Source organism: Mytilus edulis, chromosome 12 (genome assembly GCF_963676685.1).
Source record: "Mytilus edulis chromosome 12, xbMytEdul2.2, whole genome shotgun sequence".
Lineage (NCBI taxonomy): Eukaryota > Metazoa > Mollusca > Bivalvia > Mytilida > Mytilidae > Mytilus > Mytilus edulis.
This window is the reverse complement of record NC_092355.1, coordinates 28,137,777-28,281,955: the sequence shown is the minus strand read 5'-3', so window position 1 is coordinate 28,281,955 and position 144,179 is coordinate 28,137,777. Positions and strand designations below refer to the sequence as shown.

General features: G+C 32.6%; 5 protein-coding genes and 1 long non-coding RNA gene across 10 annotated transcripts in view; 2 read left to right on the top strand and 4 right to left on the bottom strand.

Moving 5' to 3' along the window:
* Positions 1-1,183: 1,183 nt before the first annotated feature.
* On the bottom strand, positions 1,184-5,811 carry LOC139497553 (serine-rich adhesin for platelets-like). The gene is made up of 2 exons (XM_071285782.1): positions 4,059-5,811; positions 1,184-4,026 (listed from the first exon to the last, which is right to left on the bottom strand). The coding sequence occupies exons 1-2, from the start codon at positions 5,809-5,811 to the stop codon at positions 1,184-1,186; spliced, it is 4,596 nt and encodes a 1,531-aa protein (XP_071141883.1).
* Positions 5,812-14,961: 9,150 nt separating this feature from the next.
* LOC139497552 (uncharacterized) lies at positions 14,962-15,573 on the bottom strand. Its single transcript, XM_071285780.1, has one exon. It carries the CDS (start codon positions 15,571-15,573, stop codon positions 14,962-14,964), a length of 612 nt encoding a protein of 203 aa, XP_071141881.1.
* Positions 15,574-41,955: 26,382 nt separating this feature from the next.
* On the bottom strand, positions 41,956-103,258 carry LOC139498196 (DNA mismatch repair protein Msh6-like). Of its 2 annotated transcripts, XR_011657844.1 has the most exons (36): positions 102,986-103,248; positions 93,991-94,159; positions 93,092-93,285; positions 92,184-92,260; positions 91,618-91,735; positions 90,837-90,952; positions 83,119-83,271; positions 81,905-81,987; positions 80,830-80,917; positions 79,792-79,851; positions 78,807-78,881; positions 78,166-78,301; positions 76,444-76,586; positions 71,582-71,650; positions 70,917-70,988; positions 69,922-70,126; positions 68,993-69,062; positions 68,246-68,369; positions 66,510-66,618; positions 64,756-64,918; positions 63,916-63,993; positions 62,943-63,038; positions 61,681-61,774; positions 60,454-60,508; positions 59,566-59,666; positions 57,573-57,802; positions 56,208-56,340; positions 55,097-55,195; positions 54,350-54,478; positions 53,255-53,342; positions 52,574-52,663; positions 51,481-51,635; positions 48,123-48,254; positions 44,783-44,850; positions 42,143-42,975; positions 41,956-42,025 (listed from the first exon to the last, which is right to left on the bottom strand). XR_011657844.1 is itself a non-coding variant. In XM_071286547.1 (35 exons), the coding sequence occupies exons 1-35, from the start codon at positions 103,197-103,199 to the stop codon at positions 42,909-42,911; spliced, it is 4,053 nt and encodes a 1,350-aa protein (XP_071142648.1). In that variant the 5' UTR covers positions 103,200-103,258; the 3' UTR covers positions 42,040-42,908. The 2 variants fall into 2 exon arrangements, 1 of the variants encoding a protein (XP_071142648.1); XM_071286547.1 differs by lacking the exon at positions 41,956-42,025 and having other exon boundaries at positions 42,040-42,975; positions 102,986-103,258.
* On the bottom strand, positions 72,215-74,966 carry LOC139498197 (uncharacterized). The gene is made up of 2 exons (XR_011657845.1): positions 74,711-74,966; positions 72,215-74,271 (listed from the first exon to the last, which is right to left on the bottom strand). It is a non-coding gene; the product is annotated as an uncharacterized lncRNA (long non-coding RNA).
* An 11,167-nt stretch (positions 103,259-114,425) lies between the features above and the next one.
* LOC139499453 (protein FAM167B-like) lies at positions 114,426-121,384 on the top strand. 2 transcript variants are annotated; one of them, XM_071288132.1, is made up of 3 exons: positions 114,426-114,501; positions 118,749-119,216; positions 121,116-121,384. In XM_071288132.1, exons 2-3 carry the CDS (start codon positions 118,860-118,862, stop codon positions 121,368-121,370), a joined length of 612 nt encoding a protein of 203 aa, XP_071144233.1. In that variant the 5' UTR covers positions 114,426-114,501; positions 118,749-118,859; the 3' UTR covers positions 121,371-121,384. The 2 variants fall into 2 exon arrangements, with proteins under 2 accessions (XP_071144233.1, XP_071144234.1); XM_071288133.1 differs by lacking the exon at positions 114,426-114,501 and adding an exon at positions 115,445-115,521.
* A 2,563-nt stretch (positions 121,385-123,947) lies between these two features.
* LOC139498174 (IgGFc-binding protein-like) overlaps positions 123,948-144,179 on the top strand; it is a 23,904-nt gene continuing 3,672 nt past the window's right edge. For 2 of the 3 annotated variants that reach the window (XR_011657835.1, XM_071286508.1), the window contains exon 1: positions 123,948-124,550. Coding sequence is in view for 2 of the 3 variants with exons in the window: in XM_071286508.1 (XP_071142609.1) it covers positions 124,187-124,550 (364 nt within the window). In the remaining variant the exon portion in view is untranslated. Of the gene's footprint in view, positions 124,551-128,448; positions 128,945-144,179 lie in introns of those variants that run through there. The other variant, XM_071286507.1, reaches the window with a different exon arrangement.

Below are 144,179 nucleotides of genomic sequence, written 5' to 3'. Positions count from 1 at the left end.
TTTGAGTACGATATCACGTGGACTAATTCTACTGTCGATTGACAAGTTTCTATACGCCCGTTTATGGGAAGTATTATGGTATTCTGTTGTCCGTCCGTCCGTCGACAACGTATCGGACATCAGCTGAAAATCATTCAACCAATGTGCATGAAACTTTTGTGAATTGTTACATCTATTGACGTGAGCTCCTTTATTTTTTTTAATGTTACATTTTACGTTTCCGAGTGCTGGGGTTTTATTCATTAGAAAAAGGAATATTTTTTCCAGTTGACCGACAAAACTCAAAAACGGTTGAACTAAATATGCAGGAAACTTTGGTTTCTTGTTTATATATATATTGATATGAGCTCCTTTTTGTTTTTTTTATAAATTTTAGATTCATTGTAAGTTTCTGAGTTATGGGGTTCATTTATAAAAGAAAAGGCGATTTTCAAGTTTTCGGAGAACTATAATTAAAAAATTATAAAAAAAAACATATAATAGAAAAATTATTAAGTGTCAAATTGGTGAAAGGATTGATTGTAGGACAAACTAATTAGTGTTTTATGACAATGTTCAAGTGTCTGTTATTTAATCATAACAAAGTATTCATTGATCTTTTAACAACAATCAAATTCAGTAATGCTTTTTAAAAACCAATCACTTTATACAGGGAAATGAATGAAAATGTATAAAAATAAAATTAATAAAACGACACATACAAGTCATGTACATGATATTATTTAACGAATATAAAAATATAAATGCACTAGAGTTGTATATCTATTTCTGTGCGCGAAAGGACCATGACACTTCGGTTTTTCGGAAATTTGTATTTCGTAACTGTGAATACAATACGAGGAAGAAAAATTAAATTTTTAGAATTAAAATTTAGTTTTGTAAATTAAATACTCACCTTCATAAATTTAGATATCAGTCCACTCGCTGCATTATTCAACCGGAAACCAGCCAGAAAAAGAAACCATGACCCCGTGACAACCTCTCCCACCTGACACCTGTGTGTCCTAAACCTTCATCATTTATTCCTTAAAATGCTAGGCACTAAAAGGGGGATGAAGGGGAGGAGGGAGGGACCTCTGATTTATGAAGGTGAGTATTTAATTTACAAAACTAAATTTTAATTCTAAAAATTTAATTTTTATTACATTAAATACCTCACCTTCATAAATTTAGATAACAGAATTTAACGAAGGGCTGAATCCCCATCACTAGGAGGAGGAAAAACAACCTGTTGAGCAGCAACCAAAGGCCCTAAAGAATAGAGGTTGTCACAATGAAGAGGCATGGACCGTAAATAATGGTTATAAAAGGCACTATCAGACCTCCAAAAACCAGCTGACATGATTTCCGACATAGAGGAGGAATTAAAAATGTTCCAAGAAGAGGCTAAGGCTCTTACTTCATGTGCTTTAACTTGATGTTTAACTAAAACTTCAGAAGAAGCAGATTTATAGGCCAAAATGACAGTATTGCAAATCCAAGTAGAAATGGTTTTGGCAGAAATGTCAGAAATTCCTTTTTTAATAGGAATAAACAACCTAGAAGAACCAGCAGATCTTAATTTCGCTGAAGAAGCTAGGTAAACAAGCAAGGCTCTCACTGGACACAAAACCTGATTATCCGATGTGGGAGGTAAAGCAGGAATAGTAATAATACCAGAACCTTTATCAGGTAACTGGTTCTTTGCTAAAAAAGATGGATCAGTGAGAAGAGTAACTGAAGACTTATCAGATGCAAAGCGGAGACAAGACTCAGAAATTGACAGAGCATGAATCTCACTCCTTCTGCGACCAGTAGCCAAAGCTATCAGAAAACAACATTTATAAGATAAAAATTTGAAGGAGGCTGAATGTAAAGGTTCAAAAGGTGAAAACTGAAGAACCTTCAAAACTAAACCTAAGTCCCAAGAAGGAACCAAACGCCTTTGACGAGGTCTATTAAGGCAAAAGTTTTTTATCAATAATGACAAAAACTCATTATCCCCAAAATCAGAGCCTCCTGAAAGTGATATTGTTCTGGCTATGGCAGATCTATATCCCTTTATAGTAGAAGAAGAATAACCTTTCTCCTCAAAAAGGTAAAGGAAGAAATCCGCTAACTGTTGTACAGTGACAGAGAGTGGATTAATCTGCTTCGACAGACACCAAGTACAGAAGATAGACCATTTGGAGTCATAAACTGCTCCTGTAGATTGTCTGACTGATCCTGAGATACGCTTGGTTGCTCCCTCAGAAAAGCCTCCCTTTCTGAGGGAATCCCTGACAACAACCAAGCGTGCAGATGGAGATTCTCCAGACCTTGATGCAGTTTTCTTCCTTTGAATTGAGACAGTAGATCCTCTCTTAGAGGCAAACAAAGGGGCTTCGCACAACACAGAAGTAGTAGTTCTGGGAACCAAGACTGTCTTGACCAAGCCGGAGCAATAAGAATGGTCTTGCAAAGATCCCTCTGAATCTTGTGCAAGATCTTTGGAAGAAGACGAAAAGGAGGGAACATGTAACTGAACATTCCCTTCCAAGATAGGGTCATAGCATCTACTGCCCAAGCTTTCTCGTCTGGAATGGGAGAAACGTAAGTCTCCAATTTGTGATTCAGACTGGTGGCAAAAAGATCTATATGAGGACGATCCCAACGAAGAATGATCTCCTGAAACACTGATGGATGAATTTCCCATTCTGTGTTCACTGGAACACGGGAACGGGAGAGAGCATCCGCCAGAAGATTTTGACTGCCTGGAACATGTCTCACTGACAGAAAAATATTGAGACTGTGACACAGAAGAAGAATTTCCTTGCTCAGATGATACAGAGAAAAGGAATGGGTCCCTCCTTGATTCTGAAGATAAGCCACTACTGTGGAGTTGTCCGTGGCAACCAGTAGTGACTGACCCTGAATCACAGCCTGAAACTGACGGAGAGAAAGAAACACAGCTCTCATCTCTAGAAGATTGATGTGTTCCTCCAACTGAGCACCTGACCAAAGGCCTGATGCTGTCCTGCCCTCCAGATAAGCTCCCCAACCCATCAGACTCGCATCTGTGAACAAAGTTAGGCTGGGGTCTGGAGGATCCAACAAAACTCCCTTCCGAAGATGTTTTTCCTGAAGCCACCATTGAAGATGAGGTAACAACCGAGGAAGGATGGGAACAGGTGCCTCCCACAACTGAGAAATTGGATGCCAAAACTCCATCAGATACCACTGGATTGGACGAATGTGTAGACGTCCTAGTGGAATGACGTCCATGATCGAAATCAAGAAACCCACCAGCTGAAGCAATTGACGAGCTGGGACAGATGAAAACTGAGTCAGAGCATTGACTAACTGACATACCTTGACTACCTTCTCTTCTGGAGGAAGCACTAGACCCAAATCTGTCCGAAAATGTTCTCCAAGGAAATTGAAACTCTGACTGGGAATTATCTCTGATTTTTCCCATGAAATCAAAAAACCCAGTCTCAGGAGTAAAAGGATAGACAAATTGGTGTGTTCCTCCAAAAGAGAACGGCAATGATTCTTGATGAGAGAATCGTCTAGGTAGGAATGAATGAGAACTGCCCGAGTATGAAGATACGACACCACCGTCTGAAAAATCCTGGTAAAAACTAGGGGTGCAATAGCCAGGCCAAAAGGCATAGCCTTGAAACTGTAAACCTTGTCTGCCCACACCAGTCTCAGGAAATGACGAAACTTGTGAGAAATAGGGATGTGAAAATAGGCGTCCATCAAATCTAGAGAGGTTGTCCAAGTTCCTAAATGAATTGTCGACCTGATAGAACTGTTGGTCTCCATTTTGAAATGTGGGACCACCAGATACTGATTGAGAACAGAAAGATCTAGAACCGGTCTCATTTTCCCGTTCTTCTTGGGTACCAAGAACAGCCGGGAATAAAACCCTAGATGAAAAGGAGGATTTACCTCCTCCAATACACCCTTCTGAATCAGAATGTTCACTTCGTTTTGTAACAACTGATTCTTTTGAGAATCCTTTGTCACTGACAGATTGATTGGAACAGGAGAAAGAGGAGGCTGTTCCAGAAACTGAAGTTTCAATCCCTTACCCTGCTTCTTTCCCTTAACCACTTTAGCTTTCTTCCCACTTGAATAGTTGGGACGAGAAAAAGCTGGCCTCTTCGTAGACTGTGAAGAAGAAGAAGAGGTAGAAGCCTTGGGTTGATGAGAAGACGAAGAAGAAGAAGGATTATTCATCTGAGTAGTTTTGACAAATCTTTTCCCATCAGTGACCTTCACATCCACCTTGACTACAGGAGGGGCCTTATTCACCTCCTCCTGTAACTGCTCTAAGGAAACAGAGAACAACTTGTCCTTAGACAAAGGAGAACTGACAAGTCTCTGCTGAAGAGCTTCAGAGACAGTTGATTTTTCAAGAATCTCCTGTCTCTTAGCAAGAGTAAAGTTGGCCACAGTACCAAGAAGAAGGAATTGAGACATTCCAAGACTCTTGTCTACCTGAAGCAGCATAGAACTCAAATCTGAAAATTCCTCCCCTTTGTCCTTTAACAGAGACCCAGCTGCTGACAAAAAGTGCTCAGCTGTCTGAAGAACAAAAGTCAAACACCTCAGATTATTCTCTGACTTGACATAAGAAGCTTGAGAAAGTCTGAGGCCATCCAAAGGTTTCGAACCAAGCAAACTAGAAAAAGCCCGGTCACAAGCAGGAGCCGACATACCCAAGGAAGATCCATGGATCTCAAAGTCCTTAGATCTACATCTCCCTGGGTAAGAGGCAGGTCCGAAACCAGAGAACTTACTACCACCAGTTTTGCTAGTGTTAGCAAGATTCTCAGCCAGAGAAGAGTTTACAAAAGACAAAACAGTTGTAAAGTGCCCAGACTCTGGAAAAGAATAATACCCCTTAGACTCTGGCTTGACTATACCTGAGCAAGCCATGAAATCTGAAGGAGTAGAAGAAACCCTAGGTGGAGACGACATGGGCATATCCGACATATTCCTACGAATAGAATAGACCAGACTCCTAAGGCATTCTGGGTTGCCTGAAGCAGGATCCTTAGGAGCGAAAGCATCTCCCTCTGTGCTTACTACACTATCAACATCAGAAATACCATCTTGGTCCTCCAAAAAGTTACCTTCCTGACTTCTAGGGGCCAAAGAAACTGAGTCGTCTTCCAACAACTGTCTAGGAGGTCTGGGAGGATCCTGTGCAGGATCCTGAGACAGACCCCTAGACTCCATAAGATCAAGCCTGTTACCAAATTCCAAAAACTTAGCATTAACAGTAGCTTGTATCTTGTGAATGGAGGTGGTAAGACTCCTCATCTCATCCTTAAAGGAGGATGACTCTGAAGAGGATCTACCACCAAACCCCTGACCAGACCAAACTGATTGAGCTGAATAAGGATCAAAAGGCTGGGGATAAGGCGGCAAGTTGGGCATTCCCATAGGCATGGGAGGGTATGCAAAATTCATGGGCCACCTAGTCCGAGAAAAGGGGTCACTCCTGATGCCAGCTGGTAGTGTCTCCTGCCTGCTTGTCGTGCAAGCCACAGGAGACGTTGGTATCTCTGCAGGCCTAGTTACGGTATGTGATACCCTGCTAGGCCTAGATAACCTCAACTGACTAGCACCAGGAGTGAAAGGCAAAGTCCTGACAGGAACAGGTTCCGAGTCCTGTTCCAGACCGACACCAGAAACACCTGGAATAAACTCCAAACTTCTATCCCAAAATTCATCTGAATGGGTGGCCGAACGCCAAGGGGACAACAAATTACCATTGGATGTGTGAATTTGACTGTCACTTACCTCTTGGGTACCTGAAGCTGGAAATTTATCCATAATATTCAGATAAAATTAATATAAAATTATCCAAATATACTATAATTATAAACAAAAATATCAATATAAATTACTAAATATATAAATTATCAACTTGTTAAACTGTTTGTGAAAAAAATAAACTTTTTCCTCCTCTACAAAAAAACGTGCAGCATGCGTTGTAGAACCGGAAAAAATGATGAAGGTTTAGGACACACAGGTGTCAGGTGGGAGAGGTTGTCACGGGGTCATGGTTTCTTTTTCTGGCTGGTTTCCGGTTGAATAATGCAGCGAGTGGACTGATATCTAAATTTATGAAGGTGAGGTATTTAATGTAATAAAACTCGTTAGTAAAAAAACAACTTACAGAAGGGAAACACCGAATTATTATCGGTGAAGTGTTTGACATACAATCTTACACTTATTCTCTTATTTCTTATTAGGTTAACACTTGAGATGCCCTTGCAATTTATTGTGATTTACATCAACATGTCGCTACAATTGCGTTAAATATATAACAAAGGAGCTACACTATTTTTGTAATCATCCTCGCTATTTGCCATGTACAAAGGGTTGAATATACTTAATTTAGTTCGAATGTTGCTATAGAATGAGTTTTGATTCTCCCTTTATGCTACCTTTTTGATGAAATTTATTTTGTTGACTACATGAAACTTATATCAAACACATAAAATATGCGTTTCAGATGTAAATATATAAAAACATAAATTAACAAAAATATCGAACTCCGAGGAAATTTTCAAACGTAAAGTCCGTAGTCAATTAGCAAAACTAAAACTCAAACACATAAACGAATTAATACCTTATACCTTAAAAATTGAAGAATACGTTTAACTGATATGGAAGCTTTTAGTTACAACTTCATTTAATCATTGCACTATGTCCACCATCCGTTCAAAATTCCAATAATGTGGGTTAAGGGGACTCGCGGGTCTAATTTTTTTTTTAAATATAGGATTTCGCTATTTTTTTCTATAAATAAACTTTATCCTAGAAGCATGATTTTTGTAGAAGGTACTTTTTTCTGTTGAACTAATAGGAAAAAAGGGTAAAATATCGAAATAAAAAAAGAACTAAATTACAGAAATCGCTTAAGTTTTACAATAGTTTAGTTTAAGTACAGTTCATTTGAAAAAAAATAATGAAAAATATAGGTCACCGTTGAGTTACAAAATTCTCAATTTGATTTTACTTGTCTTTATTTATTTATGGAATTTGTTGTTTTAACATTTAAATCTCTCCTAAAGAGGCGTGGTTTGAGAAACAGGTGAATTTACAAAGTGCATCCATAAGCATGCCTGATGAAGGAAAATCTAGGAAAGCACAGTGTCGAATTAGACTTATAATGTGTTTTCATATCTGAAATTATTTATAAATTTCACCCTCCCCTTTCAAAATAGTCTAATAAAATACTGTTGAATTTCTAAATTACTTATTATTTGATCAAAGTACTATAATGAGATATGATAAGGTTGCCTTGTGAAATCAACAATATATAATCTGTTTCATAGGGTACTGAGCACAAAAGAAATAATAAAACAATTAAAGACACCAAATATCGTTCTAAGAGTAGCTGCAGAAATGAAAGCTAAATAACCAAAATCAATATCACATAAGTTTAAACATTTTTAAAACCGGCGTCACACATTGGCGTATAGACTGGCGTGCACCAGACGTACAGAGAAAATCTACAAAGTCGGTATACATTAGTTGCACGCCAGAGGAACGCTCAGCAATCTTTAAACGCGCGTTGCATAAGTTTGAACTACGTCGAAATGCAAAGATATACGCTTGGTGAACGCTATAACTTCAGGAAATTTTTATGCAGCTTAAAATTTCATCCAGCTCAAGCCTTTGTCTAGCATATACCTGTATGCCACAAGCACGCAATACATACGATTTAAGCGAGTTGAAAACGTTACAGATAAGTTTGAGACACGTTTAAGGCACGTTTTAATACGCTTCAAGATCGTTTGACTTTAACTTAAACGTATTCGGGTATGTTCGTGACAAACACCCCATGAAAAACGTCCCAGACATGCCGAAAGCACGGATTATCGTCTCAGATACGACTTGGGTGGCGTCTCAAATACGTTCAAGAGAAATTATTTTCTTCATAGCGTGCATTCCATCTACGTTAGACGAACGCCAGGCATCTTAATCTGTATTGCAATCATTATATGGAAAAGGAAATGACATGAAATGGCAAAGTAGATTTAATGATTAAACTTTAATCCGGGGCAAATGTCAATTTTTAATTGTGATGTTGGCTAAAACTTGATGTTGACCAAAACTTAGGAACTTGAATGTCGTGATATCTAGAGAAATAATTTCCATATTCGGGCACTGGTTGAATACTATATAGGTTTCTATGGGGTTCGTGTTGCTCAGTCTCAAGTTTTGTGTTTTGTGTTTTGTGTTTTGTATACCTTTTTTTTTTTATCTTTTGTTAGTTTTTCTTTCTTTTTTTTTGCCATCAAGGCATTGTCAGGTTTTTTTCGACTTATGAATTTGAAAGACCCTTTGATATCTTCCGTTTTTGTTTTGCTACCGAGAACTGGAAAATCTAATATCTATTTTACTTAATTTGTCACGAATATATATGTTCATGTTTTCATGAAAACTTGGTTGATTTTATTTGAAACCATGTAAGCAGAAATACATACGCTTAAAAATTCATAACAATTACTAACAAGACGTAAATTTTTAACAGATCCATGAGTTACATGTTTATATTTTGATAATCAAGAACAGTATTTTATGCATTTAGATAGTGCAAAACCACAAACTTTTTTTAAAAAGTCGCTGATTTAAAATGAAACCACATCATTGTCTTTCACATGTTTCACAAGTCTCCAAAAAATAATATATCCATTTAAAAAAGTTACGATTGATTAAGCTGTATTGCTTTTCGGGTTTTTGTTGCGAATACGAAAGGCTGACACTATTTTTCGAATTTTCCCTTTTTAATTCAAGTTTTCCCAATTTTGCCATATCAAATTATTCATATTCTGTTTTACTTTTTTCTTTTTACAAACCAAAATGACCTTACTTAGATAGAGTAATTTCAAATAATTTCATTTTAGAAAGGTCACAATATGTAAAACATGTTAAAGAAATCTGAATTAGTTGAATATCGTCGTTTGTAAATCCTTTGGTCCGAATATTACACCAATCTGAAAGAGACATACTTATATAAGTGCTACATCTCATATTATACCGACACATTAATGTATATAATAGTATTTTTTTATTCGAAAGTCAAAGTTCAGAATACCTGATTTGCGAAAATCCTATTATACGAAATTTGCTAAGAGATGTAAAAAGAAAAAAAATGATTGTATTGCTTCTGAAAACAGAAAAAGGATCATAAGTAATGAAACAAATACAAGTAATTACCATTTTTGTACAAATATCTGATAACATCTAGCGATTTATAACAAAACAGACAATTGATCTCAGTTCCAAAAGGTACAATGTGTTCCTATATAGTCTCAGAACAACGATTTATTTCCCTAAATCTAACTGAAAGCTTTATGTATACTTACGGTTTTTTACATATAAAACTTAAAAATCTAGAACAATCTTCATCATTCCATTGGTCATGTTGGTTGTCTAAGGTGCTACGAATTTCCAAACAATGCTCGTTATCATTCTTATTATTTGGTTCAGTTGTATACCAATCAGTTACGTTGAACTTCTGTCCACTAGTTGTCCAGACCCAAACACCTTCTTCGAACTTATCTGAGCCATCAAGCCAGAAATCTGACAAACATATATAAAATTGAGGATAGTCCAAAGAAGTAATAAATTGGGCCTTATTTAATTAGTAAGGCCATAAAACCCTGTTAAACAAGCCTAACGAACGACTGAAAATCTGATTCTCAATTACTGACTTTTTTTTACTTATTTGCCAAAATGTAGTTTATAGTATGCTCTCATTTTGTATATATTATTTTTTAGTTTTATATTTAACATTGTCATAAAAGCGCGAGTTTTGCTGGCCCAAAAAACAATTTCAGCCCACAATTTCTTTCAAAAAATGTTTTGTACCAAGTCAGGACAATTGCAGTTGTTATCCTATAGTTCGTTTCTATGTGTGTGTTACTTTGTCGTTTGGTTTTTTGTTGCACTTTAGTGTTTCTGTTGTTTCGTTGTTTTCCTCTTATAGTTGATGTGTTTCCCTCGTTTTTAGTTTGTATTTATGACTTTCGAACAGCGGTATACTACTGTTGCCTTTATTGATATCTGAAAAATCCAATATTTTGTGATAAAAAGAAAACAAAACTACGCAATTCTGAAATAAAACATGAGAAGAAATCTTTCAAAATATGTTTTTAGAAAATAAACAGAAATAATTCTTTTGTATTTGTAAGAAAGAGTTGTAAAATATGATGAAACACATGTTTTGTTTTATATACCTGAGAAAGTGTTACAATTAAACTACAATTTTTTCTCGAAATAACCCATTTCATGAAATATATAGACCGATTATGTTCGGCTATTTTACAATCCAAGATGAAAGAAGACACCTGATTAACCTTAATAAAGAGGTTACATTTTGAAAACAGACACGTACTTTTTTTTATACTTTGCCGTATTAGTCTTCAGAAAATCGATCTCACAAGTTGATAATGCGTCTGCAAGCCTACTATTCATTTGCATACACTCTCTCTGAAAGAAAAACAACATGATATATATGTACAATGAAAAATCTCTTTAAATAAAGAAAATAAACGACCCACTCATAAATTGACAGATTATAGTTAAAGGATTTTTCGTTTTGTGTACAATTAATATATCAGTCAATAGTACTCTATAAGATCTTATTTTATGACTTTGTATTTGACAGCTGAAGCTTTTCATAAAGATTAATTCATAACAGACAAAACAAGTCGATGAATTACTTATTCATAATAATTGCTGCAAGCTTTACTTTATTGTACTTTTAATATGGGTAGGCATTATATTCGTGATTATTTTTTCCCGAATGGTGAAAATATGCGACAAAGTCCTAGAACTGCATGTCAATTTTCCATTCTAGGTTATAATTTTTCACGAAACTTAACAGTAAAAGTGTCACAGTTTAAGCCGCAAAACGAGTTTCTATAGGAAAATTGCCAAAAACACAACATAAGATTGGCCAACACTTTGGGTGTATAATATCACGTTCTCTTTTGATCAGATTAGGATTAGGCCGAACATATATAAAGATCATTGTGAGACGTTTCCTCTATTTCAAAGAGCGTCCTTGGCAAACTTGCACTGATAACACTTAAAAGTAGCATTACAGTTATTTTGTTGTTAAATACAAAAATAGCATACATGGTTTTGTTTCAGCAAGTAGCTTTTTTAAAGTGAAATAAGTACTTATGTTAACCATGACAACACTTCATTTAGGTAGCAGTTTGTACGATGCTGTAATTACAAACAATCTAACATTTAATTTCTTATTTGCAAATTTAAATGATTTTAATTAGCGAACCATAAAAAGTATCCTTTCGAACTATCTGCAACCACCAATTAGCTTCCTTATGGTTGGTGTTGCTCCGTCTTTGATTTTCTGTTTTGTGATGTGTATACTGTTATACAAAAACAAAGGATTAGGGGTGTTCATCTATGAGACAAAAGCAGTATATGATTAGTTAAAAAACACACAACATGCAAAGAACCAACACTTTGTTTTGGTTATTTACGTATCAAATGAAAAACGAAAGACTGGTGTTCCTGGTAAAACACATTTTAACTGATCATTTTGAATACATATTGTGCAATAATATACGAAATAATCGTAATAATGGACCGTATGCGTAGTGTTTCAAAATACGGATACGGTCGGAGCGTACGCGTACGGTCTGACTAATATTAAGACGTTGATCAATTTTATAAGATACAAATATATATAACAGATCAATATAACTTATATCTCAAATTTATATAAAAAGTTCAAAAGTAATTGAAATAAAAACTTAATATTTTAACTTTTTTTTTTAAATCACGCTTCTTTAATCTGTTCATTTCCGGTATTTAGCATGTTAGTAATTAATTTAATTATTAAATTAATTTTTAAACCTATTAAATTTTTAAATGTATTAAATGTTAAACCTGTTGCCTTTTGTCAGCTATTATTCGTATGTTTTTTTGTCAATTGTGTTCTCCTATTTATTTGTATTGTAGTCTTGTAATGTTGTGTTGTCATTTTAATGTTATATCCAAATGGCCACAAAACCAGGTTTAACCCACCATTTTTTTCGTTAAAAAATGTCCTGTACCAAGTCAGGAATATGGTCATTGTTATATTATAGTTCGTTTCTGTGTGTGTTACATTTTAACGTTGTGTTTCTTTTGTGTCGTTTGTTTTCTCTTATATTTGAGTGTGAATTCACATTATTATAAAACGTGTCACGGTACTTTTCTATCCCAAATTCATGTAATTAGTTTTGATGTTATATTTTTTATTCTCATCAGATTTTGTCTAATGCTTAGTTCGTTTCTGTGTGTGTTACATTTTAATGTTGTGTCGTCATTCTATTGTATTTAATGCGTTTCCCTGCGTTTGGTTTATGACCCGGATTTGTTTCTTTTTCTATCGATTTATGAGTTTTGAACATCGGTATCCTACTGTTGCCTTTATACTTCATTGCATCCCAGTTTGCTCATTGAAATTGCAGTTATCGGAAGTAAACATAATGAGGGAGGACAATTGTTTTAGAATATTTAGGAACTTTACAAAAAAATGCATTTGCAATTAATGATCATGCATGCATGAACAAAAAATGTTAATGTACAAAAAAAAGACGTTCCTTGTGGAAGCAAGTGTCACATAGGGCCAGGGTAACAAAATAGGATTCACGGATATACAATTAAACAAATATTTAATTTCAATTGTTCGCTTATTCACTTTATTCATCTGATTGTAATAATAACAATTTGTATAACTAAAAATAAAGATTTTGATAAATGTTTGTTCAAATTTAACCAATATGATCCAAAAAACATGTATGGTCAGCTGGACCGTACGAGTATACGTATACGGTCCGAACCGTACGCGTACGGTCCAAATACTCATATGGTTTAGAACATATCAATAGGACAAAATCAGTACACACACAGCAAAAAACAACCACACAAAAAGCAAAAAAACAGCGCTTGTAATGATCAGATCAATGGGAAAGGATCTGATTCTTTGATCTTCTTTTTTTTGAAAAGTGTCTGGAAGATGTCCGACTCATGAAAAAAAGAAAATGTTAGCAAGGATAGTTCGTCCCCATTGAATGCTGACAATTTGAAAAAAGTCTACCTCCAAATTCAACAAATTTGATGTCAATAAGAAACTCAAGCATACTGATCACTTGTTTCCCTATGTGGCATGTTTCAATTTTGTTCACTATTTACCAAATATGACGTATGGTAACCAAAGCAATAAAATTATAGCATACGCTCCCTTTCGTTTATTAAAACACTTTGTAGATTATTTTCTTTTAGACGATTTTAAACTTCACATAGAAAATAGGGATCCACAGGGTTAAGAAATCAAATGTTTTGAATGAATTAATTTCAGAGAATGATCGAGATTGAAAATTATGCAGAATTTATTTATTGTTTTTAGAATATGTATGTGAGTTAACAATTTAACAGTATTTATGATCCTCTTTCACTGCATCTAATGCACAATTTCTTATTAAAACATACTGATGAGCCGGGGATGTACCGTTGTTTGCACGGATTTTTTTGTGACGCTTAGGTATCCAATACAAACAAGGTAAGTTCTCAGATTTGCTGATAAATGTTACATTTATTAAAGCCATGAAGGACTTATGATTCGCAAAAATCTCATCCTTGTCAAACGATATCGTTTTGTATATGGGTTAACCTGAGTGCGCATTCATTCCTAATAATTTTACAATACTCTCGTATTACTTTGATTTGCATACTAAAACAATATCATCCACGGGAATAACAACATATTTATCGTTAAGAGATGAAATACTTTTCACAGCTTCTTTGTCTATGGAAACGGACTTTTTGTGATTTTATTTTTTTTCAAAGTCGACCATAGACTCATTTTCACTAATTTGTTTTATTACTGGATAATAGTTCACTTGATTATAACCATCCATGGAGTACAACAAAACAATTATCTTTTACTAGTAAGTATAAGTCATTTCCTTTTTTAAATATGTTAACATGTTTATTAAAATAGAGAAAAGAAACAGGGAATGTGTTAAAAAAGTTTTAAAAAACAACGAACTCCGAGGAAAATTCAAAACGTTAAGTCCTTTAAATAAATGGAAAAATCAAAAGCTCAAAACTATAAAAACCAATGGAAAACAGTCAAGGTACTTTTCAAAGTAACACCAATCAGACTAGATAGCAGAAAACATCAACAGGCCACAAATAGGTCTTCATCACAACGTGGCTTCAGCTGTATAGAAATAAGGAATACTTGTTCAGCCAAATGGACTCCACAAAAATATAAAATTCTTACAAGGGCTAGAGGTTTCTGACTTTGGACAGATTAACAACTGCAGCGGGGTAGGCATGTTTTGTGATATATAAATTATTCCCTATACCTATGGTGAACAAAATATCACATAACAAAACACATAGTATAAATCCCAGTTTTTTAGAATAGATAGCAAAAACTAGACCTTAAGTTGCCTTTGTGTATAAAGTACTACGTTTAATACTTTAAAAATTTGAAAGTACCTCGTCTTAAATGTTAACTTATCATTAATCCATCATTATAGTATTTATTTTGAAACATAATTGTTTAAAATATCTAATTGTTCACCTTTTCTTGTTTGCCTTTGTTTGTATATATAATAATTATCTAGATAAAACAACACGTTGTGAACAATTTTATTTGTTTCACTATTTCTATTTATAGAAGTATATAAATTGGCCGTTTCAGAATCTAAAGCATCATTGGTAATTTCATTGTTCGTACCCCAAAATGAAATTAAAGTCACGTCATTGGTTAAATTTCCATTGTGTATGACATTTTTAACCAATCAGGACGTTTTGGTGTACACTTTTGAAAATATTACCTAGGATGCATTAGATTCTGAAACGGCGAATTGTTGCAAATAAACAATCGAGTAAAGTTTAGTGAAATTTCATAACACATTATCCATAATTTATGTATCTTCACGGATTAATATTAGTCGCAAATCCAGCAGGAAAACCATAACCGGAATTGCTATCACGCCCATATACGATAAGTCCAAACGGTATATCATTGTGTTGCCTAATTTCGTGTAGACCGACACTTTGTTCAACAGTAATGACAGAGTACAGTGTAGATGCAAGTGTAATATTTGTTATCATTTCATATTTCACAATATCTTTGTCATCTAAACGTAATCCCATTCTAGCGTTCGATTGTACTATAACTGTAATGTAAAAGTGTTCCGGTGGATGACTGTATAGAAAGTCATTAACGACTGGAAACTTGTAACTGCTTTTAAAATGTTGAACACTAGGAAGTGTAACCATGAAAGCATCACCAGTAGAAGATACACCGTTACAGTAAAGTTGCACCTGAACTGGAGCAGATGATTGCACAGTATATATGTCATAATTTTCAAATTCCTGAAATATTCCACGTTGGATGTCGGTATATTGGATTATACTATTGTTGTTAATACGTACTCGGGAATGTTCTGGGGCAAATATTCGAAAATTACACTGTGAATTATACAACTTAGGAACGATGAAATCACGTCCTAAATGTTCATTTGGTAAGATCATCTCCTCCATGTGATTCCCCCATCCGTTCCGTAGGTAGCTGGTGCGGACACCAGACATCACAGCAACCGGTTTAGACGCAGCTACTAAAGTCCCACTAAAATCATAATGACTCGACAAATAGAATGTGTCAAATTGAGTCAAATGTATATTTAGAGTATCGTTATTTCTATAAAGTATGTTGTTATAGGTTACGCTTCCTCCAGCAATCCGAAAGTAAATGGTAACGTTTGTAGACTTATCAATTCCAATTATCCCAAAGTTACTGTTTGAATGTGGTATATACTTAGTCCACGGTGTAAATGATGATACTATGTATTTGTTTCCTAACGATTTGGAAGGCAGAGCAAGAAATCCATCAACCGCGTTACCAGCAAAAGAAAGGCCATAAATAGACACGGGAATATTACATCTTACGTGGAAAACTTTTCTCTGTATACCAAGTTGATTCATAACCAAAGAAGGGCTAATGTCGTATGAGTTTATGCTCGTGTTAGATATTGCGAATGACGAATTTATGTTCAGAAATGGGATAAAGATTTGACATGATCCGTCAGTTGTGGACACTATATACAAATATAGTTTTCCATTTTGGTTGTTACTTCTTAAAAAACCTAGGTAAAATTCGTTCCCTTTTGTATCTGAAAAAAAGTAAAAAAAGAAATCATCATAATAAAAACTATGATTAAATTCAAACAATAAATGGTAGCTATCCACTTATTGTAGAAATTAAAATACAAATACTAATTATACTTCCATTCAGCAACACTATACATGTCAGTACATATAAGTAATATAATAGAAAAAACAAAGGATATGGGATATCTATCAACGACACAAAATCAGTAAATCCACAGCACAAAACAACCATACAAAAAAACCCAAAGAAAAGCGCTGTTATTGCTCAGTATCTTCATCTCAAGTCACAGTGAGACCTCAATAATAAGCAAAAAAAAATCTCATCTCACTGCAAATGTAAGACGGTACTTTGCACCGACCTAAATGAAATTCTTTGCAAAAATAACTTGGATAGACTTCTTGAGATGTTACACCACCCAATCGGGCCCGATCGAAAAAGAACCTATTGAAAAGAAGTACGTATTTAAATAGTAACTCCGCACAGGTGTACATCTAGCATAGATTTTAGTAATTAAGATATCAGATGAAAAGTGAAGGAATGGTGATCCTTGTAAGAACACATATTTTACAGACATTTTTGAATAATACAAAGATGTATAATTGAATTCAAAAATTGAATATATATACCTGTTTCTCAGATATAAAGTGTCTGGTTTGGTGTATCCAAAATTCCGGTAACCAGTGCAGTAGGGTTAGAGTGTTTATAGTCAACATTTTTAAAGAGGCAATGAAAAGGAAACACATTTTATAGGAGTAGAATAGAAATCTTCAAAGTTCAGAATGCTGCCATTAGTATTTTTTTTGCACTTTATACGATACTAACTCAAATGGTTGATATAAATAACTGTAACAAGATATGTTGAGAGATAGCTGTTTCTGTTTCTATACTATTAAACAAGAAGACCTCTTTTTGTGTGTCGCTTCTCTTCGTTCCGCAATAAATTAATCATCATGCCTGTGCGTCATATAGGTACCATGCATAGTCGCATTTGTCATCTATCCTTATGATTAATTAGTTTGGGTTTTTGGGAGAAAAACGAAAAAATGCATCCGGATATTGTTTCCGTCATCAGACCGACTTTTAAATCATTGACTGAACTTCCGGTTAGCAGAGATCGCCGTGGAGGAGAAACTTGGAATTGATAGTTAATAGCAAATACACTTTATTTATAATACTAGTATACGTATGTTCATAGTATACAGAAACGCGAGAATCGTGGAATTTAACAGAAAAAAACCCAACAAAAAACGGACATTGGAAAAAAGTGAGAGGGCTTAAAATGATTCTCCTGTCTACAAGTACCTATGACTTTGACACTTTTTTTTAAGTTCTCCAGAAGTTCTCGAGACAATACAATATTTTACAAACATTCATCCTAAAACAGTTAACATACTTTTAACCAAGTTCAGGCTGTGCTGTTATGAATTATAAGCTAGAAACCATCAGGGGCGTAGCTAGGTATTCAGTCAACTGTAGGCACCAATCGACAGGGGGTATGGTGGCCGCCTAAGGTCACCAGCAGGTACAGGGCAGAGCCCTGGTAGGGGGTTCGACGGAAAACGGTTTTCAGCTTTTTAGCTGCAAAATTTTATTTACAAAAATATTAAATTTACTGGTTAGTCAATCATGATAATTATAATATACATGATGAAAAGTTCGAAGAATTATGAATAATGTACCATAACATCTGATTGGTGAATTAAATAACGCAGTACAATCCGTAATTATATTAAAAAAAATTATTTACAATATGCATTGCCCAGCGTCGATCAGCGTATCCCTTCAATTAAGCAGTACACCCTGTTTGGGATTGTCATATCTATTCCGTTCTGATTGATCTATACCTTTAACTTAATCAATAGTACATATTGACGATCCTTCATAAAACAAAATAGGTACGTAAACACTACTATATAATAGAAATATCCTTTTGGCTAGACATCAACCATCACTCTTTTGAATCTTAAACCTTCACCCTCGCCACACAAACATGTATAAAGACATAGTCGATGCCTAACAAAATTAAAAAAAAATTGTATTTCTTTATATCCTCTACTGTAAAATCCCTACCTGCTTAGGAATTTTGAATAATTGTGGCCATTACACGCAGATTTGAGAGTACTCAAAATCACTGGAAGCCAGTTGATTAATTGATTTTTTTACATCCAGTGTCAAATATTTATGCAAGTTCTAAACCGTTGAATTTTTTTTTTACAATAAATACAACTTGGAGCTAGATCCTGTAATAGGTGTCGTCCAGGACGATGGTCTAGAAATTTAAAAATGCCATGCATTGGAAAATGAGGGATAATTGAATAGGAGCAAACATTTTGCCTTTCAGTAGACAAACTACGAACTCCTCAAAGAGTTGCATTATCTCTACAACTAGGCATCAGATTTAATGTCCCCATTCTGACCAGACTTGACTGCGTATTTATACATCCTGCACAGCCAAACGAAAGACCAACATTGGCAAGTCGGGTGAAAACAAAGTGGAAAGCTAGTTGAAAACTAACAACAACTAATTAAAAAAATCAAGTGTCTAAGTTGAGGTCCATTCAAGTTTTTGTTGATAGAAGTAAAATGATCTGAACCAAAGTTCTAGTTTATAGTTTCTATATAAGTTAAAATCATAAAAACATTCGAATTCTATCCAGTATTCCATTCACTTCGCCGGCTTTCATCTACAGATAACGTTGAAAAAATTATGTGTATGCACGTGCCTAAAGTGCCTAACGGCAGCTACACCCCTGACCATTGAGTTTTTATGCTGGACAAGCTTGTTATGCATTAACTAATCATGCATATTTCAAACATATATGACTTTAGAATAAAAGACAAAAACAATAAAATTGGCTAATTACATATCGCCTGTTCAGATGCAGTTCTCTTTTACGAGTTATATTAGACAAAACACTAAAACCCTTAGTTACAGTGCAGGCGATTTGGTGTCACGATATCTCAGTAGCATGGGTTCGAATCCCGGGAAGAACAAAAAATTTGCGAAAGCAAATTTACAGATCTAACATTGTTGGGTTGATGTTTAGACGATATATATACAACTCGTCTAAACATCAACCCAACAATGTTTAGACGAGTTGTAAATTGTTTGTTCTTCTCTCTTCGGGATTCGAACCCATGCTACTGAGATATCGTGACACCAAATTGCCTGTACTGTAGCCGTCCCGCTAGACCACATGACCACCTGGGCTTCACAATAATAAAGCTTTCGGTGGTCGTGTGTTACCTTTCCACGTCAGTTTTAATCTAGCGTCGTACTACAGTACATGATATATAAGGCATTGAGATGATATTGTTACAGATCAGCTCAATTATCTATAGTAAAGGATCTACAAATTAATGCAAGATACAGTCACATAAAATAATTATATTAATAAGTACGTCTGAGTCAGTGACAGCTCTAAAACAGATTTATCCATCGGATCACCAGCAATGATGGTGATACATGGCTGTGTACATTATGTATATACAACTCGTCTTAACATCAACCCAACAATGTTAGATCTGTAAATTTGCTTTCGCGAATTTTTTGTTCTTCCCTCGCCGGGATTCCAACCCATGCTACCGAGATATCGTGAAACCAAATCGCCCGCACTGTAGCCGTCCAGCTAGACCACACGACCTCCTGGGCTTCACAATAATAAAGCTTACGGTGGCCGTGTGTTACCTTTCCTCGTCAGTCTTTAATCTAGCGGCGTACTACAGTACATGATATATAAGGCATTGAGATATATATATATATATTTATCTGAGTTTGTTTTCATAACACAAATGTACTTTTACTAAAATCTTTGCACTTATATTTTGACATTGCACAAGGACATGGTTTTTCTCTGACTTTTAATAACGTCTTTACACTAAATCAACTGGATGTTTGATATGTACTGATTGTTCTACTTTAGATACATGATTTGTTCTAGTTGTCATTGGCTTTTAACTACCTGTCAGAAACTGTGAATACTCTCAGATCTGTACATGGTTTCTTTTCTTTTGTTTTAAGGGATGAGGCAAAGTTACCTTGTCCTATCTGTACCAGGATAGGAGAGTTTTATAGCGCTCACAAACATGTTTGACCCCGTCACATTCTTTATGTGCCTTTTCCAAGTCAGGAGCCTGTAGTTCAGTGTTTGTCGTTAGTTCCTTTCTGCCATATTTGTTTTGCGTTAATAGTTTTATTATATATTAGCCCCTTAATTTTCAGGCCTTTGATAGCCGACTTTACGGTATGCGACTTTCTCATTGTTGAAGCTGTACGATTGCCTGTAATTGCTTACATCCACTCTATTTGGACTTTGATGGATACTAGTAGTTGTCTAATTGACAATCATACCACATCTCCCTATTTTTATAAATATAAAGGATTTAGTGTAAAGATTTCATCAACGGTTAGAGAAAAACATGATCTTAATCAATACAAAAAAAAAATAGCCATTAAAAACATACAAAACCGTAAATGTGCATTGCTGCATAACATTACATTAATTACGATTTTAACAATGATAGAATCAAAGACAACGCTTTTAATGATATTATTGACAATCAATATTCAAAGGTCTTATTCATTAATATAACAGTGTTATATTGATAACTTTTTAACTAAGGATGTTCGCTTGTCATGTTTTGGAATTTCTGTCAGATTTTATCCATTTATATGCCTTTAAAAAAATTACAATTAACCCCCATTTTTTCATTAAACAAACCTTTAAAATTTATAATTATGAGCCATCTGTAAAAGTCTTATAAAATCTTTGTTATTTTTTAAAAGTTTTTGCGAACTTTAACTTGTCAATTATAAAGCTATGAAAAATCGAGAGAGAACATTTTCCAGCTTAAATTTTAATTGCTATTATATTGAAAACATGCACACTGATAGTCATACTGTCATGTCTTGTTAGCGTTTTCACGGGAACAATTCTTGCCAGATTATTTTTTAAACTAATACCATAGGTTAATAACAGCAATATCTCGATTTTTTTTCTTTAAATAGTTTTGCCCCTTGGTACTATTACATATGTGCCACGCGGGGGACATTGGAACTCAGATATTTTATTTGAGCGTTACTACTGTGTATTTTCTCGCCGACACACGCTTCTAACTTACCACATTTTACACTTGTATCTCTAGTGAGTTTGTTTATAACAAAGTTTGTACTAATGCAAGAATTTAGTTACGGTTTGAAGAAATTTGCAGTAACGAAATCCCCGACTTTAGGTTTTACCAGTCATATTTGTACATAGGTTTCGTTCATCGAATTTTTTAGAAACGTCGCAACAAACATTGGCATAGCGGACTACTTTGTATATATTATTGGCAGACAATGCAGAGGAAGTATTGCCGTCGCTAACGTAAAGTGTTATTTTTCGCGACGTCAAACTGTGGCATATCGAGAATAGATGTATTTTCGACTGATTTTTGTCATTCAGACTGATTTAACAACGGGTTCATTGACCCAAGTTTTAAAAAAACGACATTGGGCTTGATTGTGTAAGAAGATTATTTGTTTTAAGTTTTATGAACATATCAAAAACTCAGCTGCATTTTCGACCCAATTTATCTCTTAAAATACCAAAAAAATATTTAGATAAGACATTTGAATTGACTATGTGAAAACAGCTTGTTTGCAAACTTTCGTAAAATATTCACCGTGGAATCAAAACGGTACCTTATGCCTTAAACACAGTAAAAGAGGGGTGAAAGATACCAGAGGGACAATCAAACTTATAGATCAAAAATAAACTGACAACGCCATGACTAATAATGAAAAAGACAAACAGACAAATAATAGTACTCATGACACAACATAGAAAACTTAATACTTAACAACACGAAACCCAACAATAAACTGGGGGTGATTTCTGGTGCTCCGGAAGGGTAAGTAGATCTTGCTCCACATGTCACACTCGTCGTATTGCTCATGATATTATAAACCCGGAAAAAGTATAATTCGTTAGGTCTCATTCATGGAAAGGTAAGGGAATTGTAGTTTGGACGTAAGGAATATATCCGATATCATCATTAAAACGGTTATGCCATAACGGTCAACCAACTCGTGATGGCGTCCGTAAAGTTTACGAAGGGATGATTTCAACTTCTCCATTTTGGAACTCTTGGTTTTATAACTTCATTGTGCGCAGCAACCTTCTCTCAAGGAAATACAAGCACGGGAATATCGTATCAATTGCAAGGTATATACTCCGTTTGCAGGCGCTGCTGGAATTTTGCTACTTAGAAATGGAAAGTTCACAATTGACACAAATTACAAAAATATTATATCTCCCTCTGTTTTTATTTTTAACGCAATTGGAGCAAAATGTTGATGATGAATCCAAATCAATTTCAAGGGCTGCACTAGTGGTAACCTTATAGGAAATAAAATCTTAAGTGGAAGATTGTATGTCAAACACTGCACCGATAATAACATGAATAATGCGGTGTTTCCCTCTGTAAGTTGTGTTTTTACTAATGGGTTTACTACTTCCTTATTGTGATCACAGCTATAAAATACAAATTTCTTAATAATTCGAAAGTGATTCCTTTAGGCCCTCACGTCGACGAAAAAGATATACTTATCTTACCTCCTATACATTTTCGGGGAATATGATTCATTTGGTTAAAAGCGTCCGCGTGAAGAACTTGTTTATTCCATTTAAGGTTAGTAGAAAGGCGGGGCTTATTTCGATACAGTAGAAGTTGAGTTACGACTGGCACTATTTGATTATTTAAATGTATTAAAAAAGCTGTTCAATATTGTTATATAAGGTTGTTGATATTGAATTGTTATTGTTGACATTAGTTTTTTTGTGCAGACAATATGGAGTTTACCGAAACGTATATATCGTATTAGGTCACTAACACACTATGTAACTAACTCTGGTGCATTGACTTTTTTTTATAATCGTTAAAAATATCATGTACATAACTCGTAAGTGTTGTTTTGAGACATGGTAGCTCGTTTGGGCGTATATAATAAATTTAGTCCTGGTATCTTTGATGAGTTTATTGATAACATGGTTACGACCTCCCCGTCATTATTTTTGGATGAGGTCAATTGAATGAGCAGACAATAATAAATCGCGTTAAGTAATACAATTGAATAAATGTTGAATATCAATTTTCTTATCAAAATCAATAAAACTAGTTTTTCATTGTCGCAACTTATTTCTCAACATACGATTAAACACGTGTCAATTGACAGTAAAATAGTGATATATTACTAAAACTAAGGTATGTCAAACAATTACTGACAATCGAATTTCTGACCAATTTTTTTTTAAGGCGTCTCATTTATATTTTTAATGTTATTGAAACGAAATGTTGAAGATGTTGAAGGACTTCTCTAGTTTTAACCGTAATGAAAAAATAAGATACTTAGTGGAAGAATGTATGTCGGTGTTTTCCCCATATAAATTTCCCTTCGAATTATATCTTTAAATTATTCAATAAAGCGAAAATGAAACAATTAGTAAAACTAACGAACACAATTTATCTCACAAGGGGTAGCTCTGTCCATGGTACTAACGTTCACAAAAATAGTTCGATGTACATCTCTAGTGCATTTACAATTGTTTTTATTCCTCAAAGCGTCAGGCATTTAACTCGTATGTGTTGTTTGAGACGACGTGGCCTTCAAAATAGCCCACGTGATATCATACTGAAACTAATTAAAGTATGTCAAACAATTACTGACAATAGAATTTTGACCAATTTTTTAAGAAGGAGTAAAATACAGGCAGTAGTAAATTACTCATGTTCAAGTACCATATGTTGATGAAGTAGAAACATAATGATGAACCACACAATTTGTAGGGATCACATGATCTTTATAAGAAGCAAGACCTGGTACGTCGGCATGATGATTGTCTCCTGCTATGCTTGTATTAATAGATGTTAGAATCGGGGAATTTGTTTATTCAGAAAGAAATCAAAAATTAAATGACACAATATACAATTTAGTTTCAATAAATTTTAGTACAAAAAATGTATGTTGTTGAGAAGTAATTGAAAATACAAAGTTACTACGACTTTATAAACATAACTTAGTCCTTGATTTGTATGGAAACCCCAAAAATCAGGATAATAGATATAAAAATCTATTTAAATGCAATGTAAATTATAGTTTTGTGAAGTTGCTTTCGAAAATAGGTACATCATAAAGTTTAAAGACTGAAAACAGACTTAGAATCTGTTTTTTAAACATGTAAAATGCAATGTCGAATACAGCTACAAATCAATATGTGCAATAATACAAAGATAGCAGAGCATACAACGTGATGCAGTGTTTCCACTGGCGGTCGCAATTTGCGAAAAAATAATTTTGGCGATTAAAATTCGTCATTTGCGAAAGATTTCGGAGACAGAAATATATAACGATGTATTTTTATCCACCTTGTTTATTTACTCTTTTTCGGGTTTCACGGACTTTACCTGATCAAATAATACTTAGAATTCACCTTGAACTTGTTTTGATTTTGACAGAAAATCAATGATCAGTGGATTGCATTTTATAGCTATCGACAACAAAGGACTAATCAATAAAGGTGTTGATTGTATTGTTTGACAAAATGATATGGTCAGTCGATGTCACATAAAGGATTGATTAACCACTTTCCGACGCACGTGTTGGAAGCAAACTTTTGACATCTTCTCTCCTTCTTTTAGTTTTAATAATAGTCCAGACAAGAAAACTGTTGTTATGACGAAAAATGTTCAAAAGCAAGAAAAATATCTGAATTAAAACTGTATCCTTTGACTTTGATATAGATAATTGATTTAAGAAAAGTACTTTAAAGGCGTTAGAGTGACACGACGTATTTCAGGCATAGTTGTACGTCTCACCTTTTCATTTACGATGGTCTAGAAAAGAAAACTGTCTTAATGAAGAAATCTGTGTAAAAGGTTCGGAACAACCCCTCGAATAAGCGTAACCCTCCAATGTAATGACTACACCTTAAATGAGGGATCAATTTCAAGAGATAAAAGCTTTTGTTTTGTTAAAAAAACCACTTCTTAGTACAAAAGGACACATATTTTTCTTTTGAAGAAACTTTTCCAAGAACTGTACATCGGTCTGGAATTATATGGTCAAAACATATCTAAGAATTTTGTTATATTCCTGGACTTATATCTTCTTTAGCATTAAAAGTAAGTTGTTCAATCTTTTAGAAAAGTTGTTTAAAATATAATGAATTTCCTCCCTTTTAAGTTAAAAAAAGTTCTTCTTTTTAAAAGTAAATGTTCAGTGTTTATTTAATACAATGTAGACTCTGATAAAAGTTTGAGGGAATAATCATAGACAACAATGGGGCAAACTTATCTTATTTAGTGGGAGTGTGGATATGAAAATTTTAAATTAAAAATCTATTGATGTTACTTGGCGAAACTTTCTTTTACCCTTGTTAAATCTCCTTCGTGTACATCAGTTATAAGGCTCCAAGTTATTTTTCGAATTTTCAAAAAGTCCAATCACTTACAGTAAAGAGGTACTAAGTTAAGTTGTTATTGCGGTATGTATAGCAGATCAATTATTTAATGCGGAAAAACTTAATTTGTTTTATTAGAATGAAAAACTATGCAGGCCAATTTAATTTTATAACGCTCGTAGTTTGAATTGGCATTTTCTATAACAATCAAGATCTAATCTGGTAGTTTTATTATATGTAAATAGTTCAAAGTGTCATATCCTTCCTTGGAAGGTTGTCTGGTTCTTATTCTCATAGATTAAATAATTATTTAAAGCTCCGTATTGTATCATGCTAGCCTACAAATACCTGATTTTTCAATACATTCTGTAATGTTCTCCTCCGACCTTCGTCTTTCTAACTCCTCTAACCTATCGACACCATTCCTCAGTTCTTTTATAGTTCCATTAAGGTGATTAATCTCCTTGTTAGTATATTGTACTGCTTTTTGGTGTTCGTAAGTGTTTTCATGTAACTCGTTGATTTCGCATGAAAATTGCCGCCGTTTGTTTGTAAGTTCATTTGTCAGATACTGATTTTCACTTTTAAGGAATTCAATTTCATTCTCGTTTCTAGAAACCCTTTTCAGTAGCTCATGCATGTCGTCTTTCAAACCATTAATGTCTGACTGTATGCATATGATTCTCGTCTCCTTTTTGTCCGCCTCTATAGAACTTTGTGTACTTAAACCAAACACAAAACCGTTGCAGATCCATAACAGAAAAAATAAATTCACTACTAATATAAATTCCATTTCAAAAACGTCTGTTTGTAAAGAAATATTCTAAATTTCACATACACATAGTAAATAAAATTGTCTGTGTGAAAATGGAGCGTAGATAGTTTTATTACTTAAAAGGAGGAACAGTATTATATTGCACTTAAAACATTGAAAAAGTTCTTTCTGGTTTCGTCTTGTGAAAACACACGATAAGATTGGCCAACACTTCGGGTTTATAATATCACGTCCTCTTATGATCAGATTATGATTAAGTCTAACCGACAAGACGATAATTGTTAGATGCTTCCTCTTTATAAGAGCGTCCTTGAAAAACTTGCACTAAGAACACTTAAAAGTATAATAATTTACGTATCAAATTAAAACAAAAAAACTGGTGTTCCTGGTTAGAACATATTTTAACTAATCATTTTAAATATCAATGTTCCACTTAAATCATAATGACTCGAAAAATAGAAGGTGTTAAACTGAGTCAAATGTATACTTAGCGTATCATTATTTCCATACTTTATGTTGTTATATGTTACATTTCCACCAGCAATCCGAAAGTAAATGGTTACGTTTTTGATTGATAGATTCCATTTGTAACTCTCACTCCCTCCAAATTTGTCATTTTTTGGAAAACAAATCAAAATTTTGAGGTTTCTATCACACCTTTTTGAATTAAGTGTGACAATAAATAAAGGCAACAGTAGTATACCGATGTTCAAACTCATAAATCCATGGACAAAAAACAAAATCGGGGTAACAAACCAAAACTGAGGGAAACGCATTAAATATAAGAGGAGAACAACGACACAACACTACAATGTAACACACAGAGAAACGGACCAATCAACAGACAAAATCCCCCGAGAATAACAAATATAACATCTAAACCAAATACACGAATTTGGGATAGACAAGTACCGTGACACGTCTTATCGCAATGTGAATTTACACTAAAAAATAAGAGAAAACAAACGACGCACCGTTAAAATGTAACACATACAGAAACGAACTATAATATAACAATGGCCATATTCCTGACTTGGTACAGGACATTTTTAAAGAAAAAAACGGCGGGTTGAACCTGGTTTTGTGGCATGCCAAACCTCCCTTTTTATAGCCATGTGAAATATAACATTAAGATGACAACTCAACACCACAGGACTAGAATATAAATAAATTGAAGAATACAATTGACAAAGAAACACACGAACAACAGACAACAAAAGGCAACAAGTTGAAAAGTTTAATACGCCAGAAGTGCATTTTATCCACACAAGATCTACTAGTGATGCCCAGATACAAAAGTTTGAAAGCCGAAACAAGCACAAAGTCGAACAGCATCGAGGACCAAAAGATCAAAAAAGTTGTGCCAAAAACGGCCAGGGTTTTCTGTTAGTTACCAGAACATCCTTATCATTTAGAATAATTTATACTTTTGCAAACAATAAATTTATAAAATTAATAAACAAAAGCTGTACATGATAGAACTGAAATAATAACTAATTACAGGAAACAACTGAAATACATTACATAACCAGACATTTGCAACACAATATGTAGACACATCCGAATATGTTTAAACCTCAACACCAAGTGACGTCATATTTGAAATTGTAAAAAATTACAAAAAAATGATGACGTCATTTGAATTTGTAAAACAGTTCATCAAAAAACGAAAAATGACAATAAATGAGTAATTGAATCGTTCAAGCTAAAAACACTTTGTTTAGCGACTCAATGGAGGTTTCAATAAGGCCTTGATTAAAACTTAAGTTGAAGCAGCAATTATGAGAAGAACATAATAGATCCTTCTAAGTTAATAGTGTGTTGTTACTGTTTCAAAAAGTTTACTCTTTAATGCACATTTTTTACAGAGTTACTTTAATAGGATCAAGTTTTCTCAAGTGTCTAAGAATGTAACTTTAACACACTAATGAGTGTTATAAAATTAGTTGTTATAATCTATATATTATTCACGCAATATTTCGCTAAACAAATTAGCTTCATCGGGCGTGTGCATCTATTATATCTAGGTGATATCGGATGCATGACAAAAAATATCTTTGTAGCTTGAGCTACACAAAATTTGTGTAAAAGTTTAACATATTGATTGATGGTCTGTATAAAACATATTTTTGCCGTTTATTGTACATTACAATTTTAAAATTTAAACAAATAGTTGTTTTAGTTAAATAGAATGAAATTCATGATTTATTCCTTTGGTTTTGGGTAGAACTGTTTTTCATCCCTCTCATTAAGTCCATCAGGTTCCAGAGTACGTAGCTGATGCATCCAGAATCCTTTCTATCTGTTTTCACCTTTCGGAGTCCCAATTTTCGTTTACCTCAATTATTTGAAAGGTGATATTATCAAAAGTATGTCCTGTTCTTAAGAGGTGTCTCGTAATTGGACAGTTTCTTCCTTTTGTATAGTACGACCGGTGATTGTTAAGTCTGATGTTGAATTTAGTTTCTGTTTCACTAACATACTACAGCTTGCACAAGTAAAAATGTACAGCGATACAACATCTATGTTACATCTAATTGCAAAACGGAAAATAGTATTTATATTCTTACTTGTGGAACTTGTAAGACACTATATATATATAGTAGTGTCTATAAATAGCAACAATCAACATTCAATCTATCTAGGTGTTGATCAGTTTGTAAATAAACTGATGCAGTTATTAAATTAAATTATATAAGTGTCTAAGAATGTTACTTTAACACACTAATGAGTGTTATAAAATTTAGTTGTTATATTTTATATATTATTCACGCAATATTTCGCTAAACAAATTAGCTTCATCGGACGTGTGCATCTATCTAGGTGAAATTGGATGCATGACAAAAAATATCTTTGTAGCTTGAGCTACACAAAATTTGTGTAAAAGATTAACATATTAATTTATTGATGGTTTATATAAAAACATATTTTTGCTGTTTATTGTATATAACAATTTTGAAATTTTAACAAATAGCTGTTTTAGGTAAATAGAATAAAATTCATGATTTATTCCTTTGGTTTTGGGTAAAACTGTTTTTCATCCCTCTCATTAAGTCCATCAGGTTCAAGAGTACGTAGCTGATGCATCCATATATATATAGAAGATACGATATGATCGCCAATGAGACAACTGTCCACAAGAGACCAAAATGACACAAACATTAACAACTATAGGTCACCGTACGGCCTTCAACAATGAACAAAGCCCATACCTCATAGTAAGTTATAAAAGGCCCCAATATGAAAATGTAAATCAATTCAAACGAGAAAACTAACGGCCTGATGTATAAAAAAAGAACGATAAACAAATATGTAACACATAAACAAACGACAACCATATAGCCCAGTATAGGAAATTAGAAAAAAAGTCAGAAAAGTTACTCAAAGCACAGACTAGCTCTACCTACTAACATTGATCAAAGATGCCTCATTGAAGAGCCTTTTAAGGCAATTTACCATCAAATATGTTTTTTGACTCAATCCACTGAAAATATTTCATTTTTCTATATTTTAGTGAAATAACATAAGTGTTTGCATGTTAAAATTTTGGCATGTAGTGAAATAATGAAAATAGTATGGGGGGATTAAGAAATTTTGTATGATTGATTTCAAAATTAACAGCCCCCCCCCCCCCTCTCCCAGGTAAAAAAAAATGATAAGTCCTTTATTATACAATGTTAACATTTAAAAAAAAATGTTTTTTTAATACAAATCAATATACATATATCACTATAACGTATTTAAAAGAGAAGAGAAAGATACCAGAGGGACAGTCAAACTCAGAGATCGAAAATAAACTGACAATGCCATGGCCAAAAAATAAAAAGACAAACAGGCAAATAAAAATACACAGGACAGAACACTAAAAACTAAAGACTAAGAAACACGAATCCCACCACAAACTGGTGGTTATATCAGATGCTCGTCTCCTACATTGTTTTTACATATCTGACATTAACGCTATTTTGTGCATTTTTCCTTTGATCTTTTTTTATGATAATTTTTCATATTATGCTACGCGCTTGAGATGGAAAATAATCGCAAGAAACTAAGCAGGCACGTGGAGTTGTTCACAAATTGACATGAAATTGACAACTTCGTCATAGGTAAAATAGCGATCAACAGACTATCATTGGTCATCTCAACTCGATTGCCTTTCTCGCTTTCGCAATCCCGGCGCAAGCGACAAAATCAATCTCGTTGAGATGATCAACGATAATCAATAATTAGCGGTAATCCGCCGAAATATCATGATAACGCCCAGTTTCATTGAGAATCTAAAAATTATTCATATTCATATATAAATCCTCCTCAAAACCCTATCTAGAAAATCAACTGGTTGAAATTCATTTTGTGGTGAATAAAACATTTGCTGATGGAGATTTATTTCCCTGAGGGTATCACAAGTCCAGTAGTCAGCACTTTTTGTGCTAACATGAATTATCATTGATATTGTTATATTTATAAATTAACTGTTAACAAAATTTTGAATTTTTTGAAATACTAAGGCTTTTCTACCTCAGGCATAAATTACCTTAGCTGTATTTGGCAACATTTTTAGCAATTTTGGATTTCAATGCTCTTCAACTTCGTACTTTATTTGGCTTTTTTTATAACTTTTTTGGATTCGAGCGTCACTGATGAGTCTTTTGTAGACGAAACGCGTGTCTGGCGTATATATAAAATTTAGTCCTGGTATCTATGATGAGTTTATTTACAGTGCAATATTGAAAACGTTGCTACGTTTGTGTGTTTTTATCTTGTAATGCTGTTTTCGCGCGCATTCCAACTCATAACTTTCTGGCTCAATTTGTGTTCAAAAATAAAGTGAAATACGTAAACATTCGTTATATCTTCACTACTAGTATATAAAAGAAGATGTGGTTTAATTGCTAACAAGACAACTATTTACAAGAGACCAAATGACACAGATATTAACAACTATAGGTCACCGTACGGTAATGCTATTATATATACTAGTACTCTATTGTGATAAGTCCCTTAAATTATAATGAATGATAACGTCACTACACTTCGAAAACAAAGATACTATCAAATGTCAACGCTATGCAACAAGCAATGCAAGGGCATTCTAGTAGAAAACATGTATGTGTTGTGAACCAAAAAAATAGACTTGTATATCCGAAAAAAGGAGTGAGTAATGTGGGAATATTCAAGGATATGCACACCAAAAAAAAATTGGAAGGGTTTCGCGGAACACAGTGTCTCGCCTACATTATGAAGGTAATAAATGTTGTCGTAATTTTAACTGCAGATTGTATGTAATGTTAACTGGAAGAAAACAACGAAAATAATTAAGTAACATACGGAAAAACAGAAAATATATTTTTACAAAATTTCCTTCTAGATACAAGCTTTTGATCATAAACGAGCCACTGTCCAAGTTTGGTAGAAATCCAGGATAACTTAAAGAAAATAATTTTAAAATCTTTAACCACAGAGTCAATGTTATGTTAACTGGCACTCTGGCAGAAGAACTAAGTTCATTTATAAGTAAAAAAAAAAAGGGTGGATCTCCAAATTTAAATCTGTATTACATCTTCTGATCATAACCAAGCTTTTGTCCTAGTTTGGTAGAAATCCAGGAAATTTTAAAAAAGGTATTCAAATTTCAAAAACCTTCACCACAGAGTGACTGTAATGTTATCTGGCAGAATCAAAGAGCACGATTGCAATTGTTTTCATTGACACATGTATAGCAGTTCTGCCAACTTTTCATAAAGCAAACGCGTGAGATTTGGCCAAAATTGAAAAGATCAAGAGAAAAAACAATAGATCAAAGGATAATGCCGCAAAAATGCATGTACATGCATGAACATGCGTGAGTCTCACGCATTTTTGGCAGCCCTGGTATAGCTGCACATGTAAAATGTAAGTTTCGTAATCTGAAAAGTTACTCAACTTTAAAAATAGCCAATCCCGGATACAAGTGTATGAGCAATGTACGTATTGTGTTTCTTTTTTGTACTATCAATTCCAAATTTACTTTCCACAGCAGTCACTGAGAGTGAGGAAGGTATTTCACTTCGTATCTTATCACCGTTAATTCTAGGAGGAACCCCATGTCTAACTCTTTAAATACTTAATTTCCTTTGGGTCAATGGGCATGACTCCTTTCCGTACACACTTCTCTGTTTAAATTTAAATCGTTTTTAATATAATATGACGTTTATCGACATCTAACGAGTTAATTTTGCTCGACGAGTCGTATCGCATTTTGATTTTGACGGAAGGTACTTACGGAGGGGAGACAACTCGAAACGATAATATGGAAGACTCCAATTCGGCTGAAGGGGTGTTGTAGTTACACCTTTACGATGTGGACTACATTTGTTTTAATTTAAATGATGCATATGATTTAAAATTATGCAACAACAATAACCATCAATAGCAGACAGACATAGAAAGGATCCCATGAGTTTCAAATTATTCAATGGAGTGGGGAATCCAGAGAAACCATTTAATCTGATACCCCTTGAAGTCAGGAAAACTATACGCATGCGCATAATTACATAAACAAACCCTAGACTTGTGATTTGGAACAAGAACGTTTATTAAATGATAATTGAACGACCTAGATGGTTCTCCATTTCTTTATGAGAGTACAATATCAAATATCAGTTTCATAACGGTGACATATATAAGAAAAACTCTACTTCAGTTCTTATATGACAAAAATAGATTGATCGGAATTCAGAGAACTCTCGCATTTTATCAAAACTTGGGAATTCCCTCTGACGTGTTTTTTAATTTATAAAAACACTAAATATAAATTCTGCTTAATTCTGATTTTCCGTGTTGTTAAAAACACGCATATCAGTCAAGGGAAATATCAAACACGAAGATTATGAGAAGAACATTACAGGAAATTTGTTTAAGTTCAATCCTTTTGTTTGTTTTTCCCTTTTAAAGCATGACAATCATAAGAATCTGAGATGTTTCTTAAGGTTTAGAATAAAACGGTTGACGTGAGGGCATGGCCCTGTGTCAATGGTATACATCTACAGATTGCTTGTAAGCAATCGTATCCCAAAAACTAAGTTCATTTACCGGATTTGTTATCACATAAGCAACACGACGGGTGCCACATGTGGAGCAGGATCTGCTTACCCTTCCGGAGCACCTGAGATCGCCCCTAGTTTTTGGTGGGGTTCGTGTTGTTCATCCTTTAGTTTTCTATGTTGTGTCATGTGTACTATTGTTTGTCTGTTTGTCTTTTTCATTTTTAGCCATGGCGTTGTCAGTTTATTTATGATTTATGAGTTTGACTGTCCCTTTGGTATCTTTCTTATCAGTAAAAAAGGGGGGATCTGCAAAATTTAAATCTGCATTACATCTTCTGATCATAACCAAGATTTTCTCCTAGTTTGGTAGAAATCCAGGATAGTTTAAGAAAGTTATTAAGATTTCAAAAACTTTCACCACAGAGTGAATGTAATGTTAACTGGCAGAAAAACTAAGTCCTTTTATAAGTAAAATACGGATAAACAGGTTTTTTTTACAAAATTTAAATCTGAATACTATTTAATGATCATACACAATATTTTGTCCAAGATTGGAAGAAATCAAGGATAGTTCAAAAAAGTTATTAATTTCAGACTTTAACCACGGAGTGAATACTTGTGGACGACGCCGACGACGTAATGTAGGATAACTATGTCTCGCTCGACAAAAAGGGAGGAAGTATCCAAAACACAACAAAATGTTGGACATAAAAGTTTCAGATAGCTAGCGGATACAGATAATGAACTTACCAATGATATCAAAATGCTTTGATATGTTGTCAAGTTCTATATCTTGATAGGAATTGCTTAATACTTTATTCTTAGACTGATTTCTTTGTCTGAGTTGTTAATGTTCCTTAACAATGTTCTGTATTTCTTATCTAAACGTCACGTGGGTCATAACAATATGCACAAGTTCCTCATTTAAATCCAGTGGCGCTCCCCCGTCACTTATTAGTGGTATAGATAAAGGGTTTCCTGGTTTACTATCAACTGTCTCTATTTGAACTGCATCACCTTCAACTCTCTCATGGAAAAGTGAGAGGAATAGTAAAACAAAAAAGCTATTCATTTTCAAACGAAACCAGTGCTCTGGCTTAGTGATGTTAGGTTTTGTTAAGAATGAATTTAAACTAACTCGGTCTGGATGTTTAAAACCTGCAAACGTTGGAACATTCTCCAAATGGAGTTATTTTGATAAGCACTTAGACACCAGACGTTATTATTTTATAATTATAATGTTAGTTGATTGCAACTTTGATGTAATGAAAACAGACTCAAATATAATTAACTGGTAATTTTACTAACTTTATTTTATGATGATTTTAATACAAAACAGATTTTTGTTTATGAAGTGAACAGCTTTCAGTCTTTACGAATCATCTGATAATTATAAACACTAGATATTAAAAAAAGAATCTAGTTACGTCTTTTTGTTAAACATCAATTGTAGATGCATATAACATTATTTTATAACACAATACACTAATTCCCTTTCCAATATTCAATGATGCCAATAACAATAACGTATTTAAAGCAATGTGATGTTTTTTGGTAATTGTTGATGATATCTATTTTGCATTCTAATTTTTCGAGAGAAAATAATCGCAACTTTTGTTCTGAAAAATACTTTCTAAAATGAACAAAAAACAACATTTATATATATATATATATCTATCTGAACTGGCAAAATCCTACTGTATTGTTCAAATAATACGGATTCCAAAATATATACATATGACAAATTAATCGACAGATTATTTGTTTATTTAGAACCAACAATATTTCGAGACAGTCAGTATTCCTTTTCTTATAAGTTTTTAGAACAATAATAAATAAATTTAAATGCGCATCAACTATTTTAAAATAACTGGTACGGTTAATGTTGGTTCAATCATTTAATTTGTATACTTTTAATATTAGTTCACTCATTCAATATTGATACCATGAATGATGGGCTCCTCATTTAATTTAGGTACTGTTATAGTTAATTCAATTAGTCAATATTGGTAACGTGAATGCTAGTTAACTCATTTAATATTGATACAGTGAATGCTAGTTCACTCATTTAATTTAGGTACCGTTATAGTTAATTCAATTATTCAATGTTGGTACCGTGAATGTGAGTTTGCTCATTCAATATTGATACTGTTAATATTGGTTCACTCATTCAATATTGGTACCGTTAATGTTAATTCACTCATTCAATATTGGTTCCGTTAATGTTGGTTCACTAATTCAATATTGGTGCCGTAAATGTTAGTTCACACATTTAATATTGATACTTTTAATGTAAGTTCACTAATTTAATAATGATACCGTTATAGTTGTTTCAATTTTTTAATATTGGTACTGTTAATGTTAGTAAACTCATTCAATAATAATTCCGTTAATGTTAGTTAACTCATTCAATTTGGAACCGTGGATGTAAGTTTACTCATTCAATATTGGTACCGTTATAAATGTAAGTTAACTCATTCAATATTGGTAATTGTATAATGGTTCACACATTCAATATTCATCTCTTGTTTATGTTCATTTTGAAACTCTTCCCCTGCCCCAACTCACAACTTCAATAGCCAACAAAATATATAAGATATTTATCACAATTTATATGATTTTTGTTACATCAAATGTTTTTTGGGATATTATTTTCTGCAATCAAAATACCCTACCTCCCCTTTAAAAGTATCCTAGATCTCCAGGTATCAATTTGAAAGAGCTTAGGAAACATTTAAATTGAGGATGGAAATCGGGAATGTGTCAAAGAGACAACCCGCAAAAAGAGTAAAGAAGAGTGAAAACGCTGAAATGTCTCGCCTTCTTTACTTATCATTGATATTGTATTGATAGTCCTAAATATAAAGCTTTATCACAATTGTTACATAAACTTAACATAAACCAAGAAAACTAATCATTGACCAATGAACCATGAAAATGAGGTCAAGGTCAGATGAGCTATGCCAGGCAGGCATGAACAGCTTAGAATTCTTCCATACAACAAATATAGTTGACCTATTGCTTATAGTTTAAGAATAACAAACCATAACACAAAAAGTTAACTTTGACCACTAAACCATGAAAATCAGGTCAAGGTCATATGAAACCTGCCAGCTAGACATATACACCTTACAATCATGCCAAACACAAAATATATTAGATCTATTGCATACAGTACAGGAAAAACAGACCAAAAACACAAACATTTAACTATAACCACTGAACCATGAAAATGAGATCAAGGTCATATGACACCTGACAGTTAGACATATACACCTTACAATCATGCCAAACACAAAATATAGTAGATCTATTGCATACAGTACAGGAAAAACAGACCAAAAACACAAACATTTAACTATAACCACTGAACCATGAAAATGAGATCAAGGTCATATGACACCTGCCTGCTAGACAATCATGCCAAACACAAAATATAGAAGATCTATTGCATACAGTACAGGAAAAAACAGACCAAAAATACAAACATTTAACTATAGCCACTGAACCATGAAAATAAGGTCATGGTCAAATGACACCTGCCAGTTGGACATGTACACCTTACAGTCCTTTCATTCACCGAATATATACTAGACCTATTGCTAATAGTAACTGAGATATGAAATTGACCACCAAAACTTGACCTTGTTCACTGATCCATGAAATGAGGTAGAGGTCAAGTGAAAACTGTCCGACAGGCATGAGGACCTTGCAAGGTACGCACATACCAAATATAGGTATCCTTTTACTTATAATAAGAGAGAATTTAACACTACTAAAAATCATAACTTTTTTTTCAAGTAGTTACTGAACCATGAAAATGAGGTCAAGGACATTGGACATGTGACTGACAGAAACTTCGTAACATGCGGCATCTATATACAAAGTATGAAGCATCCAGGTCTTCCACCTTCTCAAATATAATGCTTTTAAGAAGTTAGCCAATGCCGCCGCAGGATCACTATCCCTATGTCGAGCTTTCTGTGATAAAAGTCGCAGGCTCGACAATAACAGCTGAAGGTCACCAATTGGGTCTTCAACACAGCAAGAAATACGCCTTTTTTTCTTATAGTTTTTGTTTTTTTATCTTTGTTTTGCAACTGTTTTTTATTTCTTCATTATTTTCTCTCTTTATTGATCAATATCGAAATAATGGATACACAAAATATATTGTATATATGTTATAATTTTGAATACTCACAATTACTAACAAATTTTCTAAATATACAATTTAATATTTAACAAGGCTGGGATAAGGTACCGGTACTTTCTGTATCAAACTAACAAATGTAAAAAAAATTAAAAACCAATTGTTCAGAGAACAATTGAAGGTCTTTCCATCAAAACAATGTATTTTGATATGAAAAGTTGTGAAACTAAGTTTAAAATGTCATTTCAATCGTCAAATGATAGCTCCTAGTAAGCTGATTCCAAAAATATATTGTTTCCATACATTTTTTTTAAATAAGGGAGATAATTTGTTACTTCCAGTTTGAAAAATGTTACTTCCGATTATATTTGAATATTTACTTGACACTGATTCCAAAAATATCTGGTTCTATATACTTTTATATTAAAAAGTACAAAAAAATAGCTATTTCCGGTTTACAAAAGGTCACTTCCGGTTGTTTTTTACAAGGTTAAATGGTTTGATATCTTTTTCTAAAAGTTGTATATCTTTATCATGTATACATATAGAATAAAAGCAAAGGTCAAAATCTAGAACGTCAAATTAAGCTATGACCTTGAGATCAGTTTCAAGGTCATAAACCAAGGACCTCAAATCAAAAGACCATAGGTCTTTATTATATTTAGTTAATGAGTTATATCACCAAACGCGTATTTTTAAATACAAGAGGGGAGAAAACTCCCTTTTACATTCAACGTACGCTTGCAATCAAAATTTACATCTTACGACATGTCGCAACTAACAATTTAGTAAAAATAATTTGTTGATATCTTATACAGTCTTTGAATATAAGTGAAAATAAGCCAAATTCAAATATTAGAATATGACCTTGACCTTTGACCTTGACCTAATTTTCATTTTTTGGGACCAAGGACCTCAAATCAAAAGATCCTAGGTCTCTATCACTTATGATTTATAAGATAGAAATTCATATCACTTATATCAGATGCATAAGGGGAAATAACTCTCATATGGAGCGGTCATATCGCTTCGGTCAAAATAGGACAAATCATGCGAAGGATATAACGAGCAATTTTGTAAAATAAATTTGTCATAATCTTTTACGGTTGCGAAGGAGATGCGCTAACAAGGAAAACAGTGTTTGGGGAGATAACTCCTACAAAGAAAAGTATTCGTTTACGCAGGGTAAATTTCAAAAGTGCATAAACTGTTCGATATCATATACCAAATATCTAAGCGACATATTGCGAAACAAATGTTTATCGCAAGAACAAAATTAGGCGGAAGAAAAAAAAAAAAAATATAAATCAATTGCTTTAAAAAAGCAATTGTAGGGGGTCTTTCCCCCTGTAAAATTAATTGAATTGGGGGAGGGGGGGGTGTTTGTTTGTTTGTTTGTTTCTGTATGGGGTCTATATTATTGTTACCGGAGAAGTTTCATGTTTAGTTTGGAAAGTTTTTCTTTTATTTTAGGTACAGCGCGCGCGCCACATCACGTGACACGGGTTTATAATAACGAAAAGATAGTCTTTTTATTTCTTTTTAGGTGGGGACGTTAAACAGACAACATCTATAGAGATGGAATGTACACAATGTAATTTCTTTTGTCATTGTAGGAAATTGACATTTTGATGACAGTTCACAAGTAGTGCATGTTTTGGATTTAATTGATCCGGTGTAACTTTAAAACACATTTATTGATTATTTTCTGATAATGTACATTTTTCAGCACCTGTTTGTAACATAGATTAGTATTTCAAACTCGGAGCGGACATTTTATTGTAGGTTTTTACTGAGATTTACGGACCTAGCAAGCTATTTTTACGGCATTGCCATTTCTTTTCTCTAGGAAAAGCTTTGAGAGATATCTGCACCAAGTTTTTTTATAAACGTTTAGTACATGTATGCCCTGCTGACTGCAAATTTTGAGGTCGATTGTACTTGTAGTTTCAGAGAACATGTGGATTTTTTTTTCAGAAGTGACGTAAGAACAATATTAAATTTCAATTTTTCTTGAATAATTGAGAGTTTGTTCCTTCAATAAACTGTCATGATTAAACAGTCATACAGATTGATTGATTGATTGATTGATTGATTGATAAGTTGGTTAGTTGGTTGGTTGGTTGGTTGATTGGTTGGTTGGTTAAACACGTTGGATAGGGTCAATTGAAACACGGAAAAAGAAACAAAGAAGATCTTGGACCCTATATTAAACACATGAGACGGAAACATGATTGATTGATCATGATCATGATTGATTGATTAGTTGATTGATTGATTAATTGATTAGTTGGTTGGTTGGTTGGTTAAACACGTTGGATAGGGTCAATTGAAACACGGAAAAAGAAACAAAGAAGATCTTGGACCCTATATTAAACACATGAGACGGAAACATGATTGATTGATCATGATTGATTGATTGGTTGATTGATTGATTGATTAATTGATTAGTTGGTTGGTTGGTTGGTTGGTTGGTTAAACACGTTGGATAGGGTCAATTGAAACACGGAAAAAGAAACAAAGATCTTGGACCCTATATTAAACACATGAGACGGAAACATGATTGATTGATCATGATCATGATTGATTGATTGATTGATTGATTGATTGATTGATTAGTTGGTTGGTTGGTTAAACACATTGGATAGGGTCAATTGAAACACGGAAAAAGACACAAAGAAGATCTTGGACCCTATATTAAACACATGAGACGGAAACATGATTGGTTGATCATGATCATGATTGATTGATTGGTTGGTTGGTTGGTTGAACCCTATAAGAAACACATGAGACGGAAACATGATTGATTGATTGATCATGATCATTATTGGTTGATTGATCATGATCATGATTGATTGGTTGGTTGGTTGGTTGGTATGTTGGTTGGTTGGTTGAAATTCAAACACACATAAAACTGTTTAAATAGTGCCAAAACCACATAATTTGATGACCTTGACCTTTGACCTTGTAACCTTCGTCAAGGTCATTGCTCCACAAGGTCATTGCAAAAGACCCTATGGGTCAAGGACCTTTTGTTTAAGAGTTTTGCCTAAAAATGGCCTTTTAAAAACCATCGATGGGAGTTATGTCCCTTACATGATGGTAAAATCAATATAGTCATAATGTAAAAAAAGTTGCCCCTTGAAGTACCAAGCATTTTTCACTGCTTAATTTTTTTGTATCTATAACCGTTCAAGAGTTATAGGGAAATCAAAGACATATGAAAATCTAAAATATGACCTTGACCTTTGAACTTGACCTAATTTTCTAAGTTAGGAATCAGGGGACTCAAATAAAAACATTCCAGGGTTATACGGTTAACGGTTTATGAGTTAAAAAAACATACCGACAAATTTATTCCGAAAAGATAGATAACTCCTATAAAATTTCTTCGAATCGCTTCGATCCAAATACGCCAAAAATTACTGAGGATGTAACGAACAATTTTGTAAAATAAATTTGTCATAATCTTTAACGGTTGCGAAGGAGATGCCATAACAAGGAAAACAGTGTTTGGGGAGATAACTCCTACAAAGAAAAGTATTCGTTTACGCAGGGTAAATTTCAAAAGCGCATAAACTGTTCGATATCATATACAAAATATCTAAGCGACATATTGCGAAACAAATGTTTATCGCATGAACAAAATTAGGCGGAAGAAAAAAAAAAAAATAATCAGAAGAAAAACAATAGGTCTTTCCACAGAAAAGTGGAAAGACCTAATAATTAATAAAGTATATAATACCTTAAAAAAAAAAAAAAAAAATTTCATGTATATATGATCACATTTTCATGGTGGACCACATCAACCAAAAGCTTTACCCTGATACGGGTTTTGATGGACTGACAGACAGATGAATAAACAGACCAAAATATCCTCATGAGAAGGGCATCAGAACTGTCCATCTCATAGCTACTGATCCTTTATTATCCTTAATAATATGAGGGTGGTAAAGGGTCATTTTCTTGCAACATGTTTTGCCATTTTTATTTCATGTGCAGCCTTCAAAAAGGTTTGTTATTAATAATGTTTTGTGAAATCGGTAAAAAGATCAGCGTGAAAACAGTTTTTAATTGTTCGTTCATCGTGAAATAGCAATTATAATTCACGTTCTTCCCTGCAGATACTCCCTTTACGCCCCTCATATAAAGTTGGTAGCGGATATGACATAGAAAGTGCAACAAGACATACAAACAGAGGGATTTTTAAATAGGGCACCCTCAACATTTAAGTAGGACAATAATAACTATATATAACAGCAAGGCCACAATACAAATGCAAAATGATTTCATATTGGTTTATTGTACACATAAGCACTGATGGAATGCATTAATATTATCCATATCAGCACTATGCAATGAATATATAAGTACTATGGGAAATTAAATGAATATTTAAGTACTATGCAGTGAAATTAAATGTGAATATAAGCACTAGGAGAAATTCAATGAACATGTATATTGACAATATAAGAAATATTTATATATTATACAAACATCAATAGATCTCTCAATTTAAGTCAACTGTTAAGTGTATCAGCCCAAAATAACTTGTAATCCATCTTAATAATTAAATTCATCTTTAGACTAAATGATTGCTGCTTGCTTTATGGACAAATATATTATGACATACAGATGAAAACAAAATCAACAATTTATTATGATAAGTTTGTTTTTACTTGAGTGAAGGACAGGAAACTGAGACTACCAATGGAGCAGAGGATATGTCCAGTATTGTCTGCGTTTTACCATGCAATGTTTTTTACAAGCAGGTAAAATATAACTAACTGATGTCAATATTTAACATTCACAGTCGACAATTTACGTTTATTCTTCTCTTTTACAAAAACAAACTGTCAAAAAATATTAGTACAAACAGTAGAACCTACATTAACATGAACACCATGCCCAAGTTAATTCTTTTCATGTGTCATTTTACATTGACAAACTGTCAAACGATATTAGTACAAACAGTAGAACCTGAACACTATGCCTAAGTTAATTCTTCTAATGGGTCACTATATACCTCTGTCACATTGGATCAATCATAATTCTTTACAACTCTTACCAAACATCACTAATTTCAAAACTCTCATTTCATTATAGAGAAAAATTAGTAATTGTACATTGGACCAAACTTAAGTTTGTTGCATTCTTTCTAACTTTTCTATTCTATCAAATAACTCATTTCATTGTAGAAAAAAATTAGTAATTTTATATTTCTAATCTTTACAAATGTCACTGACTGCCCAAAAAGTACAATTCATCTTCCTGTAACTTTTGATAGACCATCACTTCTAACTTTGGCATGGTTGATTCAGGATACCCTGCTTTGATTCTGCATCAGTATCAAGGATTCTTTTTTTCCATTGTTCCATACAGATCTGTAATAAATAAAATCGTTTGAAACGTCAAATTTAAGAATTTTATTTATAGCTGATGTAATACTTTCCCGAAAAATTGGAATAAAATGGGTTTTTTTTAATGAAAATAACTGATTGCTTGTTAGTTTTAAAGTCACTTCCACTAATATTTGCTATATATCATTTCAGCCATTTTTATTGGTACAGGAAGCTCTAGATCTGGAGTGCCCTGGAGAAAATGTGCTTGAACACATCAAGGACAGTATTTTTACTGCAGATCTCAATCTCATAATTTAACAAGAATGTGTCCATGGTACACGGATGCCCCTCTCGCACTATAATTTTCCATGTTCAGTGAACCGTAAAAGTTTCAAGTTGATGTGACTTCAACTTCATCAAAAACCACCTTGACCAAAAACTTTAACCTGAACAAACACACGGAGGAACGGTACAACGGACGCACGGACGAACGGACGCACGAATGGAGGCACAGACCAGAAAACATAATGCCCCTCTACTATCGTAGGTGGGGCATAAAAAAAATTTAAACATGATTGACATAATAATTTAATTTGCAACTTCAGCTGTATTTTGAACAACACCAGAGAACAAAATAGACATTTGTGCTGAAGTTGCTCACTAGAAAAATAAACAAAATCATTCTAAAAGCAAGTTTACATGTCTTCTTTTTGTTTTGGCTTCAGAAAATCAAAATAGTTGTGCTTCAAATGTGTATTAAAGACCCACTTCGAAGCACTAAAGGTTATAAATTTTCCTATTAAAATTGAATAATTCTAGCATGCCCTACTCTATGCTCATTTTAACATGGGTAGGCACTATAAATATTTTTCACCTCCCTGTTGCTGGATATAAAGAACTTGACAAATATAATGCCTACCCATGTTGAAATGAGCATAATGCATGACTGAAAGAATTATTTCATGTTATGCTGTTTTGAACAAAATCCTCAAAAGATTCATTATCAGCCCTTGTAAACAAATGAACTTTTGAAATTTAAAAAAAAAATATTGTCAAAATAAACCTGATAAAATAACTTTGTTTACAGTATCACTTTAAGTATTGCCAGGAAAAAAATTCATTCAAAAATGAAAGAAAATTTATTATTTTTCATTTGTTTGAAATTCTTTTCAAATACTAATCTAAATTTAATCAAAAGTATAATTAGATTTTTACTATAAATTTTTTGAAACAGTCCCTATTATTGGTTTAGGCTGAATTTTTGACCAGATATTGGTCTTGTTACATCAGTGCAATTGATATTTCAGTACCTCAGGGTCTAGATAATATGATCTTAACTTATCTATAACTTACATAACTATGAAAGGATTGCAAACCTTCACTATTTATGGAGAAAGGTCAGAAAAGTATCTATTATCAGGTTGTCTGCGGGTCAAACTTATCAACAATGGTTCAAACAGTATGGCGTCGCTGATATGTCGAGGACAAAGTTATTCAGGCCTGTTCAACATATTTGATGTCATAAAGGTCATATGCAATTTTATTAAGAGCTGAATAGAGTGATATAGACAGTGGGACGACCAATAATGGTTAATTTGACACCAGTTCCTTTCATTGATGTATGCTAGCTATCTGATTTCTCAGCTTGTAAAGTGAACTTAAATTTACCTCTTTCCTTGGAACAAATGTAATGTGCTCAAGATGACCTTAATGAAACCCGTTAGCACTTAGAGCCTCAATTTGAGGAGGACTTTGAAAAAGCCCTAGACAAAGACATGTTTAACCTTATCCCAACCTTTCTTATTCGACACTTCATATTTTTTAACCACAAAATGGTCATTATATATACCTGATCATTCTAAGTCTCTCTATAGACTCCTCAAACTCCTTAGACTTCTTTACTGCTATTCTTATAATCTGTAATGGCAAAAAGTGATACAATGTATAAGGCCATATCTATGAAAGTAATGATGTGATAATTGACTTATGCAAGTGTCCATATACATGTACAAAACTTTGATTGATTTTGGAACATTCAAATATGAGACATACCTGTCAACTGACCCTTATTCTGCGGGTGTGACCCGAGATTTTCACAATTCTGAGAGATCACCCGGGACACCCGCCGGGTCATCGAAATAACCCGGGAATTCCGAAAATGACCCGATTTCACCCGTATTTCTTAGCCTTGAGATTGATTTTCATAAGTAATATTCCTTTGAAATACCGGCAAATTCGTAATTCTTCCATGAACAGGCAGTTCATCTAGCTATGTAAACTGTCAAATTAAGTGACCCATTAAGTGCATGGCTTCACTTGACAGCTTTGGTGTCAAACACACTGTTAATTAACGCCAATTACCTTAGCTTTAGGTCGTAAATAAATTGCACTACTGGTTTATAAACATATTTGAACTAGAGTTACTTCCCCTTATTTGTCACCATTCAAAATTATTCCTTATATTTACGTTTTATGGGTGAAAAAGATTAAATCATAAAAATATAAAATTCAAATACATATTGAAAAATAACTTTTCATTATTTTTATACCTTTATACAATTTTTTTTAAAAAGTTGAAAATTATTTTTTACATTTATACTTCCTTTAACTGTATTACTATATTTTATCATAGTCTAATTTCCTTGTCATTTGGGAGGCGAATGTTCATAGATGCAATCTCTACATGGTATGTTGAAAGGCTATATAGCTAGTAGTCTCACTATAAAATTACATTTGAAAATTAAATTTTAGATAACAAAAAGTAAAGAACATAAGACTGTGTTACATAAATTTATAAAAATCTTTAAAAGTGCAATGAATTAATAATAAATAAGATTTAAAATGACTCAACCAAGTGAACATGCATTGATGTTTTGGTATCTTTGATATACATTATAAGAAAATGTACCATAAATACTGAAATTCAGCTCGAAAAAGTTTGTATGCGTTATGACCTGAGATTTGATTCTTCAATGCAGGTCATGACCTGCATTTTCATCGTCACAGGTTGACAGGTATGATGAGATAAAAGATGAATGTTGGTCTTAATTTGTAGGGTTCTTATATCAAATCAATTTTCAAACAGTTACAGACTTTGCATAGAGATTTTTTCCCAACCTGTAATAGGTTAACAGATATGTTGATATTTATTTTCATAAGGATGCAGCTTATGTGTTAAATATACATGTAAGTAAACAGACATACAGTATTTTTAGAGGTCATTAGCAATCTGCTTGTCATGCTGGTACTTTTAGAGGTCATTAGCAATCTGCTTGTCATGCTGGTACTTTTAGAGGTCATTAGCAATTTGCTTGTCATGCTGGTAGCACCATACAGATTTTATTACAGTATTTTTAGAGGTCATTAGCAATCTGCTTGTCATGCTGGAAGCACCATACAGATTTTACTACAGTATTTTTAGAGGTCATTTGCAATCTGATTGTCATGCTGGTAGCACCATACAGATTTTACTACAGTATTTTTAGAGGTCATTTGCAATCTGCTTGTCATGCTGGTAGCACCATACAGATCTTACTACAGTATTTTTAGAGGTCATAAGCAATCTGCTCGTCATGCCGGTAGCACCATACAGATTTTACTACAGTATTTTTAGAGGTCATTAGCAATCTGTTTGTCATGCTGGTAGCACCATACAGATCTTACTACAGTATTTTTAGAGGTCATTAGCAATCTGCTTGTCATGCTGGTAGCACCATACAGATTTTACTACAGTATTTTTAGAGGTCATTAGCAATCTGCTTGTCATGCTGGTAGCACCATACAAATCTTACTACAGTATTTTTAGAGGTCATTAGCAATCTGCTTGTCATGCTGGTAGCACCATACATATCTTACTACAGTATTTTTAGAGGTCATTAGCAATCTGCTTGTCATGCTGGTAGCACCATACATATCTTACTACAGTATTTTTGGAGGTCATTAGCAATCTGCTTGTCATGCTGGTAGCACCATACAGATTTTACTACAGTATTTTTAGAGGTCATTAGCAATCTGCTTGTCATTTTAGAGGTCATTAGCAATCTGCTTGTCGTGTTGGTAGCACCATACAGATTTTACTACAGTATTTTTAGAGGTCATTTGCAATCTGCTTGTCGTGCTGGTAGCACCATACAGATTTTACTACAGTATTTTTAGAGGTCATTAGCAATCTGCTTGTCATGCTGGTAGCACCATACAGATTTTACTACAGTATTTTTAGAGGTCATTAGCAATCTGCTTCTCATGCTGGTAGCACCATACAGATTTTACTACAGTATTTTTAGAGGTCATTAGCAATCTGCTTGTCATGCTGGTAGCACCATACAAATCTTACTACAGTATTTTAAGAGGTCATTCGCAATCTGCTTGTCATGCTGGTAGCACCATACAGATCTTACTACAGTATTTTTAGAGGTCATTTGCAATCTGCTTGTCATGCTGGTAGCACCATACAGATTTTACTACAGTATTTTTAGAGTTCATTTGCAATTTGCTTGTCATGCTGGTAGCACCATACAGATCTTACTACAGTATTTTTAGAGGTCATTAGCAATCTGCTTGTCATGCTGGTAGCACCATACAGATTTTACTACAGTATTTTTCAAACTCTCTGCTACTTAAGTAGCTACTAATTTTTCAATTGATACACCAAATATTGCATCCCTATCAAAAGAAAGTCTTACAAAGGAGGAACAAATAGAGAAAACATATTTTTTTTAATTTTCACAATTTTTTTCTAACTCATCACTTTCATCTGCAAAGTGTCATAAAAAGAACCATAATCTGGATAAAACAAAGTAAATTAATTCCAATAATAGTTTCCTCTAGTTAAACTTGACAAGTATACATGTTCTTAATTTACTTACTGGGTTTATAATTTGTTTTTTTTTCTAAATACATGGTTTTGTTACTTGTTCATAATTAGATATCACTGAAATCCTGGTAAAACTTTAATGTCACCTAGGATATGACTACTGTCACAGAATCAAAATGATTGTTGCATGATTTCAAGTGCAAAATCCACTGGTCAAGTATAAAAAAAAAAAATAACAGTTGGATCTATGGGATCAAAGTTCAACAGTTATGAAAGGGTTGTTAATTATCTTAATTAAATTAACTTGTTGGTAGCATCATCAGAAGTAATTCATAACTGTCTCTTTATCTTTAAATGAAATCAAACAAGCACTAACCTCATCTGGAATGTTTGCCAATTTAGCAGCATTGAAGCCATAACTTTTTGGACACGCCCCTTTTGTGAACTTGTACAGGAAAGTAATGGTCTCCTGTGTTGGATCCTTATCTTCATTTTCTACCATACAAGCCTTAATAAAAATAAAGAAAGACAAATTCTGGGTAAACATCAGTATAACAGATATCAAATCTTAAAATAACAATAGGCTCTCAAGAGCCTGAATCGCTCACCTGGTAAACAATGCCTTATTAACCAAATTAATAAATTAATGTTTGTTGTAAATTAAACAGAGTAACAAAGGCCATGTACTATCCTGGAAATACCTTTTAAAGCCTCTTAGGAACCTCTGGAAAGAAATGGGCATGAGTTCGCCCTACACTTGATTAAGATACAGTCTAGGTCAATCTGATGATTCACAATACAATTGCTATTAACAGTTTATCTGTATCTATAATAATATTCAAGATAATAACCAAACACTGCAAAATTTCTTTAAAATCATCAATTCAGGGGCATTATACCTGAAAAACCAGTTACCCAATTCGGCTGAAAATTTCAGGACAGGTAGACCTTGACCTAATAAATACTTTAACTTCTTGTCTTATTTGCTCTAAATGCTGGAGTTTTTGAGATATAAGCCAATAAAGGGCTGCGCTTTAGCGCATGATACACCCGTTGCTCTTTTAACTTGTCTTTTATGCTTTAAATGAATTTATATGATCAACTAGAAATATATGTACAAACCAAAAGGGATGTTACATTAATATATTCACCAAAGTTTCATAAAATCCCCCTTTTTTTAAGTATAACAATTCATTACTTAAGAAAACGTAAAATCTAAAATTTATAAAAATGGAAAGGGAGCTTATGTCAATAGATATAAACAATTTATCAAAGTTGCATAAAATTTTGTGAAAGTGTTAGTTATTGTCCGAAAATTGGAAAATCCCCCCTTTTTTAAGCATAAAAATTCACAACACGGAAATGTAAAATCTGAAATTTATAAAAAATTGAAAGAGAGCTTACATCAATAGATATATAAACAATTCACCAAAGTTTCATGGACATTGGTGAAAGTCTTTTTGAGTTATTGTCCGAAGTATTGAAAATCCCCCTTTTTTTATGAATAAAGCCCCATAAATCCAAAACTTAAAATCTGAAATTTATAAAAATTGAAAGGGAGCTTACATCAATAGATATAAACAATTCACCAAAGTTTCATGAACATTGGTGAAAGCCTTTTTGAGTTATTGTCTGAAGTGTTGAAAACCCCCCTTTTTTTATGAATAAAGCCCCATAAATCCAAAACTTGAAATCTGAAATTTATAAAAATTGAAAGGGAGCTTACATCAATAGGTATAAACAATTCACCAAAGTTTCATGGACATTGGTGAAAGCCTTTTTGAGTTATTGTCCGAAGTGTCGAAAATCCCCCCTTTTTTATGAATAAAGCCCCATAAATCCAAAACTTAAAATCTGAAATTAAAAAAAACCGAAAGGGAGCTAACATCAATAGATATAAACAATTCACTTAAGTTTCATGGAAATTGGTGAAAGTGTTTTTGAGTTATTGTCCGAAGTGTGGACGACGGACGGACGGTACGACAGATGGACGGACAGACAGATGGACGGACAGACGGACGGACAACGGTATACCATAATACGTCCTGTCTAAAAGACGACGGGCGTATAAAAACTGCATTTTACCCTGTGTTCTATTTTTAGCCATGACGGCCATGTTTTTTGACGAAATAGAAAATAAAACACAAACTTTATTTAATACACCCTACTGATCATTCAGTTGAAGTTTGGTTGAATTTGGTTGAGTAGTTTTAGAGAAGAAGATTTTTTAAAGTTAGCAAATATGATGAACAAATTGTGAAAAATTGTCATCAAAGGACAATAACCCCTTAAGGGATCAATTGACAATTTTGGTCATATGAATTTATTTGTAGATCTTACTTTGCTGATCATTTTTGCTGTTTACAGTTTATCTTTATTTACATAGATGCCAACCCCCTTTTGACACAATCAGTAACAAACTATCAAATTTTCCGTATTTTTGAAAAGTTTTCAGTAATCATTCATAAACGTGCATTTACCAATAAAAATTACTGACGAGTGGTTGCAAAGTGATGTACACTAAAATTTGTCATTTAACATGTTGTCTGTAGTATGTATTCCATTCAATAATTGTTCAGATGTTCTCGACTCAAACATTTTTGTTTTGTCAAGGAGAAGTAGAGAAAGAGGGAAAGCTACTTAATAAAATGCAAGTTTGCCTCTTCGGAAGTCAGTTAGTTACCCAACAATAGGTTGATAACTCCCAAGAAACCGGAAGCATTACATTGGCGTTTCCTAAATACTGGACCAAGACGGAAAAGTAATGATAAAAATCCGCGTTTTACAAAATTGAACGTCGATGATTGGGAATCCGTAACTATTCGACTTTGACCGTAATAGCGTAGTTTTTATCGCAAAATCGGAAAAACTACGGAAAAATCGTAATGGTTGGCATCTATGTATCTATAATAATATTCAAGGTAATGACCAAAAACTGCAAAATTTCCTTAAAATTACCAATTAAGTGGCAGCAACCCAACAATGGGTTGTTTGATTCATCTGAAAATTTCAGGGCTGATAGATCTTGACCTAATGAACAATTTTACCCCATATCAGATTTGCTCTAAATGCTTTCGTTTTTGAGATATAAGCCAAAAACTGCATTTGACCCCTATGTTCTATTTTTAGCAATGGCGACCATGTTTGTTGATAGATCAAAACTTCGGATACAATTTATAAACTAGATACCCTAAGGAACATTCAGTTAAAGTTTGGAAGTATTTGGCCTAGTAGTTTCAGAGGAGAAGATTCTTGAAATAGTTTACGATGACAGACGACGGACGCCAAGTGATGGCATAAGCTAAAAATGTTAAGAATAAAAATCAAATAATATCGACTTCACAATAACTTTTCAGTGGAGTTTGTGTTATTCATTCAGTCTTGTTTTCTCATGTTTTGTTTTGTATACTGTTGCATTCTTTAGATTGCATTTCTTTTTTTTTTCCACTGTAATTGTTGTTTTAGACTTGAGTTTGAATATCAGTTTATAATCTTTCTTTTATCACTAGATGTTTTCCAGAATTTAGCAAAACAGTAGTGGAGCAGAAACGTTTTACTTTTCCTTGAGTATTGCAGGATCTTTGGTTTGCCTATTTTTTTTTTTTTTTTTTTATTTTTTTTTTATCTCCCTTTGGAATCTTCTGCTTATTTCATAATTTCAGGGATTATAGTTTTCAATCAATTAACTTTTATATGGCCTTAAGTGCCATGAATAGTCTGTCAAATAAACCTACCATATGACCAAGTCTGATATTAGGGTCATGTGAAAATTCCTCCACCAATGAATGATAGTGGGTAGAAAATAATGTCCGACAGGCAATATTACTAGAAAGTTCTTGTACCACAGAGCAAGCAATGGCTGTACCATCATAAGTTGCTGTTCCTCTTCCTAGAATAAACACAAAAATAACTACAGTGAAAACTTGTTTAAAGCAAACCTCTTCGGGACTGTAAATTTAGTTCGGTTTTATCAGGTTCATAACGCATACAATTTGATAGGACAGTGCTTTATAACTTGTTTGGTTTATACAGGTTTTCAGTTTATGCAGGAATCGGTTTAGCCAGGTTTCACTGTATATTGGGTATTCATTATTATTTGTTATTTTTTTATTTTTTATGAATTTCATGAGGACACAATTTAATGTTCAACCAATAACAAATATTCTATGTATATAGGATTGTTTGGAAAATTTGGCAAACCAAGGAATTAGATATCAACAAACATGCAAGCTTTCCTTCCTCCATGAAATTTGGTACCCACGAAAATAAATGAATCCACAGTTACTGTTTATACTATTTCTACACATTCAATGATTCAAAAGTTCAAGGATTTTATATAAGATTTGGGTTCATTATTTTTTATGATGATGATTGATGGCAGTTTAACATCCGGTGGCAAACTATATTGATATTCAGAACAAGAACATGCTAATGTGATATGAATATGAACTCTTGTTTTGTTCACAACTGACATGCTGGGCCCTATTTTTAACATGCTAGTACACTAAATAACAGTCTAGACACATTATTTAGTCTGAGAAGATTGGTCTCAGATGGTGTGAGCTGGATGTATAAATAGCAATCGCTTATTGTATTTAAAGCCTACAGTTTGATTTTAATTATTTAAATATCCCTTTGGTTTTCAACGACAAATGTTTTATCATTTAAAGTAGTGTTCATGATCATGAGTACCATTTATATAATATATTACTGTAGACTTCTTTGGTCATTACAATCATTCTTCACAGCAAAGAACCAAAGTTGAAAAGTTTATCCATTAGTAACTTATTTAAATGTTTCATAGCTGTTGAAGGATTGCTGTCTTACCTAATTCATCCATCAGCACTAAGGAATGTTTGGTAGCATGCTGTAGAATGGCAGCTGTCTCACTCAACTCAACAAAGAAAGTACTTTCACCTGTAAAGAGAAGATTGTTTTAATATTGGTCAGAACCTCAGCAACCATCTAAATACATTCAAACAAATCCCATTATCTTATTTAAAGTTTTAACATTTAGTCTTTTAATTTCAACCTGTAATTATTTTTTTTTTTAAATGACTGATCCATTGACTGATTTCAAATTCCACTTGCAGCACTATCTGCTATTTTGTGTAAAAATTACATAAAAATCATATAGCTTGATAAGCATTTGCGGTATGGGCTTTGCTCATTGTTGAAGGTCGTACGGTGACCTATAGTTGTTAATGTCTGTGTCATTTTGGTCTTTTGTGGATAGTTGTCTCATTGGCAATCATACCACAGCTTCCTCTTTTTTTTATATATGATGTGATTATGAACCAACAGTCTACCTGCAATTGTTATAATCGATTGGCCATGAATACAAGTAAAATATTACAATGTTTCAATCTATAGAACTATAACACTGTACATGTATAGTAAGAATATGATGAAGTATATTCAGAAACCAGTAAAATTTAGCACTTAAACAAGTTTCAGCATTTGTTTTCCCCCATTATAGCAAATTTGAAGCCTGCTAAATTAACCTACCTGCCATAATTCTATCACTAGCACCAAGTCTTGTGAACACCCTATCAACTGGTGTCATGCGACATTTCTCTGCTGGTACATAGCAACCCTAAAATGTATGGACCAAAGATCATTATCCAGAATTGAAAGCATATATTTATTTAAGGAGACAATATTTTTCTTTCAACTTGCTTATTATTTTCTTGGCCTATATTTAGGGTACTCACAAATTTTTAAAGATGTCAATTTGTATGTCAATTTTTTTTTATAATCTTCCCTTCTAAAGTGGGTGCAGGACCTTTTTTGGGACGTCAGGATCAGGTGTTTTTAAGGATGTCAGATTTTCGGAATCTTCAGGTTTTATCCATTTTAATGCTTTAAAAACATTTGCCCATTGACCCCATGTTTTTTGAATAAATCTTTTACATGTATAGTTATAAGCCTTCTGTAAAAGTCTTATAAAATCCTTGTTATTTTTTAACAGTTTTTGAGCACTTAAACTTGTCAATGATAAAGCTATGAAAAATCCAGAGAGAACATTTTCCCGCCACAATTCCAATTGCTAATATCTCGAAAACAAGCACATTGACCTATATATTTTTTTTGCTCTTTTGTTTCCTTTGATAATACCTTATCAATATATACTAGTAGCAAACCTCCTTAAGCTCTGATTTTCACGATTGATCCTTTCTGGATCCGGGAATTCTTTTTTTGAATTTCGGGATATCAGGATTTAAATTTCTTTAAATTCCAGACCTCAGGATTTCATGTTTTTAAGCCAGGGATTTTGGGATCAGGACCCCTCCGACCCCCCCCTCAAAACTATGGTGCAACATGAACTTTTTTAAAGCCATTATCAATTCTTCACAATCTTTTCTACTGGCTGTTTTTTTTCCACAAAAAAGAATGTTAGATTCATACTTGTGAGCCTCTTTACATTTTAAGCCAAAACAACATTAAATTTTTGAGAATCTAAAATAATTTACTATATATGCTCATGCAGGGCATTAAAATTTGGATGAAGTAAAAAAAGAGGCTAACCAATGTCTGATTAATCTCAAATAACATTGTTGAAAAAGAACTGAAAGAAGGGCTAAGGAATGAAATAAAGATTACCATTTGTGCTATGATAGTGATCAGTCCAACTTGTCTCATCAATGTGGACTTTCCACCCATATTGGGCCCCGTTACCAAGACAACCTTACTACTTGAATGATCTTCTGTGTCTGTCTCCATATCATTTTCCTGAAAATTTTCCCATAATGCAAATTCAGAAATTATTGTAAGGTTTATATAATTAGGATGATTAGCTTAAATTTTGAGTTTGCTTGTTAATTTAAATTATACATAACCAATGAATTTAAATTAAATGTTGTAAAAAGGTATGGATAAGGGTTTACAAATTAATTTGTATGATGGGAAAACCATATAAAGAATAGAGAGAAAAAAACATTTAAGAGTAATGAGGTGCTAAAAGTTAAATATAAAGACTAGAGAATAATGGACAAAAAGTATAAAGAAAAGAGAAAATGACCAAAACCATTAAAGAATATAGAAAAGGGCAGGGTTAATCTATAACATTTCTATGTTGTGATTTGTACACTGTTATTTTGTCTATTGGTCCTTTTTTTCATTCATTGCCTTGACATTGCCAGTTCGTTTTTGACTCACGTATCTTAATTCATCATAAACACAAAAGTTTTTATATTCCTAAAGATATCAGACTTACCATTAATCATCTTATCCTATCAAAAATCAATCTAGATTCCATGTAAAATTATTTCTACTATATTTTAACTCAACACTGGAAAGATTTTCATTATCACAGATTTAAATAGATTTTCTTATCAATGTACAACTTACATCAGCAATACCTATAACTGTATCGTTAGGTATAAAATCCCCGCCACCAAATGTTCTAACAACACAGGGATGTCTGGCTTCACGGATTTCTATGAATGGCTGAAAATAAATTAAACTTATTAAAATGCAAGTTCTCTCTTTTCAGTAAAAACAAGTGAAACTGCGAGCTACTGCTCACTGATGATACCCCCGCCGATGCAAGTGTTCGGTAAACAGGAATTTATTGAGTGATGACTCTGAAAACACATCACACGGTATAGCTGACTTATATAAACCTTGAAACCAAATTTCAGAAATCCTTGTATTGTTGTTCCTGAGAAAATTGTGACGAAAATTTTTAACTTGGCTATCTTGGGTAAAATCATACAAGTGTTCAGTAAACAGGAAGTTGTCAAGTAATGAATCTGAAAACGCATCACACGGTATAGCTGACTTATATAAACCCTGAAACCAAATTTCAGAAATCCTTGTATTGTAGTTCCTGAGAAAATTGTGACGAAAATTTTCAACTTGGCTATCATGTGTAAAATCATACAAGTGTTCGGTAAACAGGAAGTTGTCAAGTGATGAATCTGAAAACACATCACACGGTAAAGCTGACTTATATAAACCCTGAAACCAAATTTCAGAAATCCTTGTATTGTAGTTCCTGAGAAAAATGTGACGAAAATTTTCAACTTGGCTATCATGTGTAAAATCATACAAGTATTCGGTAAACAGGAAGTTGTCCAGTGATGAATCTGAAAACGCATCACACAGTATAGCTGACTTATATCAAGCCTGAAACCAAATTTCAGAAATCCTGGTAGTGCAGTTCCTGAGAAAAAAGTGACGAAAAATATTCATGGGACGGACGGACTGACAGACTGACGGAAGGACAGACAGAGGTAAAACAGTATACCCCCCTTTTTTTCAAAGCGGGGTATAATTATTTTTAGTAAAAATGTGAATTTATATATGTAAGCATCTAGCTTATCATCTAATTCTTGTAGACACTTCTCATTCTTTTTGACAAAAAATATTTAATCATAATCATTTTGTTATTTAAAAAAAAATCCTAAGCATAAATATCACTGCCTTGTACAAGGTCAAAGGTCACAATAAAACATACTTCTTCATTTGTTTCTATGGCAACGACCTCTGGCCTACACATGATCCCATCACCACACCTACTGTACTGTGCCATGGCAACCAAAACATCTAATACTGCCACACATTGTACTGTTGTATCCCAAATTTTATATCTGAAATAAAAAAAAATCATCATAATTTATATTTTGTCACTTATGAAATCTGATATAAAACCTTTAAATCTTCTGGCTATCTCTTTCTTCCTTACAGTGTAGAAATTATAATGTTTCAACATAGTATTTAATATACTGACTTTTCAAGTATTGAATTTCTTTTTTTAACTCCCATTTGACACAAGAAACATAAAACATTCATAAAACATCAAACAAAAATTTATAAAAATTTATAATAACGACAAAAATATTAGGACAGATCAAGTTTTTAATTGAAATTGTAGTGTAAAGAATTTTTTTTCTGTAAAGCTACACATTTAAATGTGAATTTCACTATAAGAAGACACAAGGATTAAAAATGTGTCACAAGAGATACTGGTTCTGTCTAGATAACACTCATCATTAGCACTCTTATAAAAAAATTACTATTGATACATTCCTAAATATGATTGTAATAAAATTTCATTTTCTGTCGAACCATACCACGACAGATACTAAAAGCACATGCAAGATACAACTCATTACTGTTGAGCTGCTGACTAAATATGAAATTATCATGTGCCGTAGGATAGGAAAATTATGTGATTAAAGATTTCAAAGTAATTCAAAATATTGAAACATTTAAGTTATCAAAGGTACCAGGATTATAATTTAGTATGCCAGACGCGCTTTTCGTCTACAAAAGACTCATCAGTGACACTCATATCAAAATAACTATAAGAACAAAGTTGAAAAGCATTGAGGATCCCAAATTCCCAAAAGTTGTGCCAAATACGGCTAAGGTAATCTATGCCTGGGATAAGAAAATCCTTATTTTTTTTCGAAAAATTCAAAGTTTTGTAAACAGGAAATTTATAAAAATACTCCCATAATTGATATTCATGTCAACACTGAAGTGCTGACTACTTGGATGGTGATACCCTTGAGAGGGAAATGTCCACCAGCAGTGGCATCGACCCAGTGGTGATAATAGTTATCAAAGGTACCAGGATTATAATTTAGTACGCCAGACGCATGTTTCTTCTAAGTATCTTTCATTTTGTCAGGTTTTAAGGACTTTCTCTGTTGAAAGCGTTTTTTAACCTAAAATTATTTACTTTTTACACATTGTGATTCAGATGGAGATTTGTCTCAGCAGCCACCATACCACATAATCTTATTTCTATTCCCTCTTATGAATTTACCTTTTAATGGTTATTTTTTAACTACATATCTAAAGCCAGTAACCATACCTCTCATCAAAACTCTCAAAGATTCTTCTCATACAATCTCTTTGAGCTACATCCTTCCTGTCTTCTGCTTCTACAAGCTCGGCTAACATGTCCTGGATGTCTGATGTCCAGAATCTTTTCCAACCCTTCTTAGAGGACTTCAGGTCATATTCATCTGGCACTCGCTTCAGAGCACTCTCTGGAATTTCCAACTGAAATCTGTTCTTACCTGATCCCCAGAATACCATTTGCTGAAGTATAAATTGTATTAACTTTTAATTTTCATTTAGCCCAATAGCCAGTACCTTGGTACTTGCATGAAATTGGATTTTGTGTTAATAAAATTATCTGTAACAAAATTTCAGAAATTATCTTAAATTAAGGGATATACAGCGTAACTGCCTAATCCGACACACAGAGGGACCAGAAAAAAATGTCAAGATTAAGCAGGGTGTCGGAATACTCAGGTTTTTTCTGCAACAAAGGCATACTTTGGGTCCAGGATAATGTGTCGATTAAAGCAGGATGTTGGAATACTCAAATGTCTGATTAGGCAGGTTTCACCGTATAGTCAGACCTGTATAAAGCTTTCACTCATTGGAAGTATCAAACGTGACTGTTCAAGAGAGGTAAATTTTTAAACGAAAAAGAGGAAACGAGAAAACTAATGGCCTAAATTATGTTCATAATAATGACCACTGAATTACAAACTTGGGAACTCTGACTAGATAAGGGCAATTCCATTTAAATGTTTATTGGAGGGTAGGAAGGGAAGTTTAATTATTGAATGTGGGTCATTGGTCTTTTTTCAGTATGGGTCTTTTTTCATTATGCAAAATTATCTAAAAAAATTTGTAAGGGTTCCACGGAACCCAGTGTCTCGCCTATTTTTGCTGTAAATCGGAGGCTCAACAACAATGAGGAAAAAAATCAATAAAAATATTCCTTTTGTTACTATTTTATGATTGTAAAAAAATCTAAGTCCATTTAAAAGTAAATTACAGAAAAAACGGAGTAATCTTTTTACAAAGTTTACTTCTGGATACAATCTTATGATAATAAATAAGCTTCTGTCCAAGTTTGGTACAAACCCAGGATAGTTTAAGAAAGTTATTAAAATTTTAAAAACTTTAAGCACAGAGTGAATGTAATGGTTCCACGCAGAAAAACTAAGTCTATTTAAAAGTAAAATATGGAAAAAATGGATTTATTTATTTACAAATATACTTCTGGATACTATCTTATGATCATAAACAAGCTTCTGTCCAAGTTTGGTACAAACCCAGGATAGTTTAAGAAAGTTATTAAAATTCTAAAAACTTTAACCACAGAGTGAATGTAATGTCTCCCCGAAGAAAAAACTAAGTCCATTTATAAGTAAAATATGGAAAAAATGGAATTTTATTTTTACAAAATTTACTTCTGGATATTATCTGATGATCATTAACAAGCTTATGTCCTTGTTTGGTACAAACCCAGGATAGTTTGAGAAAGTTATTAAAATTCTAAAAACTTTAACCACAGAGTGAATGTTTTGTTTCCCCGCAGAAAAAACTAAGTCCATTTATAGTAAAATACGGAAAAAATGGAATTTTATTTTTACAAAATTTACTTCTGGATACTATCTTATGATCATAAACAAGCTTCTGTCCAAGTTTGGTAAGAATCCAGTATAGTTTGAGAAAGTTATTAAAATTTCAAAAACTTTAACCACAGAGTGAATATTTGTTGACGCCGCCGACGACGACGGAATGTAGGATCGCTTAGTCTCACTTTTTCGACTAAAGTCGAAGGCTCGACAAAAATGGTTCTTAGTTGTAGGGATATTTTGAAAGTCCCTTCCTACCCTCTCACATACATTTAATGGAATAGCTGAAGCACGCATCCAGGTGCTGGATTTCTCTCACTGCACTGAAGACCCATTGGTGGCCTTGGGCTGTTATCTTCTTTTTGGTCTGATTGTTGTCTCTTTGATACATTCCCCATTTCCATCCTCAATATTATTCTAACTTACCCTGCAACTAATTCTGTCTCTCTGTTCATCAAGGTATTTATCAAGTTTCCTCTCTGTCATTTTAATATCTAACTTAGCTTTGTCATAATCAGGATCAACACCTAAAATTAAAAGTACCATATATAAATTCTTAACTTTTTCACAGCTGAATAAATATTTTGTATCATTAAAAGAGGTGGAAGGTACAAAAACACATAACAAACATGTTTAAAATCTCCTAATTCTTCATGTCCCTTTCCCATGTCAGGAGCCTGTAATACAGTGGTTGTCTTTGGTTATGTCTGTCCTTTTGTTTTTGGTAGATATTTTTTTATAAATACAGTTGTCAGTTTGTCATATTTATTGTTTGGAAATGGTTCTGATAGAAATAAAATTGTTAGTTTTTTCATTTGAATTGATTTGTGTATGGCTTTTATTGATGAAAATTTTTTTTTCTTATTGTTGAAGGCCATACAGTTGTCATGTGCTTATATTTGCTTAATAACACTTCATTTTACCTCTGAAGGTTTCTTTTTGCTGATAGTTCCTGAGAAACAGACCTTATGACAAAAACTGAATATTAATATATGAATCATGAAATTGAGGTTGTGAACCCTGTCTGTTGAAGTGGGAATCTTGCATTAACAAATATACAAATAAATAGAGAATGTGTCAATGTATTACAGATAATGCCCACGCTTGCATATGACATTGTAACTAGACAAATGCTAGGAACAGTAAAAGTTACACCACCAAAATTCAAACTTTTAATTTTGGACAAACTCATGACAGTCAACACTAAAGTAATAGATAGGAAGGTTTGATTGCACTTATAACATAAATATAATGTATTAGTATCAAAAAGACATCTATATACCAAATAATAATACAAAATTTACCATTACAAACCTTTATTTGGTACTATTACACCATCTTTCTTGGCTTTGTTATGATCAAAGGCATTCTAAAATTTTACAAAATAATGTATGCTAATTTCTACATTTACATGCATTTGCAATACTGCAGTCAAAATTGTCAGATAATTTGCATGAATCTTATTTCAAAATAAAATGCATTTAATTTGGAGTTATTACAATTGAGGATAGTTTGTAAAAGAAATCAAGTGACCAAAAAAAATTTAAGAATAGATAAAATAGGTCAGAGGTAACATATTTTATTTTCACTGCAGGTCAAGACTTCCTTTATCATGTTCATGTCCACAATAAAATAAAAATTAGAGAATCCATCGCCAACTCTTAAGAAATATAATGACTGATTTATTATCATGGCTTTTAACCTTTTCTCATGCCAAATCTATTTTTTTGGCTTGACCTAGTAAGTGATGGAACATCTGACCTCCCACAATTGAGGTGAGCATGCAATAACACCAAAGAGGCAGTCCTAATAGGATACACATTTGGTCATACCTGATTATTTACTACGTTGTTAAATGCAATGTCATTCATGTCTCTGCAAATTTCTCTTTTTAATAGATCTACTTCAAAAGTATGTTGATTAAAACATATTTTGTTCATAAGTGTTTCTCTTTTATTGTTTTTGTCAAGCCTTTGACTTTAGTCGAAAAAGCGAGACATAGCGATCCTACAAATATTCACTCTGTAAAAAAAATATATTCATTTTTTTCGTCTTTTACTTATAAATGGACTTCAGTTTTACTTCGAGTTAACATTACATTATAGTCTGCAGTTAAAGTTTTTAAAACATTTATTAGATTCATAAACTATCCTGGATTTTTACCAAACTTGGACCGAAGCTTCTTTCAATCAAAAGATAGTATTGAGAGGAATATTATTATTGATTTTTTTCCCTCATTTTTGTTGAGTCTGCGATTAACAGCAAAAGTAGGCGAGACACTGGGTTCCGCAGAACCCTTACAAATTTTTCATTTAGATTAGACTTGGTTTTCATGCTTGGATGATTTTACACTAGTTATTTTGTAGGCCCTTTATAGCTTGCTGTTTGGTGTGAGCCAAGGCTCCATATTATAGACCGTACTTTGACCTTTAATGGTTTACTTTTACAAATTGTGACTTGGATGGAGAGTTGTCTCATTGGTACTCATACCACATCATCCTATATCTATATTCATATAATTAATAAGTACTAATTACAAACCTCAAAGAATACTATTTCATCTTTTAAATCTGGGAAGACACCATTTTGACCTTGAACACTGACCAAAGTCAAAGTTTTCTGTAACAGCTTAGACCTAAAATGCATCATTACATATATAATGTATCGTTGTGGATTAAAGTATATTTGGTAATGTGTTATAAACATATATAATGGATTACAAATGTGTTTGGTTTTGTGATTAGATAACAGCACAGATATGTCAGTACATACCGTATAGCAGGTTATTTCAGCAGGGTGAAAATTTTCGGGGATAGAACCATGTCGCCAAAATAAATTCCACCAAATTAAAATGGCACATGCAAAGGTATTGATAAAAGTTTTGAAATCGCCAAAATAATAACCGCCAAAATATTTCGTATACCTTATTCATTGAAAATAGCGAAATTTTACACCTGCGAAATTAACCTGCTATACGGTATTCAGCAAACTTTTTTATCCCCAATTGGAACCTCAAAGACATCATCATAACAGCTATTACTATGTGATGTAATCAAAAGCTATACAGATCACTAAAAAATGTCAGAGGCTCACAGAGTGAAAATAATTTGGCTCAGGGAGATATAAACTCTAAGCTGGGAATGTCAAAAATATACTGAATGAAATGAGAAATCAATGAATAAAATTAAATGAAAAAAAAATTGTAGTTTGATGTCACATGAGATTGCTTTTATGTCATACAATACTTATTTCTTGTTCTCATTGAAAGTTGTTCTGAGGTAAAAAAAAAAAAAAAAAATTATTAACAGTATTGATCTAGTCTTCATATTTGAGTACCCATTATTTTTCATTCTTTATATTTGAGTGGCCCATTTATATTCTCAATTCTTTATATTTGAGTACCTCATTTCTTTGTATTTGAATGCTCAATTTTCTTTTTAAGTGACCCTTTATTTTCTATTTATTACTTTTTTGCCATATTTTTCTTTATTCTATTATTCATACATTCCTTTGCAACTATAATGGAGTCCAAATTAAATTTGACATTGAAAAAGTTGTTTACAAAACAAATAAAATTTGTTTAAGCTAATTTGTTTATAGCTTTTTTTAAATCTCCACAACTATCTAGTAAAGATATCTTATCAGACATGCATATGCCAGCCCACATTTAAATTTGTAAGCCAGATAAGTAAATCAACCAGTTTTGCCCTTCAGAATTGCAGCCGAGGGATTATCTCTGACTTTAAAACAAATTACATGACCATGACAATTAAACCATTCAGAAACTTTATAAATGTACTTACTTAAATGATTTGACTCTTTCTTTGAACTTTAATGCAATATTACACGATGTTTTAAAACCTTCCAATGTGGAAAGGAACTCTTCAATCTTTTTCTTACTGAAACAGAAAAAAATCAAAAACTTTTAATTCAAGACTACATATGGCTTCATAAAAAAGTACCAGTTAGAATGGAGATAACTGTATTGTGTTTCAAGCTTAGTCTTCATTTAACTTGATTTTACTGTCATAAATATCAGTTAACCTACCTTTGGATAGCTAGGTAAACTAAATTTGCGACAGTAAAACATATGTTTTATAAAGGCCAAGCTATCATCTTAATGGTATATTCAAAAACATTCATTTCACCAGTGGTAAGTCCAGTACATTTCAGTCATTTTTGAAGTCATAACAATATTGAACATGACTGTAAATTATAGTACCTAGAATGGTTTATCCTTTGCTTAAATTAAATGATTTCTAGACAAACCTGTTCATGCTTATAATTTTTTCTATTTTTCCAATTTATATCCTCATTTTGATCTCATTTAAGATAAAATTTAGGTACCTCATAAATGTTTTGGTGACCTTCTGCTGTTGTCTGTTATATGGTTGGGTTTGTTGTATTTTTGACACATTCCCCATTTCCATTCTAAATTTTATTCTTTTAGCAATCATGAACAATTTCAATTAAATCATAAAGTAATTTGAAACAAGAATGTGTCCATAATATAAAGATGCCCCACTCATACTATTATTTTCTATGTTCATTGGACCGTGGAAATGAGGTTAAAACTCTAATTTGGCATTAAAATTAAAAAGATCATATCATAGGGAACATGTGCATGATGTGTATCAAGTTGTAAGTTGATTGGACTTCAACTTCATCAAAAACTACCTTGACCAAAAACTTTAACCTGAAGTGGGACAGACGTAAGAATGGGTGGTTTGCCAAAAGAGCGACGCACTGACAGAAAAAAACATTACCTGTACCTACCTGTATTTAGCTTCATCATAAAAGATAGCTCTACTATCTGGATGATTCTTTTTCTTAGATAAACCTAAACTGTGGATTCTGTAACAAAGAATAAACAATTAACAAGATCCAAATTTTAACTATTCCCGATCATTTATATTCACACTATTTTTATACTTGAGAAAGTCTAGAAAATAATTAGGTTTATAGTAACAGGTAGATTTGAAGGATATTGCTGACTATTACAATGATACTCCCTCTTTAAAAAAGTATGCAGTAAAAATAATGATGAGCAATGAAAATGCATTACACAGTATAACATGCTTAATAAATCCTGATACTTGACAGTTTTGAGTTATAATTCAGTGGTTGTCACTGTTGCTTTATAATTGTGTATATTATCTGTTTTGTAAGTAAATCAAGTCATTAGCTTTCCCATTTGAATTAATTTACAAGAATCATTGTTGGGCCTTTTATTATTATAGCTTAATATGTGAAAAGGGTTTTGCTCATTGTTGACACCAATACAGTAACATACAAGTTATTGGGTCTGTATTTTATTTCTATAAAATATGCACATGTTGTGTTAGGCACACACACATATACACTCATAATCTGGACAAAAAATAGGTGTCTGATAGAAAAGAAAAGCCTAAACACGTCCTAATTCATCACTGCTAAGCTGCTTTACAAATATGAAGTCATTACTGGTCAAAGAAAAAATCTGTAATTTCATTCAACATTTGGCAACTAGCTATATAGTATATAGGTATACTTCCCATCCGTGAAGACTATAGACAACTTTCTTATTTAATACAAGGCACTGGGGGAGCCTGTAAAGTATTAAAATTGGTTAACTACCTATTTAATATTCTTTCTAGATCAGGAATTTTCTTCATCATTTCTATAACTTCTGCTACAATATCTTGAGATACCATTAAATCTTCCACACCATTTAATCTGTCATTGATAGACTCTGGATTACACAAAGGAGCACACAGCCACTGCTTTAATAATCTTCGACCTAGAAAACATGTAAATTAGAAATAAGTGTAAAATAATTTCTCCCTCAAAATACATGTAAGTTGATTTCTCTCTTTAAATATATGTGTATTAATTTAATTTCTCCTTATAGATTTCTCTCTAGAAATACATGTAAATTGCATTGGTTTCTCCTTAGAAATAAGTGTAAAATATTTTTTCTAGAAATACATGTATAATGGTTTTGCAATAGAAATAGGTGTAAAATAATTTATCCCTATAATACATGTAAAAAGTAAAATCACAAAAATACTGAACTTAGAGGAAAATCAATTCGGAAAGTCCATAATCACATGGCAAAATCAAATAACAAAACATACCAAAAACGAATGGACAAGAACTGTCATATTCCCGACTTGGTACAGGCATTTTCAAATGTAGAAAATGGTGGATTAAACCTGGTTCTGTAGCGCTAACCCTCTCACTTTAATGACAGTCTCATCAAATTCCGTTATATTCACATGGATGTGTTAAATAAACAGACACAATAAATAAAATAGTCAAAATATGGGTACATCAGTCATCATCGTATAACAATTTTAAAAGGAACAATTTAACAGAACACAAAAACATCTACTATCAAATAAATTGGTTTCTTCTTAGAAAGAAGCATAAAATATAATTTCTCCCTAAAAATAACTGTAAATTGGTTTCTCCTATGAAATAAGTGCAAAACAATTTATCACTTAAAATACTTGTAAATTGATTTCTCTCTAGAAATACATGTAAATCAAATTCTTCATAGAATTACATGTAGATTGTTCCTAGAATCACATGAAAACTGATTTCTCCCTAGAAATACATGTAAATTGATTTCTCCTTATTAATACATGAAAATTAGTGTCTCCATGTCACCAGTACTTCTCATATAGACAAGAAGTAATGGACCACTTTCTAGTTTTATGAATTTCCGTCAAAAACTTGGTTTAAGTGAACATCAATCATATGTTTAGAGGCATCATCACTTCATTCCCATGTTGAGGGAGCGGTTGAAAAATAATATGATGCTATATTGCACAAATTATTCGACAAATTAAACTCTTATAATTGAAGAATATTGATGAAGTACATAATCTATATAAATGGAACAAACATTACTTCTATGTTATCCTGCATAATTTGATCACAAGGACACTTGATAAACTTTAATATTGCAAGGATACACTCTATCTGGTAAATGACGTCATGAAGGCTTGCATAATTGACGAACTTTTATGGTGAGGGACAGAACTCAAAAGTGGTCTATTCTTCTCCATCATTGCAAACTATAGGGATCAAGCATCAAATTTAAATTCAAATATATTCAGGTACAGCTTCTTTTCATTCGATAAAAATACAAAAAGTCTTAAAAAAATATATACTGAGAGCTGTCAAGTTGATCAAGTGGTATTTTTTTTTCATACTGTGACACAAGTTAAGCAGTCAATCCTCTTATTTTTTGTTGGGTATGATTTGGATGTGTATTGTGTTGTTGAGTTTTTTTTCCTTTTGTTGTCTGCCTTTTTTATCCTCTCCCCTTTTTTAATGATTGTTACAAAAACCAATTGAATATTAATCATTAACCACAAGTTTACCAAATGGTGTAGAACATTGATCTAATCTTTGTAAAAGTGTGCCTTCCAAGGTTCCATTAGACGAGTTCTCTGTTACGTCTAGATTGGCCAATGTAACACCATCTAAAACCTGGAAAAACGATTAAAAAAAAAATATAATTTTGAGATTTTTTTTTAACTTTGAAACTTTTGACAGACAAATCTTCTCACAAAACAGAAATCTACCAACTTCATCATTTGTTCATGATGAAGGTAAATCCAGAAAAGCACTGTAAATGCATATGTAATTTATAGGTGTTTCTCGTTTCTATTTTTTTTTAATGTAAATTAGACCGTTGGTTTTCCCGTTTGAATGGTTTTACACTAGTAATTTTGGGGCCTTTTATAGCATGTTGTTCAGTGTGAGCCAAGGCTCCGTGTTGAAGGCCATACATTGACCTATAATGGTTTTCTTTAATAAATTGTTATTTGGATGGAGAGTTGTCTCATTGGCACTCATACCACATCTTCCTATATCTAATTCAATTCATATAAAACTGAGAATGGAAATGTGGGAAATGTCAACCTGACCAAACAGCAAACAAAAGCCAAAGTTTCAATTTCCAAAGATCAAAACAAAAACTAAAACCATATCAGTTATAGAATAACTAAACATGAAATTTAAATATTTTTCCCTAAACATGAAATTAAAATATCGAAAAATATTCAACAAGTGATCAAACACATTAATTCAAGAAGGTGTGAAATGCACCAGCTAATTATCAGTGTTGTTCAGTCATTCCTTGAATATTTTTATGCCTTTAAGATATTAAAGTCAGATTACTTATTATTGTCATACATTGTTTACAGAACCATATTTGATGTGAACCTCTGTTACCATTACTGTAGAAGTATGAAGATCGTTACTGTTAGTATTAGTTAGACTGTCGATGTTAGTTATTAAACTCAGTTCCACAGACTGGTGAGTTTATGTATTCTTGAAATAGCATAATATATAGTGTTCATGTAAGACAGTGAAGAACATTTGATATAATATAGAGTTATCTACCGTTGATATATATATGCTATGGTTATTTGTAGAATATGGATTTACATATATCTATTTAGTTAATTGAAATAGTGTTATATGATCTTGAGATTATAGTAGTATGTTTAATTGTCAAAGCTGATGATTTTATATGAACGATGAGTGAATATTTGCAAGTGTTAATTATCAACAGGCATGTCATGTCACCTTGTGTATAGATATTGTATAAGAGCTATAAACATTCAATGTTCTGATTTAATGTTGATCTGCAGTAATGTTATAATAACTGTAACACAGTATGATATAGTATTTTTAGATTAATGTGTTTAATATGTATCTTGTTATATTTTGTAGGGTTTATAATTATATGATTACATCATTGTTGAATAAAGAACCCTAGACTAAGATGAAATGGACTTGTTATTATTTGACCGTCCAGAAATCACCTTTTACATTGGCGCCCACGTAGGGATTTCTTTAATTTTTAATTTCTTTAAATTGAATTCTTTAATTAGTTATTCTTTTCATTTCATTGGCAAATGGCTTTTTTTATGAGATATTAAAGTAAAAATTGTAAGGAACTAATCTTATTCTACGCATTCACAATTTGTTTTGATTGTTTATTTCACTTGAAAATCAATGTAATTCATTGCATCCAATGTAATAAAACTGCTTATTTGAAAATATAATCCTTATCATTTTTTGAAACTCAGTTAAGGAATCAACTTACCATGTGCTGTTTGCCAGTAAAAACGGTTGACCTGGCTTTTACCACATTATCATCAAGGGGAGTGTACTCTTCAAAATTCTTCATGGTCAACAAATCAGTATCAAGTAAACAAAACTGTAAATACCTAAAATACAGTCAATAAGTTGGTTTTGAATGTGTATCATCGGCTTTACTAGTGTTCATGGTTAAGTTTGATGTTGAGTCTTTCAGATCAAGGTCTTTGCTGAGGGCTATTCCAGAAAAAAATGTATGGGGGGGGGGTTGGAAGGCACATTATATTAATAATACATGGGTGATGGGTATCAGAGCAACATTTCACACTATAATGCACTATAATTCTCAATTACAATTGTCTGGTTGGCGGGTACTGACAAAAACTGCCTCCCCCCCCCCCCTCCCACCCCCCCATACATTTTTTTCTGGAATAGCCCTGACTAAATAATAAGTTATTCTATTCAGTAGTTTCTGGGAAAAGTGTGACGAAAAATTTAAGTTCATTCAAATTTTTGAAAAATCCAGTTTTGGTCGACTCTAAGCAGGAATCTGACAGATTTGAAATCTGCTCAAACTTTACACCTTGTCACTTTCCAGCTGCTGACCAAATATGCTGATAATTTTTTTTAGAGTTGGGGTATATTTATTGTTAAAGAACAGAATCATTGATCATTCTTAGCTTCATGATTTAAAATTACCCATAAAACCTTTAATTTTAATACTTGTATACTTGAAGGTATAAACTTAACATACCATGTTACTGAACCAAGTGCTCTGACAGCTAGGTTATATTCATCTGCTGCAGTTAACCCTAAACTATCACCTACAAACAAATAATATTTATAAACAGAAATCTTTCACTTTCAATTTATCAACTATAAAACAACATATTTTATCACAGATACTTTATTTCTCGTTTATCCCTTCACATTCAACTTTGCAATTTTTCAATTATTTTAATGTATTTATATAAAAGATGATCAAAGTTTAACTTATCTGTGAAGATTAAAATTTTGATATTTTTAATATTTTTTGGATGCATGGATGGGCAGGTCAAATGCATAATATCAATCATTCCTGTAATAATATATTGTATTCAATTATACTACAAATCATAAGTCTGATTATTTGGTTGTCTACATATGATATTGTCAGTTGCAACTCATTATACGAAGCTTTCTATAGAGTGATCAAATGAACGAGTTCAAAAAGGCTTCATATTATAAAAAGCAGCTGATACTTTAGATTTACAAATATGATATAAATCTGATAATCTTTTAATTGGATGTGTATTTTGCATAACAGAACCCAGTATTTTTCTGAAGTTTCATTAACAAACCTGAAGATGACTTGATAAGTTTGTATCATACTTATCAATCTCAGTTCATTCATAATGATTTCGGTTATATGAGGCGCCTTAAGTTTATTTTAGAAAGAAGCATATTTAAAGTCACAAAGACATTTTAAGTAATTCATAGAATATTTGAGCAGTTGGAACAACTACATTTACCGACAATACAACCTTTTTAACAGAAAGCTAATAAAATTGAAAATGGAAATAAAGAATATGTCAGAGACAAAAACCCTACAAACGAAGAGACATCGGCCACTAATGCATTCTTTCATTATAACCATGATAACTAATCCATTCTGATAGATACACATTTGTTTTCAAAACTTACTGTCAGAAATCATTTTCTTTATTGTATCAGGCCACACTAATTCATCCTCAGATCTAAAATAATCTTCTTCAGCTAAGCGTTTTAATGTCTTGCCACTCTCCCAGAATTCTGATCCAGGTGCCAAAAACTCTTTAGTGACAGATATGAGATTGTTGTTGATCAGCTGATTGGTTTTCTGTGAACATTTCCCTCTTTCCAATAATACCTTTAGAAAATAATTTAAAAAAAAATTTGCAAGAGCAGTCAGCACATTCCCTGAAATAATTTACAGCAGAGGGTTTAAAATTCAAGAACTTTTATCTCCAATCAACGAAAAAAAAATATATGAGGACAACCATTCATTGGTGGAGGATGCTACAGATCATAAAGATATGAATCAAGAAAACTGGTGAGCCTAGTCGATTAAAATTGGAGTAAAGGCACCAGTAACTCCATGAGGTTCAAATTTATCAGTAACTCCATGAAAAAGTGTTAAATAGCTAGTGATGCAGTTGATAAACCACTTAAATCACTCAGGCCCCTTGATGATTTGGACCCTGACATGTTGTATAAAGACTTGTCTCTTGTTGAAGAAAAAGTGTTCTCCGTCAGATGATTTTATTTTCGTTATTGTTTAGTTGCGGTCTCATTGACACCATAAAGCACATATTGTCATCAAAATTCAATATCAGTAAAATAGATACAATATGTACAAAAACTTTAACAACAAAGTTCAATTTTCAATTTGCTAACAAAAAGTCCCTCTAATCTACTGCAAATTCAGAAAATATTGAGTGCATTATTTATTAGAATTGTGCCATTTTAGAATAAAATGCAATTTTAATTTTGCAATATTGAGAACAACCCTATTTAATTCATGTAAATTTTTTCAAAATGCGAGTTTAAATTATTGCAATTATAACCCTGTCACATTTTCCCAAAAAATAAAAACTTGGCAAATAATTTTGTATTTACAGTATATATATATTCAACTAAAATTCTTATAAAATATTTACCTGAACAGGTGTGTAATGAGCTATCAATGTTCTAAGTCTTGAGGAATATCTATCATCTGTAAACTGTCCTACCTGGAAAAAATGTTCAAGTTCTTATCAGACATGTCAGATTTTACCATAATTTCTGTTCACCCCAATATGAATTCCAACCTTTTACCTGTCTTACAATTTCAGAGCAATCAAACAAGTTATTGTCCTGAAATTAGAAAAATGCTTATTTTGGGCATTTTCTTGGGCCCTTGTATAATTATTCCTAAACGGTTAGAACCACAATCCCCAAAAACAATCCCAACCTTTCTATTGTGGTATTGAACCCTATGGTTAAAATTTCGTAGAGACCCATACACTTACACTTAAGAAAGTGTCCAAAAACCCAATGTCTTCTGACCACAAAAATGAAGCAGACAACAACATGATAGCAATATACAACCCCTAACATTTTTGGCGGTCAAATAAAATTGGATTAGTAAACTGTAAATGAATTTGTTGTCAATTTCTGTAAAAAGTGAAAATTACAACTTAGTATACTGCAAGACTTAGCTTGGGAGAGGAATTTTCATGCAGTTTTTGTGTTTAGACAACAATGCATATGTGCTAAATGTTACAAGGGGAAGGAAATAAACTAGTGAGCATTGTTCATAGCTATAAACTGGAAGAATACTTGCATGAAATTTGCCTATAGATGTGTCAACAAAACAAACACCATATGTACTGCAACCTTCAGAGGAATCTTCCTGTAATATAAATTATACATTGTTCAAACATCTTACACCAAGGTGAATATGTATTGATTATAACATACCCTTTTCCATATTGGCCCTTGCATCTTCCCAGAAACACCCGTATTAGCCTTGGTATCTTCCCAGAGACACCCATATTGGCCTGAGGCTTTAGCCAAGTGCCAATATGGGTCAAGGGATGATACCAGGGCCAATATGGATAAGACATGTTTTAATCTATTTATCACATATTCAAATTCTACAGAAAAGAGAATCAAAGCGCGAAAGCGCTGTAAAGGCAGTTAATTACAGGTTGTGTGTATTTCTAGTCCAGTTATATCATTATCTTCCATAGAACAGAGGTGGTTTGTAGTATTTAAGATTTAGAGTTCTCTTGTACCTAGTTCACCTATATCTATAGTCTACTGTTTAAAGTATATTTTCTGTACCTCGCCATGAAATGCATTTTTAAGACATAAGAACTTTTCCTTTTTAATGTAAATAAAACAATTTTTAATTATTGATTATATACACATATTCAATTACTCCTATCCTATGAAAAATAATTCACAAAGATTGACTAGTCTCCGTTCTGTGTGTATTGCTAGAACATCAAGTAACATAATGGTTAATGTACATAGTAACATGTCAACTCTTTGAAGACAGAACTTTTTTAAAATTCTCCCTCCAAGCAAAATTATTTTTCAGTATAAACATGATAAAGTTATCTACCTGTATTAATGACCTAGAGACTCTCAAGAGCCTGTGTCGCTCACCTTGGACGGTCTATGTGCATATCAAACAACAGACACATATAAAATGACAAAATTGTGTTTTTGATGATGGGGATGTGTTTGTAGATCTTTCTTTACTGAACATTCTTGGTGCTACAATTATCTCTATCTATAATAAACATGGCCCAGTATTTACAGTTGAAAATATTTTTTAAAAATTAACAAAAAATACAAAAATTTATGAAAATTGTTAAAAATTGACTATAAAGGGCAATAACTCTTTAAGGGGTCAACTTAAAATTTTGGTCATATTGACTTATTTGTAGATCTTACTTTGCAGAACATTATTGCTGTTTACAGTTTATCTCTATCTATAATAATATTTAAGATAATAACCAAACTCTGCAAAATTTCCTTCAAATTACTAATTTGGGGGCAGCAATCCATCAACGGGTTGTCAGATTTGTCTGAAAATTCCTGGGCAGATAGATCTTCACTGAAGAGACAATTTCACCCATGTCAGATTTGCCCTAAATGCTTTGGTTTCAGAGTTATAAGCCAAAATCTACATTTTACCTGTATGTTCTATTTTTGGCCATAGTGGCCATCTCGGTTGGTTGACCGGGTCTAACCACACATTTTTTAAATTAGATACCGCAATGATGATTTTGGCTAAGTTTGGTTAAATTTGGCACAGTAGTTTCAGAGAAGATTTTTTGTAAAAGTTTATGGACGACGAAACCAAGTGATGAGTCAGGTCAGGTGAGCTAAAAAGGAGTTTTTAATCAAGGTAACAATGACATCTGGTGGTCATAAAAGCTGTCTCATTAGCATTTTAACCACTTCCCATATTTGCTTTCAAGACAATAGAAGAAAATTATTCAATGCAAAAACAAAACTTACTTGTAAATATGAAATTCTCTTTACAGTATGAGTTTTTCTCATTGTTGGAGATTGTACAGTAGTACAGTCCTGTAACTGCTTATACCCATTTCTTATCCCCTTTAGTTTGATAAACTCACAGAATATCATATATTAACATTGTGCCACATCTCCTTATTTTTATATGCATTACAATAACATGAACAATTGTAATTCAAATCTATATATCAAAGCAAAATGAATTTCACTACTTTCATTCATGCATCCTTTGGAAAAATATAAGTTCTAAAATGACACAATATATGTTTATTCATATAAAAATAATATTTAGTTTTCGACTCTTAACAAGTATAAACAAGAATGTGTCCCCAGTACACGAATGCCCCACTCGCACTATCATTTTCCATGTTCAGTGGACCGTGACATTGGGGTAAAAACTCTAATTTGGCATTAAAATTAAAAAGATCATATCATAGGGAACATGTGTACCAAGTTTGAAGTCGATTGGACTTCAACTTCATCAAAAACTACCTTGACCAAAAACTTTAACCTGAAGAGGGACAGACGGACGGACGGACGGACGGAAGAACGGACGAACAGACGAACAGACGCACAGACCAGAAAACATAATGCCCCCCTACTATCGTAGGTGGGGCATAAAAATGCACAGCTGTGTCATGATTTGTGAAATCTGTGCTGAAAACATAGGCATTTATGGTGTTTGAGTAATTCCATCTGTGAAGCTCAACATTAGCTCGTCAGTTGGAGGTGGACAGTTATAAATCTTTCCTGCAGGATGAATGTACATCTGTTCAGGAAAAGTTAAACCAATTTCACAAATCAAAACTTTCCTCTAAATTTCTCCTACAATATTCATCCAGTTTAGTTCTTTTGGTTTAACGGGACACCGTCCTGATTTTTAATTTTGTAAACATTTCAGTCTCTTGCTTACAAATGGTGCATGAAAATAGGATGGGAATGCATGGCAGTAGACAAGTCTCTATAAAGTGGGTATGTGCCCTGAAAAAAGTTTTATAACATTAACTTTTTTGAAACTTGTGAAAGACTTGTGCAACACACATACCTAAATAACTATAACATAGGTGGAGAGCATCATTTATGTCAATGTTTTGTTCCTGTTTACATTGCCATTGATATTTTTCAAGAAAGCCCAAGGCATAGCTAATGAATTCTTGTCATTACAACCGAAATTTACATAATTACTGCTAAAATAATTATCAGTATAATATATCTCTTGTAGAAAAACCATACAATTGTAGTATTAACCAAATAATGTCAAACAGATGATATTGAATCGTAATCCCAAAAGTTATGACGTCTTGAATTCACCCCCTTTTTATTCTAAAACGATAATTGCGGTTGCAAACAGACTTTGGTTTACTTGCATGGCGATTATATAAATAACAGTATATATTTCTTAAAGAAAATAAAGTTTTACCATGAATAGTTTCCTGAACGTAGTCGTTTTCAGTAAAATGTGCCTTGCAAACAACAGCGGATTGATATGGGTTCTACGATTGCATCGCACATGACAATCTACGTTTGAGCCATGGCGTTGATCCAACTTTTCCTTCTTATTAAGTCATTTAGAAATGCAAGTCCTCCTCTTAAATGACACTCAGGTACACATCAACAAGGACTAGGCATCGTTAATTGTGTGATTGTTTTGCAGTGCAAAAACGGAAGTTAAGGACGGAACTGACTGGTCTCACTAATAAGAGACAAGAAGAGATTTAGAGACAAACAGCGACAAGAAGTTTAATTTAGTGACGAAGCGACAATAACTAACAAGGGACAAGCGAATCGTAATTCTCTCACGAGGCTATTCTCATTTGATGTGATAGGGTGAAGCTACACCTATCAAATATGTCCCTATGAAAAAGAAGAGTTTCACTGTTAGAAAGGAAATGATATTGCATGATTTTGATTCAATAAATTCTTTAAAAGGAAATTGAATTTTTTTTGTTTTGATGGCCAATTTTTAGCGTGTGCATAAAATATATTTTTTTTTATATCTAATAAAAACTAATCCCTTTCTTCTTAATAAAAACATATTTTTATCTATCAATGTACAGTAATATAAAAAATGTTTTATAACCGCCCCTATAATAAAAAATAATGCATTTTTTTTTTTAATATCTATAAGTTGTTGCAATGACATTTTTTTTATTTATGTATAGTCGCTATATAGTCTTCTTGACGCTTCTTCTCGCTAAATTAATTATATTGTCGCTTCTTATCGCTATTTTAATTTTATTGTCGCTTCTTATCACTTTTTGACGCTTCTTGTCTTTAATTAGTGGAACCCTATTCAGGAACGATAATTTCATATTTTACATAACTGAGACCGAAATAACTATAACGTCATACGGCTTCACGTACAGAAATACTTTAAATTGTATATTATGCAATATAATTCACGGTCAGTCGACTTTTAATTATAATATCATGTTATATCAACGAGTGAAATGATTTTAAAATATCTTTAGATCGCAAATAGTACTCGAAATTGAACGGACCTCTTTCCACACGGAATTCGAATAATGATAGTTTGTAATCAGATTGACTGCTTATAATGCAAAAGACACATTAATAAACAGATTTTTAAAACGAACAATACACACTGATCGTTTCTTTATTTCCCAATGTAAATGAAAGGAACAAAAACCAATACATACCACAAAAAGTAGAGGAGAAATTTGAACATTTCCGGATCTATTTCTTGCAAAATGACCCCCAGCAAAGATTTGCGTAAGGAAAGATGAACCTCATGACTTGAAAGTCAGGCCTTAAAGCACTGCCTTTAAAAACAGTTCAATTATAACAATTTAATGAAACATAACAGGTAAAACCTTTAAATTTTTATCACAAAAGTGTTATCACTTCGATTAAACAAGCACAGTCATTGTTATATATGTTTTCTTTCCCGTTTAAGTAGTTTTACAATTTGTCATGTCAGGAATATTTTAAGCTTTGTATACATTATGATCTTTCTTTTTCATCTCACAAAAGGGAGGCTTATATTTTTTTTGTAGTAAAACAGTTCTCTTGCTTTTGTTTTGTTCTTTTTTTTCTCCAAAATATAAACCTTTTTTCAGGTAATCAGGGATCTGGATGTACTACAAAAAATAAGAGTCTGATTTTCTTTGTGAGTTATGTCCCTTTTCTTACCTTTTCAGCAATACCAAGTAAGAAGTTACTTTTAGCCTCTGTTGCATCACCATCAAGAAAACTAAATGTCTGTGTCCCTTTAGTTGTCACACGGCATACTTCACGCCTAACTACTTTGTCAAACTTTGTGGCCATTCTTGACACTGCAAAATATAAATATTGTTTTCTAAATAGCTTTCTGGTCTGACATAACTCACTAGTTTTGAACACACAAAATTGAACTCTTAAATATTGTGAGTATGTGAGTGAAATTCAATAAAGGGCTGCGCTTTAGTGCATGATATGCCTGTTGCTCTTTTAACTTGTCTTTTATGCTTTAAATGTATTGTCCCAAAATTGGAAAATCCCCCCTTTTTTAAGCATAAAAATTCATAACACAGAAATGTAAAATCTGAAATTTATAAAAATTGAAAGGGAGCTTTTTCACCAAAGTTTCATTGACATTGGTGAAAGCCTTTTTGAGTTATTGTCCGAAGTGTTAAAAATCCCCTTTTTTTTATGAATAAAGCCCCATAAATCCAAAACTGAAAATCTGAAATTTACAAAAATTGAAAGGGAGCTTACATCAATAGATATAAACAATTCACCAAAGTTTCATGGACATTGGTGAAAGCCTTTTTGAGTTATTGTCCAAAGTGTTAAAAATCCTCCTTTTTTTATGAATAAAGCCCCATAAATCCAAAACTGAAAATCTGAAATTTATAAAAATTGAAAGGGAGCTTACATCAATAGATATAAACAATTCACCAAAGTTTCATGGACATTGGTGAAAGTCTTTTTGAGTTATTGTCCGAAGTGTTAAAAATCCCCCTTTTTTGTGAATAAAGCCCCATAAATCCAAAACTGAAAATCTGAAATTTATAAAAATTGAAAGGGAGCTTACATCAATAGGTATAAACAATTCACCAAAGTTTCATGGACATTGGTGAAAGCCTTTTTGAGTTATTGTCCGAAGTGTTGAAAATCCCCCCTTTTTTTATGAATAAAGCCCCATAAATTCAAAACTTAAAATCTGAAATTAAAAAAAAACGAAAGGGAGCTTACGTCAATAGATATAAACAATTCACCAAAGTTTCATGGAAATTGGTGAAAGTGTTTTTGAGTTATTGTCCGAAGTGTGGACGACGGACGGACAACGGTATACCATAATACGTCCCGTCGACGACGGGCGTATAATAAAAATCAAGTAGGTACTGTATCCTCAGAGACAGAAAAATTGTGATCAACACCATATTGTGACCTCTGTATCTGTCCACTTAAGAAAGTCAATAAAAAAAAAAGTTTGAGGTCAATTGGACAGCAGCAAAATAACACACAAAATAGTATATATATATATATGGCTTTTTCATTTATGTATTTCAGAGCTTAGTATGACATCCATTGTAACTGGGCTAGTACTAATTTTTGTTAAGGGGCCAGCTGAAGCACACCTCTGATCACTGGATTTTTCCTCCTGTGTTGAAGAACCATTGGTAGCCTTCAGCTGGTTTTTTGATCGTTGGGCAGGTTGTTGTCTCTTGGACATATTCCCCATTTCCATTCTCAATTTTATTTTCAATTTACTAATTTAAAATTGTTAATTGTGGCATAATAATCTTCATATTATTGTGAAAATTGATTCGCGGTACTGGCTCAAGCGAGAAAATCAACCTAGTTATTAAGATGACCAATGATAATCTAAAAGTATAAAAAATTAAATGTGATTTAAATAAATGATCTTACTGGTTTTCAGTCTATCATTCATCATATCAGGTGTTTCAGTTTGTTCTATTCTAGCGACCTTGTATCCTTTCTGAAGTAAAGTGGAGGCATATCGAGTGTATGCTATTTCTGGAAAGCCTGAATGAGCTTGTTCACCCTACAATAATGTCAAAGTATTGTTTTATCAAATGATTTCTTAAACCAATCAAATGAACTTCTGTACTTTACTGTATGATTTTTTCAGCAATTTATGTCAGCAATTTATGACAGCATTTTATGGGGTTCTCTGTCAGAATATAATATGTAATTTGTTGATTATAAAAAATGAATTCATACACTGTATATCAATATTACCTCAAAAATAGTCAATATCCTAAAATGAAATTTTCAATAAGTTTTTGTTGTATTTTCATTTGTTATAAGTCTGTACAACATAAAGTTTCTCTAAAAATCTATCAACATAAATTTTACTGATGTATTTCAAATGTTCATATTATGCAAAAAAAAAAATTAAAAAAAATAACAGCCGTAAACAGGCATGACAGGAATCATAAACTATTTTCATATTCATTGTGAATTTCCATAATTAATATTGAGAAGATACAAAAAGCTTAAAAACTAAAACAGTTAATAATATCTATAACCATACTTGACCAATTTACCTTCATGTATATTATTCCAAGTTCATTAACGCCTATAACAGCATCCATGTGGAACAATTCATAAAATTTACCCATCTGTAATAAAAAAGATTTGAATAAATTTTCATTATTTTTTTTACAATTTGTACTTTATAAATATGAGACTGTTAATGAATGAGAAGAGATTGAGAAATTTAGCTCCATCAGCAGCCCTATACTTTTGTTTTTCAAATCTGTTTCAAATTCATTTTCTTTTTGAGTTTTTAGTTTCATTTTTTTTGTAAATGTTAATAATTTTGCAAAAATGATTGGAGCAAAAAATCATTCTTTTACATTATTCATGTTGGGGCCTATTAAAGCTAGCTATGCAGTATTGGTTTTAATCATTTTTGTAGGCCACACCAATTTTGAGTGCTCTGCTTGTTAATTATTGTAGCACTTAGTAATTTTGGCAAAAAAATTAGCATAAAGGGATTCTTTTTTTTTGTTATGATGGGGACTTAAAGCTTGTTAAGCAGTATGGATTTTGCTTATTGTTGAAGACCATACAGTGACCTACAGCTGCTAAATTTTACGTCATTTGGTCTCTAGCAGATCCTTTTCTCATTGGCAATCAAATCTTCTCATTTTATATGGAACTGGCTATTGTGAAACAAGGCTGACTAATATTTCTCTGCGTTGTACCTGGGAACATTCAAACTTTAAGATTCGGTTTAATTTTTGTGTTTTAACACCACTTTTTAAGCACTGAATTTGGGCTGTTTCATAACAGCCAGTTTTTAATGGTGGAGAAAGCAATAGTGCCCTGAGAAAACCACCAACAGGAAAACTGACACTCCTAGTCAATTAACTTTAAGAGTCAAGTGCACTTGCACGAGCAGGGTTCAAACTCACAACCTCAATGTTAGCTGGATAGTGATTACAGTATACGTGGTGACTACATCGACCCTTAAACTTTAAGATAAATTCCTTCAGAGTTTTAACCCACTTCTGAAGACATACTTACTTTGAAAAATAGAATGGTATCATAATATTTAGATTTCATGTCCCACCACTGTCTCATACCCTGTGAAAAGAAAAAAATAGTTGTAGGCTTTTATACATTATATGGACAAGCAAATTGACGGCACTGCATTACAAATTTGGCTGTTTGTGATTGTGGTTTTTATTGAACTTTTGTTTACCTGATTGACAAAATTCTGATTCTCCTAAAATTCAGAAAGAGAGAAATCAGCTGCAATAGGGCTCTTCACTGTTAGTTCGGCCATATTGGATAGGGGGCAGATTTTTTTTGAAAGAGGTGGAAAATGGTATGAAAGTATGAGAAATCCTATGTGTATTTCCAAGCAACTGCTCTGTTTTGATGATGTGTTCCCGTATTTTTCACACCATTTTTACCTCCATTATGAAAATCTGCCCCCTATCCAATATGGACGAACTAACTGTGAAGAGCCCTATTCTATACTTGTTATTTAAATGCATGATTGTTAAGTAGGGTCATTAGGGACTTACCTGAAGTGTGAATGTGTGGTGAAAATAAGGGATGGAGATCCTGTTTCAAAGAATTTTCAGCATGACTGTTTAATCAACAATGACTTGTGATCAATGCAATTAAAAGATAGTTTCATGTTACATAATTGTGATATCAGTGGCAGATCCAGAAATTTTCTTAAGTGGGGACTACTGACTGCCTAAGAGAGGGCCTGCTACAGTCACACTAGTACTTCAGTGATTCCCTATATATACCAACCAAAATTTTCCGGCAAAAGCCTCCCCCCTAAATATGCCTCATGATTTGTACCAAGTTATAACTTCATACTGTGAATTTTTTTTTTTTAATGATACCAATTTTAGTGGCTGAGGAAAATATATATTTTTTTGCATATTTAAAATTAAGTTTTGCCTAAATCATTTTACAAGCCTATAATAGTAGCTTTTTCGTTGTAAATTTAAATTTGTGGTATACCTATCTCAACTAAATCAACAAAAAATGTGTATTCAAAGAATAATTGTAATGTTTATTTATAAGTGCACTAGTACTTACTGGTGTTTGTTGTTTCAGAAAGCTATCTGGTATAGAAACTGTTCTTGGATCATACTCTGGGTCAGACTCGGGATGACCCTTAATGTCTCTGTAAAATAAGAGATTTCAGTTAGGATAGTATTGCCCTTTAACGTCAGGCATCAAACAGTAATTTTCGTCTAACGCTAGCGTCAAATTGGTTTAAATTTTATCATGATTCATCTAAATATCCTTATCAAGATTCGTCAGAGGTCTCAAATAATTATTGTTACCATAATTTTCGGAAAAAAATAATGTGATTCGTCAAAATCAGTCGATGTTTTTATTGTCTAAAAGATGGTGTACATTTTATCGTCATACACCAAAAATTACTGTTAACGTCATTGGCAAGATTTTTTACCGTTATTCGTCATGAAGGTTCCCCCATTACGACCCTAAGTTAGGCAATGATGATTCATATCTTCAGATCATTTAACAAACAACATGTACAATCATTATTCAATCAGATTAAAGTACAGATTCTCTGACCACACTTAGATTACAAGGATCTGACAGCACAGTTCTACTTTCAGTTTTGAAACCTTTTGGGATCCTCTAGATCTGGTTTTGTCCTGATAAAACACGCCTTCACATATTAGAAGACTGTAATTTCCTGCTGATGTAATAGTTCCCAGAAAAGAAATTATATGAGAGTGCTGTCAGATCCTTGTAAGTAAAGCATGTGTACATAATCTGTTAAATCAGCAATTACGCGCCTTAAATATCAAAATTTAACTGTCTTGAGTGGAGAAATATCCTAACACACTTGTTGCAGTATAATAGGAATTTTAATTTCTCTAATAATACCTGTATTTACCCTTTCTTTTCAAAGATTTGCAGAAAGTTGTGTTCTTTATATTTCATATCATCATCAGGCATGGTTGCCTTTTTTCATGACGTTACAATAGGATATTCAGAAGAAATATCAAGAAATGTCAAAATAGAAAAAAAATCAGAGATAATGTGTTCTTATATTTATGTTTATATGCAATGCTTCCAATTATTTTGGAATGTAGTTACAAAAATCTAGAAATTAATGTCGAACTGTTAAACTTACAAAATTTTGCCTGGTTGCAAGAAAGGTAATTTTACATGTGGAAAGTTGGCTTCTTGTTCAGATGATCCAGTAACACTTGGACCCTGAAACAATAACATTTATAATTTATATTAATTCTATTGTTGGAATCCATGAATAACAAGTATAAGTATATGAAAATAATGGAGATAATTATTTTTGGAATTAAAAAAACCTCTTAGAATGTTTTACATAAATTTTTCAACTTAGTTTCCACTTTAAAACACTATAAACTTCACTTCAACACAATCTATTCAAACAAAACTTGGCTTATTATTTGATTAACAGGTTTTTTTTTAATTTGTTTATTGTGGATTATTTTCTGCAACTCATTAATGCCATATTCTGTGACTGTGATGAGATATTTAAAGCTGCCATATTTTTTCTTAACAACACTAATGTACATTTTCAGAAATACAGTTAATTGACCAGTGGGTGGTATTCCTATCGGCACAAATTGCACCTTTCTAGTAAGAGACAATGAGAGAAGACTTTTCAAATTTTTTAACGTGTGTCCCTTTTGCATATTTAAGCATATAAAATATGTTTAAACTAAACCCTGTATTGGTATGAATCCTTCCATAGTAGACTTTTTATTGCCAAGCTCAGCAATGATTTGTCTAAATTTCATTGAATTTAAACTTTCTTGAAGATTTTTTTTGGCCTGAATTTTCAAGAATTCTAAAATCATTCTGCGGAAATTCAAATGAAGGTGTTTATTATAAAAACATATCATGTATTAACAGCTAATATGAGGCAGGAATTACCTGTGAATGGGGACGAAGTCTATGAATTTTTTTTAAATCAACAATGTTAAAAAGAGAAACAGAAATACTGTAACGTTTCTGATTTTGGTTCTGTTGTTCGGGATTTTAGTTGTGACGTTATTTAAGCTATAATGTCATATTCAATGTAAACAAAGAAACGCTGTCATCAGGTAGCGTTTTTTTAATAACAAACATTTTTTTTTTAAATGAATTTGTATTAGTTCCTTTCTTAGACTGATAAATATTCATTTTATTCAAAGTCTCATGTAAACAAGACCTGAAATGGAAGTAGATTTCTGTGCAGATCCGGAAATTCACAAATGCGACAAAAAAAATTGAATGATTTTGAGTTCATTAGTACAATGAAAAATTCGGGAAAAACAAAGTGATGGCAGTAAAATACCTTTTGTTTGTTTAAGTCATACTTACAGAATCACTAGCAGAAAACATTGATAGCCTGGACTTGGTTTTGTCTCCAACAACTGGTGTAAATATATTTCTGTTAGCAGATGGAGTTGAGCTTGAAGCACTATCACTGATCTTGTGTTTAGGTGGAGGACGTTTCCTTTTCCTGTCATCATTCTGTAACAAGATAACAGGTTTAAAATACTACTACTGCAATTTCAGAAATTAATGTGATGTTTTTATCATTGCAAAAAATGTGACAGGGTTATAATTGCAATAGTTTAAGTATTTTAAAGTTTTATATATGAATTAAACCCGATTTTTCTCAACATCACAAAAATTAAAATCTCATTTTAGTCTTTAAATGAATAAAATGACAAAATTGCAATAACAAATGCATGCTTTAATATCTGAACTTACAGTATATATGTACAATCCAGTAAGCAAAATGTTGGGCTTCTGTCTCTTTAAAAGGTATACTCCATATTTTATTTTATCTATACTATTAAACAAGAAGACCTCATTTTGTGTGTCGCTTCTCTTCCACCCACAATAAATTAATCATCATGCCCCTGTGTCCTATAGGTACCATGCATAGTTACATTTGTCATCCATTCTTATTACTATCCAGTTTGGGTTATTTTGGGAGAAAAACGAAAATTAAGGCGTCCGAATATTGCTTCTGTCATCAAACCAACTTTCATGTCACACATGACTTCCTTTTTCAACATTGAGAACCAATTGTATGATAGATAACACAAGAGTGCACACGCTGAAATGTCTCGCCTTCTATACTAATCATTGATATTATGTTGATAGTCCTAAGTATAAAGCTTAGTTTTATTACAACTGTCTCATAAACTTAACATTAACCAAGATAACTAAACAAAGACCAATGAACCTTGAAAATGAGGTCAAGGTCAGATGAACCATGCCAGGCAGACATGTACAGCTAACAATGCTTCTATACAACATATATAGTTGACCCATTACTTATAGTTTAAGAAAAATAGACCAAAACACAAAAACTTAACACTGTGCAATGAACCATGAAAATGAGGTCACCGTCAAATAAAACCTGCGGGACTGACAAAAGATCATAAAATATTTCCATACACCAAATATAGTTGACCTATGGCATACAGTATTAGATAAAAAGACCAAAACTCAGAAACTTAACTTTGACCACTGAACCATGAAAATGAGGTCAAGGTCAGATGACATCTGCCCGCTAGACATGAACACCTTACCATCATTCCATACAACAAATATAGTAGACCTATTGCATATAGTATGAGAAAAACAGACCAAAACACAAAAATTTAACTATAACCACTGAACCATGAAAATGAGGTCAAGGTCAGATGACACCTGCCAGTTGGACATGTACACCTTACAGTCCTTCCATACACCGAATATACTAGCCCTAATGCTTATAGTATCTGAGATATGGACTTGACCACCAAAACTTAACTTTGATCACTGATCCATGAAATGAGGTCGAGGTCAAGTGAAAACTGTCTGACAGACATGAGGACCTTGCAAGGTACGCACATACCAAATATAGTTATCCAATTACTTAAAATAAGAGAGAATTTAACATTACAAAAAATTTGAACTTTTTTTTCAAGTGGTCACTGAACCATGAAAATGAGGTCAAGGACATTGGACATGTGACTGACGGAAACTTCATAACATGAAGCATCTATATACAAAGTATGAAGCATCCAGGTCTTCCACCTTCTGAAATATAAAGCTTTTAAGAAGTGAGCTAACACCGCCGCCGCCGTAGCCGCCGTAGCCGCCCCCGGATCACTATCCCTATGTCAAGCTTTCTGAAACAAAAGTTGCAGGCTCGACAAAAAATGAAAAATAAACAAGCCAATCAGAGCGTTGTCCATATCGTGAGGCCTAAATTAAAATATTGTTTGTTTGCCCTTTTCCGACCCTATTTTTTGAAACAGGGTAGGTAGGTAGGTAAAATATTTTATTTTTTTCCCCATTAAAATAACTTGGCTCGGTATATTATTTGTCATGGGTAGGCAGGTAGGTAAAATATTTTATTTTATAGATACAAAATCTGCAGAATGTCATTTTGGTCCGTTTTGTTTTTGCAAATAAGTTTTCTGGGACTATTAGTTTTGAAAAAAAAATATCACGTAGAATGTGAAGCTAATTCATATGCACTACTATTTTGTTTTCAAATATCAAAATATAGACCTGTGGTGCATATCCTCAACGTTTATATACCTGGAACTTTGAAGAGTTTGAACTTGCACTCACATTCTGTACTACGTACCTTGTACGCTTACCTAAAGGTTTTCTGTAAGAGAGAACTTTGTACTGGTAAGATATGTCCAGGAAGTCATACATTACTAGTAGAAAAGTCCATAGAGGGTTAAAAATTTCGTGTGTGCCTAAATGTTGTTTCCAATAAAAATGCTACAAGACTTAAAACTCAATTGTCACATATTTTCCATCGCATTTCTAAATGATCTGTATGGAAAACTTGGCGATTTTACTGCCAGATATTCTCCACTTTACAGGGTTTTGTCACTTTTGGTTCATTTCAGATATAAACAAGTGAAACTGCGAGCTACTGCTCACTGATGATACCCCCGCCGCAAGTGGATAATATTAATAGTGTAAAAATATGCAAGTGTTCGGTAAACAGGAAGTTGTCGAGTGATGAATCTGAAAACGCATCACACGGTATAGCTGACTTATAAAAATCCTGAAACCAAATTTCAGAAATGGACCATAATTTGGTATTCGGCCTTTGGTTTCTTTTTGTATCCTTTTTTATAAGTTCTAAAATTTTAACTTTTATTTTGTGGGTTGTGTTGGTGTTAGAATAGTATGAATGGAACAATTGAGTTTTTCGAGAAAAAATTAATACATTTTGATTCACCGTTTACGTGACAGTAAACCAAACAGGAAACTAATCTTTATTTTCTTTATTTTGCACAATATAATTCAAAAGGCATAAATAAACACCATTACTAGTGTTACTTGCTTCATGTTAATATTTAAAATCTATTTTCAATGTTATATTAAAGTTTTTTTTAAGCGTGACAGGAAACCATAAGAAACCGAAAGCATTTTTTTAGTTTTATTTTATTGCAAAATCTGCTTAAAATAATCTAAACAGTATACTTTTTCTTAAAATCCATCTTAAATGTAACAGTATTATAAAACTCCTAAATATGTGCTTGTTTTGAAAACAATTAGTACAATTTATTCAGAATTTTCCATATTTTCTTCATTGATACAGGATACCATAATCGTTGTATCTTGATGTTTTGGCCAAAAAAATATATTTATATTTGGTTTTGAAATTCCAGTTATATAAAATTTATTCCAAATCATTGGCAATGTAAAGTTCTTTAAATCCAGTAAAGAAAAAAACTTTTAACTTGGAATTAAAATCTTTAAAATAGGCACCATGTGATATTTGTGACCTGTACACCATCTACATGGTTTCCACATTTTAACCTACTTTAGTGGGCTAAAATCAATAAAGTACTTCCTTTCAAGTCATGCCTAGTAAAAGTTTACTTTTCCTTTGACAAGTTTATTGCGTTTCTGAAAAGTGTTTGCAGAACATGAATAAAAAAAAATAATTAAAAATTGTGACAAAGTTACCAACTTTGTACATTCCTAGTGTAACGGTATATTAACATGCATTTTTCATTTAATTATCTTTATTCACCTAAAATATCCAGTAATATTTACTGCTGAAGCAAAATCAATCCAACAAACATCGGCACCATGATAAGAGACGTAATTTCGATTGAATTTTCCAAGGACCCTTTACATCGTTATTGGGAAACGTAGTGTGTTTAAACGTCGGTCAAATTTGAAATCGATTTTGTCAAGTCATTGGGCATTTATTTTCACACAAGATCGTATGTAACATTATGCACATAGGAATAATAATAGACCCCCGGCGCAATCTCTTTGAAAATTGTATTTTCCTTTTTTAAACAAGTCGAAACAAGTCTACAGATTATGTTTGCTAACATCCCGTTGGAAACAAAAACAATGTTTAGAACTAGTATATCGTATGTCCGGCTGTAAGGGCGTGATCACATGTTAGTCACATGTTTCACGTATGACCGGAAATGATTAGAACTTAAGGACAAAAACAATTTTAATAAATAACTGGACTTCTGTTTCGTGTGAAATGTAACGCATAACGATAACGTCGTTTTCTTACTTAATTATTACGAAGATCAAAACAAGAATGTAAATCATCTCTAATTTACCTGTTTGAACATCTCGCGAGAGTTCATATTTGCATATTGTTTTTAAGAATTCTATTACAACAAAGCAGATTACATCATCTAAAATTTGCGTTACGAAATCGGACACAAAAATCACGCCACTGTTACATCTGCTACATAAATACTTATAGTTCTCGGCATTTTCTTTTCACTATTCTTATTGGTCGATGTTCTTTGTTATTTGAAAGCAAAAGTTACGAATTTGCCGGTGACGATTATCTATAAATCAGTCAGCGTTATGCTCTTCGGAGGCAAAAAATAACGCGAGAAACGACACAAAAATACTGTTGTAGAATCTTTGAAATTCGTATATTTCAATTTTTTTTCTAGGGAAGAGTAGCATACACTTGTATGTTAATAAAAATAATGGCATCTTTAGATGTAGTTACAACTTTTCTTACAGTAATTCAAATTTTATCACTTTTCTATAGTTATAGGAAATGGAGCCCAATAGCAAATTATGGTCCAAATCCTTGTATTGTAGTTCCTGAGAAAAATGTGACGAAAATTTTTAACTTGGTTATCATGTGTAAAATTATACAAGTGTTCGGTAAACAGGAAGTAGTCGAGTGATGAATCTGAAAACCCATCACACGGTATAGCTGACTTATATAAATCCTGAAACCAAATTTCAGAAATCCTTGTATTGTAGTTCCTGAGAAAAATGTGACGAAAATTTTCAACTTGGCTATCATGTGTAAAATCATACAAGTGTTCGGTAAACAGGAAGTTGTCGAGTGATGAATCTGAAAACGCATCACACGGTATAGCTGACTTATATAAATCCTGAAACCAAATTTCAGAAATCCTTGTATTGTAGTTCCTGAGAAAAATGTGACGAAAATTTTCAACTTGGCTATCATGTGTAAAATCAGACAAGTGTTCGGTAAACAGGAAGTTGTCAAGTGATGAATCTGAAAACGCATCACACGGTGTGGCTGACATATATAAATGTTGATACCAAATTACAGAAAGGGTGGATGTGTAGTTCCTGAGAAAAATGTGACGAAAGTTTCATGGGACGGACTGACTGACTGACGGACGGACTGACGGACGGACTGACGGACTGACGGACGGACTGATGGACGGATGGACGGACTGACAGACAGAGGTAAAACAGTATACCCCCCCTTTTTTAAAGCGGGGGTATAATAATATATTGGCATCGTTAACATAATCATCCTGATCTGCGGATCACAAAAGGCAATCCCTACATAGAACACAATGTCCGTTTACAAATTAGTTTGTACACACGTTGATAATTTTGTATCAAACGAACTTTTTTGTAAACGAACCCTGCTCTTTAAGTATAAAGGTACAGAGTAACGTAAGTCTTATCATGCTTTCAGGAAGCGTTCAACATCGATTTCAAACAAATGCATTGAAACTTTAAATGCAAGTGTTCATGTCAAACGCTCAGGTGATACCAAACGGACCGGACCTTATACGTTAAAGATAAAACCTGAGGATTCCGGTAAAAATGTTTTGAGCGGGAAATACAAATATAAGATTTTTGGTAGGAACGAAAAAATGAAATAAAATAAAATCTTGCTGGTAAATACAAATAAAAGATTTTCAGGCGGAACGAATTTATAGGGTCGGTCGGTAAAGGGCAAACAAACAATATTTTAATTTAAGCCTGATTTTTATATCGGTTTTAACTTACACATACTTTTCATAAATTCTCGGACAGGATAAGGACAATTATTTTTGCCTTAATCTGTCATGTATACTATGACTTATATACTATTATAATATATGTATAGAGATTATCTATACAATACAGCAGTGAGTTTCCGTCATCAAACCGACTTTTAAGTCAGACATGACTACTGGTTTTAACAATGATAACCAATCGTATCATAGATAAAAAAGATAAATAAATAAGCCAATCAGAACGTTGTCCATATCGTGGTTTTTACATCGTAAGGACCACTACTATTATACCTCGTTTTTTTCTTACACACAATTTTCATAAGTACTCAGAAGGGGACAGGACAATTATTTTTACGTTTTTCTGCATCATCTCCATGTATACTTTGATTAATATACTACTACAAAAGAGGGACGAAAGATACCAAAGGGACAGTCAAACTCATAAATCTAAAACAAACTGACAACGCCATGGCTAAAAATGAAAAAGACAAACAGAAAAACAATAGTACACATGACACAACATAGAAAACTAAAGAATAAACAACACCAACCCCACCAAAACTAGGGGTGATCTCAGGTGCTCCGGAAGGGTAAGTAGATCCTGCTCCACATGTGGCACCCATCGTGTTGCTTATGCGATTACAAATCCGGTAAATAGTCTAATTCGGTAGGTCACATTCATGAAAGGGAAGGGGATTGTAGTTACGATGTAAGGAACATATCCAATATCATTTGTGAAACGGTTATTCCATAACGGTCAACCAACTTGTGATGGCGTCCGTAAGAGACTCTCTATATAATATAGCAGTGATCGCCAAGGAGAAGAAGCTTTATAGAATTAATAGACAATAGAAAATTAAATACACTTTAATATTTATAATATAGATACGTATGTTCAAAGTATACAGAAACGCGAAAATAATGGAATATAATAAAAAACAAAATAATAACAGACTTTGAAAAAAAAAGAAGGCTTAGAAATATTGTCCTGTCTCCATGTACCTATATGACTTTTGATATCATTTCTTAACTTCTCCAGACATAATTTTTTTTTTAAATTCAGCCCAAAATAGTTAACATACTTTCAACTAAGCTTGAAATGTCCGCAATTTCGCTTTTACATGTAAGTTAAACAGGACTTCTGGTTTTAAACTTGCACATAAATTTCATAAGAGTACTTGAGGGTAGGACAATAATTATTGCGTTCATAGAGACTATCCAAATAATATAGCAGTGATCGTCTAGGAGAAGAAATTCATAGTTATAGCAAATACACTTTATTTATAGTATACGTATGTTCATAGTATACAGAAATTAATGAAATTTAACAAAGAGAAAAAAAAATAACGGACTTTGGACACAACGGAGAGAGAGGACTTAAACTGTTTCCAAGTACCTATGAATTTTGATACCTTTTTTGAAATTCTCCAGATATGAAATCTTTTACTGAAATTCTCCAGATATGAAATCTTTTACTGAAATTCTCCAGACACAAAATCTCACATGCTCTAATGCCCACGATTTTGCAGGTGTGTTCTAGTTCATAATAAATACTGTTCAGATTCAAGCATTACTGATTATATAAATGCAAGGCATCTTCAATGTCATCAATGATAATTTTTCAACAAAAAAAAAAACACTAACAAATGTGTTGCTGTATTCTTATTTTGTTGCTTTCAGATGCTGTACATATGTTAATGGCTTATATCATGCATTCATTAAACAGAAGTATGTGTTTCTTGATGATAAATGAAGATGATATTTGTCATCAACCATTGCTGTTGAAATAGAATGACAAACCTTTATGGGAGAATCTATTTCTGATTCATGGTCAATATCTGATACATCATTCTCATCAACACCACTGCTGTCATCTTCTTCACCGCTACTGTCTGAACCTGGTTTAAATTCATCCCCTGTAAAATCCAAACATAAAATTTATTCATTAAAATTCACATATTCTGCACAAGCATTTTTTTATGGTAAAAATAATCTTGTATAGTTTTTTAGAATGGAATAGACTGTCAAATTTGATAAAATTAGTTCAAATCATTAGAATGACTTTAACCTAAGTAAGAATTTTGAAATATCAAGTAAACTAGCAATTTAATCAATTAACTGTTACATGCTTGATCTGTTATTCACAACATCTGTATTCATTACTTTTAATTTATAGCAATCTAAATTTTCCTTTACTTTTTTTAAATATTAAAAGGAAATCAATTAAAAACTTATTATTTTTATTCTTAATTTCGACCAATCAAAACTTCACAATTATTCATTTCAATCTTAAGCAATGCAAACTGCACAATTATATATAAATATTCTTAATTTCAACAACCCAATTTTGACAATTATTCATTTACAATCTCAACCAATCCAGGCATTCCTTTGAAGGACAGATGGTGGTTTACATCCACATTTCATGCCTTTCTGGTTTTCAGTTGTCTCATTAATAATTTAACCACAATTTGTTATCCATATTTTTTAAACTACAACCAATTCACAACTGTTCATTCTTCTCAATTCTAATCGATAAGAATTCCTTCAATCGTCCCTATTTTAATTTTACTTCACCCACCTGAATCTTCATCAGAACTATTTTTACTTTCTATTATTTTTCGTCTTTTAGGTTTTGGTTGTCTAGACGACCGTCTGCCTTTACGTGGAGATTTCTTTGGCGTTTTCTTTGGTGTAGTCTGAAATCAGACGAAAGAATGAAGCAATATTTAAAAGTCAATCCTTTTATAGCCAGGGTATTCACCGGTTATTACAGAACTAAGTGTTATGGAGGTGGGAGGTCAGAAAATATTTTATGAATGGTGATTATTTAGGGTTGTTCCAGAAAATACTATGTCCCACCCAGGGGCGGCACTTTTTTTTTTAAAATCCACCGCCCACAGAAAATTCAAAACAAATAGAACACTCCCTTTCCATTTTGGTTTTTCAAATACAACCACCCACAGAATATCAAAAAACAAAATGCCTTCCCTGGAGGGGACAGAGTATTTTCTGGAACAGCCTATAAGAAAGATACAATAAATTCAGAATTTATTGCATGTATTTATTATTGTCAATTTTGTAGAAGACCTAATAATTCCACAAAAATTAATTTGTGACACACGACAATGAATCCATAATAATTACTTTAGACTGGTCTATATCTTTGTTTTCTTTACTGTTGTTAGATTCTCCTTCTTCCATTTCTGCATCAAATATGTCAGCTGAAAAAAAGAGTATGTTCTTTACAAAAGATATGAGAATATTGTTGTCCATAATAAGTTATATTACATATATATATAAAGTTATGTTTTAATTAATAAGTCAACATAATATTATAATGTACCAAGCATCACCTCATCATCTGCATAAGAATGTGACTGAGAACACAAATGCCCCTGCTCAAGCTGTGCAACGAAAATTGATTGAACCAAAAGATAAAAACAGACCGCCAAGGGTAACACTTAATGAGCTTCAATGGGGGTTTAAAAAATCTGGTCAACTTTTTCAGAATCAGAATCAGAATAACAAAAGGGCAAAAGTAGTTCATTTATAATGGTCATTAGCCTTTCAACTCTGAAGTAGATAGTTTAAACCCTAAAATGCAAGGATATTTGCTAAAGGTTGGTCAGCCTCTTTTGATACTCCTGTTTCCTCCACCAATAAAAAGTGGCTCATACCTGCCAACTTTTCAAAATGCCCATGGGGGTTTTGCGTGCAAGATGGCTGCCATACTCCTAAAAAACCTTCAAGGGAGGAGGGGGGGGGGGGGGCTTCAAATACATTGCAATGTTGTTTTTTGGCTTCTTCATACTTTTATAAGCCTCAATTGATTGTAAAATTAATTATTTGTTTAAAATTGTGGACAAAACTGCTCTTTAAAAATTTCAATTTTGAAGCCTCCATGGGGGAAACCCCCCGCAAATAGTGACAGTTGGCAGGTATGGTGGCTGCAATGTTATTGCCAAGGTCGCAAGACAGGCAAAAGTGCTATCTGATTTCAACAAACAAACAATACACAAATTCAAATGTTTAAAAGTCTTTATGCAACTTACGATCAAAATCCATCTCATCCTCCTCATCATCTGATGGCAAAAGATTCACAACGAGTTTTAGACGATCTTCCATGTTCATTTTCATTGCTTTGTCTGCATCGTCCCCAGCCTTTCTTACCAACATGTTCATTGAAAAGAAAGTTCCCCCTTTTTGACATTCCTTGTCATCTGAGCCAATGTATGGACGAACATTTCTTAAAAGACAAAGGGCAAAATGTATTAAATTAAACTCATTATAGATATCAGACTGAAAATTTTATACAGCATCATTTTATGTCTGTGTTACATATTTGTTTTTTGTTCATTTTTTTGTTCATTATTGAGGCCATTACTTTATATTTGTGATTTGGTGGGTTTTTATAGCTGACTATGCGACATAGGCTTTGCTCATTGTTGAAGGCAATACGTAGACCTATAGCTATAAATTTCTGTGTCATTTGGTCTCTTGTGGAAATTTTTTGTCTCATTGGCAATCATACCCACATCTTTTTTTTATATCTTTAATTGCCTGTAATTATGGAAATGCCTTTTCATTTTACTTGAACTTCTGTGATATAGTGGTCAGTTGAAATAATTACCATCACTTTAAAGCAAGCACACTAACAACAGACCACTAACATGACTAAGACAGTATGATAAACTGAGTGTTACCGTGCATATTGCTGTGTGTTTGGTTATTCTACATTGGCTAGACACATAGATAGGGAAACCAACTTCTGAGGGGTTGAGATTTTACAAAACATGTTAAATCCCAGCACATTTTTTGTACGAAGAAGAGAATGGCATGGTTGTGTAATTCCATTACTTTATACCTTCTATAACAACTAACTTTATACAATATCCATCTTCAGAACTTGACCCTGTTTCACTTTATTAACTATGTCATAATAATTACTTACTTGACCTTCACCCATGACCTTGACACAGGGTCATCAAAGAACTGTACATGCACTTGAGCATTTTTTCCTCCTTTGACATGGGTGTTCTCTGTCGGATGGTTACAGACCAAGCTTGGCCACCATGGATAGCCCTCAAGTTTAGACCATAGCAAATCTCCTAACTCATATTCTGTAAGAATCCAAATGAATCATTTAGCTAAATAGGGGGATATATTTGATTTAATAGACTGGATTTTTTTCCTGTAAAAACGGAAAATGTATATTATTAAGTTTAACCTGTACACTGATGTTCATGTAAGTTGTAACATTTTGAATAATTCTGGATAGGCTACTGTTATTACATGAATATCATTGAACATGATGCACTAGTCAATCATCTTAGCTATAGTTACCTAGGCTTATTACAAAACCATATATTTCAGCTAACATAAACCACTGAAAAAAATTATTCATCGGGTATTTTTTCAACAGGAGGTCATCTCTATAAATATACCTTGATTCAAATGGATTTCAAATTGAACTGGTCAACTGTCGAATTCAGAAAAGCAATTACAAAAGTTCATATACTTAATTGATAAGATATTTAAAGCATTGAACCAGTAATCTTTAAAATTATTTGGATCATCTTCAAAACTTTTGAAATAGTTCCATAATGATGACATCGTATTTCATGAATGGTCCATCATCAACGACTTTTGAGGAGTTAATTTCTTTCACAAAACAAGTTTTCATCATATTCTCTGGTGGGCGATCTGCTTTTACGAGATCGGTGCCCATTAAACTTTATCCCTCAATGTTATATCAAAATTTAAATTTGGTCTCTGCCGAGGTCTACTTTGACACCCAATTTTATCAAGATTCAACCTGCTGGGCGATCTGCTTTTACAAGATCGAATACTCCCATAACATATTAATCAATTGAATTCGGCTGCTAAAATTGTTTGCCACATGTTGACACAGGTCTCACGCTACCAGGCGACTTGGGCGAAGAAGTCGCCCTCCCGACCAACACTTCGCTTTCCCCGACCCCCAAAAGCTAAAACAAGTCGCCCTGTTCTTGACGATAGTCGCTTTCAGTCGCTTCCGTCATCGGACATTTTCAATTTTTACCAAGTTGATGAAACATCAATTTTTTACTGATAATTAAAGAAATTCAGACATAAACTATTCATTATCTTTAGAAAAGAGGTTGAAGCATTGCCTTCGCAGTGTGTATCAGGTTATTTGATAAAAATACAACTTTTTATCACTTCATGCATTTTCGCAAGTTCCGGTGCTTGTTCCTCGAAAACGTACATCAACCAAAATTTCGGCGGCAAAATAAGTTTGTTACTTCATTTAAACGTGATAAAAGTTGCCTCCAGTAAATGTTTAATCCATTTATTGCATTAAAACCGTCATGTTCCTTTCCAAATAACTTGTCAAACATCGTTTATTTTTGTAAATTTTCTTGCATTAGTCCGCCATTGACCGATTTCTTAACTACGGATCTGAACCGGACCAGCTATGACCGAAATCCGTACTTTTACAATAATTACTACGGACCCACAGATGGAACAGCTGACAGAAGAATATTGATCCCAAAGGGGAAAATTACACATCCCACACGCATTAAGAGACTTTTGGTTACATCTAATTAATTGGTGTATATAATTCCCTATATTTTTTATGAATGTTTCAAACTATTGATAAAGTTGCTTAACTCTGAGACTATTATACTAATATCAATATATTATGGCCCAGCTTAATAACTTTTATATTTTTTTATGAGAAACACTGAATTTCATACACAAGATAATTTTTAATTAAATTGTAATTGATATAATTTCTTTACATTTTTTAAAATAAAATTTGTTTTTTTAGGGCTATATATTTAGTTGGTAGTTTCTCACAAGAACCTTAGTAAAACTTAAACAACTTTTAATTTCAAATGTTACTTTAATTGTAATTTTTTACTCATATGAATTGAACAACATAAAAAGAACATTATTTACATATGGCCCTTTATACTATTGTAAAATCCAAACATTGTAGCGCACCCGCGCGAATGAGCACTTCTCTTTCAAATCTCACCACTTCTCCCTATCAGTTTCAAAAAAAGAAGTCACTTCTCCCTATAATTCTGAAGTAGTGTGAGCCCTGTGACATAATTAAATTGTTGTTAATAAAATGCGATCGTAAACAGCATTCTTATCCGGATTTTAAAACGTTTTGACAACAAACTATGAAAAATTATAGTTGCCTTAATCGGCGACAGAACCTTTTCCGGAAATATCATTTTTATTTTATTTTCCCGAATTGGGAATTCATTTTCATGTACATTTTTTTGGGGCCGCTAAACTATATAGTGGAATCATCCCTGTTTCTAGGTAAATAGGCTAAAATCTATAGCATTATATTTACAACAACTCTAATATGCTTTCCTCGAAACAACCCTGGTAAGTTTTTTAATATTTTCCTTTAAATATTAATTATAATTATTGATATAATGGAATATACGATATTTCTTTATATTATAATCAAATTAAAAAGGCATTAAAAACAAGTGAGACCAGGTGCTCCGCAGGGCGCAGCTTTATACGACCGCAGAGGTCGAACCCTGAACAGTTGGGGCAAGTATGGACAAAACATTCAAGCGTGATACAGCTCTGAATTTGGATTGTGATCAAATTTTTGACATTACATGTTGTTTTTTTACACAAAACAAATGTCAAGATTTTACAAATCAATTAAAGATTTCTTCTTCAAACTTTTTAAATCTAAAATTAAATAGTTGACACAGCATAGGTTTCTGACACAGAATGAATGTGGTCTAATGAACTTAAAATATTTTTTTTGCCTTTGAGCAATTCACTATGCTGTTGAATATTAATCCTCTCAAAAAAATGTTTGAAGAAATTTTCTTTTTATTTATGAAATCTGAAATGAGAAAAATTTAAACCCCCCCTTTTTTTCACATCCCCGTTTCCCTTTTTCCAAAACTGATATCAATTCAAATTTCTAATGGAGTTTGCAACAATAACTACTCTTTTAAATACATCATAAAATATTAAAATGTAAAATAAAGTGCTTGTTATCACTGAATGGTAAAGATTGGTTGGTAGTATAAGTGAATATACATTGTTTAAATAAAACAATAAAAAAAACTTCATCAGCAACATTTTATATTGGCAAATTTCCAATGAAGTTATTTACATAAAGTTATTGGCAAATAAAAATAGAAAATGACATCATAGTCATGTCTGGCAAATTTCCAACATATATTATCAACTTCTATTCTATACAAAGAAAGATAACTCCAATTGAAAATTAATTGCTATTGCACAATATTGTGCAATTAGATATTTCTTGCTATTGTGCAATACTGTGCAATTGAAAATTTCTTGCTATTGCATAATACTTGATATGGAATCCTGATTTGGACCAACTTGAAAACTGGGCCCATAATCAAAAATCAAAGTACATATTTAGATAAAGCATATCAAATAAGCCCAAGAATTTAATTTTGGACCCTTTGGACCTTAATGTAGACCAATTTGAAAACTGGACCAAAAATTAAGAATCTACATACACAGTTAGATTTGGCATATCAAAGAACCCATTTATTCAATTTTTGATGAACAAAGTTTAATTTTGGACCCCCATTTGGACCAACTTGAAAACTAGGCCAATAATTAAAAATCTAAGTACATTTCTAAATTCAGCATATCAAACAACCCCCAGGATTCAATTTTTGTTAAAATCAAACTAAGTTTAATTTTGGACCCTTTGGACCTTAATGTAGACCAATTTGAAAACGGGACCAAAAATTAAGAATCTACATACACAGATAGATTCGGCATACCAAAGAACCCCAATTATTCAATTTTTGATGAAATCAAACAAAGTTTAATTTGGACCCTTTGGGCCCTTTATTCCTAAACTGTTGGGACCAAAACTCCCAAAATCAATACCAACCTTCCTTTTATGGTCATAAACCTTGTGTTTAAATTTCATAGATTTCTATTTACTTAAACTAAAGTTATTGTGCGAAAACCAAGAATAATGCTTATTTGGGCCCTTTTTTGGCCCCTAATTCCTAAACTGTTGGAACCAAAACTCCCAAAATCAATCCCAACCTTTCTTTTGTGGTCATAAACCTTGTGTCAAAATTTCATAGATTTCTATTCACTTAAACTAAAGTTATAGTGCGAAAACCAAGAAAATGCTTATTTGGGCCCTTTTTGGCCCCTTATTCCTAAAATGTTGGGACCAAAACTCCCAAAATCAATCCCAACCTTCCTTTTGTGGTCATAAACCTTGTGTGAAAATTTCATAGATTTCTATTCACTTTTACTAAAGTTAGAGTGCAAAAACTAAAAGTATTCGGACGACGACGACGACGACGCCAACGTGATAGCAATATACGACGAAAAAATTTTCAAATTTTGCGGTCGTATAAAAAACAATACAAAAGTAGAAGAGTTTAAGTTCATTTTAGGAGAGAATTAAATAAATTTTAACACCGAACACGGTAAAATTTGGCAGACCCAACCTTTGTTCGATTTTATCTGTAAATTCATGTCCATCAAATTTTACCAAAATTGCTTCAAAACTATATTTTATACTCCTAAAATGAAGCATCTTCAGAAGAAATCAGCTCAAAGTTTCAATAAAGCAGTAAATTCCCTTTCCTCGAAGTCCAAATGAAACTAGAGGCTCTAAAGAGCCTGTGTCGCTCACCTTGGTCTATGTGAATATTAAACAAAGGAAACAGATGGATTCATGACAAAATTGTGTTTTGGTGATGGTGATGTGTTTGTATGTCTTACTTTACTGAACATTCGTGCTGCTTACAGTTATCTCTATCTATAATGAACTTTGACCAGTAGTTTCAGTGGAAAATGTTAGTAAAAATTTACAAATTTTATAAAAATTGATAAAAATTGACTATAAAGGACAATAACTCCTTAGGGGGTCAATTGACCATTTCAGTCATGTTTACTTATTTGTAAATGTTACTTTGCTGTACATTATTGCTGTTTAAAGTAAGTTTATCTCTATCTATAATAATATTCAAGATAATAACCAAAAACAGTAAAATTTCCTTAAAATTACCAATTTAGGGGCAGCAACCCAACAACGGATTGTCCAATTCATCTGAAAATTTCAGGGCAGATAGATCTTGACCTAATAAACAATTTTACCCTGTCAGATTTGCTCTCAATGCTTTGGTTTCTGAGTTATAAGCCAAAAACTGCATTTTACCCCTATGTTCTATTTTTAGCCATGGCAGCCATCTTGGTTGGATGGCCAGTTCATCGGACACATTCTTTAAACTAGATACCCCAAAGATGATTGTGGCCATGTTTGGATTAATTTGGCCCAGTAGTTTCAGAGGAGAAGATTTTTGTAAAAGATTACTAAGATTTACGAAAAATGGTTAAAAATTGACTATAAAGGTCAATAACTCCTAAAGGGGTCAACTGACCATTTTGGTCAAGCTGACTTATTTGTAAATCTAACTTTGCTGAACATTATTGCTGTTTACAGTTTATCTCTATCTATAATTATATTCAAGATAGTAACCAAAAACAGCAAAAATTTCCTAAAATTACCAATTCAGGGGCAGAAACCCAACAACGGGATGGATTCATCTGAAAATTTCAGGGCAGATAGATCTTGACCTAATAAACAATTTTACCCTGTCAGATTTGCTCTCAATGCTTTGGTTTCTGAGTTATAAGCCAAAAACTGCATTTTACCCCTATGTTCTATTTTTAGCCATGGCAGCCATCTTGGTTGGATGGCCAGTTCATCGGACACATTCTTTAAACTAGATACCCCAAAGATGATTGTGGCCATGTTTGGATTAATTTGGCCCAGTAGTTTCAGAGGAGAAGATTTTTGTAAAAGATTACTAAGATTTACGAAAAATGGTTAAAAATTGACTATAAAGGTCAATAACTCCTAAAGGGGTCAACTGACCATTTTGGTCAAGCTGACTTATTTGTAAATCTAACTTTGCTGAACATTATTGCTGTTTACAGTTTATCTCTATCTATAATTATATTCAAGATAGTAACCAAAAACAGCAAAAATTTCCTAAAATTACCAATTCAGGGGCAGAAACCCAACAACGGGATGGATTCATCTGAAAATTTGAGGGCAGAAAGATCTTGACCTGATAAACAATTTTACCCTCATGTCAGATTTGCTCTAAATGCTTTGGTTTTTGAGTTATAAGCCAAAAACTGCATTTTACCCTTATGTTCTATTTACCCCTATGTTCTATTTTAGCCATGGCGGCCATCTTGGTTGGTTGGTCGGGTCACGCCACACATTTTTAAACTAGATACCCCAATGATGATTTTGGCTAAGTTTGGTTAAATTTGGCCCAGTAGTTTCAGAGAAGAAGATTTTTGTAAAAGTTAACAACGCAGGACGACGACGACGACGGACGCCAAGCGATTGGAAAAGCTCACTTGGCCCTTCGGGCCAGGTGACAGGGACTAAACTTAACTGTTTTTGTCTAGGGGCCAGCTGGGCTCCTAAGATATTTTTTTCAGGGGCCCAGTTGAAATTTTAGGAGCCCAACCAATCTTTATACAAAAAGACTAAATGAAATAAAACTGAAAATAACTTTTTATATACTTACTAACAGTGTTCCAGCTTGAATCTCAGGGCAGAAGGGTGCTAATGCTCCTAAGTAAGGAGTTTTATAAATAAAACCGGTGAGATGGGAGAGGATCATATTATTTTGATGCAACAATACATTGCATATATTGCAGAAGCTATAAGAACTGTTACTTGTTTTCTCCATAATTGTTAAAATTAAAAGCATTTAATAAGGAGGATCATAAATACAAGAAGTAAAACAGGAAGTAGCTATATAGTCTTGTTTATGTTCAAATACAAATTTCTCTGATTCTTCTTTAAATGTATGTTCATGGTATGAAACAAAACAGTTTTTTTAATAAAGCTTTTAATATTTAAATTATTGCCACCAGAAATGTATTATAAGATTTGACAATATTTATTTTAGGTTATTTCCTGCCAAAATTGTCTCACGTCAATTTTTTCAACTTCCTGTTGACCTTTAGGTGTAACACCACTAATTCGGGCCCAGCCAGAAAGCACATACCAGAAAGTAGTATATATTTAACACAAAATGGTTCCTACGCATGGACATAACTTTCAAAATATTTAGAGTATTTTATTAATTTTGGTATCAAATGAAAGCTGCATGACTGGTGATCATTGTAGAACAATTTTTGACTGATAAATTTGAATAATAAAAAAATGGCATGAAATTTAAAAAGGAGGGTACATTTTGCCTTTTTGTCAGATCAGAAGTACCTGTTTTGGTACATCCGAAGTTCCGGGAACCAGTTCTTTCTTATATGCAATGTAAGGTATGTTGATTTTTTCAGTACAGGACACCAGAAGGTGTTGCTTTGACATGCAATGATTGTCACTTTATTTGAACTTAAGATAAAAGAGCTGTGACCACTCGAAATTGAGGAATTTAACATAGAAAGCAATGGGGCCATTAATTAGTGGTGTACTTCCTTTAGACAATATGGCTGGTTTTTTTTTTTTAATAAATACGATCTCAATCCAAGCCATCCTTTAATAGTGTTGATCAAAATATATTTTGCAATAAGTTTTTATTGAAGATTGGATATCAAACTTAATATTGGGATATTTATTTACGAGACTTTGCGTTTCGTTTTTACATTAAGTATTTTTTTGTAAATAGCGATTCAGGGACAAGTTACCGTCTAACACAGGCTTATAATGACTGCCAGGACAATTAGATAACATCCCTTTCGCGATGCTTATTGAACAGTTTAAAAGAAAACACTATTCAATAATGACATAATCGTAGAAAATTTAGCAAAGTTAAAAAAAAACCATGCTGATTGAAGGAGGTATATGACATATCGTGACTTCGGATTGAAAACATAGCTGTTCGACTGGGTTTAGGTTATTAGAAAGAACCTACTGGTTTTCGGAAATACTCTATGTTCAATGATGTTACTATATCGCTTTGAAAAGACAAAACAGGTTTCCCTTTGGGAACAGTCTTCGTTAATATCACGGGTGAAAGGGTACAAATGGGATTTACTTCAAAATTTTACAGTCGCCAGCTGGGCGATCGTGCTGAATAAATATATTCGCCCAGCCGAAAATCTGGTCGCCTTGGGCGACTGGGCGAGCGTTAAGTTTAGTCCCTGGGTGAGCTAAAAATGAAAAATTGATACCTGATTTATATAATTCCAATGCTGTTAATCCCAACCAGAAGTGACGAAGCAGCGCATCTATATTGGACAAGCAAATATCCATTTTCTGATATAGGATGAGCTTTGGCGTCCAACGGCCCCAGCTTGTCAGCAAAACAGCCGTTGGACGTCAGTTATCTCGGATTAGTTTCCAACTAGCTGCGAAAACGTAGCTCTTAATGTCCTTTTGATGATTTTGATATTTGCGGGCCAAAAAAATTCAAAGGACAATATAGCTGTAACGTTTATGGGTCATCGTAAATTCCCTCATTTCTATTTTTAGATACTATTTATAACTATAGTTGTCTGATCACTTTTTCGCGGGATCGTTTTTCTCGTGCTTGAGACTCAATGTCCAGACTTGGATATTAAAAACCTCGTCAGGGCAGTATTTCTTTAGATTGGGAAAACTTTCGTACTGGTATTTTAAAGTTGTACTTTAAATTTCATTTTGCTTGCAGTCAGAGGTCCTGGAGCGAAAGCACAGGCCGAACCCTCTCTACCAGTAATATAACTAACAGGGTATAGCGTCATGAGACAGATTATGAAAGAAAAATACGTTTACACATGAAAACCCATTTACATTGCAGAGCTGTACGTTTTCGCAACTACTGTAGTTTCCAACCTGATCAAGTTGAAGATAAAAACTATTGATGCTATATCACATTAAAACAATAGACGAGTATAGGTCAGACATGATATAAACTTATTTAAACAAAAGAAAGCTATACCTTTCGCTAGATCATCATTTGATTTTGATGACTTAGCCGATTGTTTTGGTGTTGAGTTTGCATTGGCTTTGTCCTTTAAGTTCGGCGATCGCTTCGGTGACAATATTTCGCTTGTGTCGCTTACAGATCCACTACTCTTATTGATACTTGGACTTTTGCTGAAATAAGAGAAGAGCGTGTTTCCTTGCTTGGAAGGGGTTGGTTTTGGTCCCATGCCTTGCGATTGTTTTGGCTAACTCCCGCGCTTTACCACTTCCGGTGGAACTGGTTTCCAAAGATAAATATCACAATCCCGTGCGAGAATTGTTTTATTTTTAGTATAAATAATTAATAAATAGAATTTAAAATAAAAAACGAAAACTTTGCAAAGAAATTTCAAAAATGAAATACAATTTTCATAAAAATCGTTTACAGATTATATTTATTTTCCGATAAACAGTGTGTACAATTCTATTTATAGCCATGATTTAAATAATAGTACTGCTAACGGCATGGCTAAAAAAAAAAAACTCAAGACTTTCAGACAGTTATAATATTTCACGGTACAGGTCTGATTAATTTCATGTTATAGATTTAATGTAAAGCATCGTTTTATCCCGGTCATAAAGGATTGCGTAATAGATTAATTGGTTAAAGAAATGTTTGTTTGTTTGTTTGTGTGTTTGTTTGTTTGTTTGTTTGTTGTTGTTTTTTATAGTGGCTCCCGGCTTGTTTATCTTTGCAATGTTGCATGATATTATTTTTCATAAATTGACACGCTTTATTATGGCATGAGTAACCCATCTTTGACAAAAGGTCAAGTTATGGTTATTTGAACTTTGAATGCGGGTAAGGATCAACTGAGGTTGAATTATTGACTTGCAAGTCAATAAGACATTTGCGATGTTTTCTTTATTGTTTTACTTACGCAAACTAACTGTGCATGATTCGAAAATTAGTTCGCTTTTATAAATGTTTGAATCAAAACAAATTGATTTTGATTATTGTCTATATGACAGCCAATTTCCCTATCTCCGGGACTCCGGCTTGTTTCACCATAAAAAAAATGGCCGCCACTGACGAAATTGCCCTAAAGCGGCACTTAAAAGTGGCGTTAAAACACCAACAATCAATGATTAAAGCAGTCATATTGTTTTTAAGTCATATGAAACGTTTTGTTTTTTTTTGGGGGGGGGGGGGTAAATATTCAGGGCCGTAACTACATTGAGGCAAATGAGTCTCTCTGATGTCTCCCGTGCATGTTTTTCGAGATCCATGTTTCTATTTTACTTTTAGTTTTCAGAGTTGATGGTCTATTGTTTGTACTTCTGTGTCCCGGGTTTGTCTTTTGTTCATTTATTGTCCTACTTTATAACTATAGTCTGCAGAGTGTTGATTTTCATTCGTAAACTGTGGTTTTGCCATGTTGCATGTCCACCGATGTCCAGACATTGTACGAGAAACTATTTTAAGAATATACGATGCTACTGGACATAAAAAAAAAATGTCGTTTCTGATTGGAGAATTGAACTTGATATCAAATAAAATTGAGAATGGAAATGGGGAATATGTCAAAGAGACAACAACCCGCCCAAATAAAAAAACAACATCAGAGGGTCACCAACAGGTCTTCAATGTAGCGAGAAATTCCCGCACCCGGAGGCGTCCTTCAGCTGGCCCCTAAACAAATATATACTAGTCCAGTGATAATGAACGCCATACTAATTTCCAAATTGTACACAAGAAACTAAAATTAAAATAATACAAGGCTAACAAAGGCCAGAGGCTCCTGACTTGGGACAGGCGCAAAAATGCGGCGGGGTTAAACATGTTTGTGAGATCTCAACCCTCCCCCTATACCTCTAACCAATGTAGTAAAGTAAACGCATAACAATACGCACATTAAAATTCAGTTCAAGAGAAATCCGAGTCTGATGTCAGAAGATGTAACCAAAGAAAATAAATAAAATGACAATAATACATAAATAACAACAGACTACTAGCAGTTAACTGACATGCCAGCTCCAGACTTCAACTAAACTGACTGAAAGATTATGATTTCATCATATGAACATCAGGCACAATCCTTCCCGTTAGGGGTTAAGTCTCTTTTTGTAGATGAAACTAGATAGCTGACATGGTTTAAATTAAAGTAAGACCACCAATTTCCCGGTATCAAATCATCTTTAAAAAAAAGTCAATGTATTGCCATATGACCTTTTACATTGAAGGATTAAACTTGCATGAAGTCGTGTTAAGACTCTTAAACAGAAAAAAGGAATATGGAGTAAACGTGCACAGGACCTTATCTCACACGAAGTCAATGCATAGAAAAAATACGAAAGATCAATGGCCAAAGTTTTTTTTCCCTATTCTTCATCTTGATAGTTGATGGAGGGTCTTCAACAATAAAAGAATCATTAATACCATAAAACAAGGTCAAGATGGTCCTTAGTGTCGACTTAAGCAGTTCTAGTACTTAAAATATAATACTGCACTGTCACTCTATTTCAATCTAGCCATAAAAAAAATCACCAAAGTCTGAATTAAGCACAATACAAGACAAGTACAGACAGACACAATGATTATGAGAATTTCGGTTTTTGCTTTATTCTACATATCCGTCTACTTTTAATGTTGTCCCCGTAAAACCTAAAAGTCTTAAATTACAAAGAGTTTTTGCTTTGAGACAAGAATATTGTTAAAAGAAATAGCTTAAAATTAATAGCGTTTCAATGTAAGAAAGAGTCCGGGAAACGCTCAGAATGCACGATCTTGAGTTATTTTTCTCAGAGCTTCTGGAGCCTGAAGCGGCCCCGAGACCCCACGCAATTTTTTTTTTCACATCGCTACGCTCGGCGAATATATTTTGCCTCAATATTATAAGAGGCTAGTTACGGCCCTGAATATAATGTTATCGATTATTGAACCAATAAATGCATGCATATGAAACTAACCTAAGTTTTTTTTTGTCGAAATCTGACGACCGATGGTACTCCGAACCGCGACGGTCACTCTGAAGTGCGATTTGCTTTGAAGCTGAAGTGCGAAGTTTGCTTTGAAGCTGAAGTGCGTTTTTGATCACACTGTTTTCAAAAGTGTTGATAGTTACGCCGAAGTGCGATGGTGGTATTGCTGAAGTGCGATGGAGTAAATGAATAAATGTTCACATGTCAATGAAGTAGTCAAAAGTAAAATCACAAAATACTGAATTCCGAGGAAAATTCACATACTTAAAGATACAGTCGTCCGTAACGTCAAAAAGTCCGCCAAATCAATCGGCTAAAAGATTGACGTTTAAAGTATTTTTTGCAACTTGTCATGCTTTTATTACAATCAAATTTTAAAAATAGGGGAAGTATCTCTTCTTTATATTATCATAACATAGTTATTAATCGAGTTTCGTTTATTTTCTAATTTTTGTAAGTAAACTTTTTTTAATTTTTATGCATTTTGCTGGGTTTTTATTTTTGACTGGTGATATTAAGGGGAGATAACCACTTGCACAAATCGGCATAAAAACCACCGCTTCGGTTTGAAATCAATTTGACGTTTGCGTATCCAACATTCTCATGCTCTATTGCCGAGATATTCATATCGAGTGTTTGTCTTAATGAGATGCTTTATTAAATTTAAATTCAGCCCATCATTTTTAGTTTCCTAGTAAATATTTAGATTTTTCGTTCAGGAGACTTGACAATTTTCACCCAAACTCCAAGTTTGCAGATAAAATAAAGAATAAAGGACTTTGATTTGATGTGTGAGCTTTGACGAGAATAAACTATGGATACTCAAGATTAGTTAGGTCAATAAGTTTTTATTACGACAATAGTATTCAGTGAGTTAAAATGAGGTTTGTCTCATCCGTTTTTTTACTGAATTTTCACGGTCACGTGACTCTATTGTTGCTGATAAACTTGGGGTCAAACCGTGACCTGCTTTCCAACTGACAAATCATTAAAGAAACAGATTCCACCACTGTAACTCGTGTATTACGATATTTCTCCACTCTCAACAGTTAAATCTTAATTATTTAAAAAAAAACTCGGCAAGCCTCGCGCTCTAATTGTTAAAATTTAATTGTCTCGAGTGGAGAAATATCGTAATACACTTGTTGCAGTTGTGGAATCTATATATATATATATTTTTATAATATTTGGAATAACGAAACGTCATTTAGATTTTAACTAGAGTCATCACTCGTCTTAGAGACCATCGCATATCAGTGAAAGGACTATTACACTCCATAGGAGACCAACGCACTTCAACTTCAAAATCCTTATGCCTCATATATAATGATTACGTATTATCGACAAATAATATTATATTCATGCAGTGATTGTTGATAATGAATTTTTGTGTTTGTTGCTGACGTTTACCGGATCGGGACATTGATAAATAATCAACCCATAGGACGTAGATCATGTGACAAACGAGTAAATTGATAGAGCCATGATCATTTTGTTTTATATTTTCCATTTTTTTTAACTATTTTATGCAGATTTTTTTTTCAGACATTGTTCCTATAAGCACATGTACTCCCCTTGAATCCGACACTGGTTAAATTTTTGTTTAATTTCAAAATACCCACCAATTCATATAATTATTTTCAAACAAAATTTTAATGTTTTCTCGAAATTCTCGAAATTGAATGCAATTCATAATTTATTTATTTGATGTAAAGGTTTCCCACCAATCTTATTTTTGACATCTCATAAACGGCCCCATCACAGCGGCACTTCTGTATAAAGGAATTGAAGTGATCCCCTTTCCTAGCATTTCTCAAAAAACGGCACCATCACAGCGGCACTTCGGAATACAGAAACTGAAGTGATTCCATTAACGCGTCGCAGGGGACATCATCGAAATTCCTGGTGTCCGTCCATCCGGTCTTGTTTGCACTCTCATGTGTACAATTCTTGCCAGATTTTTATATCATCAGCAATGACAATTTCGAAAATAAGTCCTAAGCTTTGACCTTTTGAAATATAAATTATAACGGAAATATTATTGCATTTTCTCTAAAGCTTTTATTTCTCCATTAAAAATAAAAGGAAAAGGAAAAACATTATTTTTTATTTGTTATTGCCCTTGTTCCTTGGTTACATAAAATATGTGCAATACAGGGGACATGGGAGCTTTGTTCTTTTATTGAAAATAAAATTAATATGTGGACCTAGATAGAAACTGGTATTACTGATAAGCCTAGGAATGATCACACTCTATTACAGATTATGTTTTTTTTCACGTCGTCTTTCATGTCACAGGAAACGATATCAGGATATAGTGGTTTAGTTTTCAGTTATGTTGTTAGTCCGCTAGGCTCTATTTCAGATGAAACATGTCCGAGGATCTGTGCATCGTCCTCTGCACTTGCCGTAGCCGACGACGTAATCTTTTTACGAAAACAAATCGATAATACTTTTCTGCGATTTATCCATCTTGTTTTATTACATGAACTAAATTATCCTTAATAAAAGACCACGCATACTTCATCGGAATATAATTGGATGTTATCCTCATATCCTAACCCTTGTTACATACGGATACCTCCGAGTTTAACTGCTGCGAACATATCTTTTTTTATAATTTTTTTCCTGGCAAAATGATGTGGATGCTTGAGCATCTGAGCATACATGCAAGCTACGCCACTGGGAATATTAGCAGTAAGTGTAACTAAAGCTACTATTCCTACTGTTCTGAAAGCTTTTTTAGTTGTATTTGCTAATATGTTGTCGCTTGAATGTGCAGGGTTAATGTGCTGTTTCTTATAGATCCTCACCAGTGTAATCGTATAGATAACGACGATCAACGTACAAAGTATTCCAACAGGCACGCGCATGATTAAATCAACAAAGTCGGTTGTTATTTCAATATTGCACCATGAAACATGGTTATTTATGCGCAAAACATCAATTACAATTTGCAGAACTGACACTAAATGACAGGCAATACATCCACAAATAATTCCTTTGTTTGACGTAATAATTCTTAAACCTTGCCTTTCTGTAACATATGTTGCGCTGAAACGCTCAAAACATACAAAAAAACATTGATATAAGGAGAACATATATGTTCCTGAAGTTATATCTGTTAAAAAAGACACACATAGTTAAATGATTCGTCAAACCCAGAATCAAATGTCTGCAATCTATTGAAAAGGATAATTTCAGTAAGAAAAAGAGTATCACTTATGCTCAAACATAGAACCAACTTATGGAATCTTGAGGTTCGTAACTTTTGTGATTTAGCAAACATGACAAGACACAAAATGTGTAAAAGCAGATCACAAGATTGAACTAAGAAAAATGCAATTGGTCGAACCATTTTCACTTTGCAAATATAATCTGTTTATTAGCATTTACAGATAAACCCGTCTCGACTGCCGTTATTTATCTGTTTGCTTATTTGTAGATAACAAGCATTTATTAAATATAGATTCCCTGTTGTAAAGGAGATAATCCCCGGATGTTCGTATGTCTTTATAGTTTTTGATTGGTAGCTTATCTACCATAACGTATATAATTGGATGTTACTTTGTATATTAACTAAATAAGCCTTCTATACCGTTGATGAGTTTGATTGGCAATATGGCTAATATCACAGGAATGGGAATTATTTTTACTTGTCAGAAATGTTCATTAAAATGTTTTAAATAAATGACCGGATGCACAACGTTCTTCACATTAATTATTGTAGACTGAAAGTTACAAAGGTTTATTGTATAAATATATTTTTCTTCTTCTGAAAATTGTTATGAAATCCCACAATGATAACCTAATCAGCTATTAAACGCAGTCTAATTATAAATAATTATTTACCCTAAAGTGAACTATTACAGTATAAGTTGCATCAACTTTACGCTCATCAGAGGCACTATCAAAAACCGAGCATTTGGTTAACCAAATCAGTTACATGTTTAAAGAACATTTGATATTTCAAAATATTTTTAACGAACCCCATGATACAGGAACATCTATTTTAAACTTGCATCTGAGAAATATGAAAAAAGGAGTCAATAAACAATTTTGTTTAATGATGAAGATGAGAAAATATAGGGATGACTCGCTAGAGTTTTAAAGTGAGAGGTTTAGCTAGCTATAAAACCAGGTTCAATCCACAATTTCTACATTTGAAAATGCCTGTACCAAGAAAGGAATAAGACAGTTCTTGTCAATTCGTTTTTGATGCGTTTTGTTATTTGATTTTGCCATGTGACTATAGATTTTCCAAATTAATTTTCCTCTGAGTTCAGTATTTTTTGTGATTTTACTTTTTACATTAAGTTTGTATTTCTTTTTGTGAATATGAATGTACGTTATGGATCTTTTTGTGAAGGAGTTATCTTTTTTTTCAGTCCAAACCAATATAATTTTTTTTAATTTTTATTTAACTTTTAATGCCCATTAACAATCAGATTCTTTGCAGTATTTCTTTGTACTAGGACATTTACAAAATTTCAATATTTAAATAAAATTTAAAAAAATATTTGACTTATATCAAATTTTTAAGTAGATTTTGCAATCTGCTTTTAATTGTATAAAATACTGTATGAGTTATCTTATCGTCCACTGATCCAAATTACTTTAACATCAGCCTTTTTTGAATTTTGTTTTTCTTGCAAAATCTATCATTCATATGATTTAAAGTCATATATTCAGTAAGGCTAGCGTGCTTTGGGGCTTTTTTTTACTCATTTACTGAAATTTTGGTCTTTGAATTGTGTGTAAACACATGGATAATCCCATATAAAGAAAATGCTTTACGTGCATTATCTGCCAACATAAATAAAATTACACAAAATCATTGGTCGAAGGTACTTAATTGTTTTTTTAACCATATTCACTAAACAACGCATGTACATAACACGAACAAAACTATAGCTATCAACAGAAATGTGTTTAATTTCAAATTCACATCAATGTTAATAACAAAATATTTATGGAAAGTTCTATCATTCGTGTATGTCAGGCAAATTGCTTCATTTGAAAACTGACGACCTATTTAATGGAGCATCGCTTTAAATTTACTATAAGTTATTTACACTCACACGTATATTAATAATTATATGTCTAACATGTTCAATGCATATGATTGATCCAATGGATGAATATTTTTTTTTCTACACATCATCTTTTTAATCTGATCACGAAAGTCTTTAATGCAAAACACATATATGAATGGATCCAATAATGGGTTTAGTAGAATCAAAGTATTACAGTGATATATCCATTTTATGACGACTTCACTCTTGTCGAAGAATACAGTATAAATGCCAACCAAACAACTTGGAATATTAGCAGTTAGTGTAATTAAAACTACTATGCATACTGTTTTGAAAGCTGTTTTCGTTGTATCCTCTAAAGTGTTTTTGCTCAAACGTGCAGATTTCATGCGCTGTTTCTTAAAGATTCTTAACAGTGTAATCGTATATATTACGACAATCAATATGCACAGTATTCCGACAGGCACCCGCATGATTAAGTCTACGTAGTCGGTTGTTGCGCAAATATTGCACCACGAGGCATGGTTATTGAAGCGCAAAACATCAATTACAATTTGGAGAACTGAAACTAAATGGGTGGCGATACATCCACAAATAATTCCTATGTTTGACGTTAGTATTCTTAAACTTTGCCTTTCTATGATAAATGTGGCATTTAGACGTTCTAGACACACCAGAAAACATTGATATAAGGAGAACATGTATGTCCCTGAGGTTATACCGGTTAAAAAAAGACAAGCATAGTTGAAAGAATCGTCAAATCCAGAATCATATACACTCAATCTATTGTAAATGATAATTTCAGTAAGAAAAAGAGTGTCACTTATGCTCAAATTTAGAATCAATTTATGAAATCTCGAAGTTCGTAATTTTGGTGATTTAGCAACCACAACAAGACAAATAATGTGTAAAAGCAGATTCAAAGAGAAAACTATGAGAAATGCAATTGGTCTGAGCATTTTCGTTCCGTGTAATACAATTCGATTATTAACATTTACTGATAGACTGGCCTCGACTGCAGGTTACTTTTACGTATGCTTATTTGAAAATTACTAGTATTTATAATATGAATATTCCCTGGTGAAAAGGTGATCTTCCCCGGATGTGTTTTTGTCTATATGATCTATGATTACCATAACGTAGATAATTGGATGCCAGTTTTTATAATAACTAGATAAGTCTTATATGACTTTTACTTGCAATACGTTAAAACTTACCGGAATTGATATGATAGATAAAGGTCAGAAATGTGATTTAAACGACTTGAAATAAACTCCCTCTCGGATGAAAAATGTAGTTCGAATTGTTTATTGAAGAGTGAAATCTTACAAATAATTACTGATTGTCTTTATTTGTCTATGAATAATGATTTGAAAATCTTATAATGATAACTTAATCAGTTTCTTAACGCAGTCCAACAAACATTTTTTTTTTACCCTGAAATGAATTATCGATCATATTTATATTTTTGCGTGATAAATGATAAGACAGTCGACATGCTTTTAGTGATGCATTTTATAATAACACATTAGATTTTACCAATTCCTTTGTGTCATTTTTATGCACTACGAAGAGTTTTCATAGTCAATTTACTACAAAAATGACAAATTGTGGAACCTTGACACTGTATGGGCTAAATATGCAAATTAACTCTTCATAGATACAAGGATTGATTTTTTTTGTTTTTGCGCCAGACGCGTGTTTCGTCTACGAAAGACGCATCAGTGACACTCGAATCAAAATAGTTAAAACAAAAAAAATAATATGTACGAACTTGAAGAGCATTGGGGACCAACAAATCCTAAACGTAAAGCCAAATACAGCTAAGATAATCAATTCTTGAGGTAGAAAAGCCTTAGCATTTAACAGTTTTGTAAACAGTTAATTTATAACTATAACCATATCAATGATAAATCATATCTACACAGAAATGCCGACTCTACTGGGCTGGATAATATCCATGGAACTTTCCACAAATCAATGAATATAATTTCAATTATTTCTAATATCTAACTATGAAGAATGAGTGTTCTTGTGTTTGTTTGTACTGTATTCATGTTACGTAACAAAATTAAAAGCTCGATCACATCAAACGAATGGATAACACATGTTCATTAATGACTGGTACAGGCATTTTCTTATGTAGAAAATAGTGGATTATAAGCGTGAGGTTTGGCTAGCCCGTAAAACAAGGTTCAATTCACAATTGTGTTTCTTAAATGATCCTGTACTATGTCAGGAAAATAGCAGGTGTTTATCTACAGTCTGTTTCTATAGATACGAGAAGATCTGGTATGAGTGAAAATGATACATATTTTGTTGTTAAGTGTTTCTCTTGTTCCGATGTTTTTCCGCTGAGGTATGATGTTTTTCAATCAGTTTTTTTTGGTTACCCAGAATTAAGTTTTCTTTATCGAGTTATGATGATCGATCAGCGCTATACTTTATTGAGATTATCATCATGGAACAGTAATAATATTTTTAAATAAGAAAACTGCTTAGGATGGATATAACATTACATTACCATCTTGTTCTATAAATAAATATATTAATGGACGAGCGACTTCACTATTTTACATCAGAATTAATAGATACTGTGGATTCATTTATTTTCGTGGGTACCAATTTTCGTGGGTTGACGAAAACAGACATTTTAAAGGATCTTTAATTTCGTGGTTTTGCCAAAGTCTACATACAAGCCAATGGAAAATATCAATTCGTTGAACATTTTAATTCGTGGTTAACTTGTATGAAAATGAAAAAAAAGAAATTTAATATTTTCCCATGAGTCAAAACAAAAACAAACAAAGTAATGGAAGGAATCTTAATACACTGACATCTTCTGAACTGCAAATTATCATTCAATATAACAGGACTTTTAATATCTGTCATACAGATGGGAGGTTAAGCTTGCTATTAAACCAGGTTTTATCCTTTATTTTCTATGGAAAATGCACGTACCGAGCCAAGAGTGACCTTTGTTTTACCCCTTGTTCGGTTGTTTGATGGAGTTTTATTTTGTAAGTTTTTATTGACTTCTCTGACTTCGACTTGGACAAATGTTGGAGTTTATTGTCTTTGTTCTACTTGTTTTTCTATAAATTGCATTAAAGATAAACGAATTTTGAAAGTATTACTTAAACTTGAAGCTTATATAAGCCAACGTATAACATATGTCCAAAATTATGCACGAAATTTAATATAACAGTATGATTCTAATTCACGTCATGGGTTTTTTGCGCTTATATAATGCTAATAATTGATTTGTTTTCCCATAGGAAATATTAACAATTTAACTTTCTTTATATCTATAAGCGGACTTGATAAATACAATTATGCAACAAATCCGTTAACTGACCATTTATTATGGACCGGTGATTTATACGAATGACCAATACATCAAAATCGTATTATAATTTTAAAAGATTATCTGAAATGTTTAAAACTTACTTTTGATTAGGAGAGCCATATTAGTACATGTATTCGGATCATTAAGAACATTCTATCATTTTCAGTTTCAACATGGCTTCATGTAAGTTCTATTCCGTACTTATGTTTTAGTAGAATGACGTATGTCTAAGTTAATATCGATTGTACTTTCAACATTATTTGTCAAATTGTAGTTTGATTATTTTATATTTATTTTTAAACGTAGTGGTCACAAAGGAACAAACTATAAAAAACTATTGAAAAAAGCTTTAAATATTAGAAGTATATAATAGAACTACACCTAAAATGTAACAAAAACAGAGTGGACCTGAACGGATACTTGTACATCACAGCAACGAAAAGACACCAAGTACAGGTCTGAGAGTACTCGCAGTTACTTACAGCTAGTTCATATCCAAAACCAATCAATGAAAAAAACATGTTTTTTAGACTAAAGATTACCTTTAAAACTAAAATATGAAATAAAAAGACCTATAAAAAATGAATTGCACGTAGTTTCTATCTATCCATTATCATAATTATGTTATATGGGGTAATATTATCGTCTGTAATCTTCGGAGGTAATCCCATGTTTAACTAGATAATATATTGACATAGATACAAACGAAATACTGATCTGTATTATCGATTCCATTCATTATAAATTGTTTTTGTAATTTTTTTTTTGTAGTTTGAATAAACGTTTGAGTATGGTAAAAATCAAATATGAAAATAATAGTTAAATTGGTGAAAATGAATTTCACAGCTTATGCTGCTTTAATATATCAGTATGCATTTATATCAAATAAATATTTGCGCTGAGATTTCGCAAATCATTGTTTTGATTTCACATAAAAAATGCTCATTACAATTTAACAATTGTATTTTCATTATATCTTAATGTCGGATTGATTTATATAATTATGTCACAAATCCATAAACTGACCATTCATTCCAAACGAGTGATTCAAAAGAATGACCTACAAATTAAAATCGTATTAAAGTATTAAGAGGTTATCATGATCAAAGACGTTTAAAACTAACTTTTCATAAAGAAAGCAATACATGATGTATGCGGATTATTAAGAACATTTTTACATTTTTATTGTCAACATGGCTACACGTAAGTTCTAGATCTGTTTCGTACTTATGTATTGATTGATTGGCGGTGTAAATTAAAATCGATAAAATGTTTTCATATTTTTTTTTAAATTTATGATTATATTTGCTTTTTACATAAACATATTTATTTACAAAGTGTGGTTATGAAGCATTTCAGATTAAAGGTAACTATATAAAATTTAGTTACTTTACTACTTATTTTCTTTTTATAAAAGGTGAATATATATGAGATATCTTTCGTTGTATGTCTGATTTTAATTGTTTTATCATAAACAAATATTTGACACGTTATCTGTTTTTTTGCTTTGCGAAATATTTCTCGGATCACACTGTACGGAGTGTGCTACAAAAACAGATACGAAACCTGTGCTAGTTTGAATATCTAATACAGCATCAGTATTATGAGACAATATTACGACATTTCTATTGGCTATTCGTTTGTTACGTTGGTGACTTTCAAAGGTTAAGAATATGTAGGCTCGTCCATTTTACCGAGAATGTGTTATTTCTTTAATACTATACCAATACTTCTCCTGAAAATCTTCTTTTTGTAATTTTTTTTAAAATTCTGAAGTGTTCAAAAATCTTAAAATGTCATATATTAAAATATGACCACAACATTAAACGTCACACTGGTATGTGCAATACACTAGATCGATTCAGATAATAATAACAACCTCAACGAAGGTTCCCTTATCGTTATTTCAAAATTAATTAATTAAGTTAATATCAAGCGATATCCAATTCTCAGAAGTTCGGAAACTTATAAATAATCTGTAATAGTAAAGCATGTCTTGAAGTAATAAGATATAAGGCAAAATATTCATTAATTCAATGAAAAATCCTATAAATAAATAATACTTCTTCATCAAATTTGCATATTTTACCAAAGATCTACATCCAAAACTTTTTGATTTTTCCATATCGGTAGACACGTTTTCGTTAACAAAAAAATAATAGAAAAAAAGCTGGATTACCTTTTAACCTACAATATGAATTCAGTTAACCAAGAAAAATTCAATTGCACGTGGTCACTATCTATTTATAATTGAATTCATATTTTGATGGGTTATATGGACGTCGGCAATCTTCGGCGATTATCTCAATGGTTAACTAGCTGCCCCGTTTATATATCAGTATGGTTTTATATCACATGACTAATTGCGTCAAGATTTTTTTCGCAAATCATTGTTTTTATTTCACATGTCGAGAAAAATGCAAGTTCTTTTAACAATTCTTTATATCATTAACCGGAATTGATTTATATAATCATGCAACAAATCCATTAACTGACCATTTATTCTGGACGGGTGATTTAAAAGAATGACCAATAAATTAAAATCGTATAATAGTTTTAAGTGGTTATCAGAGACATTTAAATCTAACTTTTGATTAGAAAAGCCATATATATGTATATTGATCAATGAGAACGTTTTAGCTAACAATAAATGAACAGATTTGGCAAACTATAATTATATATAATGTTATATGTCTTGTGAAGTTGAAATCATCACTTAGTAAATTTTGCGTCGCCATCGCGAGTTGGTTGACCATTATGGAATAACCGTTTCACAAATGATATCAGATATGTTCCTTACGTCGTAACTACAAACCCCTTCCCTTTCATGAATTTGACCTACCGAATAAGACTATTTACAGAATTTGTTATCACATAAGCAACACAACGGGTGCCACATGTGGAGCAGGATCTGATTACCTTTCCGGAGCACCTGATATCACCCCTAGTTTTTTGTCGTGTTCATGTTGTTTATTCTTTAGTTTTCTATGTTATGTCATGTGTACTATTGTTTGTCTGTTTGTCTTTTTCATTTTTAGCCATGGCGTTGTCTGTTTATTTTGATATATGAGTTTGACTATCCCTCTGGTATCTTTCGTCCCTCTTTTAATTGTTTTTTACATACAATTTGTATTTAGAAACATGAGAAGGGTTTACATGTTGTTTGTCATAAAATCTGATGTGTCATAGTATTTTAAATGCTAAGTTGATCCGAATTACAACAGTTAGTATATTTTTACTTGTTTTAAGATTTAAATAAATAAAGGCAACAGTAGTATACCGCTGTTCAAACTCATAAATCCATGGACAAAAAACAAAATCGGGGTAACAAACTAAAACTGACGGAAACGCATAAATATAAGAGGAGAACAACGACACAACACTACAATGAAACTAACACACACAGAAACGGACCAAGCATCAGACAAAATCCCACGAGAATAACAAATATAACATCAAAACCAAATACATGAATTTGGGATAGACAAGTACCGTGAAACGTCTTATCGCAATTTCAATTTACACTCAAAAATAAGAGAAAACAAACAACGCAACGTTAAATTGTAACACACACAGAAACGAACTATAATATAACAATGGCCATATTCCTGACTTGGTACAGGACATTTTTAAAGGAAAAAATGGTGGGTTGAACCTGGTTTTAATAAAACATTTTTTCATTATAACGTTATAAAAAGGCCTTCAAGTAATAACATCTTGACAGGTCTTCCCATTACACTAAATGCATTGAGATTAAACATTAATATTGTGTTTTTTTTTTTAAATAAAGCGAAAATATTTGAATGTAACTGAATCTTTTGTATCAACTGTTATGTATGTTAAATACATTTTTCTTTTCTCTAAATTATTTTATTCTGCTATTCTATTACTAACACTTAGCTCTTCATTTACCTGTAGTTGTTCACAATCCTTTTGTTGGATGGGGGTATTCAGTTCATTCCATTTGTCCTCGGCTCTATATGATAGCAAAAACAATTGTATTGTTATAAAAGGCAATCTGGAACACAGGTTTTAAAGTATTTGTCGTAATGATTGTCGGAGAAAGAGCGTGTAGTTTTCTTCAGTTTTTCATTCCGTGAAAACCGCTATGGCATTTTGAATTCGGTAAGAAAAATAAGACCTTAAACATGTTAAATAAGAACAAACTTTGTATGTTCAGAACTGTAGTTGTTTTTATGAAAGTTATATTCATTTTGCATGTTAAATCAGAATATACACAGAAAAAAATTTGAATCCTGTGTCCGAAAGTAATGAAATTTGAATTTCAAGCACTGAAAAAAACTCAAATTAACTTTGACACAATTTGACTATACATATTTGATGTATAAGGGAAAATAATAAGATAAGGAAAAATAATAAAGAAAATTGAATGATATTCATTAAAATAGGAACTTTTTTTTATCAAACAGGATCGACTTTGAGAACCAGCACACAGATGTATCCTTAGAGTTTATTACTGCTTTACCGTCATACAATTGTTACAAATTGAATGAACTATAACTATAGAAGCGAAGCCGGACATGAGTGATCCAAAGCCGAATTTACGTCTGGAGCCAATTAAAGAAGATGACATTGTTGATTTTACAGCATCTCCAAACTCAAAACAAAAGTTCCCACTTCTTGGGACAGTTAGTCCAAAACTGAACTTTAAATTCTTTCCGAAGTCGACATCGTTGTTCCGACTGAAATGTACTGCATCAAAGTTAGGCTTAGATAACAGGAGACCCAGCATTGAAGCATGGAAAGAAAGATATAAGGGGAGAAAATCAATAAATGATGACTTTGAAAAAGACGAAAATATGGAAATAAATGGTGAATTTTCAAAAGATAAGATAAAATCTATTAACTCTTCATTGGCATGGCTGAAAACAGAACTTGTGAGTATATAAATTTTATTTCTCTGAATATTGTATATTTTTTATAGATATGTATTTTTGGGCAGTTTTATAGAACATGTAGGTACAAATAAAGGCAACAGTAGTATACCGCTGCTCAAAACTCATAAATCCATGGACAAAAAACAAAATCGGGGTAACAAACTAAAACTGAGGGAAACGCATTAAATAATAGAGGAGAACAACGACACAACATTAAAATGTAACACTCACAGAAACGGACTAAGCATTAGACAAAATCCTATGAGAATAACAAATATAACTAGTTTATATATGTTAGATAGCAGCAATTGTGTGTGTACAACTGAAATATATACAAATATATATGTATGTTAAAATCATGATATGCGTAATGATTGCCAATTAGACAACGATCAATTTAGACACAGAGCAAAACTATGAATAATTACACGGGATCAAACAGCCTACCACAATGCAAATCTGTATCATATACGATCGTATGAATGGCTACGGGAAGACAAAAATAAATATTTTTTTAAAAGAACAACTCACACAATAGGCCTGATTTATATTACAAAAATGAACGAAAAACGAGTCTGCCAGATAGCACAATGACAATTATTAGATTTAAGGTGCCTATCTTGGAACAGGCACAAAGATAATTGGGCATGGTTTAAAATTCCAATCGTATCTGTTTTTTAATGGGTTTTTTTAATTGGTAAATTAACAAAATCTAATCAGCAAGGGTTAAAACAGAGGCATCAGACACGAAAAGGAAATCAACTTAAAAGTACCCACGACACCATTGCAAAATAATAAGAAAAAATGGAAGTAGAATAAAGTAATCCTGAAATAATATTTTATAGTATTATTTACAATGAATATCTTACTTTACTGCACTGTCTGTATTTTAGAACCTAACAAATTGAAAAAAATGTAGTTTCGGTAGTCCCGTTAGCCTCGTTGTCCACGAGGAGTATAAAACTAAAACAAAAGATTAAATATGAACTAGCTGTCATTAACTGAGTATACTCTCAAATCTGTATCCAGTGTCTTTTTGTATATGTACCTGACGCGCGTTTTGTCTACAAAAGACTCATGTGTGACGCTCGAAAAAAAACCCCAGTTATGTCAAATAAAGTACGAAGTTAAAGGGCATTGGGGACCACTGCGATAGGCATGTGCAATAATACGATTCGAATAAGAATATATGTTTTAACAGAATGATTATACTGTCAACTTTGCATAAAACCGATGATATCAATGAATCATACATTGAAAGTTTCAATGATTTATAACCTCCTCAACATGTGCACTACATTTACAATACTGTAGTGGTGCTGATGAATATGTGGGGGTTAACTTTACGCTAATGCTATGGCATATTTCTATATCCACGCACATTAGGGCATACGTCAATGATACATTACTCTTAATAGCATAGCAAAAACAATAACACATCAAGAGAACAACAATGACACCTTGAAAGCTTTGTGTTTATTTCCTTCTGTTTTGTTTTTTTTTACCCGTGTGTGTTTACGCTTTATCGATTTATGACCAAAAAATAGCGGTCTATACTACTATTGTCAATTTTTTCAAATTTAATGGTAAATTTCAAAATAACCGCAATTATATTTTAAATATGGTGTGTACATGTATATGTTTACATTAATTTTTTTATTGAGATAAAATTTGTGTTTGATAGGATTTATGTATTTGAGAGTGTATATGAAACATATATAGGTTTGTTTTTTTTTGGGGGGGGGGGGGGGGGGGCGGGTTGAAGTACGTTAACTTCATAACAGGTTGAGATGCAACTGTTCTTAAGGGTAATCTTCGTTATCACAGCAATAAGTACCATTATCGTCAATACGCATGCCTTTTTAACAACATCATAATCTTTAATGACTTATATTACAGACTCAAATGAAGAAACAGGACCAATCATTGGCATCGCAATTTCTAAAAATAAAGAAAGCAATATACAAACAAAAACTAGAATGGAGTTGCCTCGATCACCAGTGTATGATCGAAGACGCAGAAACCAATATAGACGCATTAGAGGAACTGAGAAGAGTGACCGATCTACCACTTCAGTCCGAAATTGATCTTTCATTGAAAGAGAAAGGATTTACTAAATTTAATGTGTCAACTAGAAGATATTCCATGGCATAAAAATATCAAATCAGTTTTTTCTCTCTATCATATGTAGTAGGCATCGTTATTTTGTAACAATATAGTTTTATTTATTTCAAATAAAATCAATTGTGAACATTTCCGTTTTTGGTGTAGAAAAAAAGAGCGAAATATACCAGAGGGACAGTTAAACTCATTTGAGTTTCTACATTTTTCTCTCAGCTGTCCTTAAGGGATAAATTAGTTTTTCTCAGCACTTGGCGTCCGTCGTTCGTCGTCCACTGAAAACTTAAAAAAAAAAAAAATCTCCTCTGAAACTACCTGTCAAAATATAACAAAACTTTGTAACTAGACATACTTTTTTTTTAATCAGATTAAAGGTAGAACATTCAATGAAGACAACTTTCATAAAAAAGTGCGAATGGTTTCATGACAGATATTTTGTAATAACTGTTTTGGTAATTTGACCAGTCTTCTCGTTAATAAACGACGATAAGTGATTTTTACATACAACAATCGTATTAGAATATACAGACGGTTGCACTATGGAGATAATAGGTATGCCAATCAATATCTAGTCGCAGCTAGCGTTTATATATAGTCAATTCTGATTACCTATTTTTATCAGTTATGTAAGTTTAAAGACTGTTCTGATCAATTGGTGCCTGCTTGGGTTTATGTAGAGAATTGATTTTTTTAAACAACTAATCTACATATGTGTACCGGAAACTGACACGATCAAGATGCCTAATTTAATGATTATCAAGATATTTGTTAGGTGTTTAAGACATGTTTATCAACAAATAATCGACATTTACATGGAAACCAACTGTGCTCCTCTTATTGTCAATGTGTTCCTTTACTTATATGAGGCAGACTTCATTCATAAACCTTATATGAAGAAATAAAGACGATAACAGTATCCTTTATCTTTAAACTATTTCGATGATATTCTCGCACTTAAACCAGGCTTAATCCTTCATGTTCTACATAAGAAAATGCCTGTACCGAGTCAGGAATATGTCAGTTGCTATCCATTCGTTTGATTTGTTTGAGTTTTATATTTTTTGAAAAATTGAGGGACTTTTTGTTTTGAACATTCCTGGGAGTTCAGTATTTATGTTTTTTTACTTTATATGATTTAACATTTGATAACTATTTTGAACGCATCTATATCCCTCAAACTTGAAATAAAGAATACAACAGATACAGTTTAGTCCGACTGATATCTTGACTTGCATCTAAAAATTGACAATGACGATCGGTTGAACTCAAAACTTTATTACAAAGTAGATGATTTCAGCTTCCAAATTGTAAACTTTGCGTGTCTATGTATCAGCATCCCGCATATTGAGTATTAATCTCCCAATGGAAACGATGTTCTACGGCTTGTTTTCCCTATTATGGTGTCCTAGATAGAGCTTTGCTGTTGAACTTTTTAAAGCAGGCATTTCAAAATTGCATTAAGTCATCTCGTCGTAAATTGTACGAACGTCATTACGAGTTGGTTGATCGTTACGGAATATGACAACGGATATGGTCCGTTTGTTATCGAAAAGGACGCACCGAATTAGACTTATCACCGGATTTGTACCAACATCAGCAACACCACTGTGCATTATTTGGAACAGGATCTGCTTACTCTTCTGGAGCACATGAGACCATCCTTATCAGTTTATGTTCGATGTATGACTTTAAACGTCCCTTTGGTTTCTGTCGTCTCTTGTTTATATGGCGTAGTTTCACTAACTTATAATATACATATGTGCAATCATTGGCCTCCTATCTATACTTCTTTAGTTTTGCGTTTACAAAAGATATTTCTAAGTTTTAAAAAAAGATGAATTCAGATATGATATGAACTTCTAAATACTTTGCGGTACAGTTGTGCCAAAGATACCGGGTTTATCATTTTGTACGTCAAAAACGTGTCGTGTTATAAACCCATCGGTAACAGAGCCATCCGAATTCAAACAGTTGGAGGGTGAAGTAAATTAAAAAATTGTTAAACATAAGATACCAACAATTATTAGTAGTACGAAGTATTATCACAAAAATACTGAACTCCGAGGAAAATTCAAAACGGAAAATCCCTGATCAAACGCACAAACGAATGGATAACAACTGTCATATTCCTGACTTGTTTGTATCTTTGTTCCCCCAATTCATCAAAACAATGCGTCTGACAGGCGCCATATTATATGTACACCAGTCTCAGAGTTAATTGACAAACAAATATGCATAGCTTCCGACGATTCTCCTCTGATCAATTAAGAAACCATTTAGAAACAAACAAAAAAATCCTTATCATTGATAAATGATGTTTCCATCCAAAGTTGACATTCCAACAAAACATATCAATGCCGAAATGTTCTGATTTATTATTATTTAATGTTTTTTTGAAAGACAGAAAGTTGTTTACTTTTTGTGTATATATAATTAGTTTGCATCATAGTCATTATGGTGTACTGATTTCAATTACCTGTTATCTATTTTTAGACAAATTTTACCTACCTCAAAGAAGTTATCAACTGCCAAAAAAAATAAAAAATGGTAAAATCTCTCCATCTGTATAGAAATGACATAATAGGTATAATGAATTGAACATGTTCCAATGTTTAAGGTTACTAATATAAAAACAACGCTAACTGAAATTCATTCGGAAAATAAACTTATATCAGTTCAGCCTGTGCAATGGTTTTCTTTAAAATGAATTTATATCTAGCTTTCTTCAGTTTAACTCTTATGCAGGGGAAATTAGAAGGGAATGCAATGCAAAAAGATACTGAACCACGTAAGAAAGAGACCCATTATCTATACCATTGATAGACGTCGGCGGAGCACCACTGGTTGCCATGTTAGATACTTCTTCAATGAATGTGAGGATAAAAAGCTTTATTAAAACGTTAATGGCAACAATGCTTGAAGACTCTCAGAGAAAACAAATACAAAATATAGTTATGGAAACGTTGACAAAAGATTCTACTACTGACCTTATCAAAAACATAACAATACAGGAATTTAATGAGGAACTTGTGAGTGATGTAAAAACTAGTATACCGTTTAGAGAACAAATAAAGAATATTTTTAAGGAAACACTCATTAGGAATATAGCAGTACAGGACATAATGACAAGAAACCAGTCTGGGGAAGAAATAATAGGCAATTCTAATCAAGATGTACAGATTGAAATGATATCAAGCCCGTTTGGTGTAACTGGTAAGTACAATTGCTTTGACCGTTAACTATTTCAAATATATATTTCGTTTAATTATATATTTTTTTGGTTTGTTTTTATATTTATATATAAACAGCTATTCTGTTTTAATTTGAATATCCGTAAATTTTTATTCACTGCAGATCTTCAACTTTTGGCTTTATAGATATTTTGATATGAGCGTCACTGATAAGTCTTATGTAGACGAAACGCGGGTCAAGCGTACTAAATTATAATCCTGGTACCTTTAAAAACTATTCACACCATTTGGTCAATGCCACTGTTGGTGGACGTTTCATCTCCGAGAGTATCACCAGCCCAGTAGTTAGCACTTCGGTCTTGACATGAATATCAATCATTTGGTCATTTTTTATCAATTTACTGTGTGCAAACGTATTAATTATTCAAAATACTAAGGATTTTCATATCCCATGCATAAATCCCGTTAGCCGTATTTTGCAAAACTTTTTAGAATTTTGGGTCATCAATGATCTTCAACTTTGTACTTGTTTTGCTTTTTAACAATTTTGATCTGAGCGTCACTGATGAGCCCTGATGCGCGTTTATCGTATTAAATTATAAACTAGTACCTTTAAAAACTATCTACTAGTATTTGATTATAGTTTTGTTTGTTGTTTTTATAAACAGTTATTCCTTTTTAATTTGAATATCCGAAAATTCGCTCTCACTGCAGACTCATATATTATAATATAAAACGTAAATATATTTGTTAACATCAGATATATCTTCTCCGCAGAATTACATTAGAATTGACATTTACTGATACTCGGACAACAATATTCAATGGTTGCAGATACTAATAAAATATTTCAATGAGGTTAATAAGTATTGCTTTGACCACATACGGTCAATATATATTGGCCTTAATGATACATACAATTATTGGTTTCCATCATGATTTATGAGACTTAGTCACATACTTAAACAAAAATATAACACATTTTGCTTTGAAATATTTCTTGTGTAGAAAATGGTTGATTAAACCTGGTTTTATAACTAACTGAACTTCTCACTTTTATGACAGTCGGATACAACTGTTTTGTATTTACAACGATGTGTGATTAAAACAAATAGACATAATAGGTAACAAAGTTAAAAATAGGACATTGTGTTATAATCTTATTCAAAACAGTCCAACAATCGATCAGAACCAACGAGTCTATCAAAAACAAACCATGGTCAAAATGATAAATAGGATATCCTTTCCACATTTCGAAGGAAACTAAAATTTAAACAACTCGAACCTCCATCAAAAACAGTGAACTGAGTTACGAAAAAGTCATCATTCACTTCAAATTGTTGAATCCGCTTTGCTACTGTTTTTAAAAAAATGTGAAAAAACTAGATCGTCACCGATGAGTGTTTTTGAGTGTGAACCTTATTTTAAATTCCTAAAGGAGTTTTGCGTCTCTTGTTTTTTTTTACTTTTTGTCAGATATTCGGAATCCTCTGGTTTTATTGATGTAGTGTCATTAGATCCATTGCCCTCCTTAATCTTGCTTTTCTTTTCATAATTTTATATGGGGACGAAGTCCCCAATTTAAGTAGAAAAATCAATAAAAAAAAAAAGAAAAAAAAAATCTGGAAAATTTTCCCGAATTTTTCATTGTACTAATGAACTCAAAATCGTTCAAATATTTTTATGTCGCTTTTAATTTCCGGTTTGCGCAGAACGCAGAAATCTACTTCCTTTTCCGGTCTCGTGGTCGTGAGAATTTGAGTAGTCTAGTAAAATATATGGACTCAAGGAACAAAATACCAATATTTCATTTTTAATAATTCTTTGTCTTTGATATGAACTAACGTTACCTGGTGGATGTGCGTTTCTTTGTTTATATTGAACATGACGTCATAACTTAAATAACGTCACAAGTAAAATCCCTAATAACAGAACCAAAATTGAAAACGTTACGATATTTCCGATTCTTTTTTTTTTTTTTTTTAAATATGTTAGTTACAAAAAAAATAATTCATACAGACTTCGTCCCAATTCACAGGTAATGCCTGTCTCATATTAAAGAAGAGGGACGAAAGATACCAAAGGGACAGTCAAACGCGATTTTTTTGCCATCAAATTACATTTTATCTTTATATTTATTTCCATTTATTCTCTCCTTGTTATTTTTTGCATGCATGGATCTCATGCGCTTTATTCTTTTCCCGTATTCAAACTTAAGTTTTAATTCAAAATACTGATTAAACATATTTTCGTTATCCATATGTAGTTGGTTAAAATTTTGTAGTTCCCAGAAGATTCATGATATTACACATATGTAATTTAGCCGTACCATATTGTTCAACGCAAAAACTAGACATTTTTGGAAAACAAAAGAGAAGAAAAATGAGTCAAAATTAATTGAGATAAATAAAGCAAACACCTACCCCCTTTCCAATTAATTTAAAGTGTTACAATGCATATGTAAATAAACCACACAAATTGAAAATGTAAAGGTTTTGCCATTGCACGAGGGATAGAAAATCAAGAAAGATAAATAAAATTTGGAGTTGCATATGATTGTCAATGAGACAACTATCCATAGACAACAAACCTAGAACAACTATAACAGGCCACTGTGCTGCCTTCAATAAATCATACTTCTTGCCCAAGTTCAAAAGTAAATGAAGCGTTCGTACAAGCATAAGAACACCAGAAGTAAAAGTAAACAGTTAATCTGTATGAGGTCGATATCAAATGACCTTGATGAAACGGTTTTCAGCTCGTTGACCAAACCTGAAAAAAATCAAATTTTTTGCTGACCTCAGTCTTTTTTAAATGAATGTGACTCTCTTCAGCCTGACACATTAGTCACACTGAAAATTAGGCATGTTTATGGTGTGTAAATAAAACAGTGTCTCCCAGAGGAAAAGTCACATACGTTAGTGTGAATTATTATTTTTGATCTCAAAACCAAAAACATTCCGAAACATTCCGCAATTTCTGTATCGACCAGATCAGAGATGAAATTAAGATACCAAATAGATAATTAAACTCATAATTCCATTAATCCAAATACAAATTACTGCATTACAAGCGCTGTTTCTATATTTTTTGTGTGTTTTGTTTTTGGTATGTGTGTACTGGTTTTCTGTTATGGATGGATATCCTTTGTTTTTCTATTACGTTAACGGGAATTTGTCTTTTGGTGTTAGGAGGCCATAAATTATTTTCACTTGCTTTGGTTTTACCCCTTTTTAATTTTCTAAAGTTTTTTTTTATTCTTGTGATAACTTCTCTTCTGTGTGCCACATCATTTTCTCAATTTGAGGCCAGTTTATGCGCTAAAATTATAATAAGACGCACACCTCTATGTTAGGCATCAATCGCTTTCTATGTCAACTCTTTCAATGTTCACGTATTTATGGGGGTCCAATCTACATATCGTTGTATACACATTACACGGTTTATCGTTGTATACACATTACACGGTTCCAGTTACCCTTGTTTTGGATATACCAAATGACTTTTCCATGATATTCCCTCAATTTTAGATATTTTCATACATTATTCATGTTTGTGCAAAACATGTATTTAAAATGATTAGTTAAAATGTGTTCTAACCAGGAACACCAGTTTTTTTGTTTTTCATTTGATACGTAAATTATTATACTTTTAAGTGTTCTTAGTGCAAGTTTGTCAAGACCGCTCTTAAAAAGAGGAAACCTCTAACAATTATCGTCTTGTTTGTTCGACTTAATCATAATCTGATCACAAGAGGACGTGATATTATAAACCCAAAGTGTTGGACAATCTTATCGTGTGTTTTCACAAGACTAAAACAGAAAGTACTTTTTCAATGTTTTAAGTGCAATATTATACTTTTCCTCCTTTTATGGAATAAAACTATCTACGATCCATTTTGACAAAGACAATTGTATTTTCTATGTGTATATGAATTTAAGAATATTTCTTTACAAACAGACGTTTTTGAAATGGAAGTTACAGTAGTAGTGATTTTATTTTTCCTGTTATGGATCTGCAACGGTTATGTGTTTGGTTCTAGTACACAAAGTTCTATAGAGGCGGCCAAAAAGGAGACGGGAATCATATGCATACAGTCAGACATTAATGGTTTGAAAGACGACATGCATGAGCTACTGAAAAGGGTTATTAAAAACGAGAATGAAATTGAATTCCTTAAAAGTGAAAATCAGTATCTGACAAATGAACTTACAAACAAAAGGCGGCAATTTTCATGCGAAATAAACGAGTTACATGAAAACATTTACGAAAACCAAAAAGCAGTCCAATATACTAACACGGAGATTAATCACCTTAATGAAACTATAAAAGAAATGAGGAATGGTGTCGATAGGTTAGAAGAGTTAGAAAGACGAAGGTCTGAGGAGAGCATTACAGAATGTATTGAAAAATCAGGTATTTGTTGGCTAGCATCATACAATAAGGAGCTTTAAATAATTATTTAATCTATAAGAATAAGAACCAGACAACCTTCCAAGGAAGGATATGACAAGTTGAACTATTAACATATAATAAAACTACCAGCTTTGATCTTGATTGTTAAAGAAAATGCCAGTTCAAACTACGAGCGTTATCAATTATATTGGCCTGCATAGTTTTTGTTTTGACAACTTTTCATTCTAATAAAACAAATTAAGTTTTTTCCGCATTAAATCATAATTGATCTGCTATACATACCGCAATAACAACTAATTTAATACCTCTTTTCTGTAAGTGCTTGGACTTTGTGAAAATTCGAAAAATAACTTGGATCCTTAGAACTGATGTACCCGAAGATTTAACAAGGGTAAAAGAAAGTTTCGCCAAGTAACATGAATATATTTTTAATTTAAAATTTTCATTCCCCCCCTCCCACTAAATAAGAGAAGTTTGCCCCATTGTTGTCTATGATTATTCCCTCAAACTTTTATTAGAGTCTACATTGTAATAAATAAAAACTGAACATTTACTTTTAAAAAGAAGAACTTTTTTTAACTTTAAAGGGAGGAAATTCATTATATTTTAAACAACTTTTCTAAAAGATTGGACAACTTACTTTTAATGCTTAAGAAGATATAAGTCCAGGAATATAACAAAATTCTTAGACTTGTTTGACCATATAATTCCGGAACGATGTACAGTTCTTGGAAAAGTTTCTTCAAAAGAAAAATATGTGCCCTTTTGTACTAAGAAGTGGTTTTACAACAAAACAAAAGCTTTTATCTCTTGAAATTGATCCCTCATTTAAGGTGTAGTCATTACATTGAAGGGTTACTCTTATTCGAGGGGTTGTTCCAAACCTTTTGCACAGATTTCTTCATAAAGACAGTTTTCGTTTCTAGACCATCGTAAATGAAAAGGTGAGACGTAAAACTATGCCTGAAATACGTCGTGTCACTCTAACGACTTTAAAGTACTTTTCTCAAATCAATTATCTATATCAAAGTCAAAGGATACAGTTTTAATTCGGATATTTTTCTTGCTTTTGAACATTTTTCGTCATAACAACAGTTTTCTTGTCTGGACTATTATTAAAACTAAAAAAAGGAGAGAAGATGTCAAAAGTTTGCTTCCAACACGTGCGTCGGAAAGTGGTTATTAAATACTTTATGTGACATCGACTGACCATATCATTTTGTCAAACAATACAATCAACACCTTTATTAATTAGTCCTTTGTTGTTAATAGCTATAAAATGCAATCCACTAATCATTGATTTTCTGTCAAAATCTAAACAAGTTCAAGGTGAATTCTGAGTATTATTTGATCAGGTCCGTGAAACCCGAAAAAGAGTCAATAAACAAGGTGGATAAAAATAATTCGTTATATATTTCTTTCTCCAAAATCTTTCGCAAATAACGAATTTTAATCGCCAAAATTATTTTATTCGCAAATCGACCGCCAGCCTCACGTTGTATGCTCTGCTATCTTTGTATTATTGCAGATATTGATTTGTAGCTGTATTCGACATTGCATTTTACATTTTTAAAAAACAGATTCTGAGTCTGTTTTCAATCTTTAAACTTTATGATGTACCTATTTTCAAAAGCAACTACACAAAACTATAATTTACATTGCATTTAAATAGATTTGTGTATCTTTTATCCTGATTTTTGGGGTTTCCATACAAATCAAGGACTTAGTTATGTTTATAAAGTCGTAGTAACTTTGCATTTTCAATTACTTCTCAACAACATACATTTTTTTTAATAAAATTTATTGAAACTAAATTGTATATTGTTTGATTTAATTTTTGATATCTTTCTGAATACCCTCATCATAGATACCAGGACTAAATTTTGTACATACGCCAGACGCGCGTTCCATCTACAAAAGACTCATCAGTGACGCTCGAATCCAAAACAGTTAAAAAGGCCAAATGAAGTAAGAAGTTGAAGAGCATTAAGGACCAAAATTCCTAAAAGTTTTGTCAAATTCAGCTAAGGTAATCTATGCCTGAGGTAGAAAAGCCTTAGTATTTCAAAAACTCAAAATTTAGTAAACAGTTAATTTATAAATGTAACCATATCAATGATAATTCATGTCAGCACAAAAAGTGCTGACTACTGGGCTGGTGATACCCTCGGGGAAATAAATCTCCACCGGCAGTGGCATCGACCCAGTGGTTGTAAATAAACTCATCAGTGACGCTCGAATCCGAAAAAGTTTAAAAGGCCAAATGAAGTAAGAAGTTGAAAAGCATTGAGGACCAAACCCCTAAAAGTTTTGCCAAATTCAGCTAAGGTAATCTATGCCTGAGGTAGAAAAGCCTTAGTATTTCAAAAATTCTAAATTTAGTAAACACTTAATTTATAAATGTAACCATATCAATGATAATTCATGTCAGCACAAAATGTGCTGATACTGGGCTGGTGATACCCTCGAAGAAATAAATCTCCACCAGCAGTGGCATCGACCCAGTGGTTGTAAATAAACTCATCAGTGACGCTCGAATCCAAAAAAGTTAAAAAGGCCAAATGAAGAAAGAAGTTGAAGAGCATTGAGGACCAAAATTCCTAAAAGTTTTGTCAAATTCAGCTAAGGTAATCTATGCCTGAGGTAGAAAAGCCTTAGTATTTCAAAAATTCTAAATTTAGTAAACAGTTACTTATAAATGTAACCATTTTTTTAGTAGCAATAAACAAAAGAACTATGTCAATTGGACATGCTTTGATACTATTTATGCACTTGAATTTTTACTTGATAACATTTTTGTTCGCTTTGGAGATTCCGTATATCGTCAAGTTATTGGAATTCCAATGGGGACTAACTGTGCACCACTTATTGCGGACCTGTTTTTGTATTGTTATGAGTTACAATTTATGACTAAAATTAGCAAAGACCCATCAAAACAACATTTGATACAAAAATTTAACAATACTTTTAGATATTTGGATGATATATTGGCTCTAAATAATGACGACTTCAGTATGTATACTAAAGAAATTTATCCTGTAGAACTTACTTTAAATAAAGCTAATGATAACAATGACCACTGCCCTTTCCTCGATCTTGATATCTATATCATAAACGGGAAGCTTAATACAAAAATTTATGATAAAAGAGATGATTTTTCATTTCCTATTGTTAATTATCCATTTTTAGATGGTGACGTTCCCTTGTCACCATCTTATGGTGTTTATATATCTCAACTTGTACGATTCGCTCGTGTATGTAACAATGTATTAGATTTTAGCGAGAGAAATTTATGTATTACTGAAAAATTATTACACCAGGGTTTTCGATATCACAAACTGGTCAAAACATTTACTAAATTTTATCACCGGTATAAGGAAATAATTCGTAAATATAACTCAACATGCAGACATCTTATACGTTCAGGTATTTCACATCCAAAATTTTATGGAAATATTCTTTATAAAGCACAAAAATGTCAGTATTCTCCTCAGAAACTAACAAAACCTTTAAATAGACTTATTAAAAGGGGATATAGTTACGATACTGTGGTCAGGTCATTAAAGATTGCATATTTTGGCTTTAACATTGATTCACTGATAGGGTCTTTGCATCGGAACTAAACACATTTATTTCTAAAAAAACAGTTGTTGGCATGACACGGGTTATGTTCTTCTCATATATTTTATGATAGTATGATACTAAACCCCTAACGGGAGGGATTGTACCTGATATTCATATGATGAAGACATAATCTTTCAATCAGTTTAATTGAGGTCTGGAGCTGGCATGTCAGTTAACTGCTAGTAGTCTGTTGTTATTTATGTATTATTGTCATTTTATTTATTTTCTTTTGTTACATCTTTTGACATCAGACTCGGACTTCTCTTGAACTGAATTTTAATGTGCGTATTGTTATTCTTTTACTTTTCTACATTGGCTAGAGGTATAGGGGGAGGGTTGAGATCTCATAAACATGTTTAACCCCGCCGCAATTTTGCGCCTGTCCCAAGTCAGGAGCCTCTGGCCTTTGTTAGTCTTGTATGATTTTAAATTTTAGTTTCTTGTGTATAATTCGGAGTTTAGTATGACGTCCATTATCACTGTACTATTATGCATATTTTAGGGGCCAGCTGAAGGACACCTACGGGTGCGGGAATTCTCGCTACATTGAAGACCCATTGGTTGCCTTCGGCTGTTGTTTGCTCTATGGTCGGGTGGTTGTCGCTTTGACATATTCACCATTTCCTTTCTCAATTTTATATCAATGATAATTCATGTCAGTACAAAAAGTGCTGACTTCTGGTCTGGTGATACCCCATATGGTGATAATTGAACGTGTTAAGTTAAGGTCTTTTTTTTTAGTTTTGCTTTATCAAAGAGACACACCGGTTCCAAAATTTCTCTTTAACCCAATATCAGAATGTATTGAAATTTTTGACCGAACCTTTATCTTATAAAGCCACTCTTTTATATCGAGTAGTTAATGTTTGTTTAATCGAATTCTGAACTTGGCAAAGGCGGGGGTATACTTTTTTTTAACTTAATACTTCAAGTTCATTGAATAATTTAAAGATTTAATTCGAAGGAAAATTTATATGGGGAAAACACCGACATACATTCTTCCACTAAGTATCTTATTTTCTCATTACGGTTAAAACTAGAGAAGCCCTATAACATCTTCAACATTCGTTTTAATAACATTAAAACTATAAATGAGACGCCTTTAAAATAAATTGGTCAGAATTCGATTGTCAGTTATTGTTTGACCTACCTTAGTTTTAGTAATATATTACTATATTACTGTCAATTGACACGTGTTTAATCGTATGTTGAGAAATAAGTTGCGACAATGAAAAACTAGTTTTATTGATTTTGATAAGAAAATTGATATTCAACATTTATTCAATTGTATTACTTATAAACGCGATTTATTGTCTGCTCATTCAATTGACCTCATCCAAAAATAATGACGGGGAGGTCGTATACATGTTATCAAACGAGATACCATGTCTCAAAACAACACTTACGAGTTATGTACATGATGGCCCAAGACCACAATTAATGACCCCGCTTTTCGTTGTCCACGAATATAGTTCCTTTTAATTAGAGTGTATTTTTCCTTAATTTTTTTTCTTTCCTTTCCTCACTCATTCCTTAAATCTTTTTGGGTGGAAATGAAAGAAGAGAGGTCAAATAAATTTTTGGAGGTTGTATTTTAACTGATTTTGATATGGAATGAGTGATTAGGTCAAGTGCAAAAAGGTGATATTTACAGTTTTCGGAACATCTCTTGACTTGTCAATAGGGGTATGGATGTGTATTGGCTAAATTTGTAAAAGTGATTGCTTCAATCTTTCTGAATTTTGGATATATATTTGGACTAGGACAATACATTACACACACACAAAATTGGACAAAAGTGCATGGTGCAATTTTTTTAATGATGCAAAAGGTTATAAAGAACTGATAGAGGAATTAATTGTGGTCTGTGGCCTAAGAGGTGCATTTCAGCAAATTTAGAATTTTTACTTTGGCATCTTTTCTGAATGATCTATTGGTATTGATTTGTCAAACTATATGAGAAGAAATGATTTTCACTTTCATTTGATAGAAATTTTGTGAAAAAGTCACTTTTCAGGTTAAATGCCTAAAATGTAGCTTTTTCACTTTTTTCACTATTTTTTCAAAAACAGCATGCTTAATTTCTCTCTGACAGTTTTTTTCTGATATCTATTTGTGTTTGTGGTATTTATTTCAGTTGTTTAACTTATTTGTGAACTCTGAACACAAAAAAAAGTAGATAAAAACATAAAAAGAGTGCAAAATGTGCTGTTTTAATAGTCTAAGTCTAACGGTCAGTATACGCAGCAGGTGAAATGTGAAGTTCTATGCACTTAAAAGTTGTATTCCAAAACAGATTGCACTGAACCTACATCAAAAACACTTATTACTGGTTGCTTAACCATTTCTGTTTCACAGACTACCTTTACTTTCTTCTGTTGGATAGCTAGTGGTTTAAATATTGGCCTTTTGAGGCTGACATTTCATTCAGTTTTTAAACAGTAAAGTTAATAAACTTTGCATCAGACCATACTGTCTGCATATATAGTTGAAAGTGACAGTCTTGTTACATCCAGGCTCCATGTTTTATCATATCTGAGCACAGATTTTAGCAAAAAGAAGTATATCTCCATCTCCCATATCATTTATATGCTTTTAAATATGCAAATGTGGGGAACGGCCTAAACTGGCAATCTGTTTTTTTAAGCATAACATTGCTAAAGACCATTTTATCCACATGCATTATGCTATTTGAAACTTACATTTCCATCAAAAGTACATTTATAACCTGTTAAAGTTTGTTTGATAACTTAACAACTTCAGAAAATTGTGGTAAGTGAAAAATATTACATTTGATATAAGGCCTCACCCTAATTGAAAACCTCTATTTTTTGGCACAGGCTCATATAAAATTAACTTCTGGCCATTTTGCATAAGTCTGATACATGAAATATGCTTTCTGTTGCTTTAAATAGATGTTAACTTATACATAGAGACATTAAAAAGTGTTAGTTTTGGTAACTTTTGGTTTTTAGAAGCTCAAATTTGATAGTTTTAATTGTTCTAATTCAACGCCACAATTCAGCACCCAAAATTCAGATATAAAAAATGCCACATTTTTTTTATTTGGTATCATATAGCTTTGAAACTTTGTAACCTGTTTTATAATATACTAAGCTTGAATCATGCCAAGTTTTATTAGAATTGGTCAAGTTTTAGGCCCCTAATAGGCCCAAGACCACAATTAATGACCCCGCTTTTCGTTGTCCACGAATATAGTTCCTTTTAATTAGAGTGTATTTTTCCTTAATTTTTTTTCTTTCCTTTCCTCACTCATTCCTTAAATCTTTTTGGGTGGAAATGAAAGAAGAGAGGTCAAATAAATTTTTGGAGGTTGTATTTTAACTGATTTTGATATGGAATGAGTGATTAGGTCAAGTGCAAAAAGGTGATATTTACAGTTTTCGGAACATCTCTTGACTTGTCAATAGGGGTATGGATGTGTATTGGCTAAATTTGTAAAAGTGATTGCTTCAATCTTTCTGAATTTTGGATATATATTTGGACTAGGACAATACATTACACACACACAAAATTGGACAAAAGTGCATGGTGCAATTTTTTTAATGATGCAAAAGGTTATAAAGAACTGATAGAGGAATTAATTGTGGTCTGTGGCCTGATATTTTTAACGATTATTAAAAAAAACAGTTAATACAACAGAGTTGGTTACATAGTGTGTTAGTGATCTAATACGATATATACGGGTCGGTAAGTTCCATATGGTCTGCACAAACAAACTAATGTCAACAATAACAATTCAATATCAACAACCTTATATAACAATATTGAACAGCACCTTTAATACATTTAAATAATCAAATAATGCCAGTCGTAACTCAACCACTACTGTATCGAAATAAGCCCCGCCTTTCAACTAACCTTAAATGGAATAAACACGGCCTTCACGCGGACGCTTTTAACATATCATATTCCCAAAAATGTATAGGAGGTAAAATAAGTATATCTATTTCTGTGCACATAAGTGCCTAAAGGAATCACTTTCGGATTATTAAGAAATTTGTATTTCTTAGCTGTGATCACAATAAGGAAGTAGTAAACCCATTAGAAAAAAAAAACTTACAGGGGGAAAACACCGCATTATTCATGTTATTATCGGTGCAGTTCTGACATACATTCTTCCACTTAAGATTTTATTTCCTATAAGGTAACCACTAGTGCAGCCCTTGAAATTGATTTGGATTCATCATCAACATTTCGCTCCAATTGCGTTAAAAATAAAAACAAAAGGAGATACAATATTTTTTGTAATCTGTGTTAATTGTGAACTTTCCATTTGTAAGTAGCAAAATTCCAGCAGCGCCTGCATACGGAGTATATACCTTGCAATTGATATGATATTCCCGTGCTTGTATTTCCTTGAGAAAAGGTTGCTGCCCACAAGGAAGTTATAAAACCAAGAGTTCCAAAATGGAGAAGTTGAAATCATCCCTTCGTAAATTTTACGGACGCCATCACGAGTTGGTTGACCATTATGGCATAACCGTTTTAATGATGATATCGGATATGTTCCTTACGTCGAAACTACAATTCCCTTACCTTTCCATGAATGGGACCTACCGAATTATACTATTTTCCAATCGAAAATACATCTATTCTCGATATGCCACAGTTTGACGTCGCGAAAAATAACACTTTACGATAGCGACGGCAATACCTCCTCTGTATTGTCTGCCAATAATATATACAAAGTAGTCTGCTATGCCAATGTCTGTTGCGACGTTTCTAAAAAATTCGATGAACGAAACCTATGTACAAATATAACTGGTAAAACATTAAGTCAGGGATTTCATTACTGCAAATTTCTTCAAACCGTTACTAAATTCTTGCATTAGTACAAACTTTGTTATAAACAAACTCACCAGAGATACAAGTCTAAAATGTGGTAAGTTAGACGCGTGTGTCGGCGAGAAAATACACAGTAGTGACGCTCAAATAAAATATCTGAGTTCCAATGTCCCCCGCGTGGTACATATGTAATATTACCAACGGGCAAAACTCTTTATAGAAAAAAAGATCGAGATATTGCTGTTATTAACCTATGGTATTAGTTTAAAAATAATCTGACTAGAATTGTTCCCGTGAGAGCGCTAACAAGACATGACGGTATGACTATCAGTGTGCATGTTTTCAAGATAATAGCAATTAAAATTTTAGCTGGAAAATATTCTCTCTCGATTTTTCATAGCCTTATAATTGACAAATTTAAGTTCGCAAAAACTTTTAAAAAATAACAAAGATTTTATAAAACTTTCACAGATGGATCATTATTATAAATTTTAAAGGTTTATTTAATGAAAAAATGGGGGGTTAATTGTAATTTTTTGAAAAGCATATAAATGGATAAAATCTGACAGAAATTCCAAAACATGACAAGCGAACATCCTTAGTTAAAAAATCATCAATATAACACTGTAATATTAATGAATAAGACCTTTGCATATTAATTGTCAATAATATCATCAAAAACGTTGTCTTTGATTCTATCATTGTTAAAATTATAAAATTAATGGTAATGTTATGCAGCTATGCACATTTACGGTTTTGTATGTTTTTGATGGCTATTTTTTTGTATTGATAAAGATCATGTTTTTCGCTAACCGTTGATGACATCTTTACACTAAATCCTTTATATTTATAAAAATAGGGAGATGTGGTATGATTGTCAATTAGACAACTACTAGTACCGATCAAAGTTCAAATAGAGTGGATGTAAGCAATTACAGGCAATCGTACTACTTCAACAATGAGAAAGTCGCATACCGTAAAGTCGGCTATCAAAGGCCTAAAATTTAAGGGGCTAATATATAATAAAACAATTAACGCAAAACAAATATGGCAGAAAGGAACTAACGACAAACACTGAACTACAGGCTCCTGACTTGGAAAAGGCACATAAAGAATGTGACGGGGTCAAACATTTTTGTGAGCGCTATAAAACTCTCCTATCCTGATACAGATAGGACAAGGTAACTTTGCCTCGTCCCTTAAAACAAAAGAAAAGAAACCATGTACAGATCTGAGAGTATTTGCAGTTACTGACAGGTAGTTAAAAGCCAATAACAACTAGAACAAATCATGTATCTAAATTAGAACATCAAAAATTACATATCAAACATCCAATTGATTTAGTGTTCACTGTGTCTAAACCACACCGGCAAAATTTGCTCGGACTCGATGCTATCTAACATCCGGCACAATGACGGAACACCAATAGACAAAAGAAAGGTAGGTTTCTCCTTATTGTTTTATTCTCTTTATGATATCGAAGAATATATATACATATACAACTATTTTCTATTGTGAGATGCAATATTTTCTACAACCGTTCTCTATTAACGGAGAAATGAGTCAAAATGCATGTCAAAATGACGAATTGAGTGAACCTTGCCTCGAAATTGTTTAATTTCTCGTTTAATTTTTCACATTGTACGGAAAGAAAGGTACGGGAAGATAGATATTGACACGGAGATTGCAAATTAAGTTATTATGAGCATCTCAATAATTGTAACTCTGTGTATGGAACGAAAGAAATGGGTCATGTCAAAATCGAACTGGCCGGTTTCGTCAATGTATACAACCCGGTTTCGTCATAGATTTCAAAATGCATAACCCGGTTTGGTCAAATAAAAAAAAATCATAATCCCATTACATTAGAATTGATTATTTAACTTCAGCGTTCAAAAGGAGTTTTGTGGGTCGTTCGAAAACAAGTTTGTTCACCGGACAGCGGCTTATTATTTATATGAGTCTCAGATTCAAATAAATAATAAGCAAATTCATACTCTTATAGCCGACACGTATATTTTAATTTTACTTTGCATTCCGAAATTTTTTAACAGCATATTGAGATTAAAGCTCTCTAAATTTGTTTTTTCTATATGAGTTATGGGAAAATATGTTGAACATTTTTAAACTTGAAATTAAAGTTTACGGTCTTAAAAATCGAAACACACAATTGATATGTGATTTTCTCGCACAAAAGAATGGACACCTTTATAAGTAATCTAATCATTCCATGTATGTAATCTTTTCTACCATCGTTAAAAATAAATAAAATTTATTTATCACTATACTGCTATGTACAAATTAGTATAATAGTCTCAGGTCATCGATACAATTCAATAATAATTATTTTGTTAACATTATTAAAAAAACGAGTCTGCACTGTCGCCATTGTGTTATGATGATCGTACACTGATGTTGGTCAATATATTTTGACAATATATACGGACAGACGAATTCAGTTTATTTCAAAGTGGGCGTATTTCGAACAACTTTTACATACCGCCGAGCGTAGCGAGTCGAACAATATTTTGATTATTTTTTGCTTTACAAAATCTTTAAATACAGGAATCAATAAAGTTTTGGCAACCAAAGGTGGGGTCGGGGCGTGCAACATATACGTCATCTAGATTCGCCACTTACCTTATAAAGTGTATACCGAATTAAAATATTGTAAGAAATGAGAAAACAGGGACATCCGGGAAATCGGATTATGTCAGTTGGATTATGTTTCTCATAATAAATGCCGAATATCAAGTTCTTTTTATCGATTTCTATACATTTTTTTCAAATATATATAAAAGTTATATATGAAAATGATAAGGCAGACAAATATACAAATAAATCGACTTGGCCGATATCCTAATAAAAATTATTGACCTTTAATTACGATTTTTTCTTCGCGTTTTTACACGCCCGTCCCAATTTTGACAGGCCGTATTATTGTATACACCCGTCTAACCGTCCGTCCTTCCATCCGTCCGTTCCTCCATCTATCAGTCATTCTGTCCGTCCGTCCGTCTATCTATCCTTCTGTCCACAATAAACATGTCGCACCGTAACTTCAGGACAGCTTATCTTATTTTCTTAAAATTTAACATGATCTGTAAACCTTTTAGTGAAAATGAAATTAAATCTTTTTGAGTTACAGAACATGTAAGTGAAACAGGAATGTGGGGGTTTTTAACATGTCGCGCCATATCTCAAAATCGAAGTATTATAACTGCATCAAACTTTATACACTTCTTAGTTATATAAATACTATAAACTTCTGTTTACTTTTTGGAGATGTTTAAAATTTTGGTTTAGAGGGATTGAATTTTTTTTGGTAAAACAAAAACAAAAAGGGGGGGGGCATTTAAACATGAAAAATTCATACAAATTCCAAGCGACAACAACCCGACCATAGAGCAGAAAACAGCCGAAGGCCACAATGGGTCTTCAATGAAGCGAGAAACTCCCGCATCCGGTGGTGTCCTTTAGCTGGCCCCTTAATAAATATGTATACTAGTTCAGTGATAGTGGATTTCGTAGTAAACTGCGAATACATGTATATTTATCATATTTAATGGATAATTTTAACTATGATACAAGTTTTGGCACAAATCGCGAATTTACTATAAAGGCTCTGTCATAGGACGAGTTAAGGTTTATTCATCATTTTTTATTATTTGTACTTTTGTTGTACTGTTTGTGTCAGCGACACCACTTTGACTCAGTCCATTTCCCGAGTCACAGGCTTGTAATTCCATGGTTGTCTTTGGTTGCTTTGTACCATATGTGTTTTGAACATAACATAGGCAGGTAATTTTTTTGTTTGAATAATTGTTTTACATTTATAATTTAGGGCCCTGTTATAGCTTGCTTTCATGCGGTTTGTGTGTTTTTCTCATTGTTTAAGGCATACGGTGACCTAAACTTGATTAATTCAACATCATTTTTGTGTCTAAAAGAAAGTTGTCTCATTGTCAATGTGTATGGGATAAGTGGTTACCGTCACTTCTTCTAAATAAGACCTAGATATAAATGACGGTCATGTTTTGCAAACCAACTTTTATTCACATTGAAAATACAATACTGTCAGATATTGTTTTCGAAAGTTATCTTGAAGTTTCAATTGAATTCGAACTGTAAAAAAGATGAATTTGAAATGTAAAAAAAAATGAATTTGAACTGTAAAAATAATGTGAAAAACATGCCTATAGGAAAATAAATGTGCCTACCAGAAACGGGGAGAAAGTTACAAATCTCATTGCTATGTTATGGATGCTTAAGTGTGAAAACTTGCTTTAGTGCGCAAGGAACACAGTATATATAGTACCAGAAAATCTGGCAGGACTGCACGCATGATAAACTTGTGCAGAACAGTAAAGACTATAGTCGGTTTGGGACTGTTCGTCAATGATTGAATGCATAGTGTATATAATTTAGTATAGTAAATTAAAATTATGGCACAATCAAAACACATACTTTTATTTTTCATCTTTACATACAACTATTATAAACGAAGAAAATATAATAATGTTACAAATAGTTAGATACCAGTGTTTGCTATTGAGTATTTATATTCCATTTAAAATTAGTTTGAAGTTAAGTGAAATAAGGGATACGCCTTTCATTAGAAAATGTGTATTATCATAATTAACTATGTCCAAAAGTGCCTGTTTTAAATAGATTTTAACACACCAAGTTTACCTTACAATAAATATATATTTAAATTCTCGAAATACAATGTTCAGATCCGTGCCAAAGTTGCTTTTCATAAATTGTTTGTTAAAAAAACCAACCAAACCGGGTGATATATATAGACGAAACCGGGTGATTGTGTAGTAACAACATTGACGAAACCGGTTTATTTTAATTTGACATGACCCATTTCTTTCGTTCCATACACAGAGATACAATTAATGAGATGCTAATAATAACTTAATTTGCAATCTCCGTGTCAATATCTATCTTCCCGTACCTTTCTTTCCGTACAATGTGAACGATTTAACGAGAAATTAAACAATTTCGAGGCAAGATTCACTCAATTCGTCATTTTGACATGCATTTTGACTTATTTCTCCGTTAATAGAGAACGGTTGTAGAAAATATTGCATCTCACAATAGAAAATAGTTGTATATTTATATATATTCTTCAATATCATAAAAAGAATAAAACAATAAGGAGAAACCTACCTTTCTTTTGTCTATTGGTGTTCCGTCATTGTGCCTGATGTTAGATATCATCGAGTCCGAGCAAATTTTGCCGGTGTGGTTTAGACACAGTGGTGTTAAGACGTCATTAAAAGTCAGAGAAAACCCATGTCCTTGTGCAATGTCAAAATATAAGTACCGACAAATTTTAGTAAAAGTACATTTGTGTTATGAAAACAAACTCAGATATATATAAAAACAGTGAACTGAGTTACGAAAAAGTCAGCATTCACTTCAAATGGTTGAATCCGCTTTGCTACAGTTTTTTTAAAAATGTGAAAACACCAGATCGTCACCGGTGAGTGTTTTTGAGTGTGAACCTTATTTTAAATTAGTCATGTGACCTACCGAATTACCGGTTTTTTACCGGATTTGTTATGACATGAGCAACACGACGGGTGCCACGTGTGAGGTAGGATATGCTTACCCTTCCGGAGCACCTGAGATCACCCCTACTTTTTGGTGGTGTTCGTTTTGCTTAGTCTTTAGTTTTCTATGTTGTGTCATGTGTACTTTTGTTTGTCTGTTTGTCTTTTTCATTTTTTAGCCATGGCGTTGTCAGTTTTATTTTCGATTTATGAGTTTGACTATCCGTCTGTTATCTTTCGTCCCTCTTTCAGAAGCCATTTTATTTGAAATCTTAAACATTCTTGTTATTTTTCCATAGTTTTTTGTAAGAAAGAAAGAGTCAATGTTAAATCAATGATAGATTTAGAGACAATCATTGCCCACTGCATTTACTATTCATTTTACTTCAAAAACCAGGACACGAACCTTTCATTTTTTTCTGCATTTTTATTGCTATTGTTTTTATAATTTCAATTCATAAAAATGAGGCTTTAAAAAGCTTGTTCCTTTAAAACAGAGTAACGTGTACATGTACATGTTCATATTGTTTACTAATAGTGTGATACTTTATCTCAATCTGTTGAGTCTGTAAACATGATTTGCTCATATATATAATGTTCTAATAGATAGACAGATGTTATATAACTTGTATTTCTCTTTGTGTGACTTTCATAACGTCATTCTAGTCATATATTCAAAAACCATGATCAAGCAGGTTGCAATTACTCACTGTCGTTATTTTTAAAGCAATTGTTTGGCACTTCTGATTGCAAAGTTAATACATACCGAGAACATACTCTTTACAATGTTCGCCGTCTATAAAATAAAATCATCTGCCATCACTATGTACATAAAAGTTTAAAAAAGGAAAAGAAAAAAAAATCATACATCAGTTTATTCTGTGAATAATGGAATATCACTTTGTTTTGGTTAAATCAAAATCTTACAAAAAAATATTTATTTAGTTTAACCGTAATTGAAATTTTCATTCTTTGTGAAAAATTTGTTGATTACATTACAAAATAAAAACAACCGTTTATACATAGGATTTATCCAATAACATTCACGATAAAAATTCATAACGCAACTTTCTGACCATGACTGTAGAGTTTTAAATATTTCAAACAAAACCATTTAGGTATGCACTTTTTAGAAATTAAGTAATTAAATGATTTCTTAGTGACTTACTTAAGGGCCATTATTTCTGAAAGAAACAAGGACAAAATCATCATCTACTCGTTAGTTTATTCATTTTGCA

What these genes read in the sequence shown, in the direction of transcription:
- LOC139497553 (XM_071285782.1), bottom strand. Translation starts at nt 5,811, where the DNA reads ATGGATAAATTTCCAGCTTCAGGTACCCAAGAGGTAAGTGACAGTCAA. An exon ending in GGTTAAGGGAAAGAAGCAGG is followed by an intron (nt 4,027 to 4,058) that starts GTAAGGGATTGA and finishes TTTCTGGAACAG; the next exon opens with CCTCCTCTTTCTCCTGTTCC.
- LOC139497552 (XM_071285780.1), bottom strand. Translation starts at nt 15,573, where the DNA reads ATGGAGGAGATGATCTTACCAAATGAACATTTAGGACGTGATTTCATC.
- LOC139498196 (XM_071286547.1), bottom strand. Translation starts at nt 103,199, where the DNA reads ATGGGACCAAAACCAACCCCTTCCAAGCAAGGAAACACGCTCTTCTCT. An exon ending in ATACCATTCTATTTTTCAAA is followed by an intron (nt 78,882 to 79,791) that starts GTAAGTATGTCT and finishes TTTTTATTACAG; the next exon opens with ATGGGTAAATTTTATGAATT. An exon ending in TACTTGGTATTGCTGAAAAG is followed by an intron (nt 71,651 to 76,443) that starts GTAAGAAAAGGG and finishes TTTATATTACAG; the next exon opens with GAAGATTCCTCTGAAGGTTG.
- LOC139499453 (XM_071288132.1), top strand. Translation starts at nt 118,860, where the DNA reads ATGAGTGATCCAAAGCCGAATTTACGTCTGGAGCCAATTAAAGAAGAT. An exon ending in CATGGCTGAAAACAGAACTT is followed by an intron (nt 119,217 to 121,115) that starts GTGAGTATATAA and finishes CTTATATTACAG; the next exon opens with ACTCAAATGAAGAAACAGGA.